We start from the raw sequence: 133,988 nt of genomic DNA, 5'->3' as shown, positions 1-133,988 counted from the left end.
GCCAATCACCTGAGAGGCCGGGAAGAGGAGGAAACGTCAGTAAGCCCGAGCTTTCATGCTAAAGCCAATGAGCATCAACCTCGCCAAACCGAAACCACTGATTGGGCAAGAGGTCGACGTGGAGGAGGAACTACAAACGTAGGCTTCGCCGGCGGCGCTTGGCCCGCCATTAGGCGGAGCAAGCCACAGCCCTGGTGCGGCGTCTCTAGCTGCAGGGCACCAACTTTGCGAAGCTTCCACGTTTCGCCACTTCCTCGTGCACGCCCCGACGGTATTCCGCGTTCCATTCGGCCTTCTGCCCCAATTTCTAGCCCTAACTCCCCCCCCCCGCCCCCTTGCAGCCAGGGTACTGTGGGGCACAGCTAACGCAGATCCGACGCCAGGTAGTGCGGCGAGGCACCTACTTCTCCCCGCGAAGCAACCAACCTCCTCCGAGGTTGAATCCACGGTGGCCCTGGCAGTACCGGGGCGCCCGGCAAGTCAAAAGGGCTCTGCCAGGTAGCGGAGGCTGGAGGCGCTGAGGACACGTTTCCTCTAGGAAGCAGCCTCCTGGGGTCCAAGTTGGATAAACCGGCTTCTCTGTACGGTGGAGAAGGAGAAGACACCCCACCCCGCCTTGAGGGGAAAAAAAAGTGAAGCAGCAACGGTTTTTGTTTCATTTTATTGGGCGCCATCAGCCAGAGCTGTAGGTTCAAACCTCTAAAACCGACGGGAGAGGGAAGAGCCGGAGCCCAAGCAGCTATGAACAAAATACAATCAAAAGTCACTTTGTCCAGCGTCCGGCTGCCTAACATTGTCCTCCTCAATCCTGTGGCTTCTTCACAAAATCCCATATTCACTGAGCAGGCAATAACCCTTCCACCGCAAGGCAGTTTTTGGAGAGAGAGTTCAGGGGCAAGGGTGCTGACCGGCAGAGCGTCCCACCTACCAGCAGAAACTGTTCGGGAAGAAAGGGATCATGAGCACGAGGCGATCTACGGTCCAGAGCGCCCCGCGCCCCTGGCAAGGGTTGGCCGGAGAAGGAACGGTGACCAACCTTCAGGGAAGGGAATGGGCTTTTAAACCTGACATGACCAACTCCACGATGAAAAACGTCAAGAGCTTGCCCTCAGGTGGGTCAAGAATACACCTTTACACGTGTAGTTAGCAAAATAGTCACAGATGTGGTCAAAATACATTTACAGATGTTGGTCCGTTTTCACTGGGGATGCTGCCACTCTGAGGAAATGAAGAGAACCAACTTCAGCTGCGTGTGCCCTTCCCTGAGCCGGTCAGAACTCAATCTCGGAAGGAGGAGGCATGTGGTAAAAAAAAAAAAAAAAAAAAAAATTTCCCTCAGGTCCATTCAGTTTTATCTTCCAATTTGGTGTGTGTCCCAACAGCCGTGTAGATAAAACTCTTCCAAAATAACTAAGGTTCATGAGCTCAGTTCATCCTATGAAATTCTAATCAGAGGATAACTGGGAATCTAACCCTCAGGAGACAGTTCAAGCCAGTGTGCACTCCCCCCATCTTAATTCCCTGATTTCCCTTCTGAAAATCCTCAAGGTGGCTTCACTTTTACAAACTCATCTAGCTGAATAAGCCACATTTAAGTATCCCTCCCTGCTTTTTAAAAGCCAAGCAGAAATATCTGAAACTCCCCAAACCCAATATGCTTCTTGCCAAAATCTCCCACTTTTACAACCGTGTCCCCCAGCCCCCCACAACTGCCCCACCGCACCCCCCAACTACTTCAGCACGCTGCCTTTTGTTGTGCTGTTCTGGGGCTCTGCCCAGCAGTGCTCAGGGTAGCACAGGGTGCCCCAGGGACTGAACCCAAGCCACCCACGAGAAACGTGTTCCAGCGCTTTAAATCATCTCCCCAGCTTCCCCTGGCCTTTTTGTCCCAAACTCACTCAGACTGGATTATTTCTCCAGATCCTTCACTGGCCAGGCTACCTAAAGACAATCTGCCACTCCGACCCTTGAACATATTCATAACTATCCGTTACTCCAGATTACTTTTCCAGATACTTACCATGACCTCCTGAAATCCTCCCACTTTTATTTTTCTGCTCCCTCCAACCCCCCGACTCAGCTAATACTTCTTGTTCTACAGGGAACCACTGAACCATTTCTTGTTCCTCATATCCCCGATGTTAGCACATGGCACAAGGTAAGCAAATATCTGTTAACAAGTGAACAAGTGGAGGGATGAAAGCAGGAGTTAATGATAACCAAGAGGTGAGGAATTTGGGCTTTTCAGTCTGAGAGCATGGACACTCAATATTAAAAACAAGGATATTTACCTGTATCACCTCGTACACTTTCCAGTTTCCCTCTACCAGGAGCAGGTGCTCGAAAGCCACGGGGTACAGTCAATGGCTGTGCGAGTGTGTGCTGGTTTCCTGTGCGGTGCCGGGACTGAACCAGGCCTCATGGTGCAATGCATGTTGCTAACAGCTTTTGATTTGACATGTAAACGTAAGGCAACATCTGTTTTTGTCTTGGGGGGGGTTAACACCTGGCTGTGCTGAGGATGTGGTGGCAGACACTGAACCCAGAATAGCGACATGCAAGGCAAGTCCCCTAACCCATGATACTTTCCAGCTCTGGGTAGGAAGATTTGCCTGATACTCATGTACCTTGCTGAATCTTACCCGGCAGTACTAAAGGAGCTCAGTTTGCCCCTTACCAATCACTACTTTTGTTGTTTGGTTTGGGGGCTACACCTAGCTCAGTGCTCAGGTCAATCCTAGTGGTGTTCAAGGGACCCCGAAGCCCAGGTCCTCCGGTGGAAAGCACGTACTCTGGCCCATCAGCCGCTCTCTATCACAGGTTTTTCATCTTATTAAGTAGAATAATTTTATTGAGGAAGAGAGATAAGAGGGGCCCCATATAAAATTAAAAAAAGGAATCACATATCCCAAGTTGGGACAAGGGTGATTCCCAAATCAAATGTGCCTAAGCCATTAGCGGTATTTTAATGAAAGACCCTGGGTATGAGTGGTAGTACAAAAGGTAGGGTGTTTGCCTTGCACACTTACTGAGCTGCGTGCAACACCCCCTCACCCCCCACCCCAGCTCCAGAGCCTACCAGGAGTGATCCGAGAGTAGAGACAGAACTAAGCCCTGAGCACCACTGGGTGTGGCCCCAAAACCTAAACAACTAAGTGAAAGATCCTTGTCCAGGGCCAGAGATGTGGCTCAGTAGCACTGTGCCTGCCTTGCATGGATAAGGTTCAGGGTTTGATCTCTGACACTGACCCACCCCCCTCACCCCCAGAGAGACCATTCAGATCCTTTACCTGGGTCATTCCAATTATAAAGAAAAAGACTGAATGGACTATTTCTAAAGCACTGTTTTTAACAATGTAGATGCCATTCTGATGGTTCTGAATTTGCAGATCAGGTTACCAAGCAGCAAAAAGAAAGTGTCCAAAGTATCTAGAAAACCGATGTTCTATGAGAGCAAAATATAAATATTGTGGCTGTAGGTGTCTGAATAAAAAGCATACATGCGTGTAACTGGAAAATGAAAGCACATGGAGCCTGGGTGGACATTTTCCTAGAGGTGCGGGAATCAAATGTCCCTCACTCACTCACTAAGCTACAGCCCGCCCAGCTCCAAACCTGAGCTCAATGGGATAATGAAGGACAAAGTCAAATTTAATGAAAACCACCCAAATGTACTAGCTTCATATACCCTTGGGGATGAATACAAATAATGCATAGACCTAATGTACCTAGAAATGATTTATACTGCTCATATTAAAAAACAGTATTGGGGGGGCTGGAGCGATAGTACAGTGGGTAGGGCGTTTGCCTTGCACATGGCCGACCCGGGTTCGAATCCCAGCATCCCATATGGTCCCCCGAGCACCGCCAGGAGTGATTACTGAGTGCAGAGCCAGGAGTCAGCCCTGAGCGTTGCCAGGTGTGACCCAAAAAGCAAAAAAAAAAAAAAAAAAAAAAAAAAAAAAAAAAAAACAGTATGGGGGGGGTTGGATGATAGCACAGCAGGGTGTGACCCAAAATGAAAAAAAAAAGTATTGGGGGCGGAGCGATAGTATAGCAGGGAGGGCATTTGCCTTGCACATGGCCGACCCAGGTTTGATCTCTAGCATCCCATATGGTCCCCCAAGCACTGCCAGGAGTGATTCCTGAGTGCAGAGCCAGGAGTAACCCCTGAGCATCACTGGATGTGACCCCCCCCAAAAAAAAAACAAACAAAAAACCTAGTATTGAGGCTAGAGCACTAGCATAGTGGACTGGGCAGTTGCCTTGGCGTGGAGGACCCAGGTTTGATCCCCAGCATCCCATATGGCCCTCAACTGATTCTTGAACACACAGCCAGGAGTAACTCCCAAGCACCTCAGCTAGGGGCCGAAACAAACAATAAAAGCTAATAATTCTCTTGATGTTCAGAGGCACCCACTAAGGCCAGTCCAACAAGCTTCCTAGGCTGCCAATCCCTACAATTACATCCTCTCAGCTGCCTTCTCTCCTGCCTTTGCAGATCTCCCACGCCATATAGAAACTTTCCTTTCCCATTCCCAGAATGATCCCAGGAAAGAACACAGAAGAGGACTGCCTGAGACCCTCACAGGTGGCCAAAACTGATGTGGTTCCATGGCCTAAGTATCTCTTAGTTGCCAATCATTACAAAATTCCACTCACACCTACATGGAAAGTCCCATAAAGTTTTAATTCCTTATTTCTACCAAATGGATAACATTTAGTGCATGTGTATGTGTGTTTACATGTGTTATATATACACACACACATGTATATCAGTTTATACACATAATATATATGACACCCATTGTTCATTACCTGATCCTTCCAACAGTGCTATTGGCACAATCAGTATAAGCCCTGGATGGGTTCAAAATTACTTTCCAGGGGCTGGAGTGATACCACAGCGGGTAGGGCGTTTGTCTTGCACACAGCCAATTGGGGTTCGATTCCCAGCATCCCATATGGTCCCCTGAGCACCGCCAGGAGAAATTCCTGAGTGCAGAGTCAGGATTAACCCCTGAACACCACTGATGTGACCCAAAAAAGCAAAAAAGCAAAAAAAAAAAAAAAAAAAAAAACCCTTTCCAGTGGTTTTTACATCAAGGAAAAAATAGGGCCAGAACAATAGTACAGCAGATAGGGCATTTGCCTTGCATGCAGCCAATCCGCATTCAATTATGGTCCCCCAAGCACCACCAGGAGTAACCCCTGAGCATCACTAGGTATGACCCCACCCCACCCCCCAAAAACAGTCACAAAATAAGTAATTAAAATACAGGAGGGAGGACATTTGCCTTGCACATGGCTGACCTGGGTTTGATCTCCGGCATCCCATATGGTCTCCCAAACACTACCAGGAATGACCTCAGAACAAAGCCAGGAGTAAGCCCTGAGCATAGGCAAAGTATGTCCCACCCTCCCACCCCACCTTCCAAACAAAAAATTGGTTGGAGTCATAGCTCAGCTAATCAGTTTGTTATCATGTGACATACTGAGTTCAATCCCTGCCCCGACACCACGCACCACAAAAAATTGGGACCAAAGTTTTAGTACAGAGGGTAGGATGTTTGCTTGCCTTGCACAATATTAACCCGGGTTCAATCCTGTATGGTCCCTGGAGCCCTCAGGAAAGATTCCTGAGCACAGACGGGTGCAGCTCAAAACAACAAAAGACAACCATATGGGGTGCAGGGATCGAACCCAGATTGGCCGCGTGCAAGGCAAGCGTTCCTACCCACTGTACTGTATCTCTGGCCCCACAAAATATATTTATTTCCAAGGGGCTGGAGCGATAGCACAGCGGGTAGGGCATTTGCCTTGCACACAGCCGACCCGGGTTCAAATCCCAGCATCCTATATGGTCCCCAGAGCACCGCCAGCAGTAATTCCTGAGTGTAGAACTCTGTGCATCACCGGCTGTGACCCAAAAAGCAAAAAAAAAAAAAAAAAAAAAAAAAAAACCAAGTATACCTGCAATTTCAGGCATATAATATAGTATTAAATAGGAACCCTGTCATCTTAACTTTCCCTATTTACCTAAGCATTTGGTCTGTGATGATTAATGCATGAAAAGCACTAAAAAATATTGACTGTTACCTTCACTTTGCCTTAAAAAATGGTACATCCAGAATCTATGAAGCCTGGGGTGGAGAGATGGAATGGTGGTTAGGGGACTTGCTCTGTCAGGTTGCCTGGTAAGTGATCCCGCAAAAAAAAAAAAAAAAATTTAGGAAGGGGCCGGAGCAGTAAGATAGCAGGTAAGGCACGTGCCTTGCACGCAGCCAACCGGTTCGGTTTGACCCCTGGCATCCCATATGGTTCCCTGAGCATGACCAGGAGTGATCCTAAGAGCAAGAGTAACCCCTGAGCATCGCCAGGTGTGGTCCAGAAACAAAAATATATAGGAAACCTTAGAAGCAACATGCTTAGTCATTCTCTCTGCCAAATCAGTTTTCAAATCAAACCAATCTATCTCAAGGTTTCCTGTCACTTCCCACATTGCATTATTTTATTTCTGGGGGCCATACCAGGCAGTTCCCAGGGGTCACTCCCAGCGGCGTTATGGGAACCATACCGTGAAGATCAAACCCAGGCCTCTTACTGCAACCCGTGGACTCAGTTATGTGACCTATGTCTGCTCCCCATCACCAGCATCGCTTACTAACTACAACCTACCAGTTCAAGTCCAGCCTGCCTGTTTGGTTTCAGGGAGTGAGGTGATCCATCCGAGCACGTCACATATGCAAGGTGTAGCTCTAGGCTACACATATCCCTAACCCATTGGTTGCTGAGGGGGAGCAATGTACCTGGCTGTGTATCCAGAAATCACTTCTGGTGGTTGGTGGGACCACCTTATGTGTCTCTAGTCTGGTAAATTTTATTATCTGTTTCAGGGCCACACCCAGTGGTGCTCAGGGCTTCTCCTGGCTCTGCACTCAGGGACCACTCCTGGTGGACTTAGGGAACTAGATGGGGTGCTAAGGATCAAACCTGGATCAGTTGCATTTAAGGCTAGCACCTACAGGCTATATTATAGCTCTAGCCCCAATTTTTTAATACTCTTCTGGGGAATACTGCACTCTATGGTCTTTAAAAAGATTCTATAGAATTCAGGTAAACACAAATTTTTCACATGCTCTCCATCACCTTCTCTATTGCCCAAACTCGGGGATGGAGCGACAGCACAGCAGGTAGGGCGTTTGCCTTGCATGCGGCTGACCCAGGTTCAATCCCCAGCATCCCATATGGTCCCCTGAGCACCGCCAGGAGTAATTCCTGAGTGCAAAGCCAGGAGTAACCCCTGTGCATCGCCAGGTGTGACGCAAAAAAAAAAAAAAAAAAAAAACACTATTGCCCAAAGTCCTTTTGGTTTTTTGGGGGCATTCAATGGTGTATTCAGGGATGAAACCAGGGTCAGCCACATGCAAATACCTCTCCAGTCCTTTTTTTGGTACAACCAGTGTAATTTATTTTCCTGACCTCAGTCAGCCTACTACCCTGATAGGCTAAGAGGACGGGATCAGTCAGTGCAACGATGGCCAAGTCACTGACAGACTAGCAGGCAGCCCCGAGGCTCGCACAGGGGTACAGGAGACACAGGTCTGCCCAACTCCAAACAAGGTTCAACCTCCGAAGAGAGCAAGCTGAGAATAGGTCATTTGGTTACAGAAGAAAAAATAATCTACATTTTCCCCAGTGAGGAGCCGAAGCAATAGTACAGCGGGTCGCATGCTTGCTTCGCACACGTCGGACCTGGGTTCAATCCCCAGTAGCCTTTAAGGTCCCCTAAGCCTGCCCAGAGTGATCTCTGAGTGCAAAGCCAGGCATATAAGCCCTGAGCAGTGCCTGCTGTGACCAATGCTCAAAGCTCCCTCCCCCTGCAAAAACCCCAACTTCTCCAGTGAAGGTCAAGTTATAGGTGATTGAGGCAGAAATTCCAAAATCTATACAGTTTATCAGCTCATTTACCTACCCCCGAAATAATTTGGTGACTTCCCTTCACCAAACCCAAGTCTTTCAAGTTATAGAACCCTGGAAATCAGAAAACCACAGAAAGCAAAGTATGAGGAGATGCATAATTTAAATTAAAAAGAGGGAATTACAAGGGTAAAGGCACTTGACCCCCATGTGGCCAATCCCAAGCATCACTTATGCTCCCCTGAGCACCACCAGGAAAAACCCTGTAAGCACTGCCGAGTGTGGACCCAAACATCCCCCCCCAGTGAAAGGAGAACAAAATTTGGTTTTGTCGCTCCTTCGGATCCAACCAGCTAGAGAAGCATACAGGCTGCAGCAACCGTATGCAGCGAGGCCAGGTCACTGACGAACTCAGGCTGCAATAAACCAACACTGGCCAAGGAACTGTTGGCCACAGCTACCACAGGCCAGGGGTGAGAAAAGGGCACAGAAAGCCACACTGACAAGTACTAGAAACACACAAGCCACAGTCACAGGCCTACATCAACCAACCCTCCACCCCAGGGCAATAACCAGAGCCAGGCTTCCCGACTTGGCCTTCGGTCCATCGTTCCAACGTCTCACTGCAGGAGAGTGGCAAAAAAACCTACGGGGGTCAGGGCAATGGTTCCACGGGCTGAAGTGCATGCTTTTCATCCCCGGGTTCAATCCCTGACACCTCATGGCCTCCCCAGCACTGTACTGGGAAAAGCTCTAAGCACCATAAACCAACCCCTCCACCAAGGAAACCTATCGAACTCCCCTGCTCCCCATTCTCCCCCAGTTCTGCAAAGAATTGACGAGAAGCGACAAAGCAGTAAGCACAAAGAGAAGCCAAGAAAGTGTTTATGGCACCAGAACCCGAGCTGACCCCAATTCAGTCTCCACACGCCCTCACGGATGTCTGGGCAGGCTCCCGAGCAGCTGGGAGCCCATCCGAACGCCTGGTTGACGTACCGCTCCACCGCACAGCAGCTCGGCCCGAACAGCTGCCAGAACCATGTCTCTGAAGCCCCTCTCAAGGACTTCAGGAGTCCCACAATCGCACCACCCAACTGGCGCTGCGGGGTTTCCTGCCCAGGCCCCTCAGTCCCCAGTCCCGAAGACACACAAAACCCTCCATTTCCAACCCCTTCCCAGCATCCTCAGTGTCCGTTACACTTGCGATTCACCCCGTGCAGGTGTCTGTTATGACACCTTCAAAGGTAAACTCGGCCCGAACCCCCCACACACAAGGAGGCAGGAGTCACAAATACTACCATGTACTGGCATGGCAGGGGCTGGCAGCGCAGGAAGGACACTCCGTGGAGACGTTCAACAGGCGAATACCAGGTGTGTGGCGAGAATCCCCCAGACCTGCTTCCAGCAGTGGCATGCATCCCGCCTCCCACGCTTTCTCCACGCACAGGGCAGTAGCAGGCACTGGGCTTGTCCCACCCCGCCCCCGCCCCCTGGGGCTGGCTCCCTCCTTTCCAGGCCCCCGCGCCAGCACTCACAGGCCCTTCACTGCCTGAAGGAGCTGCGAGACGTGGAAGCAACGATGCAGCCCGCCGCCCCTTCTCATGCGAGAAGCCAAACCCCACAACCACCCTGTGGGGAGCACGGGCTGTTTTTTGGAGCCAGGTCAGGGTAAATGGTCACACAAAGACAGAAGAAAATGAGCAATAAAAAATTTACTACATTTTGGTGATTAATTCACATTAAGAGTCGAGGAAATCCAAGCCACTGGGTCTCAACAATCCAACCCCCCAGGTGCAGACTAACAGGTCAACAAACTAAGCCCCCCCAGGCAGCAGGGTCGCCACTCCACTCCCCCAAGCCCCTTCCTGCTTCCCTCTGACTGTCCTGTCTTCCTGGATGTCAAACTGGCTCCTGGAACTGAGTGCAATCAAGACAATGACAACCAGGTTCCAAACTGCAAATTGCCCCGTTTTATTTGTAGTCCATACAAAAGGGGAGGGAAAAAAATCAAGGTTTTCTAACACCACCTACTTGGGGAGATGGGGCTGTGGCGCTGCGCCGCTCGGCATTCGCTGGGACGTCAGTGGCCAATCGGGATTTGACAGACGCCAACTGACGGGCCCAACGGGAACTCAGGCTCAGTGCAGTTGGCAGAGGGACAAAGTCAGGGCCCTCTGGACTGCTGGCGCAGCTTGGTACGCAGGAAATGGTTAAGAGCTAACCTTTTCCCGGCCTCCCTCACATCTAAAAAGAAAAAGGCGACGCGGACCTCAGCTGCAGGCTGCTTCCCCATCAGACGACCTTAAATATCGCGCACAAAAATAAAAGGGAGCCAAGGGGGAAAAAAAAAACCAAAACATAAAATTCCCATCCTTGAGTGATGGGAGGCAGTGGAGAGGGGAAACCGCACATCTAGAGCCAGTAGCAAGATTTTCTGCGGAGGCGAAAGAACGAAGTAGATTACTGCCGACCACTCAAAGGGATCGTCTCCTGGGGAAGGCCCACGCGGTAGAGGGGATGAAAAACCGAAAACGGGAGAGTCTGGGTCAGTGTAGTTGTAACCTGGGTCTGCACCCCACACCGCTCCTCTTTCCCTCCCTGTGGTGCCCGTCCCAGGATGGCCCTACATGCGGCGCTGGTAGCCAGAGTGCATCTGAGCTGCCCGCAGGTAATCATTATAGGAGCCCGAATAGCGTGCGTAATCGGAATGAGCATCGGGCAGGCGACGGTAATCCAGCGAGGACTTTGTCGGCGAGCGGCGGAACGAAAGCTGCGACTCTGATAAACGGCGGTAATCAGAGAGCTCGGCTAAACGCCGGTCGGAACCATACCTAGTCGAGAGAAGAAGACAGTTGGTGAATGAGACAATTGAGGGGAGGGCTCCAGGTGGGCATGGGGAGATGCCAGGGGGGATGGGGAGGGCGTGACCAGGTTGGTCTCCAACAAACAAGATGTTGTCAGAAGGCTCATCACCCTATAGGGGCAAGAAATCCAGCCTGGGTCAACTCCGTGGGAAACCGAGCCCCGCCCCCCCAGGCAGCCCTCCTTTCTGAGCTGGCCTGCGGTCCCAAACCACAAGTGAACTATCCCCACCCCTGCACCCCTGGGCCCTGTGCAGAAAGACCTTGATCAGTTATCAACAAAACGGCGGATGAAGGCAAGGTCCCCAACTTCCCAGCGTGGACGCACCTCAGACATCTTATCTCGCCTTTAGCCAAGGAGTGCCAAAGGGACTGCGCTTCCAACCCCCCCACCCCCAAAGCCTGGGCAACCACGGAACAGGCTTCAGGATCCGTGAGACGGTGGGAGAGGCGTGGGCCAGTCCTGCAAGGCAGCAGCTGCCCTGCACTGGGGCAAGCCAGGGCAGGACACCGCCTCCCCGCCCAGCCGCACTAGCAGGGGACCCCCCCAGCCCAGGCTGAGCACTGTGCTCCACCTGAACCCTGGTGACCGGAGAAGTTCACAGGCGCCACCCCCCTCAGCCTCCGGACACCCCGGGGAAGTAGAACAGACCAAGGGCGGGGCCAATGGCTCCAGTTTCCCTCCCATGCCAACCACAGCCCCTTGCCCAAAGCCCCAGTTGGGGGCAGAGGCGGGGGGGCATACAGTACCTTTTCGACATGGCGACAGCCTTTTTGTAGGGATCGTCGTAGCTGGCCCGGGGTGGGGAGAGACGCGTACGCTCATAGGGCGGCGGGGTGCTGTTGGCGTTGGCAACGGCCCCCTGGGACATGGACAGGTAGGCTGCAGACGGCTGACCTGCCCCATCGTAGGCATTGCCTGGCTGGCCGCGGTAGGAGGCAGCCGCCTGGGGATGCTGCTGGGCAGCATAGGACGCAGCCAGCGAGGCCGACGACTGCGTGCGGTACGGCGCTGCCATGGTGGCAGAAGGCTGCGCCCCGTACGCTGCGGCGGCACCGTAGGAGCCAGTGGCCGCGGCAGCCGACTGCGCCCCATAGGAGCCCGACAGGCCCATGGATGCCTGCGCCCCGTAACTGTTCAGCTGGGTCTGAACAACCGGCTGGGCCCCGTAGGAGCCGGCCATGGGGGTGGTGGCCTGCGCAGCATAGGCGGCGGGCTGGCTGGCATAGGCGGCCGCCGTAGCTGGCTGGGCCACGTACGCGGCAGGCTGGGAGGAGTAGGACGCTGCCTGCTGAGCAGCGTAGGGGGCGGACTGGGCATTGTAGGAGGCCGAGGGCTGGGCGTTGTAGGAAGCTGCCTGGGCCCCGTATGCGAGTGAGGAGGCTGCGGACTGGGCCCCGTAAGAGGCGGCCTGGGCCCCGTAGGAGCCAAGGGAGGAAGCCGCTCCCTGGGTGCTGTAAGAGGAGGCAGTGGCTCGAACCCCATAGGAGGAGGCGGCCTGCGCGCCGTAAGAGGATGGCTGGTTGCCATAGGAGGCGAGGGAGGAGCCCTGAGCCCCGTAGGAGTTGAGCGAGGAAGCCGCAGCCGGCTGACCCCCGTAGGAGGAGAGCGCGGAGGCCGAGGGCTGGGCGCCGCTGTAGGGGCCGAGCGAGGACGCTGCAGCGGACTGGGAGCTCGGGCTGGCCAGCTGGCCCCGGTACGGAGCCCCCAGGGAGACCGAGGGCTGAGCGCGGTAAGAGGCTGCCTGGGCGGTCATGGGCTGAGTCCGGTAGCCGACACCCAAAGAGGCAGACGGCTGGGCCCGGTAGGCAGCGCCCAGCGACACTGAGGGCTGGGCCCGGTAGGTGGCTGGCTGGGCCGTCAGAGGAGCCACATAAGAGGCTCGGGGAGGTGAACGGCGCAGAGGGCTGCGGTCGCGACCAAAGAAGGGTGGCGTGGGCTGGCGGGCTTGCCCGTCAAAGCCACCAGTGCTGTTGCCAAAAGCCTGCTGGTAGTCGAAGGTGGCAGAGAAGCCACCAGTTCCGGGGAATGCCGTATCCCCAGCCCCTGGTTTCTTGGTCTTGTCCCCAGACTGGATAGCCAGGCCAGGCCCCTTCTTCTGACCCTTGGTTGAGAGTTCCACGTTGATGCGCTTGCCCTTCACTTCTTTGCCGTTGAGCTGCGCGATGGCGGCTTTGGCATCTGCTTCCTTCTCCATGTGAACAAACGCGTAGTCTGATAAAGCAGCAGACAGAGGGTTAGCAATTAGGGGGGCAGGGCACGCTACCCAGTGGGTCCCAAGTTGGACACACAACAGCACCAGCTGTTGCCAGCTACCTCCAGGCCTCCAGACCCTGCTCTCCAGGAGTTTTTCATAAACCATGGCTCCCAAAGAACAATGTTTCTGACTCTGCCTAAGGCCTTCTCCGTCTCAGCCACCTCAACCAACTTCCTGGGCAAGGAAGATCGAAGATGAACTGTAACACAACAGAAACCATCACCACTCCTGCCAACACAAACCACTGACAAACTGCAGAAGACTCCTGATCACTCTCTCTAACGCAAGCCACACCACACTAGCTAAGGCTCCACTCGCAGGTACTGGAAACGTACACAGGTGAAGCCTGACCCATGTCTCAGGCGCAAGACTCAAAGCCGAGCTCACTCAATTCCTCCAGGAAGATCTCCCCTTTCTTCAGTCCTGCCCTGTGAAAAGCACTTCCCTGAGCAGGACCGCCTCCGGCCCTGCCACAGGGCGAGGCAGAGCCAAGCACCACCACTGCAAGCTTCCGGGCGGACGAGCACACTGGCCACTGTCAGGGCTGGCCCCATTCAGACGTGGCGGCCCAGCAGCAGAATCTCACTGTCCCATGCCCCTCTGCCACACCAGTGTCTGCCTGCGAAGTGAATGTGGGAGTCAGGCAAAGGGGGCGACCTGACTAGGAACTGAGGCTTGGAGAGGAGCCGCTGCATGGAACCCAGTGAAGTGCAGGAATGGAGCTGAGCCGCCACCAGAGGCCTCGTGACATCTCTCACCAGTCTGCCTTCGGGGTGCCGTTCACAGATCACTGTTTACGGGAAATATTTGGTCTGGGCAGGTTCTGCTGAGGTTCCCCGTGAGGTTCTCACTCAGGAGCTAAGTGCACTGTGGTGGGAACGCTAAGACAGGAGGCTCACCTCAGAAGTCTGACCCATGTGTCACTCAGAAAGAAAAAACTTCAGGAGGGGAAAAGAATGGGAAGACGTTCTTGTTCCTGTCCAAACCCATAAATCACAGCGTGCAAGCAGGATTGAGGACACTGATAAATTGTTTGTGGAAAATTGAGCCGCAAGAGGCCAGAGCAATAATACAGCAGGCAGGGTGTTTGCCTTGCACACAGCCGACCCAGGTTCAATCCTTGGCATCCCATAGGATCATGTCCCTTCCCCAACCCACCCTATCCCCAAGCACCACCAGAAACACTTCCTGAGTGCAAAGCCAGGAGTAACCCTGAGCACTAGCGGGTGAGACTCAAAAATCAAAATAAAATAAAAAGAAAACTGGGCCACAAACTTAATCCCACCTTGACCTCTAGCTACTTTAACAGTGCCAGGCCCCAGGGCTGGAGCAATAGCACAGCGGGGAGGGCATTTGCCTTGCACACAGCCAACCTGGGTTTGATTCCCAGCATCTCATATGGTCCCCTGAGCACACCAAGAGTAATTCCTGAGTGCATGAGCCAGGAGTAACTCCTGTGCATCGCCAGGTGTGACCCAAAAAAGAAAAAAAAAAAAAATTGCCAGGCCCCTTTTGCCTAACAGTCGAAAAAATGAACAACTACCTAGATGAAATTATCCTACTTGCGTTCTCAGAGATAAATCCCTTTAAATGGCCTATAAACAGGGTGCTAACTTCTAAAACTCTTCATACTGATGCCCTAACTGTTCTTTATAGATGCAATAATTTTCGTGGACTTGAGGCAATGCCCACAATCCCAGTCTCCCGTGAGAATAAAAACAACAAGCAAACAACAGAAGTACAGTATACAGCTCAAGAAATCCAAGATTAGAGGGCCCCAGTGGTAGATCCTGGTATCAGTGACCTGCTGTACGTTCTTCAGGAATTTACATCTTACTTGGACTTCCTAGAAATCTGTCCTACCTGAGTCAGGAGAGTCAAAGGAGAAGGAAAGTGCCTTGTAAAGTTGAAATAGCTACATAAAGTTGAAACAGCTACACAATGATAAAGGATGGCGGCTACTCAAGCCCTGCAAGGTAAGGGCCCCAGGCTTACTCCCTTAGCGAACATTCTTGCACTCTAAACAGAGGGAGGATCAGTGCCACCTGCACATGCAAACCTAGAGATGATCGAACCAAATGAGCTGTCACTGCGGCTCTCTGTTCCCACACCCCCATGGCCAGACCCGACTCCTCAGCTTCCGAAGGTGAAAGAATGTTCCTTTCGCCCTTGCCATAGACGGCTTCAACTGTCCTCTGACCACTTACCTCCATATTGGGCAGAGCGAGCCGAAAATAGAAGCAAATGGTCTTAGATCAGTTTGAAAGCAGAGCCTAGGGCTGGGGCGCCTGCGGCACCCCCACCACATGGTCCTCTGGCACCCCTGGGAACAACTGAGCAGGGAATCAGCTGGGAATAGCGCTGCTGGTGTGGCTCCAAACAGCACACACTTTTTGGGGCCACACCCAGCGAAGCTCTGGGGTTTACTCCTGGTCTGCACTCAGGAACTACTCCTGCCAGTGCCTGGGGGACACTATGGGATGCTGGGGGTCAAACTGGGGTCAGCCCTGTGCAAGGCAAACACCCTCCCCTCTGTACTATCTCTCCGGCCCCAAAACTTTGCCACACCGACGATGCTATGGGGACCATATAAGATTCCAGGGAACAAACTGTAGTTGGCCGTGTGCAATCCTACCTACCCACTGTACTATCACTCCAGCCCCAAACATTTTTTTTTTCTTTTCTTTTTGTTTTGTGGCTACACTTGATGGTGCTCAGCGCTGCCAAGGATTGAAATCTGAATCAGACATGTGTAAGGCAAGTGCCCTACGGTCTGTACTAAGTCTCCGGACTCAAATTTTTCTTTCAATTTTAAAATAAAAGCAAACGCTGTGTAGATATTCAGGGGAATAGCAAGAGCCCCCGGAGGCAGCAACTGCTAGCAGAAGAAGGCAGGTCTTAGAGGCAGCTGCCAGGGATAACCTTCAGGCGCTGAAGGGAACGTGACACCATACCATGCTGGTGGGCCTAGAGATTCCTGACCCAGGAAAAAAAAAAAACCACCCAAAATGTTTGATTTGTTTTTTTTGTTTTCGCAAGAGCATACACACAATCCACTACTTCCTATTTTGCTGAGTACTATTAAAAAGACCAAGTTGGGATATCCGTGAGGAGGGGGCGGGGGGGGGGGGCCAGGAGCACATCAGCTGTCCTCAGAACTTGCTACTGGCTCAGAGCTCAGGGACTGTTCCTGGCAGGCTCAGGGACCATAGGGGGTGCTGGGGATTGAAACTGGGCCAAACACATGCAAGGTAAGAACCCATGCACTGTATGACTCCTCAGTCCAACATGACCAAATATTATTATTCTAAGTTACTAAGCATGGGGCTGAAGCTCAGTACAGTGGGTAGAGCTCTCACAGTGGGTAGAGCACTGGCCTTGCATGTGGCCAACCTAGGTTTGATCCCCAGCCATCCATTTAGTCCTTTGAGCACTGCCAGAAGTAATTCCTAAGTGCAGAGCCAGGAATAACCCCTGAGCATCTCTGGGTGTAGTCCCGAAAGCCAAAGAGAAAAAAAAAAAATTGTAGCCTGATCTTGGAGAAATGTGTGAAGGATGGATCAGTGGGTCAGTGGACCAGTCGCCACCTACCTAACTCCACCACAGCTCTATCAAAGATGCCACCAACCCAAAACCTTCCAAGAACAAAGCAAACAAATGACCCAGGGTTCTGGAAAGCCAATTCAAGAGAAAGGTCATCGTGTTGGAAGGAGCTAGGAAGTCCAATTTGACATTATGTCCACCACCGCTCTGGTGGTGCCACAAACTCCCTCAGGATCAAAGTGAAAGAGTCCAGAAAAACTATTTCCTCTCCTAAGAGCAAAAACCTCTAAACGGAAACTTCAGCACTATACACCTGGAAGATGGTCACCCTCAAACTGCAACTGCTCTTGGGCCTTCCACACCTAAACCTTTCCTAATGCTGCGAGTTAGGCACTCAGACTTTACAGAATGTGGCTGCGGAGAGTGGCTACAACGCTGCTGCTATGGCGAGTTTTGCTCTGCAAATCCAACCATACCTAAGCTCCTGGTAACCATGCAATTGGGTTTTTTTTTCCTCCCCTTCTGTAAAATAAAACAGAACTGGTGTCCCATGCAATGCCAAGCTTCTGTGCTTCTCAAAGACCTGACAGCCAGTACAAAGCGTCAATGGCGTGCCCATTCCCAGCCCAAGAAACTGGAAAGCTTTTTGTAGAGCGAGACACAATTTCTAGCCCACTCCCATCTGAAAATCCTCAACTTTCCTTCACTCCACAGGGATGCCAAGGTATCTGCAGAAGGTATGCCCTCTGCCCCAGTCTCCCACTGAAGCAGACCGAAGACTCCGTTGCACAGTGGACCTCCATTCCCTCGAGTCAATACAGTGCTACTAATCAAATGTTTCCAAAGGAACAAAATACACAACTCTTGCAGTACATCAGCCAGGAATGCTAAAACCACATGCGGTTGTCATGTATTTCACGCACCCGACACTCCTGCCTCCCACTGTGGCTGCATGTCAGCCCAACTGGCACCTTTCTCCACTATCTAAAATCAAGTTCCTGCCCAGGGCCGTGCCTGCCCCTCTGACGCTAGTTTGCAGGCTCTGAATCAAGAAGCCACCGCGTCCAGGAACCACAGGAGTCGTGGCACATCAGTGAAACCCGAAATCCAGAGTGAGCCCCATCCATTCCTTGGAAAGGTGCCCAAGGTGAGGCCCTTCCCACTCTTTGGCACTCAACAAAAGCGAAATCCATGCACCATCCAGCCCGCCTCAGAACACCCAGCAGGAAAACCCAATTCCGGACAGCCGTGGACTTGCATAACCTGAGTTGAGGAAAATAGAATGCAGTATTAATCAGAACAAGGAATTGCTCCTGGCGGTGGAGACCACAACCCTTTGACACTTTCCTGTGTCAGGGGAGTGGTCCCAAAGCTGTCTCCTAGTGGAAAAGGCCGAGTACCTACACCCACACTTCCCCCGACCAGAAACCTCACACAGGGTGGGAGCAGGTAGGACTCCAACACCACATGGACATCAGATTCCCAGTACGGGTCCTCGAAGGCGGCAGGGCTGACCGTGATGTGTTCCTGCACCCAAGGGGAACAGAGGCTGGCCCTGGGCACGAGAGCCAGCCCAGCCGAGCTGGCCGACATCATATAAAAAAAGCTTAGGGGAGGTAAGGACCCAGAGTAGGGGAAAAAGTTAACCTGGATCACCTAAAAACAAGTTGGGCCTAAATTAGGGTGATCCATTTCCCTCTAAAAGGCAAGTAGGAATCTGCCCTGATCAGGCCACGTGAGCAATCAGGAGCAGTGTACATTTATTCTGCCCATATTCAACGAGATCCCCGCTCACACGCCCCTCCCCAACTCCCGCTCAATCTGAGTACACCCCCCTGCAAAATCACCAAGCTCAGAAACGAATGGCACTGCCCTGGGGCACGGACTTGGCAAGTAAAGGATACGGAGAAGTGGCCTTCACAGAAAGCAAGAGACCTTCCACGTGCGAAAGGTCGGGGTTTCCAGCTCAGAGACGTCAATGGAGCCCAAAAGGGGTGGGGGGCGGGGGTGGGGGGAACCAGCGTGAGGGCGGTGGAAAGCGCAGTTTGCCACGCCTAATCCCCACCCCCCCACACCAGTATCGAGAGGCCCAAGTGGTTGGGGAGGGGCCCCTCCAGTGCCCGCGGTAACTGGACCCGTGAGCTGACCCACGCCGGACACGTTAAGATATTCCAGCCCGAGAAACGTCCAAGGGCCCCGTTACCTTCCGCTCGGGAGCATTCATCGGGAGGGAACGCGAGGGCGGTGTCGGGGCGTCAGCCCCCACCTTTTCCCTCTTCCCTTGCTCTGACCACCGACGTCTGGCGAGGAAGGGGGGAAGTGGCGAAATCTTCCCCGCTCCACGATCCGGCTTGCGCCCGTCACTTCCCAATTTCCGCTCGGTGCCAGGCCCAGGAGCCCAGTGGAAGGCGCGCCCCCGGTACACTCGCGAGTCTCGCAGGCGCGTCCCCGGCCCCGCAGCTCGGCTCCCGGAGGCCGCCGCCGCACCCACCCGGAGCCGCGGGGGAGGAGGGTGGCTCAGCCCAAAGCGCCCCCAACACCTCCGGCCTCATTCCCGCCGACTGGCCCACCCCGCCCCACCGCGCAGTGACCGACCCCTGGGAGAGGGACGTGGCTAACAAGCAGAGTGCCCCGCGCGCGCACGCGCGCACGCGCGCGCCCCCCGCGTTACCTTTCACCACGTCACACTCGATGACGCGTCCGCGGCGCTCGAAAAGGCTGCGCAACTCCTGGCTCGTGCACGCCGCCGATACATTGCCCACGAAAATCTTCCAAGTGTTAAGAGGCCGTGGGCGCGACATCTCCACTACGAGCGCGCGCCCCGGCCGCAGCTCGTGGCCGTGCAGGGCCTCGATGGCGCGCAGCGCGCCCGCATTCTCGCGCATGTGCACGAAGGCGAACTGTTTCATGACGGCGCAGCTCATGACCGTGCCGTAGGGCGCGAAGAGGGCTGCCAGCTCCTCCGGCGTCGTATCCGCCCCATCGACGTTGCCCACGAATATCTTCATTTTGCCGCCGCAGCCGCCTTTCCGGAGGGCCGGGACCTCTCCTCCAGCGACGGGCGAAACGACCGACCGGCCTGCAGTCCTCCCCAGGAATGGCTGGCGACCGAGAACCCCGCCGCGCAGGCGCTCTGACCTAGCCAATCAGAATCCGCTTCCCGCGCGTCCTCCAGCCAATCAGAGAAGCCAACGGAAGATGGACTCTGATGCAGCCAATCCCAGAGGGCCTGCAGCCCGCTCATTCGCCGAGGGGGCGGGAGAGGGACGACGGCGCGGGACCAACCGCCTCGGCCGGGGGGAGGGGGAAGGAGGGTTGGCGAAGGGGGAGCGGGCGCTGGAGCGCCGGCGCCGCACAGGCCTAGTCGGCGCGGCGGCCTCGGCTGCGGGTGGGGCCGGGGCCGAAAGGCCCCATGGAAAAACTTTGTTCGGGCGGGGACCAGACCTGCCCCCGTTCTGGCAGCCTAGGCCAAGCCCTTGGTGGCAATGCGGCGAGGCCGGCCGCGGAAAGGCAGGGCCCGGGAGAAAGCAGGACAAATAGCCGCGGAACTGGGCGCCCTGGCGGGCAGCGCAGCCGGAAGGCTTTGGCCGAAAAGCCTTCGAGCCGTTCATTCATTCTTGGGAAGCACGCTCCCCGCTTCTGCTGCGGCCTGGAGCCACTAGAAACAGTTAAAAACAAAACAAAACCGAACAACCCTTGTCTCTCTCTTGATGGAATTTCCCAGCGAGAAGGAATGAGACGCACCTCTCTCCCGTATGAGAGGGAAGGAAGTCATAAGCCTGGTCCGGGAGAGAGGCGAAAGTGGAGGCTTTATAAAGCAACAAATTTCAAAATTGATAGTTGTACGTAAATTAGAAAATTTTGCTGGCAGGGGCTGGGCAGGGCCCTTCCCTTGCACACTTGTGACTCACCGCACCGCTGAGCCCCTCTTCTCCCCCAGGATTAACCTGAGCGCTGCTGGGTGTGGCCACAAAACAAAGTGCAGGGCAGAAGAGATTAAAAAATAGTGATGATAATAATGTGCAGGGAAATGGTTGCCTGCACATTCATTCTGCAAACTTTATTAAGCGCTTTTGCTCCTGGCATGAAGGATAAATTGAGCAGCCCCAAAAGGGACAAGCCTGATCTGTTTGGAGTTTGTATGTGGGGTGGGGTGGGGGGGTGAGGTGAGGCAAGACACAATAAATAAAAAAAAAAAATGTTAAATGTGGTCAAGGCTTGGGCTGGAGCGATAGCACAGCGGGTAGGGCGTTTGCCTTGCACGCGGTTGACCCAGGTTCGATTCCCAGCATCCCATATGGTCCCCTGAGCACCGCCAGGAGTGATTCCTGAGTGCAGAGCCAAGAGTAACCCCTGTGCATCGCCAGGTGTGACCCAAAAAGCAAAAAAAAAAAAAAAAAAAAACGTGGTCAAGGCTTGAAGTTACCCCTGCAGCAAGCCAGTTACCCGACCACGCATCATTCTAGCTAGAAAGCACCAAAGTGCTGAGGTACACAGGAGGATGGACAGGAGTGTGGCTGAAAGTGAAACCCAAAGCCCGGGAAGCTGTAGTACTTTGTGGGCCACTGAAGTCACACTGACCCTCTTAAGTTGGAAGCCTCACACGGCAGGAAGTTCATTGCTTTGTAAGTATCCTCTGGCTGCTATGACGACAGATAGAAATAAAGGGGCTGCAGAGAGAATTCAGTAGAGGCCTTGTTGGATCCTCAGTGCCACACTGGGTCTTCCCAGCTCCCAGAGCCTCCTGGATCCCTGAACAGGATAACCCCTTTGCACTGAGGGTGTGGCCCAAAACAAAAACAGAAGCAGAGAACATTTTGAGAACAATTTCCACCACTACCATAAAGCTCCCCAGACTGGAGCGATAGCACAGCGGGTAGGGCTTTTGCCTTGCACGCAGCCAACCCAAGTTCAATTCCTCCGTCCCTCTCAGAGAGCCAGGCAAGCTACCCAGAGTATCCCGCCCACGTGGCAGAGCCTGACAAGCTCCCCATGGTGTATTCGATATGCCAAAAACAGTAACAAGTCTCACAATGGAGACGTAACTGGTGCACGCTTCAGCAAATGGATGAGCAACGGGAGAACAGTGCTACAGTGCTACCACAAAACTCCCAGAGAGAAGTGATAGCAGGACGGATCAGGGCAGCCACAGCATCTTGGAGGTCATTTGAAGGCTGACCCTATGGTATGGGCTCCAAAAGGGCAGCCAACCAGCAGCTGGCATTCACTGGTACAGGAAGCAGTACCGGAGGTTGGAATCTCTCTGGGAGAACAGACATTGTGTTGCATTTATTATTTTTGGTTTGGGGGCCACACATGAAGGTGCCGGGGGTTACTTGCTGCAGTGTTTGGGGGACCCTGCTATGTCAGGAATCAAACTCCGGGCTTCACGCATGAAGTGTCTATCACTGAGTGACATACCCAGCCCTTTGTTTTTTGGGGTTTCTTTTTTTCTGCTTTTTGGGTAACACCTGGCGATGCACAGGGGTTACTCCTGACTTTTCACTCAGGAATTACTCCTGGCGGTTCTCAGGGAATCATATGGGATGCTGGGAATTGAATCCAGGTTGGCCGCATGCAAGGCAAACGCCCTACCCGCTGTGCTGTCACTCCAGCCCCCCCCCCAGCCCTTTGTTTTTAATTGAATATTGAGTTTGCCAGAGAGACAAGCCAAGGGTAGAGCACAGGCCTAGCACATGTGAGACCTTGAGTTGGATGCCTGGCACTGCATCCCCTGGCACCTCTGGGAATAGTCCTGATGAAAACAGTAATACAGTATCTTCAAGGTTCAACCATGAGATAACTATAATGTATCAGAATTTCTTCTCCTCGGCCTGAGGGGATAGTACAGGGGTAAGGCACTTGCCTTACACTTGACCAACCCAGGTTCAATCCCTGACACCCTATATGGTCCCCAGAGCCCCATCATGAGTGATCCCTGAGCACAGAGACAGAAATAACCCCTGAGCATTGCCAGGTGTGACCCAAAAAACTAAAACAAAAAGCAAAAAACCGACATAACCCCAAGAATTTCCTCCCCTAAAGTGGAATAATATTCCAGTGTCTGTATATATCATATTTTACCAATTCATGACCATGGAAATTTGGATTGTTTCCACCCTTTAGCTGTTTGATGAGGCTGCTAAGAATATGGTATACTGGGGGCTGAGCTACAGAACTGCAGGTACTTCCCTTGCACACAGCTGTGGGTTCAGCCCCCCACACCACATCTGGTCCCTGGAACACTGCTGGAAAAGATCCCAAGCATAGAGCTAGAAGTAAGTTCTTAGCACGGCCAGGTGGCCTCCAAACAATACAAGGCAAGAATATGGGGTATTGATACACTTCGATTAGAGCATAATTTACAGAGTGACAATCATTCTTTTGTGTTTGGTTCATTCGGGGGCCACACCTGACAGTGCTGAGGGCTTACTCCAAACTCTGTGTTCAGGGAATCATCCCTGGTGAGACTTGGGGACCATATGGGGTACCAGAGATCCTCTAGGTCTGGCGAGTGCAAGGCACATGCCCCAGTGGCAATCATTCTTTGGGGTGGGTGAGGGGCGTCACAGTTTCCCTCATGGGTGCAATCACGGAACTACTGCCACAGACCACTGTTCAGGCCGTGCCAGCCGCTGGAAACTCTTCCTCCCCCAGTCTCCCGCCAGCACTGACCTTTTCTCACTCCAACTTTGTCTTTTCCCAAATATCACAGAGAGTCACCCAGCAGGTAGCTTTTTGGAGCTAGCTTACGCCTGGATCTGCACCCGGGGTCTGTGATGTGCAAGGCAAGCACCCTACCCGCTGTACTATCGCTCCGGCCCCAAGATCTAGCTTCTCTCATGTAGCATAATACATGTGCTACTGGCCCAGGCCCGCCCCTTTACTGTTTTTTGTTTTTTTTTTTTTTTTTAGTTTTGGGGTCACACCCAGCGATGCACAGGAGTTACTCCTGGCTCATGCACTCAGGAATTACTCCTGGCGGTACTCGGGGGACCATATGGGATGCTGGGAATCGAACCCGGGTCGGTCTCGTGCAAGGCAAACGCCCTACCCGCTGTGCTATTGCTCCAGCCCCTCCCCTTTACTGTTACCAGTTGCTTTGAATCAGTTATTGACAGTGGATGGAGGGGCTACAGCGAGTTTTCTGTCTGGATTGGTTCCAGCTTGGGGCAAGTATGACTAAAGTTGCATAGAGATTTTTGTGCAAATAAACACTCTTTGTCTTGTTAAAACAAATATGGGGCCTGAGTGATAGTACAGCGGGAGGGCATTTGCCTTGCACATGGCCAACCTGAGTTTGGGTTAGATCCCCAGCATCCCATAGGGTCCCCCGAGCACTGCCAGGAGTAATTCCTGAGTGCAGAGACTGGAATAACCCCTGAGCACTGCTGGATGTGACCCAAAAAAGCCAATGAATTAATAAATAAATCAAATATAAGGTCATCTTGAGCAATAAATGAAATCCAGTCAGATGATTAGTATGTAGGGAACATAGTAAAATATATGTATATGGGAAAAAAGCTAGCCAACTATAGTTTTTAAGGTTTTTTTCCTTGATGGGAGAGGGGGACTATGAGCATCCCAGTAGTACTAGGGACTGCTAGAGTTACACCCAAATTACAGATTAAATGCCAGGCGTGCGCTTCAGCCTCTGCACTATCTCCCCAGCTCCCAACCAGAATTTACCTGTCAATTTATTTTGGAGTAACCAGCGTCCAACCCAGGGCCTCACATGTGCAAGACAAGTACTCTACCAATGAGCTGGCCCTAGAATCTTTCTTATTTTTTTTGTGGGGGTGGGGTTGTATTTTTTTCTTTTTGAGTCACGCTCAGCAAATGCTCCGGACATACTCCTGGCTCTGCGCTCAGAAGTTACTCCAGATCCCTTAACAGTAGTAAGAAAGAGAACAAGAGAACTGAGGAGATGTGATTGGGGGGGGGCAGGGGGGGGGCGCGCACATGTGCAGCCTCACCGCAGCTGTACGAGCATGGTTCCAGAGGCCAGCTAAACCATTTTTGGTACTGGCAGCTCCTTTCAGAATGTCTTCAACTTGGGGCTGAAGCAATAGCACAGTGGATAGGGCGTTTGCCTTGCACATGGCTGGCAGGGTTCAATTCCCAGCATCCCATATGGTCCCCGGAGCACCGCCAGGAGTAATTCCTGAGTGCAAAGTCAGGAGTAACCCCTGTGCATCGCTGGGTGTGACCCAAAAAGCCAAAAAAAAAAAAAAAGGAATGTCTCCAGACTGAGAACTAAGCTGCTAAGCTGCGGCCCCAGGAGGGGAAAGGTTTTTTCTCCTTGTTTGGGGGGGGAAGGGCATGGCGACCACCATATTATGAGGACCACTAATGAGAAATACAAGCTTGCAATGATCCAATTTCTGGAAGAAATGTCCCTGGACTTAGTTGCTAAAATACAGAAATCCAAAACTGCGCGGCCGCTATTGCGGCCACACAACCTCATATCTCTTCACAGCAGTTCTGACTCTAGTGGGGAACTACTAACAATAATAGTGAGTTTTTTGTTGAAATATTGAATGTAACCAAAGTAAAGGGAAACTAAAGTGAAATTTATCAGTTACCCAGGCGGGGTAGGGGGTGGGGCTGTGGGGGGGAGGGATGGGACATATACTGGGGTGGTTTTTTTTGGTGGTGGAATATGGGCACTGGTGAAGGGATGGTTGTTTCAGCATTGTATAACTGAGACTTAAGCCTGAAAGCATTGTAATTTTCTACATGGTGATTAAATAAAAAGAAAGAAAGAAAGAAAGAAAGAAAGAAAGAAAGAAAGAAAGAAAGAAAGAAAGAAAGAAAGAAAGAAAGAAAAGAAAGAACTGAAAGAAATAAATTTTCTTTTTTTTTCTTTTTTTCATTTTTTTTTTTGCTTATTGGGTCACACCCAGCAATGTACAAGAGTTACTCCTGGCTCATGCACTCAGTAATTACTCCTGGCGGTGCTGGGGGACCCTATGGGTTGCTGGGAATCAAACTCAGGTCAGCCGCATGCAAGGCATATGCCCTCCCAGCTGTGCTAGCCCTCCCAGCTGTGCTATCGCTCTAGTTCCTAGAAAGAAATTTCTAATAAAGTAACATATATCACAAGGACCATGAAGTTTGGCTTCTGCAACAAATGCAGGCTGGCACGCAGGTACCCCATTGGCATTTCAGTATGTGATTAGATTACCGCTGGCTCCACCCTCTCCTTCTCAGCCCATGGTGCTCCATTGACCACACCAAAGAATAGCAAAAGTCAGGGTCTGTTACACTTCCATGCAAAATATTTTGTTGTTCAGGAGCCAGAGAGATAGTAGATAGGGCACTTGCCTTGCACACAGCTGATCTGGGTTCAATCTTCGGCATCCCATCTGGTCCTCTGAGCACCACCAGGAGTGATCCCTGAGTGCAGAGCCAGGAGTAATCCCTGAACATTTCTGGGTGTGGCCCAAACCCTCTCATGCAAAACAAACACACCTTTGTTGGGCAAAAGTAAAATCAATCAGTGAGGTTCTAGTCTAGTGTTCTACATGTGTTTTCAAATGTCTCAACCAAGTTGAGACATTTGAAAGTAATTTAGGATGAGAAAGTTTATTGTGCCTGGCTACCCACATATTGCAAATCACCTGGGATCCCTACTTCCCCCCAGTAAACACAGGAGTCCCCCCCACACACGTAGCATCTTCATCACCAAAGCAGTTTCTCTTGCAAATATCTAAAAAGTCCCACAAGGGCAATTGCACCCCAGTAAGAACTACTGATCGAAACAGGAACTGTGAACTGAATTTGGAATACCTTCAACTTCAGGCAACTCTGTCTCCTTTCCCCTCCCCTTCCCTCTGCTATGTTCGAGGTGACCAGGAATCCCACACATGCCCTGTTCACTGCTGGGTGGGGCCCCAACCCCAAAATAATAATAAAATAACTTTTTTTGGCTGTTTGGTCACACTTGGCTGTGCTCAGGAGTTACTCTGGCTCCATACTGCGGAATTACTCCTGATGGTGTTCAGGGGACCCTATGGGATGCCCGAGATCGGGCCCAACAAATGCCCAACACTCTGTACTATTGCTCCAGCCCTACAATAACATTCTAAAACAATAAAAACGCCGATGGAGGGACTGGAGCGATAGCACAGCGGTCGGGTGTTCACCTTTCACGAAGCCGACCCGTGTTCAATTCCTCCGCCCCTCTCAGAGAGCCCGGCAAGCTACCGAGAGTATGGAGCCCACAGAGCAGACCTGGCAAGCTACCTGTGGCGTATTGGATATGCCAGAAACAGTAACAATAAGTCTTATAATGAGAGATGTTACTGGTGCCCGCTCGAACAAATCGATGACCAACAGGATGACAGTGACAGTGACATATGGTCCCCTGAGCACTACGAGGAGCAATTCCTGAGTGCAGAGCCTGGAGTAACGCTGGTGCACGGCCGGGTGTGACCCAAAAAGAGAAAAAAAAAAGGCCAATGGATATATTATTTTTGATGTGCTAAACTTTTGGAGGTAAATTATCGCCACAATCTACTTAGCCATTTCTATCAATTACCTTCAGATAAATCATTTTAAAAAATTCTTAGAATGATGAAAACAAAAGAAAAAATTTAAAAAATCCATCCATGGGTCAGGGGATAGTACAGCAGGTTGGGTGCTTGCCTTGTGTATGGCCAACTCGGGTTCAATCCCCAGCACCCCATATGGTCCCCCGAGCACTGCCAGGTGTGCCCCCTCCCCTGAAAAAAATACATGGGCCAAGAGACAGTACAGCCAGTAGGGTGTTTGTCTTGTGTGTATCAGATCTGGGTTCAGCTCCTGGCATGATATGTGGTTCCCTGAGCCCGGCCAGGAGTGACTCTTGAGCACAGAGCCACGAGTAAGTGGGGCTTACTCCAAATGCTTATCCTTGAGCATCGCCGGGCATGGCCAAATAAAACAAAAACTAAACAAACAAAAGAGCTCAGGGTGGGCCACACTTGGGCTAAATCATTTGGTGGGATTGCATCACACCCTGCTGGGTGCTCAGGGGACCATTGGTGCTGGGGTTTGTTTTTTATTTTTGTTTGGTTTTGGGGCCACACCCAGCAGTGCTCAGGGTTTACTCCTGTCTCTGTGCTCAGGGCTCTCTCCTGATGCCCAGAGGACCGTATGGGATGCAGGGAATCTAATCTGGGTTGGCACTATGCAAGGCACGCACCCTCCCTGCTCTACTATTGCTTGGGCCCCAATTTTTTTTTTTTGGTATTTTTTGGGGGGCCACCCCTGGGGGTGCTCAGGGCTTACTCCTGCCTCTGTGCTCAGAGATCCTTCCTGGCTGGGCTCAAGGAAACCTATGGGGTGCAGGGAATTAAATGTGGATCGGCTACTTGCAAGACAAGCACCGCATTCTCTGTACTATAGCCCCCAATTTTTTATTTATAAAATAGTGATATATTTTTATTTAAAATAGTGATATATTTTCTTTTTCTAGAAAAATTTTATTCATGATACATAAATCTCACTTTTCAGCTGTTACAATGAAAATAAATATCATGGTTAATATGGAGTAGTAGGACCATCTGAAGTTGAATAGAGACTCAATTATTGGGCAAGTTACGTAACCATCTGGGCTTCAGTTTCCTCATCTGTAAAATGTGATCATAACCTCGCCAACTTTGCAGTTAATCTTCGCCTTGAGGATTGACATCTGCCTGCGCAGTGTTTAGTGCAGAATAGGGCGTGAATAATCACTTCCCAGGCACCCTCCAGGGCCTCACAGTTCCCTTCCAGACTAGCACAACAGCACAATAAAGCAAGCCACATGAATATCTTGGTTTCCCACAGCATATAAAAACAATGTTTACATGAGCTCTCAAAATAATATTTACACAAGGTGCTGCTTTAGGGCTGTGGAGATAGCTCAGGGCTGGATGGGTCCAGAGCAGTAGTACAGCAGGCGGGGCATTTGCCTCACACACGACCAACCCCATAGGGCCCCCTGAGCCCCCACCAGGAGTGAATCCTGAGCACTGTTTGGTGTGTCCCCCAAGGAAAAAAAAATTCAAAAAAGTTCAGCGTGTTTCGCATTCAAGCACACGGTCATTTGGTTTATGGCAGGTGGCCGGCTCCCCACATAGGCACATCACATAGGCCAGGAGTCAGCCCAGTGGCAGAGCATGTATCTAGCATGTGTGAGGCACTGAGTTTGATGCCCAGAACCACTTGCTCACAGACCCCCACAGGGTGGCTCCTGAGCATTGAGGAGGGTGGGCCCTCACCCCCTCACCCAGAACAACTGGAAGTGATTCCTACTGAAACCAAAGATTCTATTAGGGCCATTCGAGTTTTATTTTGTTGTTTCTGTTTTTTTTTAGAAGATTTTATTATTAAAAATAAAAGGCTGGCTGGGCACAGCGGGTAGGGCGTTTGCCTTGCACGCGGCCGACCCAGGTTCGAATCCCAGCATCCCATATGGTCCCCCGAGCACCGCCAGGAGTAATTCCTGAGTGCATGAGCCAGGAGTAAACCCTGTGCATCGCCGGGTGTGACCCAAAAACCCAAAAAAAATAAAAATAAAAAATAAAAGACAGAAGGACTCTTACAAAGTTATTCATGATTAAGTTTCAGTCACACAGTGTTCCAACACCCATCCCTCTACCAGTGCACATTTCCTAGCACCAGTGTCCCCAGTTTTGCTCCCACTGTCCCCACAGTCGGCCTCTATGGCAGGCACTTTGGCACTTCTCTCTCTCTCTCTCTCCCTCCCTCTTTCTCCCTCTCTATCTCCCTCCCCCCTTCTCTTCCTCTCCCCCCCTCTCGTGTTTTCTGGGCTACACCCAACTGTGCTCAGGGATCACTCCTGGCTGTGCTCAGCAGACCATATCCAGTGCCAGAGATAGAACTGGGTTGGCTGCATGCAAGGTCGGCGCCCTGCCTGCTGTTCCATCTCCCTACATCTCCCAGATTCATTCTTTTTTTATTTATTTTTATTTATTTTTTTTTGCTCTTTTGGGTCACACCCGGCGATGCTCAGGGGTTACTCCTGGCTCTGCACTCAGGAATTACTCCTGGCGGTGCTCGGGGGACCATATGGGATGCCGGGGATCGAACCCGGGTCGGCCGCGTGCAAGGCAAACGCCCTACCCGCTGTGCTATCACTCTGGCCCCCCAGATTCATTCTTTAGGACACGAGAACAGGGACACAGTGAGGAAAGAGGAGTGACTCTCGGTCCCCAGGTGGGGGCCCATTGGGGACTCAGAATTTCCCGCATCTTCCAGTGCTCTCCTGTACCGCTGTCATCCTCCCCAAACACCGGCTTTGTACGAAGCCCCAGATCCAGCCGTGGATGAAGGCTGCCGGGAGAATAGGGCCAGACGACCCCTATAGTTCAGTCAGCCACAGCGAAGGAAAGGGGACAGGCCACTGGCAGATCTGAGAGGGGGCAAGGATGTGAATTCAGTATTCTTTTTCTTTTTGGGTTACACCCGGCGATGCTCGTGCAGGCACCAGTAACATCTCACAACGGAGCTGTGAGACTTCTTGTCACTGTTTTTGGCATATACGCCACGGGTAGCTTGCCAGGCTCTGGCGTAGCGGGCCTGATACTCTCCGTAGCTTGCCGGCTCTCCGAGAGGGGCGGAGGAATCGAACACGGGCCGGCCGCATGCAAGGCAAATACCCTACCCACTGTGCTGTAGCGGTTGGGCGTTCGCCTTTCACGCGGCCGACCCAAATTCAATTCCTCCACCCCTTTCGGAGAGCCTAGCAAGCTACCGAGAGTATCGAGCCCATGTGGCAGAGCCTGGCAAGCTACCCGTGTGTATTGGATAGGCCAAGAACAGTAACAATAAGTCTCTCAATGAGAGACGTTACTGATGCCCGTTCGAACAGATCAATGAGCAACGGGATGACAGTGACCCGGCGGGGCACAGGGGTTACTCCTGGCTCTGCACTCAGGAATTACTCCTGGTGGTGCTCGGGGGACCCTATGGGATGCTGGGAATCGAACCTGGGTTGGCCGCATGCAAGGCAAACACCCTACCCACTGTACTATCACTCCGATCTAAAATTCAGTTTCGTTTGACTTCAAAGCCAAGAGGTGGTCCTTGAAGTGGGGAGGCCGGGCCAGCGACAGCGTTCCTGGGCCCACGGAGGCACAGGCGCCCCAAGCAAACACAGAACTTCCACAGGAAAAAGCAGCTTTAATTGGCCCCGGCATCAGGCCTGAGACTGGCTCATAGGTGGGCACCAGGACCACCGCTGGCCCTGAGGCTGCGGCCCCACTCAGAGGTGGGCTGGTGGCTGCGTGGGCTCCTTGCGGCCCTCCCCCGCGATGGGCCGGCCGCGCTCCTCCCAGATGGTCAGGCCATCGCACGAGCAGATCTGCTTGGGGTTCTGGAACAGCCCCGCGGAGCGCGCGATGATGCCGCAGGCCAGCCTGCAGGGGAACACGGGCAAGGTCAGGGCCGCTCGGGCTCTGCCTCGCTGCCACAAAGAACCCGAAGAGGGGAGGGGGGCGCCGGGCTCACCTCTTCCCGGAGTTGCCCGTGATCTTGGACAAGGGATGGCTGCCTTGGCCCAGGTCATCTTCCCCCTCATCGATGACCAGGCTCCGGCCGATCACGTCCCACACCTGAGAGGGGGACCGAGCTCAGACCAGGGGCCCGAGAGGAAGATTCCCCCCATCTCCCCTGCCTTACCTTCAGCCGCTCATCCTCCATCCTGAAGGTGGCGCGGCCGTCGGCGTTGGCGCAGACGTTCCCCAGGTCCCCTCGGTGCTACGGTGAGGCGGGCACGAGGCTGTGTTGGCTCCAGCCTGATCCCGGGCTCCCCCACCATGTGTCTTTCCTCTGGTGGGATGACGGGGAGGGCCCGGGGTACTGGCCAGGCCATGGACGCCTCCTGGGCCTGGAGTAGCCAGTGCTAGGCTGGGACCAGAGGCCACTGTCCAGCCCTGCAGTGCAGGGCTTGGGCCCCGCAGTGTGTATGTGTGTGTGTGTGTGTGTGTGAGTGGGGGCCAGGGAAGGTTTGAACTTGGGGCCTTATGCATCCATGCAAGCATTCCACCCTGCTGAGTTCTGCCCAGCCCCCTAAAAACACTTTGGGCCTCCACTGATTTAGCTTTTTTTTTTTTTTCAATGTCCCTCCTCATCGCGTGGCTAGCAGTACCGGTTTTTCCTCTTAGTGGCAATATCAAGTTCTGTTAAAAAGAATCTACCTATGCTTGTATGAAGCATATCTCAAATTTTGTTTTGTTTTGTTTTCTGGGTCACACCCAACAATGCTCAGGGGTTACTCCTGGCTCTGCATTCAGGAATTACTCCTGGCGGTGCTTGTGGGGACCATCTGGGATGCCGGGGACCGAAACCAATCAGCCGCGTGCAAGGCAAACGCCCTTTCCACTGTACTATCATTTTGGCCCCAACGTATCTCAATTTGCTGCAAAATCCAGGGTGGAGGGGAGCAGAGGAAGGAACAGCAGCACGATGGACACGAGCTGGTGGCTGCGGGGGCGGGGGAGAGGGACCCTGGAGCCCAGGATGAGATCTTCCCTGCTTTTGAGTATTCATGAAGGTTCCATGAGAGTAAAACATGGAAGTGAATGAAATTTATGACTGTGGGCAGCAGAGAGAGAGCAGAGGTCAAGGCACCTGAAAGACACGTGACTGTACAATCCCCCGAGCATCGTGGGTGCAGCTCTGGAGGCCCCGGGCCCCACTGAGGTGGCTCCGGTGACCCCCAGCACTGAGGTGAACCCCGAATCCTTGGACGCTTGCATTAACCTGTCAGCTAGTTTCCTGCCTAAGAATCGCCAGGAGGGGGTCCCTGGGCCTCCTGAGCACTGCTAGGGAGAACTGCTCCCCAAAATATAAACTTAAGGCTAAAGATGTGCCCTGAATTTGTGAGTTTTTTTGTTTGGGTTCTGCTTTGGTTTGGGGGCCACAGCTGGTGGTCCTCGGGGGTTACTCTTGGCACTGCACTCAGGGATCACTCCTGGAACCCGGGTCGGCCACGTGCAAGGCAAATGCCCTACCTGCCGTACCATGGCTCTGGCCCTTGTGTGAAGAGTTGATCCCTGACACCGTAAAAATCTTTAAAAAGAAAAGGGGGGGGGCAGGAGCGATAGCACAGTGGGTAGGGTGTTTGCCTTGCACGCAGCCAACCCGGGTTCGGTTCCCAGCATCCCATATGGTCCCCTGAGCACCGCCAGGGGTGATTCCTGAGTGCAGAGCCAGGAGTAACCCCTGTGCATCGCTGGGTGTGACCCAAAAAGCAAAAAAAAAAAGAAAGAAAAAAGTAAAAGAGGGGATTGGAGCGATAACACAGCGGGTAGGGCGTTTGCCTTGCACTCGGCCAACCTGGGTTCGATTCCCAGCATCCCATAGGGTCCCCTGAGCACCTCCAGGGGTAATTCCTGAGTGCAGAGCCAGGAGTAACCCCTGTGCATTGCCGGGTGTGACCCAAAAAGCCAAAAAACCAAAAAAAAAAAAGCTACATTACCCAAGGGGAAGAAAAACATCCAAAAAAAAAGAGTGTCAAGTCATCATTAATCATTAGTGTCATGGGTGACACTCTGAGCTGGGGAACAATTCTCTGGTGACAAGTCAAGTGCGGCCTGCATCACTCCATACCAGGCCTGGGGGGCCAACGGGGTCTCCTGTAGGTGGCCTTGTTGTTCCCAGGGGGCAGTCCCAGACCGCAGCAGGGGATCAAAAAGAACCAAAATGAGGAGGGGGAACCCCTCAACAGGGAACCGGGGTAGAGTCCCCTCTGGGCCTGGGTCCGCTCAGCTCGAGGCTCACCCTGCCGGCACTTACCCGCTCAGCATCCTGGGGGCCCCCATGAGAGGCTCCATCCGGGTTGAAGTGCTCCCCGCAGCTGAGAAGGAAACGGTGGCAGCACTGAGGCTGGGGACCGGTGGGAACCATTCTAATGGCATCTGTGTTCCCTCTGCCCCCAGCACTTGTCACTAACATCGGCCTGTCCTGTGCCAGAGTCTGGGTTGAGGGCACTGAGCGAATTCAGATGTGGACCCTGCCTTCCCCGAGCGTTGGGGCCGCCCACGGTGACAAGCCTCCTCACAGGGTCTGCCCAGGACCAACCTCCCAACATGGGCCCACCCTTCCCGCCTGGGGACCCTCTTCCCTCCCGGGGCAGGAAGCAACGCCAAGGGAGCTTCGTGTGGGATTGGGGGTTTAACGCCCTCCCATGTGCTAGGACCACTAACGGCTCGTTTCACCCGAGAAGCCTCAGTCTCCACGTCTGCAGACTGGGTCTGGGAGCAGGTGTGTATGGGAAGGGCTGAAGACAGTGACAAGCCCCCCTTACCTGCTGCAGTCGTCGGTGAGGTCCCCAAACTGATGGACATGGAGCCCGTGCAGCCCCGGCTCCAGGCCGTCAATGGTCCCCTCGATGAGGCAGCGCTCGGGACTGAGCTGCAGGAAGCGTACCACGCCCTGCACGGCGCCAGGGCGCCCCAGCATGGCCACCGCCGCCCCAAGATTCTCTGCAAGGGATTGGATGCTGGCCGGACTCACCCCTCGCCCAACCTGAGAGCCCACCCAGCTGCCTTCTCCGAAGCCGTTCCAAACCCCAGCACCCTGAAATAAAACCGGAAGTGGTTTTATGTGCATCGCCCTAGAGCCTTTCGCCAAGGCCCATGCGAGGGGCTACTCACTCAGTAGGCTGCTGCCCATGCCCTTGAGGACCGCCTGCCGCCCGGTGCTCTCGAGAAGGGCCTGCACCTCCTGGCTGGGTAGGGTGGTCTGCACCAGGACCATCTGGTTCTCCAGCTGCACCTCCACACTCTGGACGCCTGGCATGGAAGGGCAGAGGGCAGCAGAGGGCCGGCATGCCCGTGCTGGCAGTGGGAATGACCAGATGGCAGTCGGCCATCCCGGCTTCAGCCCTGGCCCCGTGGCCGAGGCCAGCTCAGGAGGCAACTTCTGGCAATGCAAGGCTCTTCCGTTTGGGGGGGTCCCCCAAGCAGTGCCAGGGGAGGCCAGGGTGCATGGCCAGCAGCACTAGGCCAGGCTGGGAGGGGCCCGTGGTCTGAAGGCTTGGACCCGGCTCTGTGGTGCTATAGGACACCATGGTCACCCCAGTCTGGGGCATCCAGGGCTAAACCGGGCAGTACTTGGGGGCGATGTGGTGCCAGCGATTGAACCCAGGGCCTCTGCATGCCCAGTGTGTGCCACAGTCCTGAGCCCACTCCAGCAGGACTAGGGAGACCACATGGAGTGCCCGGGATGGAACTCATGCCAGTCTCGAGCTCACAGGACAAGCACCCTCCCCGCTGTACTATGGCTCCAGCCTGAGTCAGCTTCTCCCTACAGAAAGGGGAGCGGGTGCCACTTGGCCACCAGGACCGTCGTGAGCTCTAGTCACGTGCCAGGTATTATGCATAACTTTTGAAATAATAGAAGAACCCCTTAAAATACTTTTATGAACAGGGATGATAAAGCCATGCTATTCACGACAGCCGAAAGGCACACCAAATTGTGTGTTCCCCCATGGCAGATTCATCCTCAGCCGCAAAGTATGAAGCGGGGTCAGGGAGATGGTTCAAAGGGCAGGAACACGTGCCTGGCATGCACAAGGCCCTGGGTTTGATCCCTGGCATTACGTGGCCTCCCCAGCCCTGGCGGCAGTGGCCCTTGTGGCTCCTAGTGCTACTGTTGGAGGCTCCGCAAAAATAGCAGAATAGTAATAAAGACGTAATAACTAGATATAACTGATACAACTAGACACAAATGAAGCTTAAAAATGTTAAAGGTGGGACTGGAGCAATAGCATAGCAGGTAGGGCATTTGCCTTGTACGCGCCCAACCCGGGTTCGATTCCCAGCATCCCATAGGGTCCCCCAAGCACCACCAGGAGTAATTCCTGAGTGCATGAGCCAGGAATAACCCCTGTGCATCGTCAGGTGTGACCCAAAAAGCAAAAAAACAAAACATAAAAAACCCACAACACTTTCAGGGTTTCAGAGAGAGATTACAGCACTGTGTATGATCCCTAAGGTCCACTAGGAGTGATCCCTGAGCACAGCTGAGCATGGAGCACCCCACACCCCGCAAAATACACACACACACACACACACCAGAAAACAACAAAAAAGAATGCACTAAGTCAAATTAGTCACAAAAGGCTGGGGGGCCTGGGGCCTGGGGTGGGCTCAGAGGCAGAGCGACCACCTTGGAAGTTCGATCCCTGGTGCCACCCACGTGCCCCACCACAGTCCCCGCCCCCACCACCACCACATGTGATCTCTGGGGCACAGCCAGGCAGGTGCGAGCCCCACCACTGTGGTGAGTGACCCCCAGCCATCATGGCAAGGGAGACAAGAGCCCCAGGTGAGACCCAAGTGAGTCCGCAGCCCCGGGGAGCATGCGCGGAAGCACGATGGGGAAGCGGGTGATTCCGGCCCGGAAGCACAGAGCCAACAGCCCCTGGACACTGTGGGGAGCGACACACCCAAATGAGTAAGTGTGAGCCCTGTTGCACAGCAGCATACACGAGCCCCTGGACACGCATCAAGGGCCCCAGACTCCGTGATAATGACAAACGGTAGAGAACAGGGGAAAGTTATTTGGAAAGCAACTTGCTCCGAGCCACGCCGTGGGCCTGGCGTTCACCTCGGGTGGGCACGCTCTTCTCCCCAACGCGTCTTCCCCTGAGAAGCAGGGCCGGGGCCCCTTTCCCGCCCTCCTGCAGGATCTCCCAAGAATGGCCACACCGGCTAGTCTAGGGGCAGGAGTGCAGCGCAGGCCTCGGACAAGCTCGGGCGACTGTGTCACCCAGCCCTCTGGGACTCCTGCCCGGGAACCCTGGGCCACCCCGCATCTGCAGGGCTCCTGAGGCGTGATTCCCACGGCAGCCCCAAACGGGCAGAGAGGCAGAGAGGCGCCTCGGTTTCACGCAGCCATGCACGGGCTCCTGAGGGAACTCTGGAATCCCTGCGCCTCCCTGTCTGGGGGTGCAGGGGGACAGTGGGGTGCAGCCCTGGGAGCAGTGTGGTGGACACTGGCTAAAGAAGGTCTTTCCTTTTGTGGCTGCCAGTTCCGAGAAGGGAAGGCCATGCACGGCCACGCCAGGCGCCCCTTATGCGTTCTTCCTTTCCCTCCTTCAGCTCTCTCTGCAAAGTGTTCAGCAGGAGGAAGTCACGACAGTCTGGGGAAGCAACCGTCCTTGTCCCCGGGGACTCCCAGGCTGCAGGAGCAGCCAGACGGCACCTGGACTAACCACCAGACTGAGAAAGTTCCAGAAGGCTCTGGCTTCCTTCTGAGCCATCACAGGAGATAATAGTGGGGTGGGGAATCTTGCGAGGGCTTATGAGGCTTGTGTTTTCTGGGGTGCTGCGGGGGGAGCAGCGGGCCTGGGAAGGTGGCAGATACTCACGGCCCCTCAGGGTGCAGGGAGACCCCATGTGGCCAAGCTTCTCCTCCCTCCACAGAACAGCTGCCTGTGTGCCCCCTCCCGGAGAGCCCTCGGCCTCGGGCTGCTGGGGGGGACAGGGGACAGCAGATGACTGGGAGCTGGGCTGAGCTTCCTTGGGCCCCTGCCGAGGGCTCTTACACCCACCAGGCCAGAGAGTGACCCAATGGCACATGTGGCCAGAGGACACGGAGCTGGGAGGGCAGCCTGCACAAGCCGGGGCACCCCCACCCTCCCTGGAAGCAGGCCTGGGCCCCAAAGGGCCAAGATAAGCCTAACACTCCCGGGGCTCAGATAAGCAGGCAACGTTCAACGTTGCCCACCGGGATTCCTCGTGCACCCGCCTCCTCGCTCACACATGCTCCAGGCCGTGGGGACAGAGCAGGGGACAAGGGAGATGACATCCCCGGCCCACGAGCAGTGCGTGTTTGGGTGCAGGGATTCACAACAGAGTTTTCGTTTTGTTTTTTGGGGGCCACATCCAGAGGTGCTCAGGGCTTCCTCCGGCTCTGTGCTCACGGATCACTCCTGGCAGTGCTCAGGGGACCCTAGGGGGTGTTGGGGATCAAACCTGGGTTGGCCGCATGCAAGGCAAGTGTACAAAGCCGCTGTGCTATCTCTCCAGCTCCATCCCCTGAGATTTCTGAAGCAAATGGTGTGATGCACCATTATTTATGCAGGACAGGCAGAGCGGGGGAAGGCGCTGAGCCCAGGAGCGAAGGAAGGGAGGGGCATGAGAGCAGAGGGAACAGCAGTGGCCACACGTCTGCCCCTCGAGAACCAAGGCCAGTGTGGGCTGAGTCAGAGGGCAGAGAGTGGACACAAGCAGGCCAGGCGCAGCAGGCGACAGGAAAGAGCTGGACTTGTTGAAAACACACTTTATTGATTGGCCATTGGTTTACAGCAAGACATGGTGGGGAGGGGCACAGCCAGCGCACCCGCCACCAAAGAAGGATCTGGACTTTCATTCTGACGGGGAGTCGGGGGAGGCCACAGGGCATGGTGGCCCCAGGGGTGGGTTCTGCAGTTAAATCCTGAGGCCCCACATTCCAGCTGCGTTTTCTAGTCGGCGGCTTCGTCTGCAAACGGAAATGGTTCTACCTACTTCAGAGGGCTATTGTACAGCCCACCAAACAGTGCTCAGGGGCCCATGCGGTGCCTGGGATGAGGCCAGGGACACACACACACCACACACATAGGTCACTGCCCCGGAGCCATTGCAGGACAACATCCTCTGTGAAAGTCCCTCCGGGTTTCTGTGGTGGCCACAGAGCAGGGGCAGCTGGGGCAAGAGGGACTCAAAGACGCCAAGATGAGGTTTGCGGGCAGGTGGGGAGAGAGGCCTGGCGCGGTGTTTCGGACACAGTGAGGGGCTGGCGCCACATGGCTTCCTAACGGGGTCCCCGAGAGGGGCTGATTCTAGGCGCTGCGGGAGGATCCCCGTGTGGGAACCGGGCCCCCCTGCTGTCTGGGTGCGTGTCTCTCCGCCCCAGAAGCTGGTCCCCCTGCAGCGCTGCTCAGGGGCACACGGCGGGCTCAGCCCTTGTTCAGTGCAGCGCCCAGCACTGAGGTCACAGGGCGGCTCCAGGGCAGGGAAGTGAGGCTTGGGCTGGGAGCGTCTCCCCCGCTCCCCCATTGGAGACCTGAGCCCAGAGTCAGGGCACCTCAATCCTTCTCCACTACTGCTCCCTTTCTCCCCAGTCCCTGAGAAAGCCACACTGGCCCAGACCTGACAGTGGTTCCCAGAAGTCCTCAGCGGTGCAGGGGTCCCAGCACGGGGATAAAACCTCACTGTCTCCCGCAGCTGTGCCCGATGCTCCGGCAGCAGGAGTATTGCATGGGCCGGTTGCAGCTCACGCGGCGCAGCACAGGCCTTGCAGGAGACAGAGCAGCGGGCAGGGCATATGCCTTGCATGCTCCGACTCGGGTTCCATCCCTGGCACTGCACACGGTTTCTTTTTTTTTTTTTTTTTTTTTTGCTTTTTGGGACATACCCGGAGATGCACAGGGGCTACTCCTGGCTCGTGCACTCAGGAATTACTCCTGGCGGTGCTTGGGGAACCATATGCAATGCTGGGAATCGAATCCGGGCCGACTGCATGCAAGGCAAACGCCCTACCCGCTGTGCTATTGCTCCAGCCCCTGCATATTTTTTTATATTTATTTATTTTTTTAATTAGTGAATCACCGTGATGGTACAGTTACAGATTTACACATTTTCGTGCTTGTGTTCTTTTTTTTTTTTTTTTTTTTTTCTTTTTGGGTCACACCCAGCGATGCTCAGGGGTTACTCCTGGCTTTGCACTCAGGAATTACTCCTGGCGGTGCTTGGGGGACCATATGGGATGCCGGGGATCGAACCCGGGTCGGCCGGGTGCAAGGCAAACGCCCTACCCGCTGTGCTATCGCTCCAGCCCCTGCATATGTTTTTTAAGCAACACCAGGAGGGAGCCCTGAGCACAGAGCCAGGAATAAGTTCTGAGCACAGACAGCGGGTGGCCAAAGCGGGGGAAAAAAAAAAGAATAAGAGAGAGGGGGGTGGCATTTGGAACCACAGCCGGCAGTGCTCAGGGTTCACTCCTAGCTCAGTCCTCAAGCAGAATTTGGGAGACCATGTAAAGTGCCAGGGATGAAACCAGGTTAGCTATGTGCAAGGCGAGCGCAAGCTTCTCTCAGGACCCCTGCTCTCAGCGGAATGGCTATCCCCTTAGGCCCCCACACAACCCCCTTCAAACACAGCTTAAGCAAATCCAGCTCCAGGGCGTGTCCTCTTGGGGCTAGGGAACTGGACCAGAGGGCACATGCTTTACATGCACATGGTCCCAAGGCCCAGCTTTAGGGTCACCCTGAGTATGGCCAAGTGTGGCCCTGGTGGCCCCAGCACCGCCTGCATAGCACAGTGTGACCAGGCCTAACCCCCCAAAGCATCATCAGAGCCCCCAGGTAACTGAGCCCCGCTGATGAGTCACCCATCCCCCCCAAAATAAAGAAATCTGTCTTCTAATGCCTCCAGCCAGCCATCACCACCTGTGACCCTCCCTGTTCCTCCTGCAGCTTAGTGGGGTCTCACTACAGGGCAAAGACCCTTCCGAAGTGCCTGACAGACATCAGCGGGTGGCTCTTCACAACGGCCCCCGGAGCAATTTCCGTAACGTCCAAGAAACAGGCACAGAAAGTTTCATGCGAGAGGAGTGGCAGGGGCAGGATGGAGGAGTGAAGCCCCCCCCACGCCGGGCACATCCGCTGATCACTAGTTCACCCAGCAGCGGGGGTCAGCCGCACCCCGCTCTTTGCCACCTGAGCCCGGCCCTCGCCCGGGAGCAGGGTCACCTCCAGGGCAGCGGGCAGGCTCGCCAGAAGCCGGAACAGACCGAGGCTGTTTGCTTTGTGAAAATCAGGCGGTTTCCCAAGCCCCGGGCTGACAGCCGTCCCGGGAACTCCCCACAGAGGTGGGGCTACTCCCGGCTTCTGTGGGGGTGAACGCCCCGCCCTGACCAAGGAGGGGTTCTGCCAGGGCAGGCCAGAGACCTGGACCCTGAGACCCAGGGACTTGGACTCTGGCTCTCTGAGCACATGCCCACCTCTCTCTCCCTGTCCCTCTGTCTCTGACACGGGCTGCAGGCCTGAACCTCCCCGAGGCCTTGGGCTGTTGCATTAACGTTTCTCTGGCTCTTACCTGCCACCCCTTGCAGGGACTTGCCCACGGCGTCCACACAGCTCTGACAGGTCATCTGCACCGCGAACTCCAGCTACCAGGGCGGCAGGGAGCAGCCATGAGAAGCGCGGCCTTCTTAAGGCACCTGCTCGGGGTCTTCCTTGAAGACGACCCTTGGGGGTGGGAAAACTCCCACGCCCCTCTCCCCACTCCTCTTTGCTCCACCCCCACGATCATTCCAGGACAAACACCCCTAGAACTCCCGACACTCCAGGGCCCAGACACTGCAGGAGCCCCGGGTGGGAGAGTGGGGGGAGGGGGGAGGTCCCCGACCTGGGGGGGTCGCCTCCTTGCCCCCTTCTCCCGAATTAACGATCGGCGCAGGGGCCGAGGCTCTGCCCGACGATGCCCTCACCGTGCAGGCGGTCCCGCCAGGCTCCGTGTTCGATGCCATGCTGGCCCCCGTCAGCCTCGGGACGGCCTGAACAGCTCCGGTCCTGAAGTGCAAACGCGGAGTCGCGGAGGAGGCGGAGCCCCCGGAAGCCACGTTTGGCTCCGCCCCCGGCGGCGCGCGCAGGCCCAAAGACCCCGCCCCCTCGGCCGGACAGCGCCCGCGGGCTGCGCAGGCGCGCTGTGGCCTCCGGTTGCCTTAGCAACCGCGTCGCCGCTTCTGCCCCCGCAGGTCGGAGCCGCTAGTGCTGAAATGGATCCCGCCAAGGAAGAGTCGGAGTTCCAGCACCTTTACCATCGGATGCTGCGCCCGCTGACGCTCTTCCCTCGCCGGGAGCCGCTGCCCGAGCCTCAGAGACCCCCCCCGCAGGACCCGGTGCTGCCCTTGCCCGTCTCCCGGCTGACGCCAGCGTCGCTGTGCCAGCAGGTGGCCAAACGGCTGGCCCAGAGCGGGCTGACTTTGCCGGTGTCATCCGAGGCCCGGAGTCATTTGACCAATGTCATCCTGGACGAGCTGAAGTGTGGCTGGTGGGAGCCTCCCCCCGAGCCCGGGCTGAGCCACTTGGACAACCAGAGGCTGCGGAAGCGGCTGCAGGCCCACGTGCTGCTGAGCAGCGAGCAGCTCTTCTTAGGCCACCTGAGCATGCTGGCGACCTCGGGGACCGCCTCGACCGTCTTCACCAAAAACGCCATGCTGGTCCGTTTGGCCGCCAGCCTCGCGAGGTACTGCACACAGTTCCTCACCGGCCCTGATGTGTACCGAGTCCTGCTGGCTGACTTCCGAGCCCAGCTGCAGCTGGAGCAGGCCCAGGGCAGCGTGCACAAAGTGCGCTCCGCTGCCTCCGGTGGGGCTCTGAGGCTCTACACCATCCCGTCGCCCCGCAGCACTGGCATCGCCTCGGTGCCTCTCAGTCAGCTCAGCCTGAACCACCTTATTAAGCTCAGCCGCCCGACGCCCAAGGAGCTCAAGGAGGAGCCAGAGCAGGATCCCCTGAAGGAACTCATGTCCATCCCCAGGCTGAAGAAGAGAAAGTCTCTGCGCTTCTGGCCCTTCTTGCCAAAGAGCAGGCCCACCTCTAGATTCCTGAAGACCAGCCTCCAGCCCCAAGCATCCCCCACCGGGGTTACCCTACCCAGGGATCCGATCCCCTCCCTGCCTCTCACCAAGCTCCTGGTCCAGAAGGCCGAATCCATGCCCTGTCTGCGGGAGGGCAAAAGGCTGGCTGACATCCTGGGCCTCCCCCCGTTTCCCAGTCGCCCTCTCTCCCCCTCGGATCTGGTGGCCAAGAGCAAACCTGACTTGGCAGCCGGGAGAGTGGCCGAGGACCTGAAGCAGCTGGTCAAGAACCTGAAACTGGGGCGGCCCTGTTCCTCGCCGGTGCACTCCGGCCTCGACCCGCTCCTGGGGGCCCTGACCCAGCGCCAGGTTAGAGCCAGTCGCTTGAAAGGGCTGCAGGAAACACAGAAGGAGCTGGAAGAAGTCACATTAGCCTCGGCGCCGTCGGTGCTCCCAGCCCCTGCAGCCCCTCGTGACCAGTCCCAGCCGGTCACTTTCACCATGAAGGTGAACCAGGGCTTTGTCCAGGGCGCAGCCGTGCTGGTCTCCGAGAGAAGCCTAGAAAGCACCTACTGCGTGGAGCGCGCCGGGCTGCTGTACAATCACCTGAGCGGCGAGCTGGAACCCAGGCTCCTCGACAAGATGAAGGTGGAACGCTTTCTGGGCACCAGCATCCGGGAGGTGTACAAGGAGCTGATGAGCTGCGTCTCCTCCAACTACTTCTCGCTCGATCAGGAGTCTCTGGGCGAGGAGCCGGCGCTCCAGACCAAACCCTCGGCTCTCTTGACCTCGGCCTTTCTCTTTCCGAAAAAACAGTATGCTGCTATCAACCCCAGGCTGGCCGGGATCGCCTCGTATACAGCCGAGCCTTTAAGATTCAGTGAAGACAAGATGGCCTCTTTCTCCTCGTTCCAAGGGCTGCAGAGCTGGGGCGGTTACTTCCAGAAACTCTCGTGGCTGAGCTGGTGGCGTGCCACGGTGTGTACGGACGATTATTTCAAGTACCTCTACCAAGAGGATACGGATTTCCTCCACGTCATCTTCCACCTGTATCAAGAGGAAGTGCCCAAGGAGGCCCTGCCACCGCCCGTCAAAATCACCCCCAAGATTCAGCACCCACCCCCCTTGCTCCAGGACGAGGAGCCCGACTTCGTGCCCGGAGAGTGGCACTGGGGCAGCCTGACCGAGTACAGCGAGAGGATGCAGCAGCTGCTCCTGGACGAGTCCCCCAAGTTCCTGGGCCTGCAGGAGCGGCTGGAGCAGCTGTGGAGCATGCTGGAGGTCCCGGCGCAGGAGCAGCTGGACATGGCCATCAAGTACAGCTCCAACACCCATGTGAGGCAGCTGCCCTCCTTGGTGAAGGCCTGGGAGCAGGCCCTGGAGCACATCCGGCAGCGGGAGCTGCTGCTGGGGAAGCTCGAGTGGTTCGAGCGGCAGGCCTCCAACCCCAACCGCTTCTTCCAGAAGAACCGCCGCGCCCGGCGCTTACTCGAGGAGAACCAGGTCCGCGGCAAACTCTACAGGGCCCTCAGGCGCACGGAGAGGCCGCTGACCACCATCCTGGAGGACATCGAGGCCCTCTTCGGCGAGCCCGTGACTTTCAAGGGGCGCAGCTACCTGGAGAAGATGAAGCACGACCGGGTGGAGATGCTGTTCTGGCTGCAGCAGCGGCGACGCCTCCGCCAGCTGTTCCGGGCGCAGAAGGCCAAGCGCAGGAGCCAGGGGAGCCCGGAGCTGACCACGCCGAGGAACACTCCCGGCACCAGCTGAGCCGCCGGTGCCCTCAGCCTCCCTTTTCCCCCACACCGGGCATCTCGCCCAGACCCCTGGGCGGAGAGAGCTCTGAGAGTGAGTTTAGGGCCGTGATGCTCCTGGTCCCACCCCCCCGGCCTGGCTGCAAACATCGTGCTCTGACAGCAGGCCCCCAGACAGCATCCCAGGGGTGTCGAGGCAGGTCCAGTAAAAGCAGATGGCATCTGTCAATCTGTCAGTCTGTCAAGGCTGTGTCCTTGGGTTTCGTTGCAAGGGGGTGTGTCGGCGGCGCAGCTCAGTTCGCCTTCCTGACAGCCTCAAACCTGTGGTGACCTGTGGTAAGCAGCTGTGCCTTGGGATCCTCGCTCTGTAGCTTGGCCTCGAGCCTAGACCCCCACAACGTGCCACACGCCGCTGGCAAAACCAGTCACGCTGTCGTCACATTTCCACTAGCTCCTACAAGCACTGGTGCCAAGTCCATCAGGGTATGGATGGGAAGGCCAAGCCTCCCGCCCAGCCCTGCCTTGGTTTCTCTCCTCGAGGCTAGCAGCCCTTGAAAAGCTTGGGAAATGCCTTTTCTTTTGTTCAGGAGAGGGAGTTGGTGGTCAAAGTGGGTGCTTCTGTGTGAGCAGAGGCAGGGCGCGGCCGCCTCCGTCCCAGTCATTCATGGTGACACCGTCAGCTTCCCAGGAAAGGGTGGTTGAAGGGAAGAAGCTGCAAGGAAACCAGGCCCTCGAGGGACCCGGTTCCCATCAACACTAGCCCGATCCATGGGGCTGGAGCAATAGCACAGCGGGTGGGGCGTTTGCCTTGCACGCGGCCGACCCAGGTTCGATTCCCAGCATCCCATATGGTCCCCTAGCACCGCCAGGAGTAATTCCTGAGTGCAGAGCCAGGAGTAACCCCTGTGCATTGCTGGGTGTGACCCAAAAAGCAAAAAAAAAAACCAAAACACTAGCCCGATCCAGATCTGAGGAAAGAAGGAAGGAAGCCCCATCACTGAAGGCCCCAATGACCTGGTGCAGGTGGGAGCCAGGTTGTGTTCCCTCGTCTCTCACAGAGTCCGTGACCCAGAGATCCAGGGGGGCTGTGGGGTCACACAGCAGGGCTGAGCCCCGGCCTGCCCCACTCACTGCCTTCATGACCCCAGGTCATGCCCTGACCAATCTGAGCCTTCGTTCCCTCCCCTGCACAGGACGCTCGCAGCCACACCCCTGCGGCTGGTTGAGGGGGGCTGTATCCCCCAAGGGGAGGACCCATTGGAGCCAGCAGCCCGCACCTTAGCCAGGCTGCCTGCCTCTAGAAGGAGTGCTGAGACCGGAAAACAATACTCCAGGGGTCTGAGCGATGCCACAGTGAGTCGGACACTTCCCCGGCATCCCATATGGTCTCCCGCCTGGGTACAGAGCCAAGAGTAACCCCCAAAACGACAAAACAACACGCACACGAACAGAAAGAAAACAACACTCCAGACCAGCTAAGGGGCTCCAGGGAGAGAACCCAAGGTCCTCTGAGTGTCACAGTGATGAGGAATTGATAGGAAACAAACAGCAACGGGCCTGAGCTATAGCACAACGGGGAGGGTGTTTGCCTTGCATGTCGCTGACCTGCAGTCGCTCCCAGGCATCCTGTACAGTCCCCTGAGCACCGCCAGGAGTGATTCCTAAGAGCAGAGCCAGGAGAAAGCCCTGAGCATTGCTGGGTGTGACACAAACAAACTAACAAACAAAACCCCCCCAAAATTGATAAAGGGGCCAAGAACAGCAGGGGTCGATGGGCAGAAACCCCTGTTGGATCCTGGCACTACCAGGAGTAGCCTGAGGCATCATTAGGTATGCTGTTTGCCCATGAGAGAAAAATTGACAGGAGGCTGAGGAGAAATCAGGCCGTGCGCATAGATCGCAAGCTGTGTGCAAGGGAGTCTGTCCAAGACAGAGGTTGTGGCTGGCTCTGGACAAGGATGGCAATTTTTTTTTGTGGGGTGATGGTGGTTGGGCAATACCTGATGGTACTCAAGGATTACTCTTGGCTCTGTGCTCAGGGGACCATAGGGGGTACCAGGAATCGAACCCTGCCAGCCGCGTGCAAGACAAGCGCCCTATTCGCTGTACTATTGTTTTAAGAACACCTGAGGCTGCGATTTTATTTATTTATTTATTTATTTTAATTTATTTTATTGAATCACCAAGTGGAAAGTTACAAAATTCTCAGGCTTATATCTCAGTTACACAATGCTCAAACACCCATCCCTTCACCAGTGCCCATATTCCACCACCAATAAAAACAAAAACAAAAGCAAAAACAAAACAAACAAAACAAAAAAAAACAGTATACATCTCACCCCTCACCCCCCAACCCAACCCATACGTGAGTGATAATTTCACTTCCTTTTCTCTTTACCTTGATTACATTCCAGATTTCAACACATAACTCACTATTATTGTTAGAGTTTCAAAACAGACTCACTATTTTTGTTGGAATTTATCCCCTAAGAATACAGCTCTATTAACAGGGAAATATTTGATAATAAGTTTTCCACTGATGAGAATGAAGAGATAAAATGTTGCGCGGCCGCAGTAGCGACCGCGTGGTTTACAATTTCTGTATTATAGTAATTAAGTCCGCGAAGATTTAAGTTTGAAAATGAATCATTTCCCTTCCTGGAACAGCATGTAGCCAAAGTTAGTTCACAGTCTCCATACATGGGTGCAAGCACTTGCTGGAACCCCAATTCCTAAAGCTGTCTCTGGTTCCCACTCGTTCCACATCCACTGGCTCTGCAGAGGCATGGGCACCCGGGCCGGGAGGAAATAACCTTCCTTCTTGGTCTCTCTCCCCTCCGGGAGAAGGCGTGGTGTCCGACATTTTGTGGGTCCGTTGAGAAGGTATGAACTTTTGGCGCGAAAAAAAAAAAAAAGTGTGCTTTGAACTTGAAACAGCCTCAGGATACCGGGGCAGCCCCAGCCGGGGCCGGTGCTCGGCTCCGGCCGGCCGGGTTTTTGGCCCGGGTGCCCATGCCTCTGCAGAGCCGGTGGATGTGGAACGAGCGGGAACCAGAGACAGCTTTAGGAATTGGGGTTCCAGCAAGTGCTTGCACCCATGTATGGAGACTGTGAACTAAGCTTTTGCCCCACGCCGGCTAACGGAGGAAATAACCTTCCTTCTTGGTCTCTCTCCCCTCCGGGAGAAGGCGTGGTATCCGACATTTTGTGGGTCCGTTGAGAAGGTATGAACTTTTGGCGCGAAAAAAAAAAAAATGTGTGCTTTGAACTTGAAACAGCCTCGGGATACTGAGGCTGCGATTTTAAAGGGCAGATGGGAGGACCTGACAGGGAAGCATGGAGGGATGGGGAGATCCAGGGATAGGTGTTCAGGAGCGTTCACTCCTTCCTGGTTCACTTGTCCCAGTAGCATTGAAATCTCCACCCCAAAACAGGATATTGAGGGGGCTGGAGCAATAGCACAGCGGGTAGGGCATTTGCCTTGCACGCGGCCAACCCAGGTTCGATTCCCAGCATCCCATAGGGTCCCCTGAGCACCACCAGGGGTGATTCCTGAGTGCAGAGCCAGGAGTAGCCCCTGTGCATCACCAGGTGTGAGCCAAAAAAGAAAAAGAAAACAGGATATTGAGTATTAAAATGAGGGGAAAGGGCTGGCGAGATCGTACATCCAGTAGGGCATTTGCCTTGCATGCAGTCTCTGCTGGCTCAATGCCTAGTATCCTATATGGTTCTCCAAGCACCACCCAAAACCAAAGATAATAAAATTAAATAAGGGTAAATTGTGTCATAGTGATAGTACCGCAAGTAGGGTGCTTGCTCTGCATGCAGTCGGCATGGGTTCGATGCTGGGTACTGCCTAGAGTCCAGTTCCTTTGCCAGAGCAGAGCCAGAAGAAAGCCCTGAGCACCACTGGGTGTGATCCAAAAAGAAAACCAAAAAAAGCAAGATGTATTTATAAGCAAGATGGGGACATGTCTTAAGTGCTGAAAGCTGGGTTTCCTCCACTGATGCAGGGGCCCTGCAGGGGCCGGAGGGGACCCGGTGGGGGTGAGGGGTGCCCCGACTGGTTACTCTGGGCTTGGACAGCGCCTGGCCTCACTTGCGCCACCATGTGATAAAAAGTGGTCACAACCTCAGTGCCTTCCCAGTTTCCCTGGTCAGCCCTAGAGCTGCAGCCTCGGAAACCAGCGGTAAAACGGGTTCTTTCAGGCTCAGTGAATCACTGAAGATTCTGTTCCACATAGGAGGCGAAAGAAGCAGCCAGAGAGTAGTCTATACGGAGTTTGAGCAGTTATTTTAAGACAGGCGGGAGGTGTTATTGTGCCAAATCAATGAGTGATGTAGGTCAAGACCAGCCCTGCCCCATCTGAGGGAAACCTCCACACACCTTCGAGGAAGCCGAGTCTTCCCCAAGTGAAAGGACATGTCCCAGGGCTTGTGGCAGAAGATGAGCTTGGCCTGGGACCCCAGATGGCATCTAGCAGTGGGTCTCATCAACAGTTTGGAGGCAACCTGCCATTTTAAAACTTGTTTGGGGGTCACACCCGGCAGTGCTCAGGGATCACCCCTAGCTCTGCACTCAGGGATCTCTCCTGGCAGTGATCAGGGGACCATATGGAGTGTGGGGATCTAACCCAGGTCAGCCACATGCAAGGCAAACGCCCTCCCTGCTGTACAATCGCTCCTGGCCCCAGCACAAATCTTTCTAAGCAGGTTTTCCCACCTCCGTGTATGGCTGGGTGGGGCTCTGGCAAGTTCTGTAGGACACAGGACAATTTCAGTGATGGGGACTGTCCAGGACAGACTCACATTTGCCATCTCAGACCCAAGACTGCACCATCGCGATAACTGAAGGTCTCTCCGCCTCCAGGGATTACTCTCCCAGCATCAGGAGAGTAGCAGGTGGGCCACCCACCCTCTAGCTCTGCTGCTTCTAGGTCCTTCTCCCCGAGTCTCTCCCTTCTTTTTGCTCTGTTCCGTCAGCACAGGTGCCCTTGACTGTGCCTCCTGCCGCCCTCTCCCCCGCCACCTCCTGGTTCTTTCCTCTCCCCATGGCTGAACCTGCTGCTTCCTATCATTGCCACATCACTCACATCTGCTCCTAAGCTCCTTCCCTGTAATCAGGCCCCCCTATCCTGGACTGTCACCCAATCCCCAGGCAGCTGCCCTCGAAGGCGGGGGGGGGGGGGGGGGGGGACAGGGGGGGGAACTGTCCATGGTCCAGAAGTGAAGCTGTGAGATGACAATACAGGGCCTGAGATACAGCTTGGCAGGGAAGGTGCTTGTCTCAGACGTCGCTGACCTGAATTTGATCCCTGGCACCAAATATGGTCCCTCAAATGCCACTGCCAGGAGTGAGCCCTGAGCATTGCTGGGTGTGGCTCTAAAACCAAAATCAATAAATAAAATAAAGGGGCTGGAGCAATAGCATAGCGGGTAGGGCGTTTGCCTTGCACGCGGCCCAACCCGGGTTCGATTCCCAGCATCCCATATGGTCCCCCTAGCACGTCAGGAGTGATTCCTGAGTAATTCAGCCAGGAGTAACCCCTGTGCATCGCCAGATGTGACCCAAAAACCAATAAATAAATAAATAAATAAATAAAATAGAGCCAGAGAGATAGTTGAGCAGGTAAAGTACTTATCTGGTAGCACTGTAGCAAGCACTGTAGCATTGTTGTCCCACTGTTCATCGACTTGCTCGAGCGGGCACCAGTAACAACAAGTTTCTAATGTGAGACTTGTTGTCACTGTTTTTGGCATATCAAATATACCACGGGTAGCTTGCCAGGCTCTGCCGTGAGAGCTGGATACTCTCCATAGCTTGCCGAGCTCTCCGAGAGGGATGGAGGAATCGAACCTGGGTCGGCTGCATTCAAGGCAAATGCCCTACCCGCTGTGCTATCTCTCCAGTCACTTATCTGGTACCTTATCTAATAGTACTAATATTTAGTGTTAATAAGGTACTTGCCTTGAACGTGCCTGATCCTGGTTCAATCCATGGCATCACATATGATCTCTCAAGCACTGCCAGGCATGGTCCCTGAGCACAAAACCAGGAGTAATCCCTGAGCACAATTGGGTGTGGCCCTAACCCCCCCAAATAAAACATGTTACAGGTTAAGCGTTGTGTGTTAATATTTTTATTCTTTTTGGGTCACACCTGACGATGCACAGGGGTTACTCCTGGCTCAGCACTCAGGAATTACTCCGGGCAGTGCTCAGGGGATCATATGGGATGCTGGGATTCCAACCCGGGTGGGCCGCGTGCAAGGCAAAGGCCCTACCCGCTGTGCTATCTCTCCAGCACCTGTTAGTATTTTCTTAATCAAGATTGGTTACCTTGGGGCCGGAGCGATAGCACAGCGGGTAGGGCGTTTGCTTTGCACGCGGCCGATCCGGGTTCGATCCCCGGCATCCCATATGGTCCCCCAAGCACCGCCAGGAGTAGTTCCTGAGTGCAAAGCCAGGAGTAACCCCTGAGCATCGCTGGGTGTGACCCAAAAAGTAAAAAAAAAAAAAAAAAAAAAAGATTGGTTACCTTCTACTTTGCATCCCATCCAATGTGGTGTGCTTCTAGTGTATCAATGTTGTGGAGTTTGATGTCGCACTGCTCCACTCAAGGAATTCTAAAATTTTTAATGGGATGATACAGCTGGAGTTCTGTTTTTAACTTGGATGGTCACTTTGGGGTCCGGAGTCATCTCCGTAGTTTGTTAATCTCAATATTTATTTATGAGTCTCTGGATCATGGCTGTTAATGAGCTTATAAAGCACCAGAGGCAGTTCATAACTGTGACCGCCAGGCTCCTGGAAGCACAAGGAATTGGGGGAGGTTGCCCATCACCGACTCTATGAGAGCCTGGAAATTTTGGTAACAAAACCCACATACCTGGGTTTTTCAAGAGATTGATTCCTGGATGAGGCTCATCCCGAGCCTGTGGATTCTTGCTGTGAGCATGGCAGCGATTGAAATGTGGTGGGTTTTGGCTGTTGGGACTGTTTGGGTGGGTGTTGGGCTCGCCTGGTCCCCTTTGGGGTGCCCTGGATGAGACTCAGCCTGGTGCAGGATCTGGAGGCATCTCTGCCACAAGATCTTTCCTATTGAGACTTATTTAGAAAAAAGTGAGGAGAGAGGGGGAGAGAGAAGTGTGTGTTCAAGAGTGTGTGTGTTTCTCCAGAGTGGAAATCAGCAAGGAAACATAGACAAACAAGTAAGATGGGTGTTCAAGGGAGCACGGGGCTTGAAGGGCCAGCTGACACCCCTCGCTGTTTTTTTTTTTTCTTTTTGGTCACACCTGGCGATGCATAGGGTTTACTCCTGGCTCTTCACTCAGGAATTACTCCTGGCGGTGCTCAGGGGACCATAAGAGGATGCTGGGAATCGAACCTGGGTCGGCCGCGTGCAAGGCAAACGCCCTACCCACTGTGCTATTGCTCCAGCCCCCGACACCCCTGTTTTAATTCATTCAGCTCTGGATCTTTCGGTAGATGGGGTTGGTGAATGTGGGTGTGTGGGCTCCCACAGACACAGGTGGGATTTCTGAGGGAAGGCATTTCTGGATTCTTCTGCTAGAACCTCTTGGGGCATCATCATTACCTCACCCAGCTAAAAAGAGAAGTGAGGGGCTGGAGCAATAGAACAGCGGGTGGGGCGTTTGCCTTGCACAACAGCTGACTCAGGTTCAATCCCCAGCATCCATACGGTCCCCCCCCTCAACCAGCACCACCGGGTGTGGCCCCAAAACAAACAAACAAATGAATGATGCATTTGCAAAGGGTGGCATCCAGCCCCTCCAGGGGCATGAGTCAATCATCCAACCAGTCGTTTCTCTTTTTTTTTTTTTTTCACCCACCGCCCCCAGCCGACCCCCCCCCCATCAGCAGGCAGCCATGCACGTGCGTGCTTGACGGCAGAGCGACCATGAGGCTCTGAGCTGAGAGCCAGGGCTCTGAGGCCAAGGCGCTGGGGTCTAGCCCCGTCTATCACTCCCCGGTCACCTGGTGAGCCACCGCATCTCTCAGTCAAATGGCCTTGCTTCATCCCAGACACTTCGCTGGGCAGCGACCAGGGACCCCGCCTGCCATAAACGCTCCTGACTCTGTACGATCGAAACCGGATCATTAACAACTTTCTAACTGTGTATCTCACGGAAATTAAATTTTAAAAAGCAAAAAGTAAATAAATAAAGGCATATGAATGAACTCGAATTCATCATTCCCGCAAACGCTGCTAGAATTATGTCCATCATAACCATTAAGTTTGCAGAAATAAACGGTATGTATCAGAACACACACACACACACACACACACACACACACACACACACACACACACGCCCAAACAGCTGGTGACTCTCCCGCCTCGGCGTCCTCCCCCAGCCGCGCTCGGCAGCCCCCAGAGCCGCGGATGATGCGTCGCGGCCGGGCTCCGGCGCAGCGGGCGCGGCCGTGGGGTCCCCGCGCGCCCCACGTGCCCGGCGGCCGCGGCCAGCGCGCAGGCGCCCCCGGCCGCCGCCCATTGGCCGCCGGCCGCCACCGCCCCCGGAGCGACGCGGGCCGCTGTGACGGCGGCTCCCGGGCCGGCGGGTCGGTTGCTCCGCGCGTCCTGCGTTCGGGCCGCCCGCCCTGCCCTCGCCATGGCGCCCTGGCTGGCCCTGCTGTCGCTGCTGGGGCTGCTCCCGGCCGCCGCCGCCGCCGCCGCGGGGCGGCCCGGGCCCGACGCCGAGGCCTGGGAGCCGCCGCCCGCGCAGCTGCTGCCGCCCGCCCGCTTCGCGCTGGAGATGCACAACCGGGCGGCGGGGACGCGGGCGGTGCTGGGCGCCGTGAGCGGCCGCGTCCGCCGGGTGAGGACGGGCGGGGAGCCGCGGCCTGGGGTGTTTTTGTGCGGGACGCCGGGATGATGCCCGGGGGATGGCGGGGGCGGAGTCTAGCCGCGGTGCCCGGCCAGCCGCCTCACCCGGCCCTTCGGTCGTCCAGGACGACCGGGGGTCCCTGTACTCGCTGAAGGCGACCCTGGAGGAGCCCCCCTGCAACGACCCCACGGTGTGCCAGCTCCCTGTGTCCAAAAAGACCCTGGTGAGTGTCGGGGCGCCCGTGCCGTGCCCGGCCCGTCTCCGGGCTGCCCCTGCAGCGACGGGATGCCGGGTGACAGACAGCTCCGGCCTGGAAGAGCTGGGGGGGCGGGGTGGAGGGTGCACGCCGAGGACACCCCCCACCCCACCCCAGCCTGGCGTCCCTCCTCTCCCCAGCTCTGCACCTTCGAAGTCCTGGACGAGCTCGGGCAGCACATGCTGCTCCGCAGGGACTGCCGGCCGGTGGACATCAAGGGCACAGGTGTGGGCCTGGGGGGGGGGGCGCAGGGGCAGAGCTGGGGGCAGGCGCCCCGCAGGCCTCAGCTTGCCTTTCCCCTGTCCCCACCCTCCCCAGATGATGGGAACGAGACTCTCGGTTCAGCCCTGCCGCGGTTGGACCAGGATGATCCGATGCCCCAGGTAGGGAGCCTCAGGCTGACCCCCCCATACACGCCCCCCCCGCGGGCACCCTGCTGTTCCACGCCCATCTGTCTTGCAGGACTTCTCTGTGAAGATAGCGTCTATCTTTAAGGACTTCGTCATCACCTACAACCGGACCTACGAGACAGAGGAGGGTGAGCCCCAGCCTTGGCCCTGCCGTCTGGCTGGGAGCGGGTGCAGCGCTTGGTTTTTGTTTTTTTTTTTTTTTTTGCTTTTTTTTTTTTGCGTTTTGGGTCACATCTGGCAATGCACAGGGGCTAATCCTGGCTCTGCACTCAGGAATTACCCCTGGCTGTGCTCAGGGGACCATATGGCATGCTGGGATTTGAACCCGGGTCGGCCGCGTGCAAGGCAAACGCCCTACCCGCTGTGCTATCTCTCCAGCCCCGCAGCGCTTGGTTTTGAGGAGGGGAAGGACAGGGGAAGCCCGCATCCTTTTGGGGTGTCTACCCGCACCCCCACCACCCCCGTGCTCGCCGCCCTTGCTCCTGACCAGCTCCCAGGATCAAACAGCCACCTCAGGGCCCTTCTCCCGTTGCACCTCAGGAGCCCAGCCCAGTGGCCTTCCACGGGACCCATCTGGGGGTCCTTTCAGTGGTCTTTTCGGTTCTGCCTTCACATCCTGTCAACTCCTGAAATTTTTTTTTCTTTTTGGGTCACACCCTGCTATGCACAGGGGTTACTCCTAGCTCTGCACTCAGGAATTACTCCTGGCGGTGCTCCGGGGACCATATGGGATGCTGGGAATCGAACCCAAGGCAAACGCCCTCGCCGCTGTGCTATCGCTCCAGCCCCCTGAAATGGTTTTTGATTTCCGGTCAAAATCAAGACCGGGTCCCTGCCCTGCCTCTCCAGCCGTCTGACCCGCTTCCAGCTGGGCCCAGCACCCCCTGCTCCCGGGTGCCTCCAGCTCCCCCTCCTGCTCTCTGCTCTCAGAGGCACAGTGGCGCATGTCGGTCTTCGCCAGCAATTTGATTCGAGCGCAGAAGATCCAGGCCCTGGACCAGGGCACAGCTCAGTACGGGGTCACCAAGTTCAGTGACCTCACAGGTAGGGGCGGGGCAGGGCGCGTGGGCTGGGCGGGCCTGCGGCGGCGGTGGGTGGGGGCGCCCTGTGCCCACGCTCCCGCCCTCCACAGAGGAGGAGTTTCACACCATCTACCTGAACCCGCTGCTCAAGGAGGAGATGGGCATGAAGATGCGCTTGGCCAAGCCCGTCGGTGGGAACATCCCCCCCGAGTGGGACTGGCGGAACCAGGGGGCTGTCACCCCAGTCAAGGACCAGGTGGGGCCCCGGGCGGAGGGGGGCTGGGAGCACCCCTAGACGGAGGGGAACCAGGGGTGCCTCTGGGCCGGCCGGGCGGGGCCCTGACCACCTTCTCTGGCAGGGCATGTGCGGCTCCTGCTGGGCCTTCTCGGTCACGGGCAACATCGAGGGCCAGTGGTTCCTGAAGCGGGGGGACCTACTGTCCCTCTCAGAACAGGGTGAGCACCTGCACCCCCACCCCCGCCCCCCTCCCTCAGAACCTGCCTCTGTTTCCTGGAGCTCTTGTGTTCATTTTTTTTTCTTTTTTGGGTCACACCAGCATTGCACAGGGGTTACTCTTGGCTCATGCACTCAGGAATTACTCCTGGCGGTGCTCAGGGGACCCTGTGGGATGCTGGGAATCGAACCTGAGTCGGCCACATGCAAGGCAAACTCCCTCCCCGCTGTGCGATTGCTCCAGCCCCAGGAGCTCTTGTGTTCTTGTTTCTTCTTAGGGTTTTGGTGTTTTTGCTTTTTGGGTCACACACCTGGCGATGCTCAGGGCTTCCTCCTGGCTCTGCACTCAGGAATCACTCCTGACGGTGCTCGGGGGACCGTATGGGAAGCCGGGGACCGAACCCGGGTCGGCTATGTGCAAGGCCAGCGCCCCACCCACTGGACTGTCTCTCCGGCCCCTCCTAGAGCTCTTGGACTGCGACAAGACGGACAAGGCGTGCCTGGGCGGTCTGCCTTCCAATGCCTACTTGGCCATCAAGGTCCTGGGTACGCAGCAGTGAGGTCCCTTCCCCGCCCGTCACTGTGCGTGGGGGACAGTCCCAGGATTCGGGTCTGGTCCTAATGCTGCGCTGAGGGTTTTTTTGGGCGGGGGACACACCAGGTGATACTCAGGGGTCACTCTTGGCTCTGCACTCAGGAATTACTCCTGATGGTGCTCAGGGGACCATATGGGCTGCCGGGTCGGCCACTGCAGATCAAGTACCTTTGCAAGTCGTATCGGCTGAGCTGGGTTGGCTGCTGCCTCGGCCTCTGGGACAGCCCCGGCGGCCCTGGGGATTGCCCTGAGCACTGAACAGAGCCAGGATCCGGGTTTTGCTGTTGCGTGGAGGGTGTCCCTCTGAAAAACAACTAAGCCAGGGGACACCTCACCTGACCTTTGGGGGGCGGTGTTTGGTGGAGGTGGGGGGTCTGGTGATGCGACTGTTTCGACTCTTGCTTGTCCGACCCCAGGGCCCCAAGCAGAATGGGGCGGGGGCAGATGGTGCAGGGCAGGCCCGGCTCCCCCCGCCCTCCCCCCCCCCATTTCATCACCTCTGGAGCGGGCTGCCCCGTCTCCCTGGCAGGCGGCCTGGAGACCGAGAGCGACTACAGCTACAAGGGCCACGTGCAGGCCTGCAACTTCTCAGCTAAGAAGGCCAAGGTCTTCATCAACGACTCAGTGGCCCTGAGTCAGAACGAGCACAGTTGAGTGAGGGGCGGGCCGAGCGCAGGCGGACGTGGGGTGGGGGGGGTGCCGGCCTGGGTGCCCCTGACGCTGCCCCTCCCACCTCAGAGCTGGCAGCCTGGCTGGCCAAGAACGGGCCCATCTCGGTGGCCCTCAACGCCTTCGGCATGCAGGTAAGGCGCGTCCCGCCCGCCCCCTCCCGCTGGCTCGGCCCCCCCCCCTTACTCTGGCCCTCCCCAGTTCTACCGTCGGGGCATCGCGCGCCCCCTGCGGCCTCTCTGCAGCCCTTGGCTCATCGACCACGCCGTGCTGCTGGTTGGCTACGGCAACCGTGAGTCCTGGACAGGGGGGTCAGGGGTGGGGCTCTGGCTGGGGACATGACCCGGGGGCGCGGAGGGGGCGGGAGCAGGGCCCGGCCGGCGTCTCTCCTGTTCTGTGCGCCACACAGGAGCGCGCAGCCGGTCCTCGAGGGGCCGCGTGTGGGGCGCCCTGACCCCCGACACTGTGCTCCACTCCCCAGGCTCCTCCCTGCCCTTCTGGGCCATCAAGAACAGCTGGGGCTCAGACTGGGGCCAGCAGGTGGGTGTGGGGGGCGGCCACGGCCCCACCGCTCGGGGTGCCCTCGCGGGCCCTCACAGCCCCCCTCTCGCCGCCAGGGTTACTACTACTTGCACCGGGGCTCCGGCGCGTGTGGCGTGAACACCATGGCCAGCTCGGCAGTGGTGAGCGGAAGACCGGTACCTCACAACCTGGTGTGACCGGGGCAGCCCGGTCCCTGGCCCGGCTACACATCCGGGACTCCTCCGGAAGGCCCAGCGCGTCCAGGGGTGCCATGCCACTGGGTCATCTGGGGCTGAGCGCGGGGCTGGGAGGACGCCCCTCCTCTCCCTCCTCCCCCCCCACCCTGCCTCTGTTGGATCCCGGTTGTTAGCAGGATCTTGGGGTGCAGCGGGTACTTGAAGCAGCGGAAGCCGGGGAAGGAGCCCCGAGCCCGGATGGCGTGGGTGGAGGGGGTCGCTCTGACCCCGGCGCCCTTCTCTCCCAAGCAGGCTTCCCACCCCAGTTGCCCTTGGATTTGGGGCGCCCCCTCCTGGGGTGGGGGGCAGACTTCCTGCCCACGCCTAGAGAAATAATCGTAGCCTACCTTTTCTAACAGCAATAAAGAGGTGCCTGAGGCTCCTGTGTGGTGTGACTGACTGCCCCGCCCCCCTCCAGGGCGACGAGGGGACCCCCACAGGGTCTGAAAGGAGAAGGGGAGAGGCCACACGGACGGACGGGTCTTTAATCAGCACCCCGTCCCAAGGGATGGAGGCGATCAGCCAGACCACCTGGGGTCAAGGCCAGAGGTCAGAGGTTGCTCTCTCCGTAGAGGGCACTGGAGAAGGCCACGTAGTCCAGCGCTCCGGCCGGTGCCCCGGAGCCCTTGTAGGGCGTCATGTGGCAGATGCAGTACTCGGCCTGCTCCGGGGGGAGCTCCCGCCGCAGCTCCTCGGGGCTGATGTAGTTCTGGGGGAGAAGCAGCGTGAGGGCCCGCCCGCCCCGCCCTTGCCCCCCCCGCCCCCCCCCCCGCGCCGGGACTCACCTTGTCCCCCGCCAGGATCTTGAAGGAGGCCACCACCTGCTCCGCCGTGTCCGTCTCCGCCGTCTCACGGGTCATGAAGTCGATGAAGGCCTGGAAAGTCACGACCCCCGTGCCGTTGGGGTCCAGCACGGTCATGACGCGGGCAAACTCCGCTTCCCCCTGCAGGGAAAGAGGGCGGGCACGGAGACCTGAGCGTGGCTGCTGTCCCCTCTGGGACGGTCCAGCCACCCAGCGACAGCCCCTGGGACCACGTCCCCTGTGCCCTTTGCCCTTGATCTTTTGGAGGGGGGCACCTCTCAAGCTGTGCTCGGGGATCCCGGGCCCAGATGGTTCTGCGTGGGTTTGACAGGGCACGCTGGCTGGGCCCACAGGTGCCAGGGGGATGGGGGGCACCCAGGGCGCCCCCGGCTGTGCTAGGGAATGATGCGGTGCCAAGGGTCAGACTCAGGTCCGTGTGCTGCAGGCCTGAGCCCCGGCTGCCTCCCAGCCCGGATGTGGCCTTTCCTCTGGCCGTCACAGCCTGCCCGCAGCGCTGCTTCCCTGACGGAAAGGCGTGGCTGACCTCGGCCTCTGAACCGGGGCTGGGGTGACCCTCACTGACCTCTCGGGGCCTCTGACGGCCTGTGTGTGAAACGGATCCTTCTACCCAGCCCCAGCCGAAGAGGCAGAAGAGAGCATGAAGGTGGGGGGCACGAGAAGGGGCTGGTGGTGTAAGAGGTGGACGCTAAGGGCAGCCCTGGCACGGGGGCCGACTCACCAGGTCGTAGCCCATGGAGATGAGGCAGGCCCGGAAGTCGTCAGGCTCCATCATTCCTTTCCGCTTCTGGAGGGAGCGAACAGATGTCAGGCTCGGTCCCCAGCACGCCCCCCGAGTCCAGCACCCTCCCAGCGCGGGGTCCCTGCTGACCCGGTCAAAGTGGTTGAAGGACGCCCGGAGCTCGTTGAGCTGCTCCTGGCTCAGGCCTCTGGCGTCTCGGGTGAGCAGCTGGTTCTCCACCTCGTTGATGGTGCGGGCGAGGGAGGCCAGCAGCCTCTCCCAGCCCACGCGGAGGTGCTGCAGCGCAGGGGTCAGGCCCGCTCCAGCTCAGCTCCCAGCCCCCTGCATGCTTCCAGGCGCCACTCCCCCCCCGCCGTGTTGCTCCTAGCCCTGCCCCCCGCAACTCCCCTGGGGACCTCTCTGAGCCCCTCCAGCGGCTCTGTCTGCCTTAAAGCTGGACCATTCACGATGGGGGGTCAGAATTTATGTATTTGGGAGGCAAATCCAGTGATGCTCAGGCGTTATTACTCCTGGCTCTGTGCTCAGGAGTGACTCCTGGTGATGCTCAGGAGACCATATGGGAAGCTGGGGATCGAACCCGGGTCAGCCGTGCGCATAAGGCAAACGCCCTAATAGGTTCAGTATTGATCGACCAGGGCGCCGCGCGACTCTGGACAGGTCCCTGGCCCTCACTGGGTCTCTGGGCACGGTCGGGGCCCCGCCGCGGGGTGGCCGGGCTTTGCCCACCTCCATGCTGTAGGCCGTGTGCCGGTTGTCGAACACCAGGCTGGCCTGCAGCAGCTGGTGCTCGCCCTCCAGCCGGTCCATGTTGCTCTTGTAGCGGACGATGTTCTGCTCCCGCTGCCGGAGCTCCGCCAGCTGCTGCTCCAGGGGGCCCAGCAGGCCGGCCGCCAGGCGCCCCACTTCCTGTGGGGGGAGGCCCAGGTGGCATGAGGATCCCCACCCCCGGGCCCGGCTCCTCCAGGCGGCGGCCCCTCCCTCCCGGCCTCACCTCCACCATGCCCTGGATCCAGGGCCCCACAGCGTTGGCCTGGGCCGCGAACTGCCGCCGCAGCTGCTCGTTCACCTGCTGCCGGCTCAGCTCCTCCTGCAGCGCCTGGTCGCGCCTGGGAACCAGCTTTCGGACCTGGGTGCAGGGATGTGCGGGCCAGGCCTGTTAGGGCTGCTGGGCCAGCCCTGCTGCTTCTTCAGACTTGTTCCTCTCGGGTCACAGGGGACCCCAGGCTTCCCTTCTCTGGGATCCACCGGGTTTGGAGTTTTGGAGCGAGGCGCAGGGACTGTTGCTGACTCTGGGCTCAAGAGTGACCCCTGGCGGTGCTCAAGGGCACGGCCAGGGCTTCCTTTACTAGGAACTCAGGTGGTTGTATGGGGTCAACAGCCCCTCAGGCCTGACGGGAAGGGGATCGGCATGGAGGCCAGGCTGCAGGACTGGCCCAGAACTGCAGGGGGTCACGGTGCCAGGCCCTGGTCTGAATAGCTTCTCCAATGCTTGGGACCTCGAGGATTCGGGCGGCTGAGTGGGCCGGAGGGCCGGGGGAGGGACTCACCAAGTCCCACTTGCTGCTGATGTCCTGCGGGCTCAGGGCGACGTAGGGGTTGGTGAGGCTGGTCCGCAGCCCGTACGTCTGGCAGATCTTCTGGATCTCGCCCTGGATGCCCATGATGGCCGCTCGCTCCCGGTCAGCCTCGGGCAGCGTAGCCTTGAACTGCTCATGTGCGGCCAGCAGGCTCTGGGGGACAGGCAGGAAGCGTTGGGCAGTACCCGGTCCTGCTTCTGCTCCAGGGGCTCCGGGCCATGCGAGGGATCCAGGGCAGCCCCCCCCCGCCCATTTTCTGGGAGCCCGAGATTCCTAGGCCGGCGTCCCTCGGAGACACCCCCGCCCCAGGCCACCTGGGTCTCCTCCACCGCGTGCACCAGCCACGCGTCCTGCAGGTCCTCCACGGCACCGTCCAGCCAGTTGTTGAAGGCCACCGCCCTCTGCGCGAACTCCAGATGCAGGTGGTCGATGGTCTCCAGGAGCTTCTCCATCCACTGGGGTGGGGGAGGGCGAGTCAGCAGCCTGCCCAGCCCGCGCCCAGCCCCTGGGGTCCAGCCCCGGGACCCCACCCCACCTCCAGCGCGACCCGCCTCTTCTGGGTCAGCGTGCCCAGGCTGTCCCACTGGTCACAGATGGCCTGGCAGCGGCTGTTCACCGACACTGCCTCGTGGTAGTCGAGCTCACTGTGGTGGGAAGGAGCCCACTTGGGGTGAACCAGTTCCTCCAGGCAGCCCTCCGGGTTGGGGCCCAAGCCCCAGGTAGTGACAAGGGCGGAAAGAAGTCAGGACAGGGAAGGGAGAAGAAGCAGGGCTTTCTGGAGAGTGTGTATGTGTGTGTGTGTGTGTGTGTGTGTGTAGCACATTCCCAGGGACTGCGGACTCCACCTGCTCCAGTTCTATAAGAGCGTGGTCGGAGGGGCAGGGTGTGCGGAGAGATTGGGGGGGCTCAGGTGCGGAGGGTCACAGGAGATAAGGGAGCTCAGCGCCCTGGGACAGCGGGACAGCAGGCAGGCGAGGCTTGCAGGTGGTGGTGGGGATAAGAAACGGCGGGGGCTGGGTCGGTGGGCGTGCAGGGGGCGGGCTGTGGGCGGGGCGGCGCTACTTGAGCTCCTGGGCCAGCGCCGCCACGTGCTCCACCCGGTCCTGGTGCGCAGCCAGGTCGTTCTCAAAGGCGTCGTGGCGCCGCAGCATCTCCCCGACCTCCTGCAGCGAGGCCGACTCGTAGTCGAGGACGCTCAGCGCCTCCTCCTTCCCTGCGCGGAGAGAGGCGAGAGGCGGGGTGGGACCGGGGGAGCGCCAGCCGCCTGCGCGCTACAAGTGAATTAAACTCAGACGCCAGGGCCAGTGGGTCCCAAACTCCAGTTTCCTTTGCTCGCTCCTTGCCCCAGTGCCTGCAGCTTGGCAGAGCCTTGATGAACTGTCAGTGTTGGTGAATGAATAATGGACAGTAAAGGCTCTGAGAATGAGGTTACCACAATCGCGCAAATAAAAATAACCATAATTACAGCCGCGACCATTTATTGAGCGTCAGCGTTTTGGCAGGAAGGTGACTAAGGATTACAGGTTCCGAGACCCCAGACTCACATACTAGGACGCACATTTAAGAAATTCTTTAGTTTTCATCTTAGGGTTTTCTTTTTTTTTTTTTTTTAACTTTTTTGGTCACATTTGGTGATGCTCAGGGGTTACTCCTGGCTCTGCACTCAGGAATGCTGGTGATGCTCAGGGGACCATATGGGATGCTGGGGATGGAGCCCCAGTCAGCCGTGTGCCAGGCAAACGCCCTCCCTGCTGTACTATGGCTCTAGCCCCCACCACTCATTAGGGTAAATCCCGACATGGAGGAGAATATTTTCATGTACAGTGCTCCCTTTGTCTCCTGCCAAACTCTCTCCTCAGTGTAGTTGGGAGAATAACAGAATCGATGTGGGGGCTGAAATCACCTTTGCACATCAGCTACCCAGACAAAACGCTAACAGATCACTAGTGCAAGCAACGTCCTCCAGACCAGAGCCCAGAGGCTGCAAAGGGCCGGAATTCACTGATGAAAAGCCACCGCCCAGCAAGGGTGTGCGGGGCCAGTAGAGGTGGGTCTGGCAAACTGGCCCTGGGCACCGAGTAGAACACCTTCCACCTGTGCATTTGGCCAGGCTGCCCGCCCCGTCCCGAGGAGCCGCCCAGCCCGGGACAGGAGCAAAGCCCTTGAGCTGTATGTACCCTGGGTCCAGGCTTCGTGCAGGGATGCCTTCTGCTGAAACTTCCCCGCCAGCTGCTCCAGCCGCTGCAGGCGGCGTGTCTCCGCCAGCAGCCAGTCCTCATAGCCCCGCTCGGCTTGCTCCAGCCCCCGCCAGGCGTTGGCTATGTCCTGCGGGCGGGTGGAGGTGTTCCCCATCAATGCTCACCCATGGGTGGCAGGGGGCGGGGTTGGGCACCGCACTCAGGATCACTCCTGATGGGTCAGGGGCGCTTCGGGATGCAGGGATCGAACCCAGGTCGGCTGCATGCAAGGCCAGCGCCCTCCCCGCTGTCCTATCGCTCTGGCGCAAGGCGCACCCATTGCACAGAGTGGAACCCAGAGCCCAAAGTCACGCTCACCGAGACGAGCTTGCCCTCGGAGGGCATGAAAGCCGGCCGGTTGCCCAGCCGCAGCTTGGTCTCCAGCGTGTTGAAGTTGATCTCCAGCTGGCATTTCTCCTGCACGCGGGGCGGCTTGTGCCGGCGCCGGTAGTCCCGGAAGTCCTCCAGTCTGCGCTGCATGGCGCTCACGCTGGGCTCGCCCCCGCGGCTCTCCAGCCAGGGCACCGTGCGGCCAATCCACACCAGCAGCTGCGGGCCGGGAGCTCTGAGCCTGCTGCTCGCCTCCCGTCCCCGCCCCCCACCCCCAGGCTATGGCCAGGTGGGGGTGACAGTCATGTCTGGGGAGGGCAGAACTGGGGGCGTCCCCACCAGCTGGCCGGGGCGTGGGGATGACTCATTTCTGAGTCCGGGGGCCAGCCCGGGTTGGCATGGAGCAAAGGGCTGTGTGCTGGCCTAAATGGGAGCGGCTGAAGAAAGCAATTGGTTGAGGGTCTAAGGCGAACGCACCTGCGAGGGACCGAGAGCCTGGCGGGGGTGGAAGGGGGTGGCACGGACAAAAAACTGGAGCCGGGGCTGGGAGGATCAGGCGAGCAGAGTGGGGGGCTCCCCCTGGCCCCCAACCTCACCTCACTGGCCAGCTTCTCATACTCCTCCATCAGCCTCTCGTTCTCCTGGTTCACGGCCAGCACCTTGCAGATTCTGTTGGCGGCCGTCTCTGCCTGCGGGGGGGCGGCTGCTTTCAAAGAAATGACTGCAGACGCCCCCCAACCTGGCCCCCCTTGGAAAAGCCTTTAAAACCGGGTGCACAGGGGGGAGAAGGGGCATCTGCCTTGTGCCAGCGGCCCCAGTGCCAGGACAGGGGGGGGTCTGGCTCCGGGCCAGCACAGCCGGGCAGCTGGGGGGCCGCTCTTACCTGCTCTGCGCCGGCGAAGGCGTGGTAGAAGCAGGAAACGTAGGTCATGATGGCCTTCTCGTCGGGCCTCGGGGTGTTCACGATGTCTAGGGGAGCATAGAGGGAGCGGACCGGGCAGCCAGGGGTGGGAACGGGCAGAGACTCCCTTTGAAGGGAGGGCGGAGACGCAGCCACGGTCACCAGCTGCCAGGACCCCACGTCCTTTCTCTCCCCCCCGGAGGCCCCCTTGGCCTGATGCAGTTCATGATCCCAGAGCTCCGTCTGTCTGTCTCCAGGGCATGGACTCAGGACAAACTCTCCTCCACGGGCGCCCACGCAGCCGGGCACCATTCGCAGCGGCACGCAGGAAATAGATGTCTGCTGCCAACTGGCCAGAGCTGGTTTTGGACACGGGGGCCAGAGGCGGGCGCAGCACCCAAGGAGGTCCTGTCTCTAGGAGCGACATGCTTCTCAGAACCCAGGTACCAGGAGTTTTTGTTTGTTTGTTTTGGTTCTGTTTTATTTAGGGGCCACACCTGATTTAGGGGCTTAGGGGTTACTCCTGGCTCTGCACTCAGGAATCACTGCTGGAAGTGCTTGGGGGACCTTATGGGATGCCGGAGATCGAACCCAGGTTGGCTGCATGCAAGGCCAACGCCCTCCCCGATGTACTGTCGCTCCAGCCCTGGTACCAGGGTTTGAGGCCAAGGGCAGAGCCATTACCAAGGGGAGGCCCAAGTGACTGGTTCTTCTGGGTGAGAGGACCGGGGGCAGGAGAGAGGGCTGGAGGGTCTGTGCAGGAAGAATTCTGACCGGAGGACCTGGGAGACGCTGAAAGGGCTGGGGTACAGGCTTTGTATGCCGGAGGCCCGGGTTCCATCCCTGGCACCACGGGGGGCCCTGAGCACAGAGCCACTCTATGGGTGGCCCTCAAGTAAGAATTCTGACTGGAAGTCAGGGCGAGGGGCAGGACATTTGGGGTGCAGGTGTGGAGACTGGACTGTGCCCTCCAGAAAGTGGGGTCTCACCTTCGGCATCCAGCATCTTGGGGATATCCAGGTATTTCTCCGCCACCTCAAAGGCAGTATTCAGGTTGCCTATAGGATCACCCTAAACAGAGGTGAGGGGTCGGCGGAGGGCAAGGTGGGGAGTCGGGGTCCGGGGTGGCTAAGGAAGTACCTGTGTTTTGTTTTGTTTTTGGGTCACACATGGCAATCCTCAGGGGTTACTCCTGGCTCTGTGCTCAGGAATCATTCCTAGTGGTGCTCTGGGGATCATATGGGGTGCCAGGGATCGAACCTGGGTCAGCGGTGTGCAAGGCAAGTGACCTACCCCACCCACTGTACTATTTCTCCAGCTCAAAAATGTGACTTTTTTTTTTTTTGGAGCGGGGAGTTTGTTTCTTTGGCCACACCTGGCAGTGCTCACGGGTTACTCCTGGCTCTGCACTCAGGAATCATCCTGGTGGGCTGGGACCATATGGGGTGCAAGGGTCAAACTGGGGTCAGCGGCATACAAGGTAAATTCTTCCCCGCTGTACTGTCGGTCTGGCCCCAGTACCTTGCGCAGTTTGGCGTAGTCGATGAGCTCGGGGCGGTGTCGGTGGATGAGAGCACAGAGGGCCAGGCCGTCCTTCCAGCTGCCCCCACACGAGAGGTCAGGTCAGAGCCGGGGCCCTGATCCACCCACACCCCAGGAGCACCCTCTCAGAACAGCCTCCTCACGCCTCCACCCTGCCACTGGGCCTGGAAGCTCATTATCAGCCTCAGGCCCTCCTCAGAGCATCTCAGGACCCTCCTCAGAGAATCTCAGGACCCTCCTCGGAGCCCTCAGGACCCCCCTGAGAGCGTCTCAGGACCCTCCTCAGAGCATCTCAGGACCCTCCTCGGAGCCCTCAGGACCCCCCTGAGAGCGTCTCAGGACCCTCCTCGGAGCCCTCAGGACCCTCCTCGGAGCCCTCAGGACCCCCCTGAGAGCGTCTCAGGACCCTCCTCGGAGCCCTCAGGACCCTCCTCAGAGCATCTCAGGACCCTCCTCGGAGCCCTCAGGACCCCCCTGAGAGCGTCTCAGGACCCTCCTCGGAGCCCTCAGGACCCTCCTCAGAGCATCTCAGGACCCTCCTCGGAGCCCTCAGGACCCCCCTGAGAGCGTCTCAGGACCCTCCTCGGAGCCCTCAGGACCCTCCTCAGAGCATCTCAGGACCCTCCTCGGAGCCCTCAGGACCCCCCTGAGAGCGTCTCAGGACCCTCCTCGGAGCCCTCAGGACCCCCCTCAGAGCGCCTCAGGACCCTCCTCGGAGGCCTCAGGACCCTCCTCAGAGCGTCTCAGGACCCTCCTTGGAGCCTTCAGGACCCCCCCTCAGAGTGCCTCAGGACCCTGTCACATATTCTGGGCTCAGGACACCCCATTTCGAGATGTTTGGGGCTTCCAGGTCTTTGCTCTCACGAGGTTCCACCTGACCGGAAGGCTGCCGTGCTCCTTCCTACAGACCCCCCCATCCCTCCAGCTAACTCCCGTCCCTCTTCACCCGCCCTCCCATTTGCCCATCCTGCTGTGGGTGCGGCCGTGCCCCAGACCTGGTGTGGAAGTTCTGGACGTTGACCTTGCGGTACGGCGCCGTCTTGCGCTGACACCACAGAAGCAGGCCCTCCTTGGCCGAGGTTTCTGGGGGGACAGCGGGGAGCGTCCGCTGAGCAGGGCTCTGGGCAGCCGCCCCCCACCCCCGCCTGTGCCCGCTCCTCCCCCCAGGCTCACGCTCCACGGAGATGTCCTGGATGGCGAAGCGGAGGATGATGGTCCAGATCATGCCCAGGGTCATCTTCAGGTTCCCGTCCACGATCTCTGCGGTGAAGACGAGGACTCTGGGCCCGCCCCAGTCCCCATGCTCCGTGCCCTGGCTCCTGCCCGCCCAGAGGGAGCGCGCACTCACTGCGCCCGCTTAGAATCAGGCTCGCGTAGGCCCCCCGGGGTGCGTCTGCTCCGTGTCGCCCCTTCTGCATGGCTCAGTAAGTCACCCCCATAGTCAGGACGTGTCGGGCTCCGGAGGGGGGACCCGGTGCCAGAAACGCTCCCACCCCAGCCCCAGACCACTCCCTGCGGCCCCACCTTCGGCACCGATGGAGACCAGCTTCACCCCTTTGCTGGCGATAAAGTCCAGGGCCTTGTTGACGTTCGCGATTTTGTGAAAGCGCATCTTGCCCTTGTCCGGCCTGGGCAGCCTCTCTCCTGGGTATAAGAGGAGAGGCCAAAGGCCAAAGGTCAGAAGACACCCCCCTCTGATTTCCCCTTCTTCCCTGCAACCCCGGGGCAGCAGCACCCTTGCTACCGCCGCCCCCCTGCTCCCTGGCCTCCCCAGGCATGGCCTTGAGCCCCCTCACCTGAAATGACCTCGAGGAGCAGCATGAGCTTGAGGCCACTGCGGAAGTCCTCTGCCATGTCCTCGATCTGGGTGCCCGCTTTGCGCAGGTGTGAGTTGCACCAGGCGGTGAAGGTCTGGGGGCAGGGGTGGTACTCAGTCCCCGGCGTGGGGCCGCTCAGAGGCCGGGCCCTGGAAGCCAGGCCAACCCAGCAACCTGCGCTGGGCATCCTGGCCCACCCCCTCCCCTCTCTGTGCTCTCCTGTTAGGACCAGGAAGGTCCCATTTGGACTTGGGGGCAGCTCTGGCCACGGTCCAGTCCTGAAGGGAAATTAGGAAGCTTGAAAGCAGGTGCTCAGCGGGGGGGACCTTCTGGGTGGCACCGGGTCCATACTGGGCCTTTCTGCCTCTTTTCAGGTTTGTTTTCTTTGGGCAACACCTGGCTCTGCATTCAGGAATCTCTCCTGGCGGTGCTCGGGGACCCTATGGGATGCCAGGAATTGAACCCAGGTCAGCCTCATGCCAGGCAAGCACCCTTCCTGCTGTATTTATTTTTCTTTTTGAGTCACACCCAGCGATGCACAGGGGCCACTCCTGGCTCTGCACTCAGGAACCACCCCTGGTCGTGCTCAGGGGACCATATGGGATGCTGGGAATCAAACCCGGGTCGGCCGCGTGCAAGGCAAATGCCCTACCCACTGTGCTATTGCCCCAGCCCAAGCACCCTTCCTGCTGTGTTATTGCTCCGGCCCCGACCCAGCAGGGCTTGGGGACCGTGAGGTGCCAGGGATTCCACCCAGCCTCATGCACCAACCCTCTGGGCTACCTCCCTAGTCCTGCTGCTGACTTGGAAAACGTGGGACGTTCTGGGTACAGGACATATGGCCACGAGGGTCCTGCCCAGGGTCTGTGTGCCTGGGTTTGTACTCCCCTAGGGCTGCAGGGGCTTTTACAAACCAGCAAGGTCCCCTGGGCATCACCTGATCTTGGGAGGTTCCTGCAGTGCCCCGTCTCTACCTGGCCTGCTGGCGTGTCTGCTGGGGCTGAGGTGCCCTGAGCCTCGGGCACACATGCCCACAACCTGCCTAGCAAACCTCCAGGCCTTGGATTCTGCTGCCAGCGCTGGAGTCTGTCCTTGCGTCCAGATCCCTGTGGAGCGATGCACTTTCCAGGATGTGGGTCTCTCTCCTTCCCCTCCGGGGCACAGTCTCCCATGGGGTCCCGAGTCCCTCCCCGCACACGGCAGGATAGTGGAACTCAGAGCAGCGCCCCCCACACCCGGTACAAGGCAGGCACCCTGGGGGAGGTCTTCCCCTCTGCAGACAAGCGTTTCAGTGGTCCTGACGGGTCCATCTGGAGCCCACACTCAGGGTCTGCAGAGGCAGTGGGGGGTTAAGGCGCTTGCCTGGCAGGCAGCCAACCCTGGTGAGCCTCAGCACTGCCTATGTACCACCTACGGTCCTCTGAGCACCCAGCTAGGAACAGTCGCCGAGTAGCTGGCGTGAGCCCCCAACGACAAACCCAAAAATCTTGGATGCGGGGGTGGAGCGACAGTGCAGTGGGAAGGGAGTTTGCCCTGCACACAGCTGGCCCAGGTTCGGTCCCCGGCATCCCATAGGGTCTCCTGAGCACTGCCAGAGTAATTCCTGAGTGCAGAGGCAGGAATAAGCCCTGAGCATCGCTGGGTGTGACTCACAAAGCAAGAAAAAAAAATAGGGGCTGGAGTGATAATACAGCGGGTAGGGTGTTTGCCGGGCGGACGGTCCTTCCTCTCCTGGGACAGAAAGACTCTGCATGAAGAGACAGTCACGTCTGTCTGAGACAAGATGGGAGGGGGCAGCACTGGGCGCCACCGCAGAGGTGTCCCATGGGACCAGCCTGTGGGGCGCTGAGCTGCTCAGGCGCTGAGCAGTGAGGGGCAGTGGCTAGCTCTGCAGGGTGAGCCGTCTGGGCACTGCCAGAATGAAGCAGGGGGTGGGTATGAGGCTGGCCGGACGGCGGGCAGGGGCCAGGTCACGCCGCCTCCTGCACGCTAAGCCAGGGAGTTTGAACTTGATCCTCAGGGCAGAGGATCAGGGGAGATTTCAGGCAGAGGACGGAGGCGGGCTGGGCTGTGATTTGGAACGCTGCCTCCGGAGCAAAGGGCTTGGCGGAGAAGGGACAAGCGAGGTGAGGACGAGGGAGAGAAGATGGAGAGAGTGAGGGGGACGGGCAGGCTCAGACAGAAGAAACAGAAGCCTTCGTCCTCGCTGCCCTGTAAGTTCCTGAGGCGGGGGCTGTATTGGGCCCCTGCTGTGTCCCAGGTCACAGCCTATGTTCCATAAATGAAGTCAACACAGGTCTAGTGTGGGAAGGAGGCAGATTCGCTCCATGGCGGGGAATAGGGCCAGGGGGAGCAGGGGCTGAGGCAGAGCAAAGGTAGGGGTGATGCTGTACTAAACAGTGGAGAAGGAAACCACCCACTGCCCAGGCCTCGGTGCCCAGGCCTCAGGCTGGCGGACGGACAGACAGATGGACGGACGGACAGCGCCATCTGCAGCATGCCGCCCTTGAGCGAGCAAGCAGCTCCAAGTGGGCTGGAAGGAAGCCCGGTAGTTTGGGAGCGGGATGGCAAGTTGCAGGCATGCATGTGTCTCACGAGGCGCATGTGTGTGTGTCTCACGTGGGTCACTGTCTGGGAGACTCGAGAGCTGGGGAGGTCTCGGTCTCAGAGGGGAGCTGAAGCCAGGGATGACGGCAGGAGACTGTCCCCAGCCGTGCTCCGTGCGAGACAGGTGCAGGAGAAGCCTGGGGAGCTGCGAGTCGCCTGGGACACCCCCGGGAGCCAGTCGGGGCTCCCAGTCCCCCCATCTTGCATCCGCTAAGCCGGGGGAAGGGCTTGGGGAGGAGGTGGCTTCCTGCCAGCACCCCATTTCTGGAGCCACGCTGTTGGCAGATGCTGAGCAGAGTCGCTCTGACTGTATGGTGACCCCTGGCCCCTGCTGTTCCCCACCCCTGGTGGTCTTTCTGATCCCAGCGCGAGCCCAGGCATCCTCTGCCCTCCACTTGGAACAGCCGGGAGTGAAACTAGGTCAGGGAGGGGAGGGCCGAGGGCCGACCAGGCCGGCCCGGGGTGTGGCTGCCAGGGGCCCCTCTCGCTCCCCAGAGCCGCTGCCTCAGCAGGAAGTGTCCATCTGGCCAGAGTCAGGTTTCTGTGCGAGGGGACCAGAGCACGCCTGACCTCCTGGCCTTTTCAGGAGTCTCAGGGCTCCTGGGGGCACAAAGGGCATCTGGGGAGGGAAAGGGGGTTGGGCAAGCCAGGGGCAAAGATTCTCAATGGAGGGGGCCTGTTTTCTTTTGTTGTTGTTTTGGGGCCACACCTGTCTGTGCTCAGGCACTGTGTGTGAGGAGGCAGATTTGGTCCAAGGTGGGGAAGGGCCGGGGGAGCAGGCTCTGCGCTCAGGGATCACTGCTGGCCGGGCTCAGGGGACCATACGGGATGCCGCCGAATGGACCTGGGTCGGCGACGTGCAAGGCAAGCGCCCTGCCCCCTGTCCTACCACTCCTGATGCCAGCGGTCCTGTTTTCTGATGGCACATGATTTGGGTCACAGCTCTGCACTCTGGGCCTCAGTTTCATCATCTGACGACTGGGCTGGTGTTACCGTGGCGGCCCCACTGGAGATAGGATGGTGCAAGGGATCTGGGGAAGCTCCCCGTCCCCACACTTCCAAGTCCCTCGGCTAGTTGCTGGGAATATTTAACTAGGAAGTGTGTGACGGTGGTAGATGGCGGGGTTTGACTATTATTCCCTACCATTTTCTCCCCAATTTTGGACCCCCAGGGCCTTACTCAACTGCTGTTATCAGCAGCCTTGGGGCAGTGGGTCCGGGGGAACCCCAGAACCTCTCCTCTTACTAACCCTTCTTTCCTTTTGACCACACCTAGCAGTGATCATGGTTTACTGCTGGTTCTACACTCAGGGTTCACTCTTGGTGGGGCTTGGGGGACCATATATGTTTCCGGGAATCGAACCCGGGTCAGCTGTGTGCAAGGCAAGAAGCACCCTACCCTCTGTTCTATGGCTCTAGTCCCCAGGCCCTTCTGAGGGGTGGGGTGGGGGAGAGGGGCTCCTAGGTTTCTCTTTCACCTGTGGGGACAACGGAGGCCCCCTGCCCTAGGGAGGGCTCCTTGGGTTAAAACACGCTCTGCTCCTGACCAGCTAGATGCCAAGGGCCGACCGCCGGGCTTCAGCCTCAGTTTTGCCATCAGGAAACGGGCGAACACTCACTTTCCGCTGTTGCTTCTCCCAGGCGGGGTCCAGCAGTAGGTCTCGGTCCCAGTCCTCCTCTTGTTCCATGTACTCTCCGCCCCCGCCCCCAACCCCCAGACCCTCGGGCTGCATAACTATCACCATCGTGCTCAGCTCCGGGCTCTGCTTCGTGGACTCGGGAACCGCAGGCAGCGTTAAATAGTGGCCGGCCCAGCCCCGGATCGGATTCGCGCTAAATATGGGGCAGGTGGGAGGGGCTGGTTGGGGGCGACGGCGCTCGGGAGGGGGCCAAGCAAGAGGCTACCCTGGGGCCAGGTCAGCAGAATTTGGGGGTGTCAGAATGGGTCCCATAGCGGGGGTTCCACCGCTGGGCGACTCTGGGAAAGGCGCGGGCCCTCTCTGAGTAGTTTTTCCCCCTTGGACCGCGGCAGGGGCTTCAGGGGCCCGAGACACTGTACGCAGCGGGGAGGACGCTTGCCCTGCACGCGGCTGCTCAGGGTTCGATCCCCACCACCCCGTAGCGTCTGGTCGCCCCCCCCCCCCCCGCCCCGCAGTCCTGCCAGAACCCGGGGCCAGGAGGAAGCTCTGAGCACCTCCGGGGGTGGCCCCGCAAAATCCAATCAAACGAAAGGACAGTGGCCGCAATCTGCTCTCGCCCCTGCCACTGCGCCGGCGGTGGGCGTCTGCGAGCCCCTTCCCCACGTGACTGCCAGAAACCTCGGCTGTGTGGAGCGTTTTCTGGAGCGCTGGAGGGCGACAGTCGAGCCAGAGAAGGGGCTCCAGGCCAGCTGGACGCGCCGAAGCCCGTCTATTAATACCGGGGCCGCTAGCGGCGCAGATGGAATGTGCTGAGCACGGAAAGCCCAGCGCCGCCTTAGGGGCAGCAACGCCCGCCCGCCGCGGGCTGAAGGGCGGGGCTTCTGCGGGAGAGGCGGGGCTATGACGCGGCTGCCCTATTAGATTCGAAAACTGCGCTGTGCATCCCGTCCAATCACCTCTCCGCCTCTGGCCGCGTCAACGAGTCAGAACGCGCCTCGCTCCTCTTCCGAGTTTCTATTGGTCGTGGCATACGTCCTTCCGGCTCCTATCCCCGCCCCAATGCGGAAGCGGCGCGGTACGCCAGATCAGTCCGCCGAAGGTCCGGGCCATGGGGCAGCCCTGGGCTGCGGGGGGCTCTGAGGGGGCGCCCGCGCGGCTCCCTCTCGTGCTCACTGCGCTGTGGGCTGCAGCCGTGGGCCTGGAGCTGACCTACGTGCTGGTGCTGGGGCCCGGGCCGCCCCCTCTGGGACCCCTGGCTCGGGCCTTGCAGGTGGCGCTGGCCGCCTTCCAGCTGCTCAACCTGCTGGGCAACGTGGGTCTGTTCCTGCGCTCCGACCCCAGCATCCGGGGCGTGATGCTGGCCGGCCGCGGCCTGGGCCAGGGCTGGGCGTGAGTGGGGCACGGGATCCCGCGGTGGGGGAGACGCGGGACTCTGGGCTGGGAGAGCGGCCCGAGGACCTGAAGATGTGAGGATCAGATTATGATCGCATCCTCGAGGTAGAGCCAGAAAATTCCTTTAGAAACTGGGATGGAGAGCCAGGATGGAGTTTCGTTCCCTCACGGATATTTAAGGAGCAATCTGATGTGCCTGGTGCAGTCCTGGCATCGGAGGTCAAATTCCTGACCTCCGGGGGCCCATTTCAGTGGGGAGTAGACAGGTGATAAATTAAGCCTGAAAACAAAACAAAGGGCTGGAGAGATGACTCAGCGGACCCGAGTGGGTGGTTCACCCCTGCATCTTGGCCCTTCCTGCACCTCTGGGAGCATTCCCCAAGCACCCTCCCAGCAGAAACAGAAGAAACAAACAAACCCAAATAAATCGTCGAGTATTAAAGTTTGAAGATGTAGGTGATCTGGAAACGCACAGCAGGCAAGGCTAGGGGGCTGCCAGGTACAGTTTGAAGCAGAGTGGTCCCAGGCTGGTTGAGAAGGTTCACATTTGAGCCAAGCACAGTCGAGCGGGAATTGTTCCAGGCAACGGTAGGGATCATACAAAGGCCCTGAGGCAGCTGTGTAGCTAGCAGGGTTAGGGAGCAGCAAGAAGCCCCGTGAGGAATTGGGGGTGGGGGAGCAGAGGTTGACAATGGCGCCCCTGTAAAATATAGGAAGACTTTTTTGGCCAGAGATGACATGGAAGGTCTTTGGAGGGTTGGAGGTGGCCGTGATTCAGATGTTCAGGGGTCCGTGTGGCTGCCGTGGTGACCCAGTCTGAGGATGGGGACGGAAGTGAAATCCGGGTACCAGTCAAGTGCCAGCTGCCGTAACCTGGGAGAGGTCACAGTGGTGGAAGAGCGGACTGGGGGTGTCGAGTGGAAAGGGCCCCAAGACATGCAGAGCTAGAACTGAAAGGCACGGGAAGGAAGGCCTGCAATTGACTTTTTTTTTTTCTTTTGAGGGGTGTAACCCAGCGGTGCTCTTAGGAATCACTCCCCGTGGTGCTCGGAGAACCATATGGGGCGCCAGGGGTGGACCCCAGGGGCTGCGTGCAAGGCTCTAGACGCCCTCCCTGCTATACTGTCGCTCCAGCCGCGGGATTTACTGTTGAATGACCCGGTGGGATGGGGGCGGGGGGGCGCAGTGGGGGGACTCACGCTGCACTTCCTCTCCTGCAGGTACTGCTACCAGTGTCAGAGCCAGGTGCCCCCTCGCAGTGGGCACTGCTCTACCTGCCGGGTGTGCGTCCTGCGCCGGGACCACCACTGCCGCCTGCTGGGCCGCTGCGTGGGTTTCCGCAACTACCGGCCGTTCCTGTGCCTGCTGCTCCACGCCGCGGGCGTCCTGCTCCACGTGGCCGTGCTGCTGGGCCCCGCCCTGTCGGCCCTGCTGCACGCGCATGCGCCCCTGCACACGGCCGCCCTCCTGCTGCTGCCCTGGCTCATGCTGCTCACAGGTGGGCCGGCTGCTCGGGCCTCGGAGCTTGGAGTCGGCGCTGTGGGGGTGGGGGCTGGGCCAGGAGGCTGATAAGATCGTGAGACTAGTGGCTGACCCCCCCTTTATTCCTCTGACACCCCGACTCTTCCTGCCCCCCCTTCTTTTGTGCTTTCTGAACAGTGTTCCAAGGACCCCCTGCTGGTGGGAGATCTCAGGGGGTTCTGATCCCCCCTTCCCCAGAACTGCTCGTCTCTCCCAGAACCCCCAGTCTCCCTAGGACCCTGGCTTCCCCCGGGACCCCAGCCTCCCCGGAACCCCCTCCGTCTCCTGCGGGGTCCTCTCAGTCTCTCCAGATTCGTGGGTGTCTGAGAGTGTGGCCAGTTCCTCTCCTCCCTGGGGCTCCCAACATGGGGAAGGGGGGAGATGGCCTCAGCACATGTGGCGGTGTGGGGGCCCAAGTGTTGTACCCTCCCTGTCTCTTCTCCCCGCTTCCATACCTGCACCCACGTCCTTGTCAGGATCCATAACCTGTCACCCCCACATCACTCCTCTCCTCCCTCTGTCCCCTCCATTTCTCTTGCCACTCTCTTTTGCTCCCCAACACCTGCTCCCCACTGACCTCTGCCCCCATCCCCCAGTCCCCAAGCCTCGTCACGAAGCCCACGAGGCCCCTTTTGGTTCTCTCCCAGTGTTGTGGGACCATTGGCGGGAACCACGGCACCCAAGTTCCCTGAAGGCTCCCGCCTGGAGCAGCAACCTTGGGGCTCTTTGGGGGTTTCCTTTCCTTTCTGTGGGTGCTTCTTCCTTTATCTGGCCCCTGAGGCTCCGGTGTGCGGGTTGAGGTGGCCTTTCCTGCCTCCACGTCCCTGAGATCCATCTTCCAGAACCACCCGGTCACTGGTCCTGCAGGCTCAGTCTCTGCGTAAGGACAGTGCGGCAGCCCCCGAGAAACACGGTCACACACGCGCTCACACAATACACACCGACACGTATGCACACGTACACCTCTCCCTCGCCCTCTCAGTCACACACATGCACCTATGCATGCATGCACACACATGCACCTACCTCCCCGGCCTTGGCCCTTTAGTCACATGCACACACATGTGCACCCCCTCCCCTAGACACCCCGGTTTTCTTTATCCAAGTAAAACTTAAAACAACACGAAATCCGGCATTTCTGCTGTTTCAGGCACCATCCACTGGCTTTCAGCGCACTGCCAGTGCTGCTCAGACATCACCTTTACCCAATTCCAGAACCTTCTCTCCCCCCAGCAGAAACACATTGGGCGGTCTCCCCAGCCCCGCCTCCCAGGGCCCCGGGAACCCACGCGCCCCTCTTTCCTGGATCTGTACTTTGGGACATTTCCTGCAGGCGGCACCCGACAGGGTCCGCTGGGTCTGGCTCGGTTGCTGCTGGTCACCTGTGCGCACGGCCTATCCGGCGAGGCGGCTTCTCCGAGCGCAGGAGCCCAGCGTGATGTTGCGAGTGTTGGTGAGCGTGAGGTCACGCACCCGTCACTCCTGCTGCTGCTGGCGCTTCCTGTCGACCTGGTGTTTCCTGCCCCCACCACGGGGAGGGGGGGTCCCCGTGTTGTGTGAGGGGGGCGCGCTTCCCCCTGACCCTCTGCTCTCCCCGCAGGCCAAGTGTCCCTGGCGCAGTTCGCCTTGGCCTTCGTGACGGACACATGCGTGGCGGGCGCGCTGCTGTGCGCCGCGGGGCTGCTGTTCCACGGGACGCTGCTGCTGCGGGGCCAGACCACGTGGGAGTGGGCGCGGGGCCAGCACGCCTATGACCTGGGGCCTGCCCACAACCTGCAGGCCGTGCTGGGCCCGCGATGGGCCCTGGTGTGGCTCTGGCCCTTCCTGTCCTCACCCCTGCCCGGGGACGGGGTCGCCTTCCAGACGGCAGCCGACGCGGGTGGCACAGCTTCCTGAGCCCGGGAGGAGGCGGGCGGCCAGGAAGGGGGTGTTCATAGCTCACTTGAGGCCCAGCCTCAGTTGGGGGGGGACGGGTTGGGGTTTCAGGCCCCCCCAGCCCTGTGGCCGTGCCCCTAGCTGCTGGCCAGGCCTCCCCATGAACACACTCCCACTTAGTTCTGGATCCCTCCGCCTTCGTGGGGTTCTGTGGGGCGGCCACTCCTGCTTCCTCCCGGTAGCCCAGAGCACAGAACAGGGCACCTCTGGCCTTGGGGTGGGAGTTGGGGCTCCGGCGGGCGTGGTGGCACCTGGGAGTCAGCCACAGCCCTCTGCCCGCTCTGGCGCTCTCAAGCTAGAAGCTTTTCTGAGAAATTGGGTCATGGGCCCCCCCAAAGCTCAGCCCTGCTAAGACCAGGGGGCAGTGGGTGGGCGAGAGGCTGGACCCAGGTCTGTGAAACGCAGGGGCGGGGTGCTGGGGCACAGGGTTAGGGTCCTCCTGGCAGCGCTGCCCCAGGGCTCTCTCAGAGCGGCTGGCCCAGGGGCTTCATTGGAGAACTGGGCTCCCTGTTTCCTCTCGCTGGCGGGGGGGGGGGGGGGGAACCAGGCTTTCAGCACTCAGGGCTGTGGGAGATCAGAGTCGAGTCACTGTGCTAGAGGAGGCAGGGCTGGGGTGCTCTTCAGGGGCGCAGGGGTCCTGCAGGGCCCTGGGGAGTGGGCTGAGAGCCGAGGGACCAAAACCAGGGAGGGGGTCCCAGTGACCTGGCTGGTTTGTGTCCTGCCCCGCCGGGTCTTCATGCTCGTTTCTAACTCCTGCGTGTTTCCACTCCCCTCTCACTCCATGCCTCCCCCCCCCCATGGGAGACGCAAGAGAACTCCCCCCCCGCCCCCCTCAGAAATGGAGCCCGCCATAGCCCGTGGGCGCTGGGCCAGCCCGGCCCTCGCTTTGCTGTGGCTGCTCTGCGTGTCCCAGCCATGTGAAGGGAAGCCCCCCTCATTGCCTCTCCCTCGGGGCGTGTTTCCGAGATCGACGCCGAGCCTCGCTGGTAGGTGATGGCCACACGCCCCCCCACTGTGGGGGAGCCTCCCAGATTTCCGCTCTCGGCCCCGCTGTCCTGCACCCTGAGAGCCGGCTGTCAGGCCTCGCCACCGAGGTGCCCTGGGGTCTGTGCACGGGACCAGGAGCATTTGCAGAGGAGTCAGGGGGAGGCTGACCCTCTGTGGAATGGAAGTTCCCAGCTCACGAACACGGTGTAGCTCTCCGTTTGCTGTTTGCAATAAAGTTCCCGACTTTCTTACGGAGATCATGCTGTTTTTAGATTTGTTTTCTGGAGTGTGTGCTGGGGGCAGGGGGGCTATCCGGAAGTGCCCAGGAGGCCTGGAGGCCATTCCCAACAGTCTGTGGCCCGGCCACACCTGCCTTTCAGTTCTGTCATCAGCCTTGGGTACAGAACTGCTCAGGCCTGTGGCACTGGGGGTTACCTGTGCCACCCCCAGGAGTACCTGGGGGTCACGCTGCCACCAGGATTGAACGTGAGGCCTTGCACAGGTCAGACATAGGCTCTGGCCTGCAGAGCTATCCTCTGGGTCCTTTATTTGTTCTTGTTTTGCACCCTGCCTCTGATGCTCGGAGTTGCTCCTGTTGGTGCTTGGGGGGACCCTAAGTGGTGCTGCATATAAGCAGTGCATTGACCCCTGGATAACCTCTCTGGCCCCTAGATTTAATCTGAAATCTTTAATTTGGGGGGCGCATATAGCGGGGCTCGGGGTATTTCTGGCACGAGCCCAGAAGTGACCCCTGGCAGTGCTCGGGGACTATTATATGGTGCCGGGCAACTGCATGAAAGTTGGAGGCGGAATGCAGGGGACAAGTGCCTTAGCCCTGATACTCTCCCAGCCCAAGATGTGATGTTTTATGCAGCATTTGTGGTTTATAAAGACAGATTTGTACAGCGAACCTCAAGTTATTCTTAGAATTTATTTTCAAATTGCTTAGAATTTTGAGTCACACCTGGTCAAGGTTTGGTCCCAGCAGTTCTTGGAGACCACGCAGGGCAAGGATCCAGGGCCGGAGCGATAGCACAGCGGGTAGGGCGTTTGCCTTGCACGCGGCCGACCCGGGTTAGATCCCCGGCATCCCATATGGTCCCCCAAGCACCGCCAGGAGTAATTCCTGAGTGCAAAGCCAGGAGTAACCCCTGAGCATCGCTGGGTGTGACCCAAAAAGCAAAAAAAAAAAAAAAAAAAGGGATCCAGGGCAAGGACCACCCAGGCCTCCCGCAAGGGAAGTAAATACTCCAGCCTGTTGTGCACGCTCTGACCCTCCAAGTAGATTGTACACTTTGTTTGCTGTAGGGCCTCAGCCAGCAGTGCTCAGGGCTTACTCTTGGCTCTGAGCTCAGGGCTCAGGCCTCATTCCTGGCAGGCTTTGGGGGGGGCCATATGTGGGTTGGCTGCGTTCACAGCAAGCGCCTCACTTAATGTTCTATCGCGCCAGCCCCCTATTACTCTTCATCTGCTTCTTCTGGAATTGCATTTGCTTTTATTTCCCTTTCAAACTGATGTTAGATTTTTCTTCTCTAATATATGCAGCCCATAAATTTTCCTTCTCGCCTTCATGGTAAATTACAAACTTTAGTATGTTGTGTTTTCATTTAGTCCAAAATATTTTGAACTTTCTCATGAGATTTCTTATTTGATCCCATGTGTAAAAATAGGTGCAGTTCAGGAGTTGGAGAGATAGTGCAGCGAGTAGGACACTAGCTTTGCATGGATGTGGCTGACCCCAGTTTGATCTGCCCCCAAAGGTGCCCTGAGCACAGCTGGGTGTGGCACAAAAACAAACACCACAATGAAAACTGAAGATAATAAAAATAGTTGAAAATTAAATGGTTTTGTTTTTTCCTGTTTTGTGTTTCAGTGGAGTCCAAGAGAGTACAATAAGGTGTTTGCCTTACTTGTGGCTGACTCTGATTCAATCCCCAGCACCACATGTTTCCCCAAGCACTGCCAGGAGTGGCCCAAGTCCCCCTAAAAAAATTTTTTTGGGGGTCACACCCAGCGATGCACAGGGGTTACTCCTGGCTCTGCACTCAGGAATTACCCCTGGCGGTGCTCAGGGGACCATATGGGATGCTGGGATTAGAACCCGGGTCGGCCGCATGCAAAGCAAACGCCCTACCCGCTGTGCTATTGCTCCAGCCCCCCCCCCCTAAAAATTATTAAGTAACATATATTTTACAATTCTGGAAAAAGGTGTGAAGATAAAAGCCTCTGAAAACAGGCTGGGCTAAACCAGAGTTCAAGAGAACGGGGAACGAGGGGAAAGGACTCCAGCACCCATCCCCTGGTCAGGAATGGCTGTCTCCACCCCACAGCCCGGCATGATGGTGGCACACGACAGGTGTCCCCGCACTGCAGAAGCTCAGGGACGAGGCGCAGCCCGCAAGGAGGGGACGCTGTGAGGTGTGCGGAATCAGGTGGAGGCTTCCCACTTGGCTGTTTATTGCCCAAACTGTCACACCAGCCCCTGCGCGGTGCGCACACGCCATGCTCCCGCCGAGAGCACACGCAGCCCCGGGCAGGGTGTAGTGGCCTCTGAGGGGGAGCTTCAGGGGAGGCGGGAAGAAGCAGGGGAGGGTGTGGGGTCCAGGAATCAGCCCGTGCAGCAAAGACAATCTCGAGGAGAGGTTCTGGGGAGCACACAGGGCACCCTGAAGCAGGGGCGGAGCAAGGGGGGCCGTGAGATGGGGGTGGGGGGGAACTGCCCATCAGAGGGAAACGAAGTCAAACCCTAATGGAGTCCTAGAAAATGGAAGTGCGTCAAGGTCACTCTGCCGACTCGGCGACCCGAAGCTCTGGGCAGTCGGCGAGGGCCTCGGCCTGGCCAAAGCGCCCCAGTTCCCCGGACGCTGATGGGGTGACACTGCTCCTGCTCCTCGCTTCCGCCACTGGGCCACCAGAACTGCCATTGGGCCAGAGGGGCAGCCTGGACCCAGGGGGCGCTGGGGGTCCCGAGAGCACACGGGGGTCACACCTGCCTCAGGACAGTGCCGCGCCCCTGGTCGGACACGGGCTCTCAGCCTCGCCGCACTCGTGCCTGGCCCTTTCCAGCCAACTCTTTCAGGACGACCGCTGCCCAGAGAACAGCACCCACGCGACTGATCTGAACCCTAGTCTTGACTGGCAGCTGGGTGGGAAGGGGGGTGTCTGTCACTTGTGTGACCCCCAGGCTGTAGCAGCCCTCCCCTCACTCTGTGCAGCCCTCCTGGGGTCTTCTATGGGCAGGACCCCCACAGCAGCTGCCGCCTCCCTGCAGCCCCCCGGCATTGATGGAGCCCTGCGGGGCTGAGTGGGCAGGTGGCCTCCCCTGGTTCTGGTTCCCCAGCTGCAATCGGGAGCCCCTTGCTTGGCTCTGGGGGTGGGCGGCCTAGAACGTGGTTTCGCCCTCGAGCTGAGCGAACTGCAGCCGCGCCGGCAACCGCAGAGAGACCGCCAGCCGCGAGTCCGAGTGCTCCTTCCGCTCTACCCGGGAAGGAGCTGCATCTCCAGTGCTCTGACGGATGCCCGGGCCGCCGGGAGTTCGCAGGACTGCAGCGTGGGGAGGGGCTTGGGGCTGCGGCAGCTGCGGTGGAGCCGGCGCGTCTCTCAGGTGGCCGCCAGCCCCTCGCTCACGGGCATGTTGATGTGGGCGCTGAGCAGGGGCGTGCTCTGGCCCTCGCGGAGCACCAGCACCTGCGGGAGGAGCATGTGGCTGCAGCCGCCCCCGCAGGCCCCCCCGCCTTGTCCTCTCTTCCAGCGGACGCTTACCTTGATGACATCGGTGACACCCTTGTCACTGAGACTTTCCACAAAGGTCTCCAGGGGGTAGCTGAGCCCTGGCACCAGCAAAGGGACCTGATTTAAGGGACAAGGACAGGAAACGACTGACTGGGACCGGATGTGGGCTCGGAGAGGGGATGCTGCAGGGTCATGGGCACATTCCTGACAGAACCCGCACCCCGGGGCCCGAGGCTGAGGCTGCTTCCTGCACCTGGGGGTCCCCCCTACTTCCTGCCGTCCCCACTGAGGGTCCTGGAAGGTCAGGCTTGAGGTCCGGGTCACCTGTACCTTGAAGACGGCGCGGGGCAGCCTGTAGAGCGCCTCGCTGTACAGGAAGCACACAAGCAGGCCCAGGACGGCGCGGGCCGCAGACGTGTTCTGCAGGTGCAGCGTGAGCCTGAATGTGGGGCCGAGGCCCTGCACCTGCGGGGATGGGAGGCCTGGCTGGGTGCCCACTCTCCGCCATGCACCAGTCACCGGCCCCCCACTGCAGGCCGGAAGCCCCCACCTGGGCTCTGGCGCATACAGGCCCGCAGGAGAAGGCTGACCCCCTATCTCGAGCGAGGAGAGCGGGCTGGAGCATGGGACGGGGGGCGGCTGCTGGCCACCGTGTCCTCCTCACGCCCTGGCCCTGAGCCTTCCCCGGCCCTGCCCCTCCTTCATCCCCCCCTTACAGTGTCCTCCCCTGCAACTCTGCTCTCGCCCACACCCCCACTTCCCTCCTCTCATTCCTGAAGAGAAACGGACACTCAGAGAAGTCTGGTACCATCCGGTACCCAGAGGTCACCTGTGCTGCCCTTCCCGTGCCACCCGGCAGAGGCCCCTGGGCGCAGCTGGCGTGCCCCTGCCCGCCCCGCCCCTGCCCCAGCGCTCACCACCGCGTGCAGCTTGAGCGGCTCCCGGGCGGCCGCCGACACGGGGCTCAGGCTGGATTCGAGGGCGCGCACGTAGGAGCGGGCGGCCCGCAGGCGCAGCAGGTACAGGTCAGTCTGGAAGACCCGGTGCATGGCTGCGGAGGACAGAGGCCATGGGGACAGCGGGCAGGGAGGGGCTCAGGCCCCGGAGGCGGGGCGGCTGGAGTGCGGGAGGGCCAAGGCCCGCAGCCGGGCTCCCCTGAGCCTTGTCCTCGGCCGGGTCTCACCCTGCACCTTCTCCCTGGACAATCTGCCCAGCAAGGCCTGCCCGTGCCCACACTCGGGGCTGGGCTGGCGAGCTGCTCTTCTCGCTGCCCAATGGTCACCTCCTGGACGCCCAGCCACGCCACACATTCAAGCCATCCTCATTTCCAAACCCCCTTCAGTGCCACCCAGTTTACCCCTCAAATGGGCTCATTTGGCAGGCGGAGCTGAGTCTTCTGCAAAGGCCCCCCTTCCTGCGTCACCCCTGTCCCCCCCACTGCATAATTGGGGGGGTGGGGGCGGGTCTCCCCGGAGCTCCTGCCCAGGCCCTTCCGGCCCTTCTCCCCCTGCTGCCTCCTTCACGCAAGCTGCAGGGAGGGTCGCTTCTCCCGAGTCCTGCCCGGCCTCCCAAACTTACTGTACGGGCCTAGGGCCCTCAGTGGAGCCTGGACATCCGCTCTATGACCGGAAGTTCCCGGGGGGACCTGACCCCATCCAGGCAGCACGTGAGGCCTGGCATTGCCACGGGTGCAGGATGAACAAACGGGCATGGAGGGCTGGGCAGGAGGGGAAGCGCCTCTGGGTGGGAGACTCACCCGTGCCCGACTCCCGCTCCCGCAGCGTCTGGTCCACGTACAGCCGTGTCTTCCGTGGCACGCTGAGCCTCATGGCTTGGGCCGGTGGGGGGCCAGCCTCCCCGCTCCCCTCAGCGAACACCGCTGTGCGCTTCAAGATCTTGATCATCAGGCCACCACCTGGGGACGCAGAGGGGACAAGCCCACTGTCCCCACAGTTCCCCTGCCTGGCCCCCACGGAGCTGGGCAGGTCAAGTTTCTGGAGGCAACAGAACACTCCGAGCACATCTGGGGTCAGTCCTCTCAGTTCTCAGCCACTGACAGTCTGGGAGAATCCCCATGGCCAGCACTGGGGCTCCTGGGGCAGCTGGGACTTATGCTGGACCCCCAGGCAGGGAGGGCACAGAGGTGGGACAAAAGGACACAGAGGGGCCGGAGCAACAGTCCAGGGGGGAGGGTGTTTGCCTTGCATGCAGCCGACCCAGGTTAGATCCCCAGATCCCATATGGTCCCCCAAGTACCACCAGGGATAATTCCTGAGTGCAGAGCCAGGAGTAACCCCTGAGCACTGCCGGGTGTGACCCAAAAAGCAAAACAATAAAATAAAATTTAAAAAAGGACACAGAATGGAGGCCACAGGTAGCTCGCGCCCTCTCCCCACAAAACCTGTCCTCTCACCTCTCGTGGTCAGGACCAGAGTGTTATCCTCCCGCCCGTAGCGGCCGAAGCAAAGGCTGGTCACGGCATCCTATGGGGAGGTGACAGCATTTAGCCAGAGACGACCTCAGACCAGAGAAAAGAGGGCGCTGGAGGGTGAGGGCAGGGGACCCCAGAGATGGACACGAGGCAGGGGTGAGGCCGGGGGCTCTTGGGGGGCACCCCCAGCCTCTCTCCCAGCCAGTCTTTCACCCGCATCTTGAGAGCCCTGGGGCCCTTTTGCCTCCTCTCAAACCTCCCTGGTGGGCCTGGTCCTGTCAGCTCAGGTCACAGTCTGATGGGCTGGTTTCTCGGTTTGGGGGCTACACCCACAAGTGCTCAGGGACTCTGTGCCAGGATCGAACTCTGGTCTCATTCGAACAAAGCCTGTGCCTGGCCTAAGCTCTCGCTGCTGCCCAGGCCTTTAGTTGAACTCAGGACAAACATCTGACCTCGGGATGGGAACCTGGGCCTTGTGCCCACCGACCCCCGTGCCTGCCCTGAGCCCCGTTCCTGCCGCTGTCTGGAACGTTCTTTATCCATCGGGCTGTGGCGAGGCCCTGCACACCGTCACCTGCTGTCACGTGTCCCGTGCATTCCAACATGCATACCTCCTCCCTCTCCGAGCCCTCCCCACTCCATCGCCCCTCACCCGGACCCACTCCCCGGCCCCCCAATCCCTCCCTCCTCCCCACCCACTTGCCCCCATCCCCCTGTCACCCCTCATCTCTCCCTCTTAGCCCCGTCTGAATCAGCTGCATCTGGGGGCCACTGAAGACCATCAGGCCTGAGAGGAGGGAAGGGCGCCAGCGTTTGGCCCCGCCCAGACACTCGTGCCAATGCTGCGGGTGGAGAAACGGGGCTCACCGGGGCGCGGATGATGTTGACGAGCGCCTTGTCGTGGTAGATGCGGACCTCGCCGTTGGCCAGCCCGGCCATGGTGGCCTGCAGGCCCCGGGAGCGCTGCTCCAGCAGGTTCATGGTCAGGATGGCGGCGGGCATCTGCGCCGTCCACAGCTTCTTCCCCTGGGGGGAGCAGCGGGGTCTGCCGGGGACTCGGGCTGCAGCAACCATCGGGGGCCGGGGGAGCGGGGTGCCGGCGGGGGCCTCACCTTGTGGGTGAAGCCGTGCAGGCACTCTTGGGTGCTGCCCACCACCAGGACCTTGTGGACACGGACGAGCCCCACGGGCTGGGCACTCAGCTCGATGCAGTACTTGGGGTGCTTGCAGTCTCTGGAACAGAGTCACCCTCTCCCAGTGCCGCCGGGCACCCTCCTACCACTCCCTAGGTTCCCGGCCCTAGGATGCCGTGACACACAGGGGGGTCTCCGCTCCGCGGGTCCCGCCACTGTGACCTGCATGACCTCTACGTAGCTTGCACATCACGTGCAGATGACTCATACATGACCATGCGTGCCCTTATGTGCTATGTATGTGAGCTGTAGAAGCTGGCCTGGGGGGCAGAGAAGTGGGTGTCCTCAGCTTCTCTCATCTGGAACCCAGGCTGGCTCCTGCCCGCCCCTCGCCCATCCCCTCATCTCTCTTCACCCCAACAGGGGAGGTCGAAGCCCCGCACATGTGCCTCTGGGTCTCCTTCCTGTCTATTCACATCAGCCAATTTTTCAAACCTGGGGGACCCAGAGAGACAGCAGCGTGGGCACAGGCACATTCCGCCAGGCCTGGCTTAATCCCGAGCACTGCACATGGAGCCCCGAGCACAGAGCCAGGAGTGAGCCCCGAGCAACACCAGGTCTGCCTCCCACCACCCCTGTAAAAAATTTCCCAAACCCCAAGCAACTGGGTGCTGGGGACGGCTCCCATCATCTGCACTGAGAAGGCCCGAGACGGCCACCGGGCCTGCCAGTCCTGCGGGGCCCCGCGCTGCTCCCGCCTGTCTCCTCGAGGCTCGGGAGGTCCTTTCTGCCTGCCTCAGTTTCTTCCCTTTCTAATCCAGTTTTGTTCTGTGGCTGCACCCAGTGGTGCTGGGAGCTTGGGGGGCACATGCGGTGCCAGGCAGCGGAACTCCGTCCTCCGTCCTCACAGGCCGAGCCCATTTTCTCTCTGGCACTAACTGCCTCCTCCTCGCTGACTGCCCAACCCACGATGCCCCCCCGGCACGTGCCAATCGGAAACCAAACCTTGACTCATCAACTTACATCTGCCGACTGCACTGACCAACGTCTCATCGCCAAGGGCAGGATGTCCATTTATTTATACATTCACTTATTTATTATTTGTTGAGTTTTGGGCCACTCCCAGCAGCGCACAGGGCTTATCCTGGCTCTTTACGGAGGGCTCGGGGCACCACACAGGGTGCCAGAGACTGAACCCAGGTTGGCTGCGTGCCAGACAAGCACCTACCCGCTGTACTACCGCGTCTTAGGGAACATTTATCTTATTGTTAATAGATCCCCGACCCACAGATGACACTTAGCACAGAGCAGGTGCTCCAAATCAGCACTGAATTTTTTTTTTCTTTTTGGGTCACCCTCGGTGGTGCTCAGGGGTTACTCCTGGCTCTGCACTCAGGAATCACTCCTGGCGTGCTCGGTGGACCATATGGGATGCCGGGGATCGAACCTGGGTCGGCCACATGCCAGGCGAACGCCCTACCTGCTGTGCTGTCACTCTGGTCAAACCAGTACTGGTTTTACTGCGCCGAGTTAGACAGGGCACTCGGTCGGGCACGTGCACACCCGCACTAGCACACATTAGGGTCCCTTCCTAGGAAGCAGCAGGGAAGGCGTGGCGCCTCGTGCTGCCCGCTCTCCAGATGCCCGGGCGCGGCTACCTTCGCAGGATGTAGATGTTCCCATTGCGGCAGGCAGCGGCAAGCCGGAACTCGACATCAAACTGGCCGGAGGCCTCCAGGAAGACGGGGATGCTGGGCAGGCTCATCTGCAGAGCAAAGGCGCGGTGACCCTGGTGTGCCCGTGTAAAGGCCCAGTCTCCTCATGGCCTGCTGGGGTGCATCCAGACTCTCTCCAGGGCAGTACGAAGGGCTGGGACCCAGAGTCCGTCAGGAGCGACCCCTCTAACGACTGCTGGATGTGGCTCCCAAACCAATCAAGAATTGTGCTGTGCAGGTTGGGTTTTTTTTTTTTTTTTTTCCTTTTTGGGTCACACCTGGCGATGCACAGGTGTTACTCCTGGCTCTGCACTCAGGAATCACTCCTGGCGGTGCTCAGGGGACCATATGGGATGCTGGGAATTGAACCCAGGTCGGCCGAGTGCAAGGCAAACGCCCTACCCGCTGTGCTATTGCTCCAGCCCAGGTTTTTTTTTTTTTTTGAGCCAGTCTTTGTCTCCTCCCTCTGACACGCTTAGCCATGACCAGCAGGAACAGAGGGAGGTGGCACTGACCGCCGCTCTCAGGTGCGGGGAGCCTGCTGTGGTGTAAGTAGGACGAAGGACAAGTGACACATGGACTGCAGGTGACCAACAGACCAACGACAGTCTGTGAAGAGGGAGACAGCACTTTGCTGTCAGTGTGAAGAAATGAATCCAGCCTCACATGAGCCCCGGACCCGGGGACCCACACACGTGAGACATGGATCTAGTGCTGAGCCACGGCCCAGGCCTCTGCCGAGACACGACATCCAGCCACTGAGTCGATTCCATAGGCCTGTCCCATGAGGCCACAGTTTTGGTTTTGGGGTCACACCCAGCAGTGCTTAGAGCTTATTCCTGGCTCAGTGCTCAAGGATCACTCCTGGCAGTGCTTGGAGGACTGTATGGGGTGCCGGGGATCAGACCTAAGGTGGGTGTGCAGGAGGTGCCTCAGCCCTGGTGTCTCTGTCCGGCACGAGGCCACTTTTACAGAGAGGCATCTGAGGCGGCCGGGCCGGCACCAGCCCCCTTAAACTGTCCAGAAAGATGCCAAGGCTTTAGCAGTCCATGTCTCGGGGTAGCAGGACTTATCTTCACTCTGATCGTTTGCCCACCCTGAACATAGGCCACCAGGAACTCAGTGGGAGGGAGGGGAGCTGGGGCTGGCGCGGGCGGGGAGGGCGGCCTGGCGAGGGCCCACGGACCTGGCTCAGGATGGTGAAGGCCTCGGGGTCCAGCACCAGCAGCTCCTTGTTCTCAGTGCCCACCACCAGGCAGGATATGGCGTCCTCGTCCGCCAGGCTCTTCTTCAGGGTGGTCATGGCCGTGATGACGGTCTGCGGAAGGATGCCGGGGGTCACCCGGGAGCTTCCCACTGACTGTATGCTCCCGGAGACTCGCGGGCACCACAGGACAAGGGGGCCCACGAGGGGAAAGGAGGCAGCAGAGAGCGAGAGAGAGAGAGAGAGTGAGAGAGAGAGAGAGAGAGAGAGAGAGAGAGAGAGAGAGAGAGAGAACACACTCGGAGGCACTGACTACAGCAGGCCTCGCTCAGCCACGCACAGCTCAGGGGCTGGAGTGACAGGGCAGCAAGGAAGGGGCCTGCCTTGCCTTGCAGGTGGCAGACCCAGGCTCCATCCCTGGCACTGCAGCTTAGTTCTGTTTCTGACAGGCTCCCACTAAGGGGGCAGAGGGCACAGCGAGGGTCTGTGCTGCCCTCAAGCTGGCCCCATCTCCTAAGCCCGCTGGTGCAGCCCGGGAGACTCACCCAACGGCGTTCTCGGGCCCTTGTGTTGAATCCCCTGAGTAGTTGGCTAAGGGTCTCTGGTGGGGTTCCCCCACCCACCAGAGCACCACCTGAGAGGCTCCCCCACCCCCCAAAACAACTAAGAAAATCGGGAAGTGAGCCAGTGGGAAACTGAGCCAATAACGGGCAAGTGACTGGTTCATAAAGACAATAAACGAATAATCAGTGACTTTATCAGAGAAGCCCAGAAAAACGAAGGTGCTGAAGATTCTCTGACGCCCTGGGACGAGGAGCCAGGTGGAAGCCGCGGCAGGGAAGAGCGAGCAGCCCCGCGGGCGACGTCGGCCTGCCCTGGACACTCCTCTTTACTGTCGGGCTCGCCAGTGAGCCACACTGCCCTGGCCGTGGGGGCAGTGATGCACCCCGACATCATCCCTCTGTGTGCCAGTCCTGGCAAGGACCCCCAAGCGGCGGCGGTGGTGGTGGTGGTGGGAGGGGGGCAGCGCGGGGGCGTCACCTGGCGCTTGATGGGCCGCGCCTTGTGCTGGTTCACGAACGCCTCCATCTCGCTCAGGTCCAGCAGCAGCAGGAACCTGGGAGGGGAGACCGTGTGCGCATGCGCGACCACCCCCCCCCATACAGCCCAGGCGCACGAGGGGGTCCCCCCTACACTCCGTTCCCCTACGCACCTGAGCGACTGGACCGACAGAGGTACCTCCGCCTTCTCCCTGCAGGCAGAGGGGTCAGTCCCTAGCAGGTTACGCCAGAACCGGGGCCCGGGTTCCCCTTCCCGGGAGGACGCGAGCGCTCGGGCCGTGGAGGGGGGGACCGGGCCGCGGGGACGGCGGGGACGCGGGTTCTCACCGGATGCCCTCCAGCATCTCCTTCAGGGTCAGAGGGTCGATGCGGTCCTGCGACAGAGGCCGGGGGAGGCGGTGGGGCCGGGCGCAGGGGCCGAGCGAGCCGCCGGTGCCCGCCGCAGCCCGCGGGGCTCACCTCCTTGGCCTGGTTCCACAGGTCCAGCTCCAGGGGGTTGGTGGGCAGCGGCGGCAGCGTGAACTTGAAGTAAGGCCTGAGGTTCTTGTACACGTAGACGCAGGGGCCCGAGGCCACGGCCAGCGCGGGCGTGCGGGGCTCGTGCTGCTCCATGAGGAAGGTGGTGGCCGCCGTGGGCAGCGCGGGCAGCGGGTTCTCGCTCAGCACTGTGGGCCCCTTGAGCACCTTCAGGGAGGGCTGCCGGCCCCGGGGGCCCAGGTCCCCCACCACCAGCTGCAGAGAGAGGCGGCCCACGGGGGCTGAGCCTTTCTGGGGGTGCCCCCGCCCCTGCGGTGTAGCCCGCTGAGACGGCTTCCCAGGGAGGGGCCCTTCCTCGAGTCCAGCCCCCCTTGAGCGGAACCTGACCTATCACAGCATTAGGGGGCTAGGCACTGTCCTTCCAGCGGCCCAACTGCTGAGTGACCCAGAGTGGAGTCCATAGTGGGCAGCTGGAAGAGAGCCCCAGGATCCCCCCTGCATGCAGAGGGCAGGGGTGCTGTGCCTTTCACCCCCACATTCTCAGCCATAAAGCCCTGTAGGCTGGAGAGAGAGCCCAGAGGGTAAGGCGCAGGCCTGGCTGGGTTCAATCCCCAGCGTCCCATATGGTCCCCGAGCACCGGCAGGAGTGATTCCCGAGTGCAGAGCCAGGAGTAACCCCTGAGCATCGTCAGGGGTGCCCTAACCTCCCCACAGGAAAATATTAACCTACAACGCTAAATTGGGGTGGTGGCATACCCAACTGTGCTCAGTGCTCACTCCTGGCTCTGCATTCAGGGATTACACCTGGCAATGCTTGGGGGGTCAAATGTGGTACCAAGGATTGAACCCAGGTTGGTCACATGCAAACCGAGTGCCTTACCTGCTCTACTTTCTGGCCCCTAATTCTACTTATTTTAAAATAGTTTCTGTGGTGCCAAGGACCAAACCCAAAGCCATGCACATGTATACATAGTATTTAAAAATATTTAAATATTATATAATACTTTTAGTCATGTACCAGACTCCTAATCAATCCCCAGATGCATACAAAAGTAGAGACTCATAATGCATCCTTGGATGCTCATTATTTGGCTCCAACAATTATCAGCTAGCAGTTAATCTTTTTTTTTTTTTTGGGTCACACCCGGCGATGCACAGGGGTCACTCCTGGCTCATGCACTCAGGAATTACTCCTGGCGGTGCTCGGGGGACCATATGGGATGCTGGGATTCGAACCCGGGTTGGCCGCGTGCAAGGCAAACGCCCTCCCCGCTGTGTTATTGCTCCAGCCCCAGCTAACAGTTAATCTTAAAGTCTTTTTATCTTTTTTCGGGGGGGGGGGTGTTTATTTTTTGGCCACACTCGGGCATGCTCAGTACTTATTCCTGGCTCTGTGCTCAGGGATCACTCCTGGCGGGGCCTGGAATCAATGCCTGGGGAGCTGGATGCAGAGCTAGTGCTGTAACTGTCGTACTCTCCACTTGCCTCTTTTTGCCTTCCCTTATGTTACTGTTGGTTTTTTTTTTTTTTTAAATTTTGTTTTTTGGGTCACACCCGGTGATGCTCAGGGGTTACTCTTAGCTTTTCTGATGCCCCAGGTTTATGCCAGGTTTGTGCCCCTGCAGCGAAGATTATGAATTCACACAACTAAGAGGCTTAAGTCTGGGGGGGAAGTCTTGGAGGGACTTTTCTGCTTTAGTTTCTGCAATCTGCATCATGCGATGAATGGTCCCCGTTTCCTTGCCCGGAAAAATTAATCTCTCTCTCTCTCTCTCTCTCTCTCTCTCTCTCTCTCTCGCCCGCCCACCCCGCAGCCCACCCACCCGGGTCTCCCGCCGGGGGCTGGAACTTGCGCGCGCACACACACACACACACACACTCTCCTCCTGCGAAACACACACACGCGCGCACACACACACACACTCTCCTCCTGCGAAACACACACACTCTCCTCCTGCGAAACACACACACGTGCACACACACACACACACACACACTCTCTTCCTGCGAAACACACACGCGCGCACGCACACACACACACACACACACACTCTCTCTCCTCCTGCGAAACACACACACACACACACACACACACACACTCTCCTCCTGAGAAACTCTCGCCCGCCCACCCCGCAGCCCACCCACCCGGGTCTCCGCTGCGGGCTGGAACTTGCCTTGTACTCCCCGTCGCCGTGCAGGTCGGCCAGCGCTGGAAACGGAGGGGCCGCGCGTCAGGGCGCCCGGGGCTGGCCCGCCCCCCCCAACCCCGGCTCGGGCCCCCGGACTCACCCAGGCAGGAGGAGAAGGTGTGGATGTTGGCCTTGGGGTCGTAGTGCGCATCCAGCCATTTCGAACTGGCCTCCTTGCTGGGAGAGAAGAGAAAGTGGGGGTGCTCTCAGGGGAGGGAAGAAAACGCTGGGGTGCCGCTGAGTGACGGGGGGTCCAGACACCGGGCCCCCAGCACCCGCAGGGTCGCCCGCGTGCGTCTCAGAGCCCCGCGACGGTGAGCCCCGGAGGGGCCCGGCACCCCCTTTCCGCGGGTGGCAAGGATGCACTCGGGGCACCCGGCCTTCACCTCTCCGCTTGGCGGCCGTCAGAATCCGACGAAGACGCAGCCGCCATCTTGGCCGGCGTCGCCACGGCAACCGCGGGCGCCCCCGACGCTGCGCGCGCGACGCCCAAAGGCGCCCGGGCTCCGAGCGGCGCGTGCGCGAAGGTTCCGGGGCGCAGCTTTCCGGCCCGGGCTCGGGGACCTTCTCTTGCGCCGCCCCAGCCCGAGCTCCTGGGCCCCACCACGTCTGGGACGGCGACAGAGCCCTCTGCAAAAACAAACAAAAAAAGTTATCTTGCTCTCTTCGTCTTCCTGATTAACTTTGTTGAGAAGGGTTCATTGATTCATAGCGTTCTGTGCTTAGAGCAACAAAACACCAAGTTTAAGTTCTGGGGCAGCAGCGATGGTACAGAGGGAGGGCATTTGCCTTGCATGCGGCTGACCCGGGTTCGATCCCCGGCATCTTGTACGGTCCCCCGAGGGCACGGCCAGGAGTAATTCCAGAGTGCAGAGCCAGGAGTAAGCCCTGAGCAACACCAAATGTGACCCAAAAACAAATCTGTGGGATGGAGCGATAGTACAGTGGGTAGGGTGCTTGTCTTACATGCAGCCAGCCAGGGTTGGATCGGGGTTGAACACCCCCAGCACCTCATATAGTCCCCTCGATCCAGGCCAGGAGTGATTCCTGAACGGCAGTCAGCCACCCTGAGCGCCGCTGGGTGTGGCCGGAAGCCAAAACATTAAATTCTAGGGCCCCAGAGATATGCGAGCGTGAAATGCGTCTGTGGAAAAGAACCTACATGTGTGAGGGCTGGGTTGGATGCCCCAGGCACTGCAGGGTGACCCCCCACACACACACACACACATATCTCCTCGATCTGGGAGCAGTAGAGATCCACCCACATTTGTCAACAGCAACAAAGGGAATGGAAAGAGGGACAAAAAGACTGGAACTTCAAGGCCAAATAGATAAGGAGTAAAGGGCTTTCCTTACATGCTGACACCGAGGTTCAATCCCCAGCACCCCACATTGTTCCGAGATCCCACCAGGTGTGACCCCTGAGCCTAGAGCCAGGAGTAAGCAGAGCACCGAAGGGTATGACCTGGGGGTGAAGGGGATAGACTAGAGCTTCAGCAAAGAACTGCTCATGGGGCTGCAAGGAGCAATCCAGAAGGACCTCTGAGCGTACCCCCACCCCAGGAAAAGAAGAGAGCCTCAGAGTGTAAGATTCAATCCTAGGATCCTATTTGTTTTGTTTTGGGGCCATACCTGGTTGTGCTCAGGGCCTACTCCTGACTCTGTGCTCATGGATCACTTCTGGCTGGCTCAGGGGACCACGTGGAGAGCTGGGGATTAAACCTGGGTCGGCTGCGTGCACGGCAGGAGACTTACCCACTGTACTATTGCTTAGGCCCCATCAATCCTAGATTTCCGACCCAAGTTGAGGGTTTCCAGTTTTGAGGCTCTGGAATACTTGAAATTCCAGAAAAGTTTTAGGCATACTGCACAATCAGGGCAATATGTATCTCTGTGCCTCTGTACCTGCTAATAGGGGGACCGATTAATGGTGGAAGGAAGCCTGAACATGACCCCCATCCCCATCCCCCTGCAGGAAGCAGATGCAGGAGGAATCAGACAGATGGCAAACACAGTAGTAGTGGATCATATTTATTCTTCTGATTATAAAAGTCAGACAGGAGCCCTGGGCTGGGAGAAGCGCCCGACGCTACGGATCTGCGCCCGGCTTCTCAGCCTCGGGCTCTGCATCTGCGGGACAGGACAGGAGCCTGGCCTAGCCCGCGCCACAGGGCACCCGGATCAGATGAGCCAGCACAGGGGACGCGCTCGGCAAGAGCAAAGTGCTGACGGACGGGAGGGTCTGTGTCACCGCCCCTAGCTGAGGTAGCACCAAGTCTGAGCTTCCGTCCCCTGCAGCGCCCAAACACACCCACCAGGGTGCCACTGGCAGCCTTGGTCTGGTGGAGTCTGGAGACACCGCACAGACCTCAGGCCTGGCTGGAGGGGGCCGGGGAGCTCTGCCAGAAGTGGGCATCGGCTGCAGCCAGACGGGTGAGGATTTCCTCCAGCTCCAACCCGTCCTCCAGGAAGCGCTCGGAGAAGGACCGGATGAGGCCGGCGGCCGATGCCTCGTACTCAAGCAGCTGCACCTCTGAGCCTGGACAGGAGACGAGAGGAAACAGCCTCAGGATGGGCCTTAGTGTGGAAACAGACTCACCCTTATCAGCGATCAATAATCCATCAACTGGCCGATGGTCACAGCTGCCATCGGCACCTGTGCCATCATCGCCGGCCGCCTTTCTAAACCCATACTGCCCACAGTCCAGGGCAGGCGACGGGCACCGGCCATGTGCCAGCATCACCCACTGATGCCCGGGCAGGGCAGCTCTGGGCCCCAGGTAGGTGCTGGGAGGCGGCCCTTGTCGTCATGGAGACCCGGTAGGGGAAGGGCAGGGTGATGAGTACAGAGAAAATGAAGCTGGTGAGGAAGAGAGTGGCTGAGGGCCAGCCTTTCCCACAAGGCGCCACTTTAATAGGGTCCCCAGTGATAAGGGTCAGCTGACAGAGGAGCTAAGGGGAGGCCTGACGAGGGGAGAAGCGCCAGGGAGGCCAAATCTCACAGAAGCCCCCATGGGCTGGTCAGAGCAGACAGGGCGTTCTCCGCAGTGGCTCATTTTTGCCCTGAGCCCTCACACCTGCCTGTGGAGTGGCAGCATGGCACGAAGGCCCTTGGTGGGACTCCTGCTCCTTCCAGGAAAAATAATAAGTCTTGGGCCAGAGACTCCGGTGCCTTGGTTTCCTCATCTGTAGAACGGGCCAGAGGGCCCTACCTCCTTATTTATTTATTTATTTATGTATTTATTTATTTATTTATTTATTTATTTATTTATTTCCTTTTTGGGTCACACCTGGCGATGCACAGGGGTTACTCCTGGCTCTGCACTCAGGAATTACTCCTGGTGGTGCTCGGGGAACCATATGGGATACCAGGGATCAAACCCGGGTCAGCTACGTGCAAGGCAAACGCCCTACCCGCTGTGCTACCGCTCCAGCCCCATACCTCCTGATTTCAAGGGTGCTGGAAGGAAGTGTCTGATGCGGGGTTCCCAGCGGTGTCACCCCACATCCACACGGGCCTCAGGAATGAAGGCCCTCAAGGCCCAGAAAGGCAATCTCTGGGCCACGGGGGGGGGGGGGGGGAGTTGAGGGGCCAGACCCCAAGAGGCACAAAGCCAGCACTGACAAAGTTGGGGTGTATGGAAATGGAATTGTCATTCCAAAAAGGAGAGGGACCCCCACAGTGATGTTGGGGTCCCAGCACCTCACAGGCTCCTCTAGGGGAACCCTTGGACCCCCAGGCACTGCCAGGACTCTGCCAGTCTGCTGTCAGCCCCCCAGACCCTGCCCTGAGACCCCCTCACAGCCCATTGTCACTGCACGTGGGAGGTGCTGGTGGTCTTGAAGTTCCCGGGGGGGGCGACTGCAGTAGGGGCTGCCCCGTGCTCCAGGCTGGCCCCCAGAAGGCCGGGGCTCGAGGTCTCACCTTCCAGGCGCGTGTTGGGCTGCACGATGAGCTTCCGGGATTCTTTGCGGAGTAGCACCGTGTCCCTGAGGGTCAGGAAGCACTCGGGTGGCGTGTCGGTGACCGCTGAGTACCCCTCGTACAGGGCCCGGCCTCCGGCCACATCCCCCGTGGACTTCAGCACCTGTGGGGGGGTGGGACGAGGGCTCAGAGGCTGCATGAGCCCCGCTGGTGCCCAGGGTTGCGGGGGGCGGGGGGGGGGGGGGAAACGGCTCGTCCACATGAAGTGATGTTCTCACTCAGTTCTGCTGCTTCTTTTTCTTTTCGGAGGCGTCCTCACCCAGTGATGCTCAGGGGTTACTCCTGACAGTGCTTGGAAGGCCATACGGGATGTCACGATTCAAACCTGGGTCAGCCTTTGGCCAGGCAAATGCTCTACCTGCTGGACTTTCGCTCCAGCCCCTGGTTTTGTTTTTTAACATTTTCAATTTGTTTTATTCTGGTTTTAGGCCATACTGGATGGTGCTTGTTGGGGCAGGAGGGGGAGAGGTGCGGGCAGGGGTCCTTCCAGCAGTGCCTGGAAGACCAGGAGGTGCCAGGGCTCACACCCGGGTCTCCTGCATGCAAAGCCTGAGCCCAGCGCACTGAGCTGCCTCCCAGCCCTACTGATCTTTTTCAGCCCCACAAACTGAACACTTTTATTTCGGTAAAAAGTTCAGTGACTATTAACAGTGATCCTTCTTTTTTTTTCTTTTAAGTAGGGGTGCCTAACAAACCTTCCCTGCAACTCAGTTCATCTTTCTTCAATGCCAGCCTGCAGAAATTCCTCCACAAAGTGGGTTTTGTTTTGTTTTTTTCTTTTTGGGTCACACTCAGTGATACTCAGGAGTTACTCCTGGCTCTGCACTCAGGAATCACTCCTGGAAGCCTGGAAGTGCTCAGGGGACCATACAGGATGCTGGGGATCAAACCCAGGTTGGCCACATGCAAGGCAAATGCCCTACCCTGTTGTACTATCACTCTGGCCCAACACAAAGGGATTGTTAACCATCATATCTGAATCGTTGTTGGGGCTGGAGCAATAGCACAGCAGGTAGGGCGTTTGCCTTACACGAGGCCGACCCAGGTTCAATTCCCAGCATCCCATATGGTCCCCTGAGAACCGCCAGGGGTAATTCCTGAGTGCAGAGCCAGGAGTAGCCCCTGAACACCGCTGGGTAGAACCCAAAAAGCAAAAAAAAAAAAAAAAAAAAATCTGAGTCGTTGGGGCTGGAGAGAGAGTACAGTGGATAAGGCACTTGCCTTGCATGCAGCTAACCTGGGTTGGATCCCTAGCACCCATAGGGACCCCCCAGCTCACCAGGAGAGGTCCCTGAGAGCAGAGCCAGGAGTAAACCCTGAGCACCACTGGGTGTGGCCCCCAAACAAACAGAGGTCTGAATGGTTTGTTTCAGGATGCTCCAACTCCCTAAAGCCCCGGAGGTGGTTGATGATACCTGATGCCCTCTGCCCTCTGCCCACCCCTGTGCCCACAGTAGCTCCCAGCTGGCCACGGCTCCTTCCCTTCCCTCTGCTCTACACTCCGCTGCTATTATGCTATTAGCATCTCTCCACATCTTTATTTGCTCTGCCTTATCCATGGTGTTTCTGGAGAAAAGCCTTCCTGGCCATTCTTGGGATTTCTTGAACTTCCTGAAAAGAAAATGCCTTAGAGCCTGTCCTGGACTCATAAACCTGAAACTCCTGTCAGCTCGAGAATATTCTCGGCCATTATCTTCTAACAGTCCTCCCTTTCCTCCTCTCCCCGGGTGACGGCTGTCAGACCTTCTCAGACTCGCTCCTATCTCTGCTGCTCTCAGATTTCTTGTCTGCGTTTCACATTCTAGACTCTTCGGTCACTGGCTGTGACACCTGGCCGATGTGCCTGAGCTCGGGTCCAGTGACCACACAGCTTATTTCTAGAATTTCCATTTGGCTTTGCCCCGTTTAGGGTGTGTGGGTGGGGCCTTGCTGATTCTGCTGACTTGCAGGAGGCACTGGGCAAGGCCGCCAGCTTGGACTCAGGGCTCCTAAGGATAATTTTGCTCTCACTTTGGAAAAAACAGACCAGCCTGCAACTCCCAGGGGCCAGACAGGGAGAATCCTCTCCCCGAGTCTCAGTCCCCCAGGGCTACTAAACCGGAAGTTGCTGCACACACATTAAAGAGACTGAAAGTTTAGCCTTCGGGAGGGTCCCAGGGGGCTGCGCAGGGGGCTTGGGGCCAGCCCAGTGGGGGAGCTGCTCCCTGTGAACGTGAGTGAGGCCGTGAGTTCGATCCTCAGCACCACCTGCAGGCTGAATGCAAACCCGGCCTCGGGGCCCAAACCAGTGGTGGCCACATGGGAATGGGCTAAGTCACTGAGTCCAGGCCTTCCCAGAGGCCAGAAGCGCGGACGGATCACTGCGCCCCGCCAAGAGCGAAGACTACGGCCCAGGAGGTAAGCCCACAGACACGCCTTCACCCCTGTCTCCCACAGCCTTGTCACTGCAGTGCCTCCAGCACCAGGGTGTGGGGGACGCCGTGCTCAGGGCACGCTGTGGCGTGATCCTCCCACAGGCTGGCTCGGTGTCTACACCGGGCGTGCTGCGCCAGCTCCACCTCGGTGAGGGTCTGGTCGCCCTGCCTCCTGGGGTTAGAGTGTCTGGGGCTAATTTGGGGTCCACGCCTCCCATTGCCCTCCCCCTGCCCCGGCCAGCTTCCTCAGCGGCAGATGGCTTACATCGACAGTGCGCTGCCATCTGCTAAATTCTAGACTCGGTTTCAGATGGCTCTGGTAGTGCCACAAATGCCCTATCCCAGTTCTGGCCCCCGCTGGCTGCAACGTGACCCAAGGCATGTTGCCTCTGGTGGATTCAGACTTCTAACTTGAATGGCCCAACACCTATCCCTTATTTTCTTTTGGGGGGTCTGGGGCCTGGAAGTCTTGAGGGTCTGTGCTCAGGGATCACTCTTGCCTTGAGGGGCCAGACAGGGAAGGTGCCAGGGTCCCAAAAGGAGTCTGCCACCCACAAAGCAAATGCCTTCCCTCTGGAGTATTTCTCTGGCCCCCAAACACCCATCTTTCATGAAAAAGTGTCTTGGGCCTTACTCCTAGTTCTGCATCCAGGGATCACTCCCGGCGTGCTTGGGGGACTATATGGGAAGCGGGGATCAAATCTGGGTCGGTGGCATGCAAGGCTAGTGCCCTACCTGTACTATCTACAAGTGTGGTTTTCTTTCTTTCTTTTTTTGACAAGTGGTGAATAAATAGATGTTATTTGGAGGATTTTTGAGGTGTGGAGGGGGAGAGTGAGAGAGAGAGAGATTAATGCACTTAGGAATCATTCCTGTGGGCTCAGGAGACCACATGGGACCCTGGGGATGGAACCCAGGTCAGCCGTGTGCAGGGCAAGCATCCTCCCGCTGTGCTGTCGCACCCGTTGGGGTTTGGGACTGCTGGGGATGTGTGCGGGGCAACAGCTGCACCCCAAGCCACGTCCCCAGCCCTGCTCTTAGCCCCGGCGTAATCCTACGGGACAGCGGCCTGCAGACCCCGGCCCCGCTCTCGGAAAACCAGGATCAGCAGGGCTGGGCCAGAGCCTGAGGACCTGCCCTTCTCACGTGCCCGGGTGCAGGACGGCCCGTGTGCTGTGCAGCCCTGGCTCGTCAGCACGGCATTCTGTTCGCCCCTTCCTCCTCGCCCCACAGACAGATGCAAAACACAGGCCAGCGAGGCTAAGTGTGGCCAGGTTACCTAGCAGGAGAGCAGCCCTAGCGCTGCACAACACCAGGGCCGAGCCGACCCCTGCCCTGCCCTTCTCCAGGGCTCCTGTCTCTCCACCTGCCAGCTCCTCCCAGTCCTCAGGCAGGGCGTGTGTCTTCTGCGGCCCCCGCCCTCGGATCTTCTCACCGCCGTCTCCTCCTTGGGACCCAGACGCCCTCCCCGATCCCCCAGACAAGGGGGCTCTGAGTGCCTCTCCCCGCCTGATCCCCCAGACAAGGGGGCTCCGAGTGCCTCTCCCCGCTATTCTCGCAACACCCGATCTCTCTGTCCAGCTCTGGTCGTGATGTGAAATGACCTGGTTCACCTGTCCATCCACCCGCCCCCCCTCCCCCAACATACAACATATGAAATGGCTCCACTTCCTCTCTGGGTCTGATGTACAGACTCACTGGATGGATGGAGAGTGGGTGGGCGAAGGGATGGACGCCGGCTGGAGAGAAGGATGTGTGCGTGGATGGACGAGTGGATGGCTGATGGACAGATGATGGGGAGGCCAAGAGGCCGTGCCAGAGGCAGGCAGGGGCTGGGGTGACAGCACAGCAGGAGGTAGGGTGCTTGCCCTGCACGACACCAACCTGAGCTTGATCCCAAACACCCTAGATGGTCCCCTGAGCACTGCCAGAGTGATCCCTGAGCACTGCTGCATATGGCCCGACTAAACCCTCTCCACCCACATGCACAGGGGTGAGGAGACTGGGGGCCCGGGGGGACCCACACCGTGGCCACCTGCTCTCACCTGCAGCCTCCGGAGGAACCGTTCCAGGGCGGGTTTGCCCACAGACCGGATCTTACTGCGGTCGAGGCGGACCCGGGCGTCTGGGCGCCCGTCAGAGCCTGTGGTGGGAGTGACAGTAACGAGCCCCTCGCCGGCCTCCAGCAAGACTCTCAGGATCACAAACCGGGCCTGCATGTGGGCCTGTGGGGAGCGAGGCGGCACGTGAGGCGACCCAGGTCACCCTTCCACGCCCGCTTCTTCCCTCCTGGCGGGCGGCTGCCCTGGCAGGCATTCCAGGCAGGGCTGGAGCCCCATGAGCCCTTGGCCACCCCCATGTATGGAGGATGGGCCGGCTCAGAGAGGTGAAGTGACTCAGTCGGGGTCACACAGCAGGGAAGGGGGAGCAAGGGCACGAGTCTCCTGACTCCCAGCAACTTCCAGCTCTCTGCTCGGGGTCACTCCCAGGGGGGCTCTGGGGACCCCAGAGTGCTGGAGGCGGAACCAGGACCTCCCATGTGCAACCGCCTCACGTCAGTCTGACTTTCCAGACCCTTCTGTGGTTTGTGCGGGTTCCAGCCCACCCGTCCCGGAGCAGCCCCGCCTGGTGGCACTGGAGGTGACTGACCGACGAGTCACTTAGCCTCTTGGCGCCCGTCCCCTCAGACCTAGCACGAGGCGAACAATAGTGCCCGCCTCCCGGCCTGGGTGATCCTGAAGCAACACGGCCAACTCTTGTGCAGCGCCCGGGCGGGTGGGCACGGACGGCCGCACACGTCGCCTCGGTGACAGGGACGGGAAAGTCAGGCTGGGCAGTAAGGGGGTGCTGTGAAATCAGCTCAAGGGTGCAGGGTCCCTGCTCTGCAGCTGCCTGGCCCCCTAAACACCATCGGTCAGGGGTGTAAGGAACCCCCAAAGCAGACGGACAGAGACCCTACCCCCACTTCACGGGCAGAGCCGCCAAGCCGCCACAGTGGCGGGCGGCCCTCCCCAGAGAGGGGTCCACGTGTCCCTCGGCCAGATGTCCCCTTTCCTGCGCCCAGATCAGGGTCCCCTGCCCCGTGGCAGGCACCCACCTGCCTCCAGTTGGAGGCCTCGGGGGTGTAGAACTCCAGGGCGAGGAGCCCGGCCCGAACCATGTTCAGCCAGTTGACGTAGATGACGTCCTCGGCATCGGCGCCCTGGAAGCCGAAGATCCTGGGGCGGAGGGGGCAGGGGTCAGTGAGGGCAGCTGCGTCACCCCTGCCCCACCCCACCCCCCGGCCCCTGGCCCCGGCGGGACCTACTCCAGCACGCGGGGGTGGAGGCAGAGGTAGAGCCCCACGCTCTCGGCCCGGCACTCCTCGTAGCTGGACGCGATGGTGCTGAACCTGCTGTCCCACGTCTCCCCGCTCCGGTACCAGCTCTGGATCTGCGGGGCGAGCAGGCTTAGGGGCGGCGACCCCTGCACCCCCGGGCGCCCTGGCCCAGCCCCCTCACCTGCTCGCCGGTCTCTGGGTTGATGACTGTCTCCGGGTCAAAGTTGAAAGCTCCCTTCTCATCCTGCGGGGAAGAAGGTGACCAGGGAACAGGGCTGCCCCGGGGAAACGCCGCAGCAGGAAGGGCCGGCGGGCGGCCAGAGGCTGACCCCGCCCCCCCAGGCCCCGCAGGCCCGGGCCAGGGTGGGAGGCTCAGTTCCACCTTGGAGTAGGGGGGTGGGCCATACATATCCTGTTCAGGAGACTTGGTGAGCCTGTTCTGTGTCCCCCCCAATTCTATCCATGGAGCTCGAAGGACACCAGGGTGCGGTCGGGGACGGGGTAGGACTGGGTCACCCGTGACCAAGGGACCAACCGCCGCCCCGGTACCTGCCGGCCACTGACCTGCACGAAGAGCTTCCCGCTGCCGTGGCCCAGCAGCTCGTGCAGCCCCACCTGCACGTCGAAGGAGGGTCCCTTCCAGCGGATGTACAGGTCCTGCCACGCCCAGCAGAGACCCCGGGTCACTGGCCACCCCCGGCAAAAAGGGCCACGTGTGGGGACGCAAAGGGGTGGACACCGGCCCGCCTAGACACAGGCCACCCCCCCATCCCAGGGAGTCCCCGGTGCTGGCGTCGCCTGCCTGGACACAGGCCACCCCCCCATTCCAGGGAGCCCGCGGTGCCAGCGTCACCGCCCATCCACCTTGTCCTCCTCCTCCAGGAAGGTCAGCTTCTCCCGCTTGGTGGCGTAGGCCACGGCCAGCACGTTGCCCAGTGACACGTTCTTGAAGCCTTCCGTCTGCCGGAGGTCATCGTCTGGGGCAGGGTGGGGCGAAGGGCAGGGTCAGGGGCGGGCCAAGGGCACAGAGCCGGGGCGGACGGGCTTCGGGGGGCCTGGGCGGGGCGCTCACAGTTGGGGATGTTGATGCCGGCCGGGATGCCGGAACCCGCAAAGGTCAGCACGTCCAGGGAGGTGAAGTCGGGGGTGAGGAACTTGTCCTTCTCGAAGGCCGGGGGCCAGGGCAGCTCCGTGAGCAGCTGCTCCGCGCTTGCCACCAGGCACGCGAACTTGGCGCTCATGGCCTTGTTCACCATGGCCACGAAGCCTGCGGGCAGGAGTGGGGGCGCGGGTGGGCAGGTGCCCGGACCCCCACACCTCCTCAGGCCCCTCAGACCCGACCCACCTTCCTCGAGCCCACTGTGAGGGGGACAGAGGTTCACAGGATGGGTTGTTTTTTTTTTTTTTTTTTTTGCTTTTTGGGTCACACCCGGCGATGCACAGGGGTCACTCCTGGCTCTGCACTCAGGAATTACCCCTGGTGGTGCTCAGGGGACCATATGGGATGCTGGGAATCGAACCCGGGTCGGCTGCCTGCACGGCAAACGCCCTACCCGCTGTGCTATTGCTCCAGCCCCATCCAGGACGGGTTTTAAGAGGTGCTGGCAGGAGTCACGGCAGAGGGGTACCTGGGGGCCCCATCCCCGCGGCTGGGGCGGCTTCCACACAGCAAGCGGCTCTGCAGAGGTGCCGTGAGCTGCCCGCACCGCCCTGGCTGCGGAGAGGGTGGACAGGGAGGAGAGGGCCTTCCCAGCCCTGCTCACAAACTGTGGCCTAGAGAACATTTTCCACATGGCCCTGCACGAAAAAAGCACGCTCGCCCCGAACTCCTGCTCCTCTTGAGTTTTCAACTTGTGTTGGGGGTGTCAGGGATGGAATTACTAGAGGTTCTTTGCTTTGGGTTTGGGGCGACACCTGGCGGTGCTCAGGGCTTCCCCTTGGCCCTGTGTTCAGCGATCAGGCCTGGCGGGTTCAGGGTGTTGGAGGCTGACCAGAGTCATGAGGAAGTGCCGGGAACGCTGCCTTGCAGGCAAGGCCGTGTGACAGCGGCAAGCAGCTAGGAATCTGAGTGGACTGGGCTGGGGTCAGCATGTCCCAGTGCATCCGCTTTCTGTTACAGATGAACTGTGCTATGATTGGATGAAAGCTAAACAAATACCTTATTGGGCTATTGTGTGGGCTTCCATAGATTCTAATGTGGAATATACGGGAAGTGGGATGTACAGATTTACAAGGTGTTGGGCTGGAGCGATAGCACAGCGGGTAGGGCGTTTGCCTTGTATGCGGCTGACCCGGGTTCGATTCCCAGCATCCCATATGGTACCCCGAGCACAGCCAGGAGTAATTCCTGAGTGCAGAGCCAGGAGTAACCCATGAACATTGCCGGGTGTGTCCCAAAAAGAAAAAAGAAGATTTACAAGGTTGTAGGATGACATTACTTTGTCCTCTGCCCCCTTGCCATAAGTAGCTTGTCCCGGTTTTCCCCAGAGTTTAGGCTTACCCCAGTCTCACCCATCAAGGTGTTCCCGAATCTCTTCCATCCCTTTGTTTAGCTATAATCACTTCTCTATACTCTCTTCCCCAAAACAGTTAATCCGAGGCTTTCCCTTAATCTGACTCTACTAATTTGTAAGGTCAGACCTTCCTAGGACACTGAATATTATAACTTTGCCTTTCTCCCCTCTTTATGTCTTTTGAATAATTTACTTTAAAGCTATGTCTTTTTTTTTTTTTTTTTTGCTTTTTGGGTCCCACCTGGCGATGCACAGGGGTTAGTCCTGGCTATATATATATATATATATTGCTTTTAGGGTCACACCCGGCAATACTCAGGGGATTCTCCTGGCTCTGCACTCAGGAATCACTTCTGGCGGTGCTCGGGGGGCCATATGGGATGCTGGGATTCGAACCCAGATTGGCCGCGTGCAAGGCAAACGCCCTACCTGCTGTGCTATTGCTCCAGCCCCTGCTGAGTGGCTCTTGAGAGAAAATGGGCTCCCAGGCCGAGGGCCAGCTCAGTACTGCCTCAGTCTGGGCCCAGGCTCCTCCAGGCCCAACCCCCAGACCATAAGTACAGGACAGTTGAGATAGGAAAGGCAGAAATGCAACCCAATGTCCGACAGTCGGGGGTCGAGGAAATAAACCGGGGGGGGGGGGGCGTGCTGGGGGTAGGGGTGGCCCCTAGGGGAAAGGCTTGCAACTCATAGACACATCGCAGATGGTTCCCCCAAGCCCCGCCAGGAGTGATCCCTGAGCGCAGAGCCGGGAGTATGTCCTGGGTACCAGTGGGTGTGGCTCAAAAACAAACGAACAAAAAAAGCAAGTGTTGGTGATGTCTCAGAGCCTCGAGAGCTGGGCGGCTTCAGGCACCTTCCTGCTGTGCCTCTGCCCCAGGCCCACCTATTGTCCACACAGCCTCGTTGGGCGGCTTCTTGGCCTCAGCGCCAAGCCTGCAGGGGACGTTGGCCCTGCTTCCCTCCTTTCCCCTCATCGGGGTGCCCCCCAGGTCTACATTCAGGGCTCAGGGGATGCGACCATACCCCTGCAGCTTTACCAGCGAGGACAGAGACCCCTCCCCTCCCCCATGATCAGGGTGCCACTGAGTCCCGGTGCCCTCGGGGAGAGGGGCAGGGACGGTAGGGGGCTCCCCACGGACCTCCCTCCGCCCAGAAGTTACCTTCAAACTCTCCGCGGGAACCAAAGGGGTCTCGGTAGCTCTCGATGAAGCCGATGTAACTGGGGGAGAAGAAGGGCAGAGATGGAGGGGGGCGGTAGGGGGGAGGGTGGGTGGGCAGGCCCTGCCTCACCTCTCCACGATGGGGCCTTTGTCCTGGATCCAGAAGCGGGAGCCCCTCTTGTGGGCCTCGATGGAGCCCTGCATGAAGCTCTCCGTGTACTGCGCCAGCATCTGCTCCTGGTGGCTGTTGGCCGCATACGCCTGGGGGTGGCGTGGGGGGGGAACTCAGCCCCTGGGCACCCCCCACCGTCCTCTCCTCCCAGCTGGGCCCCCCCCACTTCAGCCCGCAGCAGGCCCTACCTTGGCTTTCTCCAGGTGATCCACCACCTTCTGGAGGATGGGGGCGTAGTCCCCCCGGGTCACCTGGAAACGGCTCCCCTGGAAGTCGTAGCTCTTCAGCTTGGGAGCCACGTCGGAGTCCAGAGCGGGCTCTGAGGAAAGAGGGGGGCTCAGAAGCGGCCCGGGGAGACGCCGGGGAGGCTTCTCTTCTGCTAGAACCTTCAAGGGCTCTAGTGAGATCTCCCACCTTCAAATACATGGACTATAAAGAATATAGAAACTGGAGTCCGAGGGATAGGGTAGTGGGTAGGGCGCTTGCCTTGCACGCGGCTGACCTGGGTTCGATCCCCAGCATCCCATAGAGTCCCCCGAGCAATGCCAAGAGTGATTCCTGAGTGCAGAGCCAGGAGTCACCACTGAGCATCGCCGGATGTGACCCAAAAACAAACCATGTGCAAAGCATTCTGGATATTTTGCTTTATAGCTTTTATTTGTGTTTGTTGGGGCCTCACCCGGTGACGCTCAGGGCTTAATCCTGGCTCAGCACTCAGGAATCCCTCCCTGTGGGGCTCAGAGGACTCTATGGGATGCCGGGGATGGAATCTGGATCACCCATGTGCAAGGCAGGTGCCCACCAACTCCACGATCTCTCCAACCCCATCTCGTGTTGCCTGTTTAAGCCTCACACCAAACAGGGGTGGGGAGGGGGTGATTTCCTCCACTTTACGGATGGGGAAACTGCACAGGTTTCTAAGGCCCGGCAGGCAGCCACGGCAGGACCGCAGCCCGCCCTAGTCCCCAGCTGGCCGGTCCCTCCCCTGACCACCTCCAAGCCTGCGGGTGAAAAGGGGAAATAGGGCCCACTAGAGGCCTTGGACACTGCCCGCCGGAGACAAGCCCCCATGCCCATCTGATGCCCTGAGGTCCTTAGCAAGAAAAGGGGATGGGGGGAAGCCCAGCGTGGGGGCGGGGTTGAATGACAAACTGGATAATACCCGCTTGGCCTGCTGGCCCCCTCCAGGGCCACGTTCAGCCACTGGACCTGGAAGTCAAGTCCAGCCAGTATTCTGGAATGATCTACTCCTGCCCCATCCCCAGGTCAAAGGAACTGCGTGCCCGTCCCTCTATTTCCGCTGCGATGCTGTGCCCGGTGCCCAGGGAACCTCCCCATAGCGGCAGCCGGGTGCCAGGGCAGGGCAGGCGCTCACCTGAGCTCAGCGCCGAGGCCAGCCGCACCTGGTAGTGGGGCCGCCCGTCCTGGCCCACCTCCTTGAAGAGCCGGGTATTGTAGGCACTGAGGTTCTGGAAGAGACAGGGTTCAACAAGGAGGCAAAGCGGGAGGGGAGGGGCCGGGCAGGCTCTCTGTACTGGGGGGTGGCTTTGGTTTTCTGGGGGTTCTGGCTTACTCCTGGCTCTGTGCTCAGGGATCACTCCTGGCAGGTCTCAGGAGACCGTACGGTCCCGAGAACTGAACCCGGGTCAGCAGCCGTCCACCCTGCGATACTCGCTCTCATTCCTTTTATAGGGTTTTCTTTTTTTCTTTTTTTTTTTCTTTTTGGGTCACACCCGGCAATGCACAGGGGTTACTCCTGGCTCGTGCATTCAGGAATTACTCCCGGCGGTGCTCAGGGGACCATATGGGATGCTGGGAATCGAACCCGGGTTGGCCGCGTGCAAGGCAAACGCCCTACCCGCTGTGCTATTGCTCCAGACCCCTATAGGGTTTTATTTTTAATTAATGTTCTTTTTTTTTACTTTTTGGGTCACACCCGGCGATGCACAGGAGTTACTCCTGGCTCGTGCACTCAGGAATTATTCCTGGCGGTGCTCGGGGGACTATATGGGATGCCAGGGATCTGGGTTGGCCGCATGCCAGGCCAATGAACGCCCTACCTGCTGTACTATTGCTCCAGCCCCACGTTTTGTAGGCTTTTGAGTCATACCCAGTGACTCAAAAAGGAATAGCTCGGGGGCTACTCCTGGCAGAGCTCGGGGGCCATGTGCAGCGCTGGGGATGTGACCGGGGCTCGGGCACGCGAGGCGAGCACCCTCTCCCATGCCAGCTCTCTATGGGCACTGACAGCATTGAGACTGACCCAGCCCACGGGGCCCCGCAGGACCTGTAAGACCAGGACACAGGAGTCCTCCACACCTGGGCACCCCTCCAGGCGCCGGGCAGGGGGTGGGTGAAGCCCGCTGCAGGTGCTAGGAGCTCTGATGCATGACAGAGGGCCCCAAACTTATCCGGCCTCTCCCACCCCCCTTTCAGAAAAGAAAATGCTCATTGGGCTGGAGCGAAAGCACAGAGGGTCGGGTGCTTGCCTTGCACGCGGCTGACCCAGGTTCGATCCCTGCCACTACACAGGAAACCCCAAGCCCTGCCAGGAGTGACCCCTGAGTGCCGCTGGGTGAGGCCCCAAACCAAAACCAGCATGAACACTTGGCACCCCCTGGGAATTTACCTTCTTGAAGGGAACAGACAGAACTGCCCAGAGGTTACTATGCTCTCTAGTCTTTTGCCCCTCGAGGTCACCCAAAGCGCGCGTCTCTGCCACCCAGGGGAGGGGGGACCATCCACACCCTGCACAAGCCCCCCCAAACCTGTGAGTCCAAGAAGTCTTGAGCCAGTTTGGCATCCTCAAGGGTGCAGTCCCCCGAGAAGTAGGTGGTGACTCCCTGCGGGGAGCCGGGCGGAGGGGAGAGCTGCTGAGGGTACCGCGGGGGACCCCTGCCCAGGCCACCCCCTTTACCAGAGCTTCCTGTGACCCCTACAGTGCCCCTGGTGCCCCCCCGGCACTCAGTAGTAGGAAGCCTGGGCCCCTTCCTCTGCCAGCTCCCTGCCTCAGTTTCCGCCCCCCAACCCCAGACATCAGACTCGGGGGACACTCCCAGATGGTAACACGGAGGCACACAGAGGTCTCGGCGTCTGTGGACCCCCTCCCCAGCCTGCCGCGCCCCGGGCCTCACCTCCTTCCCCAGGCCGAGGTGCCGGAGCCGCGGCTCCAGGGAGAACATGAGGTCCCCGCACGTCTGCCAGAGGCCCCGGACTTCCTCTGGGTGCTGCTGGGCCGCCTTGCTCCCCAGGATCACGCGTTCCAGCTTCTCCTGCAGGGAAGGGAGGCCCCGGGCTGCTGAACCCGGCCCAGACCTGCCCCCTAGAGCCTCCAGGGCTGGCGCCAGGCTCCTCACCCCCTCCCAGCCCCTCTGCTCCAGGGGCCCGGCCCAACCTGCTCCTGCAGCTGTGCGCTGACTGGACCCACGCAGGCCTGCCAGCCGCAGGGGTCCAGGGGCCCCTGCCTGGGAGGGACCCTCACGGCCAGTCTTCCCCACTGGCCTTAGGGATGTCAAAACAGGCTCTAGTTTTTCTTTTTTTCTGGTTTTTTTTTTGGGGGGGGAGTCACACCCAGCGATGCACAGGGGTTACTCCTGGCTCTGCACTCAGGAATGACTCCTGGCAGTGCTCAGGGGACTATATGGGATGCTGGGAATCGAGCCCCGGTCGGCCATGTGCAAGACAAACTCCCTCCCCGCTGTGCTCTCACTCCAGCCCCAGGCTCTAGTTTTCCAAGCACTGAACAGTTGTCGGGGCCTGGCCATATCCACTGGGCCAGCAGCATCGGGATGAAGCCGCCTGCTGGGGCTCACCCCATGTGGTCGGCCATAAGCGGCTCAGGGCTCCGAGGTTCTGCTCTGCCCCCACAGCACCCCAACCCCACTGGGGCTCCCTTCACTTCACGCTCTACCCTCCCCCTTTCCCCCCCAATTCCTGCCACTCACCTTGGGCAAGTTGGGGACAAACTTGGTGTCGCCAAAGGATTTGTAGTTTCCCATGTTGGAGTACACGCCTGCGGTGTAGACCAGGAACGCCTGGGAAGGAGGTGTGGGGTGGGGGGGTCATCAGAGACGGACAGTCTGCCCTCCCCCAACAAACACCACCTGGCCGGGTGGGGCTGGAAAATGGGGGGGGGGACCCAGAGCTGATTACAGACCCATCTGCCAGCCCCAGGGCCCAGGTCTCCCTGGCACCCCCCCCCCCCCAACAGTCCCGTGATGTCCTGCAGTCTCTCAGCCAATCCCACTGACCCTGAAGGTCCAGTTCGGAGTATCTGCACTCCCCAGCTGGGGGCAGGGATGCCAGAAGTGTGGAGGGTTAGAGGTGAAGGCTCCCAAAGGCCCTCCCCTTCCTCCCAGAAGGGGCCATCTCCCTTCCACGCTCCTCCCCAGGGTCGGGCACAGGCTCAGGGGCCGAGAAAGAGCCCTCCCGGGAACTTCTGCTTTATCCTTGGGACCACCAAAGCCCCTCCAGCTCCTCTCCTGCAGTGAGGAAGGCAAGCAGGATTGAGAGGGGAAGCATGCATCCCCATGGACCGCTGAGCCCCTGGATCAAGCCAGGCCTGAAGGCTTATGAGCCCCAGACTTTTCAATTATGTGAGCAAATAAGTCTGTTTTCCAATAGACTTTTTATTATTCATTTTTCAGAGCAGTTTAGATTCACAGCAAAATTGAGAGGCAAGTACAGAGATGTCCCATATGCACTGCCTGGCCATGGCCTCACCATGCATAGCTCCCCTCCTCCCCCCTGCATCATCAATATGCCCCTTCAGTTGGTACATTGTTTATGTATATGTATATATTTATGTATGTATGTATGTATGTATGTATTTAGCTTTTTGGGTCATACCCAGTGATGCACAGGGGTTACTCCTGACTCTGCACTCAGGAATTACTCCTGGCGGTGCTCGGGGGACCCTATGGGATGTTGGGAATCAAACCCGGGTTGGCCATGTGCAAGGCAAACGCCCTCCCCTGTGCTATCACTCCAGCCTGTTTATATGTATTGATGAGCCCCAACTGACACATTACCACCCAAAGATCACAGTAAGGAATGAGCCTTGATCATGTCCTGGTCTTGGACAAACCCATCATGGCATGTACCCCCCTTATGTAAGACACATCACTGCATCGAGAAGCAGCTTTGACACCCCTAAAACTCCTCTGTGTCTGCCGTCCTTCCTGCAGTGCCTGCCAACCTCGGACCTTTCACTTCCCCCAGAGTCTTCCCTTTTCCAGAATCTCACATAACTTGGACTCACAAAGCCTGTAAGCTTCCCAGAGGGGTCTGTCTGTCCCACTAACAGGCAGTTAGCGCTCTCCTCCTTTGCATGGCTCAGTTCACTGTTACCCCAAATATTACTCCACACTTGGATGAACCTTGGTTTACTTATTGGTTTGGCTTTACCAAAGATATCTTGATTGCTTCCAAGTGTGGAAACTGCCCACAGCTCATTTATCCGTGCACGTTCAGGCTTCTGCAAGGACATACACTTCCCACTCCCTGCGTGTCTTCACGCTGGTAAACGCCAACCCGGGAATCGACCACTGGGTCATATGGTCAGAGCAGGCTCAGTTTTGTAGGAATCAGCCCAAGGCTCCGCCTAAGCAGCTGTCCACGGCCTTCACACCAGCAGGGAAGAGCGCATGTTCCTGCACGTTTGCCAGCACTGTCTTCCTCTTTTGATATGTTGGGGGAGGGCCGGGGCGGTAGCGCAGCGGGTAGGGTGTTTGCCTTGCACACGGCCGACCGGGGTTCGATTCCTCTGCCCCTCTCGGAGAGGCCGGCAAGCTACCAAGAGTATCTTGCCCGCACAGCAGAGCCTGGCAAGCTCCCCGTGGCATATTCGATATGCAAAAAAAGAAAAAAACAGTAACGAGAAGCCTCACGATGCAGACATTACTGGCGCCCGATATAGCAAATCGATGAGCAACGGGATGACAGTGATATAGTGATACAGTCTTCCTCTTTCAACGGGAGTAGGGGGAGTTTTGGACCACACCCAGAGATGCTCAGGGGTTACTCCTGGCTCTGTACACAGGAATCACTCCTGGTGGGGCTCAGAGGACCAGATGAGATGCTGGGGACTGAGCCCAGGTCAACTGCATGCAGGGCAAGCGTCCTCCCCGCTGTCTGATGGCTCCGGCCCCAGTCTCTTTATATTTGAAGGTGGACATGAAGAACCTTTAAAGATTCTGGAGGAAGAGAGTCCACTAGAAATATTCTAAGAAGTAAATTTACTATGACTGTTTAAATAGATTACTAGCTGACGGGAAAGGAGAAAGCAATACACCCTGGTTGGAACCCTGCCCTTGGGCGGATATTCTAATAATCTGTAGTACTGAACCCTCAGATGAGATTTTGTCCTTGAGTAATCTCCTGAAGGAGAGGCTTTACCTCTCTTTGTTGTTATGGTAACGTTGAACCCCACCTTTGCATCCCCACCCCTGATTCTATATAACCATGCTCTAAGGGGGAAGGAGCTGTCGAAGATGCCGGGAACTGGGGAGGAGATGCTGAGAAGCAGATGAAGACAAGACATTGGGGGACCAGACTCTGGGAGAAGATGCTGAGGAGAACGTGAAGACCAGACTCTGGAGCCAGACACTGGGGACCAAATGCTGAAAACTGGACATTAAGGGGGAGAAGGTCGACGACGAGACATTGACCCCGTGGAGAACTGAGACTTTGGGGACTTTGGGACTAGAAGGAGAACCAGAGGACGATGACGACTGGAAGTAGAGGACCAGGAGGCTACATCGAGACGAGGGATAAGATACAATGAAGGAGAGGACTTTGGGGTCCACGAGACTAGGACGATGGAACTGTGGTGACCGGGACTACAACCAAAATGACGACTGTGCCTGCACCATAAAGGGAGAGATCGGACTACGCTGGGGAGGAGAGAGAAATAAACCGACTACCGGCCAGCCTGGGGCCCGACTCCTGTTTTGCTGTTTCCCCTGGTCCTTCGCCCATCATCTGGCCTGAGGCGGCGGCTCTCAGCCACGAACACTCAAGTTCTGAGTGTCCCATCTACGTGTGCCCATCGCACCGTTTTTTTATTTAAAATTTATACTTGTCTCTCTATATAATTTGTTTTTGAGCCATACCCAGCGATGCTCATGGGTTACTCCCGATTCTGCACTCAGGAATTACTCCTGGAAGTGCTCAAGGGACCACATGGGATGGTGGGAATCGAACTTGCAAAGCAAGCGCCTTCCTTACCCACTTTACAATCACTCTGGCCCTCCATATAACTTTGGAATTCGTTAGTCAATATCCGCAAATATAGTTCACTGAAATTTTAACTGGGGTCCCAATCGGTCTGTAGATCAGGTGAGAAAAACCTGACAATCTTTTCATTATTTAATTCTTTGGTGTCTTCAGTTTTTTGGGTTTTTTGTTGTTGTTGCTGTTTTGTTTTACTTTTTGGGTCACATCCACACATCAGTGATGCACTGAGGTCACTCCTGACTCTGCACTCAGGAATTACTCCTGGCAGTGCTCAGGGGACCATACGGGATGCTGGGAATTGAACACCAGTAGGCCGTGTGCAAGGCAAACGCCCTACGTACTATACTATCGCTCCACCCCGGCATCTTCAGTTTTGTAGTTATCCTCAACTAGACCTAGTCCGTATTTTATTGGTTTCCAAACTGCACTGAGGCCCTTCGGGAGGGCACTATTACCCATGGTGTTGTGCTTTTTATTTCAAACGACACAAATTCGTTGTTGGTACTTAGGAAAGCAACTGATTTTCTATCATTACTCTGGACTTTGCACCCCTTGCTATAACTGATTATTCCTCCGGGCATGCTTGTGTCAGTTCTTCTGGATTTTCTACATGGATAACCATGACATCTGTGAACAGTTTTATGTCTTCCTTCTCAATCTGTAAGCCATTTATTTTCCCTCTCATTGCATTAAAAACCACTGAGGGGGGGAGCAAGTGACAGTCTAGTGGGTGGGGGGTGTGCCTTGCACGCTGATGACCCGGGTTCAATTTCAAGCTCAACATATGGTCCCCTGAGCACTGTCAGGAGTGACCCCAGAGCACAGAGCCAGGACAAGCCTCGAGGACAGCTGGGTGTGGCCCAAACAATCAAAACCCGTGCTGAGGGGACATCCTGGCCTTTGCCTGACCTCTCTGGGAAAGCTTCCCGTTTCCATCGTGTTGATGAAGTACGCTGGTAACTAAGGTCTTTTTGTAGATACTTTTCCAAAACGGAGCAAGTTCCCTCTATTTCCATTTTCCTCAAAAATCAAAAAATCTTTTTAAAAAAATTTCTGGACCACACCCAGCGGTTCTTACTGTTGGTCCCTCCTGGCAGGGCCCAGCGGACCCACTACAGTGCTGGGGACTGACCCTGGGTTGGCCCATTCAGCCAAGTGCCAGGCAAGTCCTATCACTTTAGTCCTCTGTTTTAAATCAAAAGTGGGTTTGGGTTTTGTTAGAGTTCTCCATCAACTGATCAGACAAGAGGTTTTTTCTTCCATAGTCTGTGGATAGATTATATTTGGTGATTTTTTTTTTTTTTTTTTTTGCTTTTTGGATTACACCCAGCAGTATACAGAGGTTACTCCTGGCTCTGCACTCAGGAATTACTCCTGGCAGTGCTGGGGGACCATATGGGATGCTGGGAATTGAACCTGGGTCGGCCGCATGCAAGGTAACTCCCTACCCACTGTGCTATCGCTCCAGCCCCTTTATTTGGTGATTTTTAGATCCCGAACTAGTCCTGCAGACTCAGGAGAAATCCGACTTGGTCGTGGGGTATGATTCTCTTCATACATTCTTGAATTTGGCTCGCAAATATTTTCCTTGAGGGTTTTTACACCTGAGTGTAGTTTGCTTTATTTGCGATGCCTTTGGTTTTAACATGAGGGTGATATTGGCCTCAAAGAGTCAGTTAGGCATTTTCTTTCTTTTTTCTCTTCTGAGCCTTTGTAGTGGATTGGTAAAATAGCCCTAAATGTTTGGTAGAGGTCACCCAGTAAAGTGGGTCTGATTTTTCAGTTTGGGAAGGTCATTAATTATTGATTCAATTTCTCTTTTTGCTTCAGGTTTGAAGGCTTTATTTGCACATTTAAAAATTGTGCATTACACAGAGATCAAAGATCGTATCAGAGGTGACACGGAGTTGTGGAGGAGTGCCATGGGCATTTTCGTGGTAGTGGGATGGGGGTACAGGCAGTAACTTCACACATCAATATGAGAAACTTTAATACCGCTATACTTGTTACCTAAACTATGGGGAAAAAAAGAAAATTCTTTTGGGCCACACCTGGCAGTGCTCAGGGTTGACTCCTAGCAAAGCTCAGGGTACCGTATGGGGTGTCAGAGAACAAAGCCAGGTCAGATGCATGAGAGGCAAACGTCCTACCCACTGGACTACCACTCCAGCCCTAGTAAATTAAAAATTTTAATTGTGCACTCTGATCATTAAAGTCATTGAACAACCAAAAAATGGCACTGAACTTTTTTTTTCCTTTTTGGGTCACACCCAGCGATACTCAGGGGTTACTCCTAGCTCTGCACTCAGGAATGACTCCTGCGGTGCTCAGGGGACCATATGGGATGCTGGGAATCGAACCTGGGTTGGCCACATGCAAGGCAAACGCCCTACCTGCTATGCTATTGCTCCAGCCCCTAAACTATATTTTATTGCCTACAATAACCTTGCACCAACTTGGTATTAACTACACTTCAACGCATCTCACCCAGCTTCTTCTTCCCCCAAACTAACATGTAAGATCATTTCCTCCCCTGTCAGCCAGACCGGAGAGAGAAGCAGGGGCCCTTCACTGTCAGTAGTTCCCAAGGCTTAGATGTGAAAAGGGACCACACAGTCATTTTAACTTGACCTGACCTTGTCCCCTAACGTTCAACAGCTGAAGAAGCCCATCAGGAGGCGAGTGCTTGGGGCATGCGCACTGCATATTGGCGGTGCCCATCTCGTGACTCGGGCAGCCTGCGCCTCCGGTCCCATCATTTTCTTTAAAAGACAGTGGATGTTTCTCTCTTCCTCAATTTGGACTTCTCAAACTCCTCGCTCTCAGCGACCAGGGCTTTCCTGGCCAACACCGAGATTGCTCATGTCCTACGTGAGGCGCTGGTGGGCGGTGCTGTCGCCACTGGCCGCGGGGGAGTTGTGGGCAGAGAAGCCCCCAGGCGTGGCCTTCCTGGCCTGGGTGGTCCTACGAGGACACATTCTGCTTGTGGATGGCGGCCCCCGTGAACGGGAGGGTGGGGTACATCTTCGCCAGGTCACGGGGCCCCCACGATGATGAAAATATGCATATCTGCTGGGTGGAAGGCGTGAGCCTGGTCTAGCTCGTCCTGAGACTCCCGCACACCTGAGTGTGGCTCGGCCGCCTGCTTTGCCACGATGCTCACCCAGTGACCACCAGCGAGCATCTGATTCACTTCCTTCTGTTTGTTTTCTACCGTTATGGGGCCACACCTGGTGGTGCTCAGGGATCACTCCAGGCAGGCTCAGGGGACCATATGGGGTGCCGGGGATCCAACCTGGGTCTGCCACAAGCCAGGTAAACGCCCTCCTCGCTGTGCTATGGCTCTGGCCCATGATTCAACTACTCTCTCTTTTTTTATTTTTTTGCGCTTTTTGAGTCACACCCAGCAATGCACAGGGGTTACTCCTGGCTCTGCACTCAGGAATTATTACTGGCGGTGCTTGGAGGACCCTATGGGATGCTGGGAATCGAACCCGGGTTGGCCGCATGCAAGGCAAACGCCCTACCCGCTGTGCTATTGCTCCAGCCCCAAGAACCAGCTTTTTTATTTATTTATGTATTTATTTATTTATTTATTTTTTGCTTTTTGGGTCACACCCAGCGATGCTCAGGGGTCACTCCCGGCTTTGCACTCAGGAATTACTCCTGGCGGTGCTTGAGGGACCATATGGGATGCCGGGGATCGAACCCGGGTCGGCCGTGTGCAAGGCGAACGCCCTACCCGCTGTGCTATCGCTCCAGCCCCCAAGAACCAGCTTTTTAAAAAAATTTATTTTTGGTGTTTTGGGCCACACCTGATGATGCTCAAGGGTTACTCCTGGCTCCACACACGGTAATCACTCCTAGCAGTGCTCAGGGGACCATATGGGATGATGGGGATCAAACTCAGGTAGGTCTCAGGCAAGGCAAGTGCCCTACCCACTGTGCTATCACTCCAGCCCTGAAGCTGATTTTACATAAATAAATAAATAATAGGGGGTGGGGGTGGCGGCGGTAGGGCCACTCTTGGCAGTGCTTAAGGCCATGTAGTGCTGGGGAAGAGAGCCTGGAGTCCCATGTATAAAGGAGGCATCTCCCAGGCTTTATAAGTGGCCTTCCTCGGCCCCTCCGATGTGGAGGGATGGGGTGTTTCCTATGACCTCACTTCTCTTACAGTTCCAACAAGAGGACCGGAAAGAGTCCAGCAGTCGAGGAGGCGGCCATGCACATGGACCCCAGTTCCATCCCTGGCACCACATCCAGTCCCCCAAGCACTGCCAGGAGTAAGTCCTGAGCACCGTCAGGTGTGGCCCGAAACCAAAAAAGAAACGGGGCAGGGGTCAGGGGAGGAGGAGGGAAGCTCTGACATGAGTTTCAATTGTTCAATTTGTTTAGTGTTTGAATTGTTTTCAACTGGCAACTTCCAAACTCCTTACATGCCAGACTCGCAAGCAGGAATTATGATTTCCTTTCTCATCTGAGCCAAGCTGAAGTGGTTTCTGCTACTGGCGAACAAAAGAACCCCTCTGGAAAAGACGCCTTCCCCGGCGAACAGCTCTTTCAAAGAGTAAATTGGGGCTTAGAGATGGGATGAAATTACTCGCAGCTCAGAGCAGGTAAAAGAAAACTGCCCCGGCACAGCTATCAGAAACCCAGTCCCTTTATTTCACATGTCGAAAACACAGGCCACGTTCTCATATGTCCTTGACAAAAGTTTAGAAGATGAGGGGGCTGGAGCAATGGCACAGCGGGTAGGGCGTTTGCCCTGCACGCGGCCGACCCGGGTTCGATCCCCGGCATCCCATATGGTCCCCCAAGCACCGCCAGGAGTAATTCCTGAGTGCAAAGCCAGGAGTAACCCTTGAGCATCGCTGGGTGTGACCCAAAAAGTAAAAAAAAAAGTTTAGAAGATGAGTTAACAGCATCCATTAACTGTAAATAAAGGTACCAGCCTTTGGCCAACAAGTCTGCCTCAAGAAACCAACCCTAGGGGTTGGAGCAATAGCACAGCAGGTAGGGCGTTTGCCTTGCACGTGGCCGACCCAGGTTCAATTCCCAGCATCCCATATATGGTCCCCCGAGCACCGCCAGGAGTAATTCCTGAGCACAGAGCCAGGAGTAACCCCTGAGCATTGCCAGGTGTGACCCAAAAGCAAAAAAAAAAAAAAAAAAAAAGAAAGAAAAAGAAACCAGCCCTAATCACACATGTGCACGGAACTCGCCGGTTGGCACTGTTTGTGGGAAGAACTGGGAATGTCCTAAATGCCCAGCAATGAGTACTGAACTGGGATATTTCAGTTAACAGAAAAGAATGGGGGAGGGACCGGAGAGGCGGTGCAGGCAGACAGACTGACAGTTAAGACATTGGCCTTGCACGTGATCGACCGGGTTTGATCCCCAGCATCCCATATGGTCCCCCTAGCACCACCAGGACTGATCCCGGAGCGTAGATTCAGGAGTAATCCCTGAGCACGGTTGGGTGTGACCCACAAAAATAGAAAGAATAGGATAGGCTTCTATATACCCCTCAAAAGTCCTCAAGGCATGAGGAAGTGAAAGAGTCAGTGAAAGAGCAGGGCTCCCGAGAACAAGGCCAGCACGAGCTTGAGGATACACGTTTCTCACTTGTGTGCGCTTCTGCAGTAAGCTCTGAGCCCACTCCACTCTCCTCACTCCAGGAGATCGCAGAGACTCAGCGCTTCATGTGTTTGGTTTTCTTTCTCTTTTACTGGAGGAGGGTCTTGTTTTTTGTTTTTTTTTGGGGGGGGTCACATTCGGTGATGCTCAGGGGACCATAATGAATGCCTCGGACCAAACCCTGGTCAGCCGCGTGCAAGGCAAACACCCTCCCAGCTGTACTATCGCTCCGGCCCACGCGTTTGGCTTTCTCTCTGGGCCGTTTGCAGTGCACTAAAAACGCACTGATGGGTCGGGGAGACAGCACAGGGCTTACAGAGCCTGCCTTCCGTGCAGCCACCGCCAGTTCTATCCCCAGCATCACATACGGGCACCAAACACCGCCATGAGTCATCCCTAACCCCAGAGCCAGGAATGGCCCCCCGAGCACCGCCAAGTGTGGCCCAAACCCCATCCCCAAGAAAGCATTCACTGTGGGTTTGCCTGGGAAGCCCACGAGCAGAAAGCTCGGCCCAGGCACGAGAAAGAGAAGAGGGAAGAAGATCTGGTCCAGAACTCCAACTTTCTAACTCCTCCCTGGGAGGTCTTCCTTAGGCTCTGAATTTCCAGAGCTGTCTCATTACCACCTGTCAGCAGGGCAGCAGCCACCACTGAGCGGGGGCCCCAGGCCACCTTAACTCTAAGACACCCCTCAGGGTGCAACACGTCCATGTACAGCTGGACTCATGCACTGAGTGAAGCGGAAAGATCGAGGTTCAGGGGGGAGGAGAGTTCGGGGGACGTCAGTGAGGTCGAATTCAAAGAGAAAGAGTTTTGCCGTCCTGCGTCCTCATCCCTCGCACCCAGAAGCCATGTGGGGACTGACCTGATACTCCTCCTCGCTGAGGCCCTCCGCCAGGGCGTGCTGGCGTAGCTCGTCGGGGTCCTGGGCCCGGAAGAGGCGGCTGAGCAGGGCATAGATGTAAGGGGCCTCGGGTGAGGTCTGCAGCAGCACCGCCAAGCCTCCGTACCAGGCAGCGCGCGACAGGTGGTGGGCATAGAGGCGCTCGGAGGGTGACAGCAGGCGGAAGGCCTCGCGGCAGTCCAGGCTAGACACGCCGATGTCATTGGGCAGGATGTACTGGGTGTCCGCCATGGGCCCTGCTGAGAACCATCACCATCACAGGCGTCACTGACCACACTCTCGGCACTTTCCTGCTCTCATATCCGCCCCCTAAGAGCCCAGGAGGCCAGGAATGCCATTAGACCCATTCACCAGATTTGATAACTGAGGCTCGGAGCTGTGCCGCCTCAACCCGAGGAGTGTGCAAACTAGACTGGCGGGCTCACTGTGGCCTTAAGGACTGACTCCAACCAGCTGGACTTATAGAGGGGGAAACTGATGCCCAGAGAGGCGAGGCACGTGGCCTCATGAGCCCACTGAGGTTTCAGACACCTGCTGTCTCGACTCCCAGCCTGCCCACTTGCTGCCTCCCCTCTTCCTCCTCTTCGGAATTCATGGGCTGGTTCTTCCTTTCCACCCACCGCTGTGAACACGGGGGCAGGACCCGGAAACCAGCCGGAAGATCCAGGTTACCATCTGGGTTCTGCCCCCGGGTCTCTCAAAACATTTTCACTTCTCCGGGCTGGGCTTCCACTTCCGCCTCTGCCGAAAGGGAGGACTCCAAGCTCACCAGGTGGGCGTGCACTCTAAGCGAGGTCAGAGTGCACGGAACTCCACTCCCCTTCCTCTCCGGCTGCGGCCGGGATGCGTCCCCCTCTCGTCCCGCAGCCTCCCGCCTCCAGCACGCACCCGCCGCGCCGCCACGCGTGCAGCCGAGGCGTGGAAGTTCAGCTCAGAGCAGGAAGAAAACTCAATTTCCATATTGGAGGCTGAGTCTCGAGGCGTGCGAGCCACTTGGGCAAGGACCTCACAGGCCCGGAGCTCCAAGCCACTGTCCTAACTCGGGCGGGTCTCCCGCAACCGCGGGCACTGCCCACGCTCCGCCCCAAGGGCTCAATTCCCGGGATTCCGAAAGGGGTTGGTTAACCCTTGGCTGCCCTGGCCGTGCCTTGGCCTCAGAGCCGCCAGAAACTGGAAGGGCTACTAGAGGGAGGGCAGAGAGAGAATGATCTTGCATTCGGTCAGGCCTCGTTCCGTTCCCCGTGGGTGACACGTTATGACCCCCAAGCCCGGGCGGCGCGCCTCACCTGCAGCAGCTGCTCTCTTCGCAAACTCACTTCCTGCTTCCGGCTCCCCCATTCATTGGGGCTTCGCGGGCTCCGCCCCCCACGGCCAATTGTCGGGCCGCGGGGCCCGGATGAGCGTCAGCTCCAGCCAATGGGAGCGCCGAGGCGAGTCCCGCCCCCCCCCAGCCCGGGCCCAGCCCCCGGGCGCTACGGGGACTCGGGCGGAATGGCCCCAGCGGCCTCGGCCTTTTGTCCGCCGGCCGCGCCTGCCCCCGGCTCACTAACATCAGCGGCCGGCCGGGCGGCGGTGTAGCCCAACAGTCGAAATGCACAAGGTCCCGCAAGTCGGGACACAAGGTCTCGCAAGTCCGGTGGGACGATCCGGACTTCTCCGACCCGCACCCCTTTGCGCACCCCGCCCCCCCACGACCCTTCCCCCCAGGGACCTCAGTTTTGCAGGTGGAAACCTGCACAATGGGAGGAAATGTTTCCTCCTTTCTCACTGGGCTGGGGAAGGGGACAGAGCGGCAGTACAAAGGGCGGGCGGGTATCCCATATGGTCCCCAGAGCACCGCCAAGAGTAATTCTGAGTGCGAGCCAGGAATGACCCCAAAAGCCAAAAACAGGAAAATCTGGATAAACCACCGTCTGCATAAGGATTTACACCCTTCATCAGCTTCATACAGCCATAGCTCCGGGGCACAGACACAAAACCTCACTGAGCTTCATAGAGGGATGAGGGGCGGGAGTTATGGGGTGCTTGCTGGGCTGGGAGCCTGCCTGCACCAGGGGCAGGGCCATGCCTGAGGTCCACTTTTGCCTGGGTATATAATGCCTCGCCAGGTGGGGCCAAGGGGAGACCCTTGCAAGCGTTCCCTTTCAGCATAACGGCAGAGTCAGCCATCAGAGATTAGCCCCCACAGCCCACCGGCTTTCTGACCCTGACTGAGCTGCTTAGCCTCCTACCTCTTGGCTTCCTCACCCAGAAAACCAGGCTAGCAAACGTCTCTGCTCTACGACAGACTGTCCAAACTGCTGTCCCGGAAGGGGCGCCCCCTAGTGTTGTGCAAAGTAGAGTTCTAGGCAAGGAGTGACCTGGTGAGACACTCTCCCTGCCACACCTTCGCCCCAGCCGTGTCCAGACCCAGGCCGGCATCTGCCCACTTTCCAGGTGCCAGATTCTTAATTACAAAGTTCTGCATGGCACATCATTGGTCCCGATGGTAGCTGTCATTATAGGGGGAAACTCAGTGTATTTGTATTTGTTTTCAGGAAAGTCCATTTTTCTGACTTTAAAGTAGGTTTAAAAATCTTCACTAACTTGGGTGAAATTACAATTTATGCCAATAGAGGGCGCAAGTGCTGCTGACGTCTGCCACCAGGGAGCAACACAGATCAGTGACACTTTTTGCTTTGCCAGTCGGATGGGATTGGGAGACACCCAGCTGTGTGCTCAGGGCTTACTCCTGGCTCTAAGCTCACGGAGCACTCCTGGCGGAGCTCGGGGAATCATACAGGGTGCCAGGGATCAAACCCGAGGTTCCTGCATTTTAATGATCACAGTGAATATGCGAACTTACTAACATCCTGTACCAGTGGCTTGACATGGAGAATCTTATTTAATTTTGTGCAAACCCTGAGCTAAGATGTTGTCATTTTACCCGTTGTACTGATGGGCAAACCAAGGCTAGTCGGTTCATTGACTTGGGGGAGGGGCTCTCAGCCTGTCTTCAGATGTTCCTCAGATTCCCCTCATATCATCCCTTCCACTCGCCTCACATGTTTGCATGCCCACAAACGCACACGCGCACATTATCACATGGAATTTTCCACCATGAGAACCTGAGGCTGCCAACCCCCACCCCCTTGCCTCCTCTCCACCCCCCAGAGAAGAGAAACGGGTGGGTGAGGACGTCTTGAATTTATTATTAGGTACTACGATGTTCAGAGGGACCCTCCTCGTTCCCCTGGTGACAAAGGGCTGTTTATTCCACTGAACAGTGGGGCAGAGCGAGCCGCGCCCAGGGCGCCCGGGCTCTCTTTGACCTCTGCGTTGTCCCGCGGACGATGCTTACTTACCTCTCTCCTCCTAGAGCCCAGGCTCCCCCGCTGCCGAGGGGGGCGGAAAGTTCCCATCTGGTTCCCCACAGGTCAGAAGAGAACAAGTAGGAGGACTTGGATTCTGAGCGCTCTGCGTGGGGCTGGGGGTGGGTGGGTACAGTGCTCTGCAGAACCCATCCGGGCGGAGGCCCCGAGCTGCTCCCAGAGCGAGAATTTGATCCTATACTCCCCTCCCCGCCAGGGGGCGCTCTGCCGCCTCCAGCCCAGATCAGGTCTCTGGCACCCCAGCTCGTGGGGGTTGGGCCGGGCCGCCCTCTGGAACCTCCGTCCACCTGTCTTCCTAGCTCACTTCTCCGGAAGAATCTGGGGGCAACCCCAGCAGCAGCCCAAAGACAAGAACCCGACTGTGCCGCCCCCAGATCCATGTTTCCTTTTTTGCTCCCCCACACACACCTGGCTCGTTGCATCCAGCCTATTCCCTGCCACGCCATTGCTCGTTCCCCCCTCTCGGGTGCTCCTCTCTATGGGGTTCCCTCCCAATGCCCCTACAGGGAGCAGTCAGCGGGGCTGGGGGCAGATGGGGGCTGTGGATTAACCTGGGTGGGCCACCACCTTCTGGCTGTGACCTGGGCACTGTGGCACCCCCTTCCATGGCCTGGCACAGCGGTACCCCCTCGCCGCTCTCCCCGGTTACAGGACATTCAATAACCAACGGGAGACCCGATGATGCTGGGTGGCTGCTCCCTGCATTTAGCAATATCGGGGCTCCTGGGCACCTCATTCTCTGCTCCCTCGCCTGTCCACAGACAGGGAACCAGCCTCAGATGCTGCAGCCCCAGGTCCAGTTGTTCACTCCAGGGCTCACGCACTCTGGGGCTCACCCCAAGACTGTGGCCCGCCTCCCCCTTCTACGCAAGCCCCCTCCTCTGCCTGTGGACCCTGGGAGCTCCCCAAAGACACCGAGGCTCCCCTCCCTTTCCCCCAAAGCTGTGCGGATGTTCCAATAGCTGACCTGTCTTCCGCAAGTCCAGCCCCTCCACCAGGCTGGGGGACCAGGGATGAGTCTGTCCCCAGAGGCCCTAGGCATGGAGTCCAGCGGGTACCAGCAGATGCCCAGGCTGGCCTGCCACCCCCACCCGTCACTCCGGAGCGGGAGACGCTGCAGGCACGCACACGCAGGCGCTGAGGGCAGCCGAGCAGCACGGTTTATAGAGGAACCCGGGGCGGCAGCAGGGCGAGGGTCCGGGCAGGCTCGGGCACAGCCAGACTAAGCTGGGGATCAGGGACCGTGCCCCTTCACTCCCCCACGGGCACAGTGTGGGCGGCAGGATGTGGCGGGGCAGGGAGGTGGGCTTTCCCCCCCCCCATGCACCCGGGACAGCTGGTGCAGAGGGCCCCATCATTTAGACCGGGACTGGGGTCTCAGGGACCCCCGGGGAGACCGGAGTTTAGAGGGGGGCCCATTCGCTGTCTCCCTCCGGAGCGGCTGTGGTCGGCAGATCGAGAGTTCCACATGCAGAGCTCCCTGTAGGCTGCAGGAAGTGGGGGGGGGGCCTGGACGGGCGGGCGGCAGCGGGGGTGCTGGGGCGCCTAGTCCAGCGGGCCCTGGAAAATGAGGCGGACGCAGCCGTGCTCGCCTGTGAGCCAGGCCCCGCAGAAGGGGCAGGCGGCGTGGAAAGCGTGCGTGCCGTGGGGCAGTGGAGTCTGCGCCCAGTAGCGGGCAGTTTTCTCGGAGCACACGTGGCCGCAGGGCGCGAAGGCGTGGCTGGGCGGCCCGGGGTCCAGGCAGAGGCCGGCCTCCTGACCGAGCCACAGGGGCACGTAGGGCCCCACGAGGCGGCAGAGCGGGCACTCGCGCTCCTGGGGGCCCCGCTCGCGCCGGCAGCCCCAGCCGTGGTAGCCGTGGACGTGGCCGCAGCGGACGTAGACCCAGGGCTGCTGCTTGTCGGGCGCCGTGCGGCCGCGGGCCGGGCTGGGGAAGGCCAGGGTGCTGAGGCCCACCGGGCACTGCGGCCGCGCCGCGTTGGCCTCCTGCCGCTGCGCCTCCAGCTGCTTCAGCGTGGGCGCCCGCTGCAGCCCGGCCGGCGTGCGCCACAGCAGCGTGGCCCCGCACAGGTCGATCAGGGAACCGTCCTGCAGCACGTTGGACTCGCTCTCCACCTGCGGGCAACGCCAGGGCCTGAGTGGCCGCCATCGGCCCGGCCACCCCCGTGGGGCCTCCCGGAGGGGGCATCCAGGGAGGACGGAGATGGAGGGGGAGGCGAGGGTAGAGGAGAGAAAAGCAGAGGGGCACAGGGAGAAGGACCGGGGAAGAAGTGAGGGTCCGAGAAGGCGGGGCTCCGGTGCACAGCCAGGCACAGCCTTGGTGAGCTCGCCGTCCACTTGGGAGTGTCCGGAGTGCTTGCCCAGGCTCCTTCCCATGAGGCCCGGCCGGCAAGGCTCCCGCTTCTGAACGGGCTCTGGACCCCCACCGCTGTCTTGGGGGCTGTGGCTCAAAAGCAAGGGCTCCAAGGGGGCCGCCGGGGTTGGGGGGGAGGGTCCTCGCTCTGGACTCCGCCTCTAAGGTGGGCTAACACAGCCTCATCCTCAGAAAGTATGCCCCCTCCCGGGTCTCCTGTGACATGCAGAATCCAGCTCCTGTAAACAGCTGGCACGCCACGCAGGGAACACAGCTCAAAGGGACGCTTGAGAGCCCCCCCCCCCCCCCCCCCCCGGGAGCCTAATTTCTAGCCTTTGCAGCAAGTACTGGGCGTGGCTCCCAATAGGCCGCGCCCATATTGGGCGGGGTTACTTGGGGGCCCCGCCTCTCTCCCACCAGCCCCGGGCGTGGCCCTCACAGGGTGCAAGCTCAGTCTCCACTGTCGCGGCCGGAGCGATAAGACAGTGGGTAGGGCGCTTGCCTTGCACGCCATCAGCCAGGGTCCAATCTCTGGCATGATCCCCCGCGCACCTGATCCGCACCTGCCCACACCATGGCCATCAACTGCTCACCCGCCAGCCAGGAGCCCCCCTCGGAAATGGGTTTAGCGGCGTGGGTGCCATTTCCTGTCACTGTAGGGGTCTCTGGCGGCTCCTTGTGGAGTGTGCTGGGGCTCCTCTGTGGCAGGAAGCCTAGCCTGCCTTGGGGAGGGGACAGGTATATCAGGGCAGGGGGACAATAGTGCAGCCACCTACCAGCTTCCCCCGCTGCTGGGCGGAGCGGCTGTCCCTCAGCGTGTACACGTTCCCGCACACCGAGATCTCCCGCCAGACGCCGGGCGCCGAGTCCTCCGCGAAGCCTCCCGCGGGGTGCATGACCAGCACCCCATTGGTGGTCAAGCCATCCATCAGGCCGTCGGGGGTCCGCCATTTGGCCGCCCGTTCCTGGGACCAGATGAGGCATCAAAATCCACCTTCCAGGTGTTTCTCTCAAGGGGGGGGACCCAGAGAGGAGGGGTATCAGGGCTGTGTCACCCCAGACTTCACTTCCTGTTTGGGGATTTGCGAATCCTTACAGGGGTCTGGCCCGTCAGCCCAGGATGCTGCCCATCCCCTCCTCACTCTCAGAAGGTGCCCCTCCCCACAGGGGGCGTGGGGGGGTGGTCACTCACTCCAAGGAAGATGTTGCTGGAGGCGTCAAAGCCAGCAGCATAGATGCGGGCGGTGTAGGGCGGCCGGCGGTCGCACAGGATGCGGCAGGCGTAGCGCGAGATGGTGCTCTGGGCCGAAGGGCCCTCCGTGGCCGCGCCCCCGGGGGAGGTGTCCGTCACCACGAAGTCGATCATGTTTTCCGTGGAACGGCCGATCTGGGAGGAGGGGGAGGGCAGCACAGGGACAGGGTGTGCCCAGATGAGCCCCACCTGTGGGCAGCGTCACCATGAGCCACTTCCCAGCTTCCGCCAGGCTGCCCTCGTGGGGTCTGACTTCCCTCCCCTCCTGCCCCTGGAGCTCTAGGGAACGCCCCACTCAATAAAAACCACGTGCTGGTTGGAAAGTGAAAGGGGGCGGATGCAGAGATGGCACCGCGCAGGCTTTGCACGCTGAAGGCCCGGGCTCCGTCCCCCACACCGCACAGACCCCCAGGAAGAGAAGAGAGGGGCGCCTAGGAAGCCACACGTGCATGGGTGACCTGCCCGGCACTCCCCCAGGATAGCTACTGTGGGCCCACGGGACAGACAGGGAAACTGAGGCCAAGACAGAGCAGTTAGGTGACTTGCCCAAAGTCACCCAGCGAGGAAGCGTTGGAGCTGGGCTCTGCAGCTGGTCAGCCTGATTGTACCCTGAACCCCTAAACTGTGGTCTCCAACATGGAGCCCGGGGGAGTACCTGGAACATGTCTGTGTCGCTGTCGTGCGTGTACTCCACTATGACTGAGTGACTCCGCGACAGCGTGTACGAGATGCTGTGCTGGCCCCGGTTGCTCAGCGCCTGGGTGGACGAAAGGAGATGTCACCTCCCAGCGCTGGCAGCCCGAGAATCGCGCCTCGGAACCAGAGCCGAACCCCGGGCCCAGGGCCCACTCCAGGGCGAGGGGCGTGGCACGTGCCACAGATGGTGACTGTGCAGCCAGCGTAGGACACAGGTCACCCCGTGATGCCTACGGACACCCCAAGGCGACTCATGGGTGCCCACCCCCCACAGTCGAGGCACTACAGCTCGGAGAGGAGAACCTGCTGACATCTGCCGGCCCCAAAGGGCTGTGATTTGCTGTGGCCCTTGGTGCCCCCCTCCCTGAGTCCTGCCGCCCCTAGGATGCTGCTGAGGGGCGAGGAGAGAGCTCAGGGGTTGGGATGTGCAGAAACCTTCGCTCACCCCCAAGCACTGTTTGCCCACACCCCAGAGCACCTCCAGAGTGGCCCCGGGGACCTCTGCTCCCCCAACACCACAGGGCCTGAGCAGTGCCACACTGCCAGGCCCTGCCTTGAGTCCCTCAGCCCGGTGAGCCAACTCTGATTGCCAGACGTGGTCCCTGGGCTCGCCGAGCACTGCTGGGGAGATCCCTCAGCCAGTGAAAGGGAATAACATGAAATGATGCTACATGTTCCCCCAGGGGGATCTGGTGGGCAAGTAAATATGGGGCCACGCGTGTACAGTGCACAGGGCCCGTCAGCCCTTTCCCTGCCGCTAACGAGGTAGCAGGTGGGGACGACACTGCGGGCATCCTGGCCCCGAGAGTGCTGTGGGCAGGATGGCCCCAGAGGGCAGGACGCTTGGGGGCGGGCAGGCCCAGGACGCCGGTGCGGGATGGCAGCTTGCCTTGGACACCAGCGGGGTGGAGATGTGGTGCATGACGTCTGGCTTCACTCCGTTGGCATGTGGCCGGCGGCTCAGCGCCAGGCGGCTTCGCCGGCGGCCCTTGTCCCCACTTGCCAGACACCCATTGTAGCTAGGGGAGGGGAGCAGGAAGAGGGGTTGCAGGGAGAGAGAGAGGAGAGGAGAGAGGAGGAGAGAGAGAGAGAGAGAGAGAGAGAGAGAGAGAGAGAGAGAGAGAGAGAGAGAGAGAGAGAGAGAGAGTGAGCAAGCATCTAAAAATGACGACATGGGACTGCCACCTTTGGGGCAGACCCCAATAAACACACCTGAGACCCATCCCCACCGCGAAGGCGCTGCCTAGCAAACCGCACGTATGGGGAATGAGGTGACGCTCCGAACATCTTCAAAAGGCCTTTCAGGGGGGCTGGGGAGACAGTACAACGGGTAGGGAGCCGGCCTCGCACGCAGAAGACCCAGGTTCGATCCCCAGTACCCCATATGGCACCTCGAGCTTTGCCGGGAATGACCCCTGAGCAGAGCCAGGAGTAAGCCCTGAGCAACCACCAGGTGTGGCCCACACAAAAAATAAAAACTTTCAGTCAAGAAACCAGTGTTTCCTGGGAACCTCAGTCATGCCTGGCTGGGTGCTGGGCACTAGGGTGGCACAAGAGATGGGCACAGGTCAGAGGTCAGTTCTATGGGAGGAAGGAGGGAGAAAGACGCCCTTAACTTTTCAAGAAACTTGGGCCCCACCCACCAGGCCCAGTACTGGCTAGATGCAGTCCAGCCTGAACTCAGGAGAAGGGACTTCAGGGCCCAGGTTCCGAGTTCCGGGAGCAGAATCTCTAGTCCTGGGCCTGTGACTGGCCAGAACTGCCTGTAAGGGACGGGGCAAGGGACCCGTTTCCTCCGCTGAACCAGGCCAGCAGCGAAAAACAGGCTGTGCAGCCACGCCCCCTGCAGGCCACTACCTGTAGATGCCACACAGATCAACTGCCTTTCCGGTCCCGTCCTGAGGGAATGGAGCGAGAGAGGCAAGACCTGGTGAGTCACACAGCCTTGATCGCTGCCCGAATCCGGATCCAGATCCGAGCCTCCTGTTCCTGGAGCTTCACGCCATCGATTATCTAATGGCATCTGGGCAGTGTCCTGCACGCAACTGGTCCTCTGCCCATTTTACGAGGAGGAAAGTCGAGGCTCAGGGAGGTAAAAATGACTTGCCTGAGGTCCCGGGTAAGTTGAGGGAGAAAATGCAGATTTGAACTCAGGCCTGCCTGACTCTGCAAGACGGAGGCTCGCCAGGCACCAGGCCCAGAGGCTGGCAGGGGTTGGGCACGGGGCATGCAAAAAGGCCACCAGGGAAGAAGATTCGGGTGGAAGGGGGCCCAGTGTGTGAAGTGTAGACACTGTGTGAGTACGGAGGAGTCATGGAAGGTTCGGGAGCCGGGAGGCCGGGGATGAGCAATCTCCAAACACTGCTAAACATTGGAGTCTCCTGGTGGATTCTGGTTCTGTGCGTGCGGGAGGGACTCACTGGTGAGTTTTGCACCTGTGCAGCCCGGCCAGGGTTCCCCAGCTCTGCAGACACCTGGTGGCCAGTCTGGCACCTGTGCCCTGTGTCCATGGTGTCCCGCAGACACTTGTCTCTGAAACCACCAGCAGCTGCTTGGAGGAGGGGCTGCTGTGCCCTGGTAAGCTCTTCCCACCAGAGAAAACTGGGGTGAGTCAAGACACAGCTCGGGACCCGACAGGGCCTCACTCAGCTCCTGCCTCTTCCACTTCTAGCCCAGGGGAAACGGCCTCTGTAAGCTGGGACCTATTTGCCAGGCAGATTCATCGTGAGAATGAGGCAAGGTGTTCATTTCAGGCCGGTGCGATATGATAGGACAGGGGGGAGGGCGCTTGCCTGGCACGCGGCTGGCCCGGATTCAATCCCCAGCATCCTAGGTGGTCCCCCGAGGGATCCAGGAGTGACCCCTGAGCACAATGCCAGGAGTAAGCACCGAGTGAGCACTGCCGAGTGTGGACGGGAAAAATAAAAATAAAGAAGAAGAAAGCATTCGGGGTACGTGGCAGTGAGACTGGCACTCTGTCGCTGTCCCGTGATAATTGTGGGCGGTTATTATTCAAAATAATAGCACATTGCCTCTGTGTATCAGCCAACAGCAGCCATTATTATTTCTAAATAATTAACATCGTGGTAACAAAGCTTGTTGGATATTTCCTCCCGACAGATGGCAGAGTCAGAGGCCAAAGAGGGGCTGGATGGAGGCGGATGAAGAGGGCTCTGCCAGGGAGGAGGAGGTGCGGGGGCGGGGGGCGCTAGGAGGCTGGTGCAGGGGTCCTGGGCAGGAGATGGCCAGGAAGGGAGGAGGCCTCGCCAGCCACCAGCTCCTGGCGTTTCTTCGCTCCTGGCTGCCACGTTCTCGGCTGTGGCTTAGACCTAGAGCAAGAAAGACCCTGGGTCTGAGTCCCAGCCCTGCCACTTACCAGCTGTGTGCCCTTGGGCCAGTCACTTCCCCTCTCTGAGCCTCGGTTTCCTCACCTCCTTCCTCACAGCATCTTGGTGAAGATTGAAATGAAATAATGTCCATGAAAGGGCTGGGCACAGGCCTGCCTCCCAGAACACCTGCGACGGGCCAGGCACTGGCTTACGTGCGTGGCAGAAACCGGCTCACGTGTCCTTCCGGCCAGCCGGCCCTCGGAGGCCCAGTGGCGCCCGCCTAGTCGTCAACGGGGGCAACGAAAGCCCAAGGAAGTTAAGTGACTCGCCGAGGCAGAGCTGCAGCACGGGGCTCTGCCTGAGAGCCCCGGTTTTCCTCCCCACGTCACCCCCGCCAGGCGCTTAGTGGCACTTCCGCCTCCTCTGAAACTTGGGTGCGCCCTGAGTGTGGTGGCAGCAGCCACTAAGAACAGAGGGGGCTCGGCCAACTGTTGGCTGGGGCAGTTGGGGGGCGGGGGGGGCAGGGCCTTGCTCTGGCCGCCCTTGGGGGCTACCTGGTGCCCGCCCCCCGCCCCAGCCCAGGGCTGCTCACCCCAGGACGATGAGTTCGCCATACTTGATGGGCTCCTCGCCGGGCTGCGCATCTTCGCCTGGGCAGGAGAGGACGCAGGAGCTCTGGTTCCCGGGGTGATGGAGGTCTGAGGTTCGGGGAGACCCCACTTCAGGGTTTCCTTCCAGCACCATTCTGGCCAGGGGGAGAGGGGAGGAAAGCAGCTTTGCGGCCGCCCGCTCCAGCCCCCCGGGACACCAGCCCTGGCCTGCCGCGGGGAGGGCTGGAGGAGGCCTTAGGCTAAGGCCAGTGGCCTGTCACCATCTCAGACACTACGGCCACTGTCTCATCTTCGCCTTCCCCAAACTGGGGCTGCTGGGATAGCGAGAAGGGAGACGGGTGGGCAGGAACCTAGCGGGCAGTGCAGCTGTCAGAGCTCCTGGCATAGGGCAGAGCCACCGGGCTGGGCCACTGGGGTGGCCAGAAGCTTCTTTCTGGCCAGGTTCCCAGTCTGGGGGGTGCTGGGAAGACGTGCTGCGGCCCCTGGTGCCCGGTCTCGGCTCCCGGCCCCGTGAGTAATGCTGCTGTCGGGCGCTGGAAGCCATCTGTCCATCTTCATCTTTCTGTCCCTTGGCGGGTCTGGGCCTCCGTCTGTCTGTCTGTTTCCTCCACGACTCTCCGTCCTCCCAGCTGCTGTCCTCCCCGTCTCGGTCTCTCTGCCCACCTCCACGTCCCCGTCCACCTGCCTCAGTCTCCCCATCCTGCCGACGCCCTGCAGGCAGGCCTGGCCGGGTTCCCGGGGCGCGTGCCCTCCCTCCCTCAGGTGTCCGCCCGCAGTCCCCGGGCCGCCGGTCCCCGCTCGGGCCGGGGCTGCAGCACCGTGACGGCCGGGCGCCTACGCAGATAGATCCACAGCCGGCGGGTCCCGCAGGCCGAGCCCCGCAGCGGCCGCCCGCGCCGCGACCCCCGGACGCGCAAACACGCCCCCAGCGCCCGCCCGCCGGGCCCGCCTCGCGGGGTCCCCGCGCCTTCACCTGTCGGCGCTGCGGGGCCCGCTGGCCGCCGCTCCCTCCCCGCCTCGCCCCTGCTCGGCCCCGGGGCCGCTGCGGCGGGATGGGCCCGGCCGGCGGCCGCTCGGCGCTGCCTCGTCACAGGGACACCCGGGGCCCGGGGAGGGGGACCAGCGCGAGCGCCACGCTCCGCCCCCCGCCGAGGCCCCGCCCCGTGAAGCCCCGCCCACCCGGCTCCGCCCACATGCGGCGAAGCTCGGGCTTGGCGCTCCGCCCCTTCCCGAGGCCACGCCCCGTCCCCGGGCCGCCCCTGGGTCCTGGGGACCCCGCCCATCTCCGGGACATCCTCGCCCACCCGGCCGCTGCTCCGGGACTCCCCCGCAGTCGGAGAGACCCTCCTGGGGACTCCCAGGAGCCTCCTCGCTCCCTGCAGTCAGGGGTCTCCGCAGGGGCGGTAGGACGCTTTTCCCAGGCTCAGGCTGGAATTCCCCTCACGCTCCCAGCTGGAATTCGGGGAGAGAAGAGAGGAGGGGGCGGGAAGGAGCGATGGAAAATACTAGAGTGGGCGGAGAAGGGGGTGTGCGGCAGCCCCTGGGCCCAGGTGAGTCGCAGGCCCCCTGCCTTTGGTGCTCCTGGCCCTGGGCAGTCAGACCATCTCCCCTGGCCCCTTCATCGTGGACACAGCACTCGAGAGGTCACCGGGTGGAGACGCGCCTCCCTCCCAGAGACCCCGCCTTTAATTCCTGCGATGCAGGCATGATAATTGCCCGTTGTGTAGATGGGAAAAAACAGTTTACCAGAGTGACTTGCTGGGGATTATTTTGCTAGAAAGGGGGCAAGCTGTCAGCTAGCTGGCGTTGAACTTCCGACCCGGCCGTAGGAGTGGGCATGGCAGACAGCAGGAGACGCTTGGCATCAACTCCCACCGTTCACTGGGGTCTGTTTAAACTAGACCCAAGAAGGAGCAAAGTCTGAACAGTGGACTCTTATCCTTGGGGTGTGCATTTTTGGAGGAAACCAAGGAGGGCTACCCAGAGGAGGCAGCTCTGGCCCCAGTCATGAAGGATAAGTAGAAATGTATCCAACATTCCTAAGGGGGAGCATTTGTCTCCCTGGCCCTCCAGACTTCTCCTTGTGAAACTACCCAGCTCCCTGGCTCCCCGGGAAGGACCCCACCATACCCACACGCCCTACTCCCTCACTTAAAAATAGTCCGAGCCACCAACTGCTTTGCCAACTGTTCTGGGGCCTGAGCAGCCGCCAGCGTGTCATTCAGGGACAAAGGCGCCCGTGAATCAAAGGGACACCCCTGACGGGCATCCGGCAGGCACGCAGCAGGCTCCATGTCCCACACCACCTCTCCCGGGACAGCAGACACAGGACCCCGGCATGCAGGGCCACCCCCGGCCCCTCGGCACTCTCAGCTTCTGGAACCTCACCTGTTGGGCAGGCTCTCTGAAAACCGTTCCATGACTGAACCCCCAGTTTACGGAGGAGGAAACTGAGGCCTGGGTCAGGCAGGAGATCCAGGCCCCGAGGCCCTGGTGCTGAGGGTTGCCCAGCTCACGCTGACAGGGCCGAGGGAGGGAGGCAGGACACGAGTTCCCCACTGGGGCAGATTTCTCCTGGGCTGGAGCCCGGGAAGCAAAGCTGTTTGCTGGGGCCTCCAAGAACCTGGGTGGGCCTGGTCCCCACATTGTTCGGCTGGGGCAGAAGGAGAGGGGGTGTCTTCCAAGACGTCCCCCGCCACCACCTCAGCAGGCCCAGATGCCCACACACCCTGCCTGGCTCCAGCTCAGAGCGGTGGGTTCTGTGCCAGAGACTCCAGCTTCCGGGACTGGGGAGACAGTGCCAGGGGAAGGCACTTGTATGCAGTTCAGTCGCTGGCACCCCAAGCACAGGGCCAGGTGTCTGCCCCGAGCACTGCTGAGTGTACCCCCCCCCCAAACACACAACAACAACAAAAATGAGTTCCAGGGGCTGGAGCGATAGCACAGCGGGTAGGGCATTTGCCTTGCACGTGGCTGACCCGGGTTCGATCCCCGGCATCCCATATGGTCCCCCAAGCACTGCCAGGAGCAATTCCTGAGTGCAAAGCCAGGAGTAACCCCTGAGCATCGCTGGGTGTAACCCAAAAAGTAAAAAAAAAAAATGAGTTCCAGCTTCTCTCGCCCTGTCTGGCCGCCAGGGTCTGTGTTTGACAGGCTGCTAGGAAACAGTCCTTCTTGAAAATTGCTGACAAGTTCAGCGCATTGCTCTGAAATCCCTCTCCCAGCCCCCAGCTTCTCGGTCTACAGTTAGAAGAAAGGGACCCAGAAACAGATCAAAGTGGAAAGAAACAGAAATCAGGGGCCGGAGCGATAGTACAGCAGGGAGGGTGCTTGCCTTGCACACGGCTGAGCTGGGTTCGATCCCTGGCATCTCATATGATCCCCTGAGTACTGCCAGGAGTGATTCCTGAGTGCAGAGCCAGGAGTCAACTCTGAGCATCGCTGGGTGTGACCCCCAAAAAAAATAATTTTAAAAGAAAAAGCAGAAAGCAAACCTATACTTCCATTCTCGGGTTCAAGTGCCTGAATGCCAGGGTGGGTATCACCAGTGGGAAGATGTTGGATATCATTGGTTTGTCCTTTCCCCCTTGCCACTAGGAGCTTAGGTATATCAGTCACGCCCATCAAAGTGCTCCCGAGTCACTCCCATTCCTTTGTTTATCTGTAACCACTTCTACCAGTTTATCTGCTCTTCCTCTAATCAAACTCTGTTAATTCGTAAGGTCAGACCTTGCTAGGACAAGTGTATTGTAAGTTAATATTGTCTTTCTCCTCTCTTATGTCTTTTGAATAGTTTACCTTAAAACAATATCCTTTTTGTATGGACAAAGAAAGACATTTATTAATATGCTTTGGTAACATGGGATTTAATTGGCTTTAAATATTATTCATTCCCGGGCATCTGCTTTCTTGACTTAAGCCTCAGCTGGCCTTACTTCCTAGCACCCTCAAAAGCAGGGTCCCAACGGGGGACGAGATGGACCCAGGGCAATCGGTGAGTTATGTGCTACCCTGGCATCGAGATGGGCCTGGCCAAAGTGCCTAATGCTTAACTATATGTTAAGAGCTTGGTCATGGGCTATCATGTCATGATCCAAAAGCAACGAGGAGACTAGGCTCTGCTA

At 58.3% G+C, this 133,988-nt stretch overlaps 9 protein-coding genes across 19 annotated transcripts; 3 read left to right on the top strand and 6 right to left on the bottom strand.

The window, feature by feature from the left end:
- Window positions 1–9,614: 9,614 nt before the first annotated feature.
- RBM14 (RNA binding motif protein 14) lies at window positions 9,615–19,699 on the bottom strand. 2 transcript variants are annotated; one of them, XM_004618450.2, is made up of 3 exons: window positions 19,254–19,699; window positions 11,532–12,996; window positions 9,615–10,751 (listed from the first exon to the last, which is right to left on the bottom strand). In XM_004618450.2, exons 1-3 carry the CDS (start codon window positions 19,588–19,590, stop codon window positions 10,544–10,546), a joined length of 2,010 nt encoding a protein of 669 aa, XP_004618507.1. In that variant the 5' UTR covers window positions 19,591–19,699; the 3' UTR covers window positions 9,615–10,543. The 2 variants fall into 2 exon arrangements, with proteins under 2 accessions (XP_004618507.1, XP_004618510.1); XM_004618453.2 differs by lacking the exon at window positions 11,532–12,996 and having other exon boundaries at window positions 10,578–10,751.
- Window positions 19,700–30,414: 10,715 nt separating this feature from the next.
- CCS (copper chaperone for superoxide dismutase) lies at window positions 30,415–41,189 on the bottom strand. Its single transcript, XM_004618449.2, has 8 exons — window positions 41,057–41,189; window positions 40,663–40,735; window positions 34,231–34,368; window positions 33,882–34,059; window positions 33,371–33,431; window positions 31,253–31,330; window positions 31,082–31,185; window positions 30,415–30,990 (listed from the first exon to the last, which is right to left on the bottom strand). The coding sequence occupies exons 1-8, from the start codon at window positions 41,093–41,095 to the stop codon at window positions 30,837–30,839; spliced, it is 825 nt and encodes a 274-aa protein (XP_004618506.1). The 5' UTR covers window positions 41,096–41,189; the 3' UTR covers window positions 30,415–30,836.
- Window positions 41,190–41,344: 155 nt separating this feature from the next.
- Window positions 41,345–44,082, top strand: CCDC87 (coiled-coil domain containing 87). Its single transcript, XM_004618553.2, has one exon. It carries the CDS (start codon window positions 41,345–41,347, stop codon window positions 43,916–43,918), a length of 2,574 nt encoding a protein of 857 aa, XP_004618610.2. The 3' UTR covers window positions 43,919–44,082.
- Window positions 44,083–52,448: 8,366 nt separating this feature from the next.
- CTSF (cathepsin F) lies at window positions 52,449–57,296 on the top strand. Of its 2 annotated transcripts, XM_055141990.1 has the most exons (14): window positions 52,450–52,745; window positions 52,879–52,977; window positions 53,151–53,235; window positions 53,329–53,393; window positions 53,473–53,548; window positions 54,351–54,464; window positions 54,553–54,698; window positions 54,802–54,898; window positions 55,362–55,442; window positions 56,021–56,140; window positions 56,230–56,294; window positions 56,362–56,452; window positions 56,642–56,700; window positions 56,778–57,296. In XM_055141990.1, the coding sequence occupies exons 1-14, from the start codon at window positions 52,539–52,541 to the stop codon at window positions 56,877–56,879; spliced, it is 1,407 nt and encodes a 468-aa protein (XP_054997965.1). In that variant the 5' UTR covers window positions 52,450–52,538; the 3' UTR covers window positions 56,880–57,296. The 2 variants fall into 2 exon arrangements, with proteins under 2 accessions (XP_054997964.1, XP_054997965.1); XM_055141989.1 differs by having other exon boundaries at window positions 52,449–52,745; window positions 53,151–53,393.
- Window positions 57,297–57,459: 163 nt separating this feature from the next.
- On the bottom strand, window positions 57,460–71,237 carry ACTN3 (actinin alpha 3). Of its 2 annotated transcripts, XM_004618448.2 has the most exons (21): window positions 71,112–71,237; window positions 66,865–66,979; window positions 66,593–66,712; window positions 66,242–66,328; window positions 66,064–66,151; window positions 65,048–65,126; window positions 64,516–64,597; window positions 63,509–63,594; window positions 63,222–63,314; window positions 62,614–62,844; window positions 62,236–62,383; window positions 61,121–61,271; window positions 60,594–60,702; window positions 60,373–60,513; window positions 60,029–60,211; window positions 59,473–59,607; window positions 59,208–59,387; window positions 58,611–58,757; window positions 58,461–58,526; window positions 57,704–57,862; window positions 57,460–57,627 (listed from the first exon to the last, which is right to left on the bottom strand). In XM_004618448.2, exons 1-21 carry the CDS (start codon window positions 71,235–71,237, stop codon window positions 57,469–57,471), a joined length of 2,685 nt encoding a protein of 894 aa, XP_004618505.2. In that variant the 3' UTR covers window positions 57,460–57,468. The 2 variants fall into 2 exon arrangements, with proteins under 2 accessions (XP_004618505.2, XP_012790418.2); XM_012934964.2 differs by having other exon boundaries at window positions 58,461–58,757.
- A 962-nt stretch (window positions 71,238–72,199) lies between these two features.
- ZDHHC24 (zinc finger DHHC-type containing 24) lies at window positions 72,200–77,224 on the top strand. Its single transcript, XM_004618447.2, has 3 exons — window positions 72,200–72,521; window positions 73,745–74,022; window positions 75,646–77,224. The coding sequence occupies exons 1-3, from the start codon at window positions 72,241–72,243 to the stop codon at window positions 75,939–75,941; spliced, it is 855 nt and encodes a 284-aa protein (XP_004618504.1). The 5' UTR covers window positions 72,200–72,240; the 3' UTR covers window positions 75,942–77,224.
- A 655-nt stretch (window positions 77,225–77,879) lies between these two features.
- Window positions 77,880–91,435, bottom strand: BBS1 (Bardet-Biedl syndrome 1). Of its 2 annotated transcripts, none has more exons than XM_055142707.1 (17): window positions 91,296–91,435; window positions 91,010–91,086; window positions 90,866–90,929; window positions 88,703–88,975; window positions 88,571–88,617; window positions 88,396–88,434; window positions 88,224–88,299; window positions 87,165–87,296; window positions 85,922–86,028; window positions 84,243–84,363; window positions 83,998–84,156; window positions 83,113–83,182; window positions 82,456–82,614; window positions 81,617–81,750; window positions 81,030–81,164; window positions 80,730–80,816; window positions 77,880–80,654 (listed from the first exon to the last, which is right to left on the bottom strand). In XM_055142707.1, the coding sequence occupies exons 2-17, from the start codon at window positions 91,066–91,068 to the stop codon at window positions 80,568–80,570; spliced, it is 1,749 nt and encodes a 582-aa protein (XP_054998682.1). In that variant the 5' UTR covers window positions 91,069–91,086; window positions 91,296–91,435; the 3' UTR covers window positions 77,880–80,567. The 2 variants fall into 2 exon arrangements, with proteins under 2 accessions (XP_054998682.1, XP_004618503.2); XM_004618446.2 differs by having other exon boundaries at window positions 90,895–90,929; window positions 91,296–91,429.
- Window positions 91,436–92,926: 1,491 nt separating this feature from the next.
- On the bottom strand, window positions 92,927–119,606 carry DPP3 (dipeptidyl peptidase 3). Of its 3 annotated transcripts, none has more exons than XM_055143174.1 (18): window positions 119,539–119,606; window positions 118,214–118,491; window positions 108,420–108,509; window positions 107,610–107,747; window positions 107,244–107,318; window positions 105,851–105,944; window positions 104,664–104,794; window positions 104,434–104,564; window positions 104,304–104,362; window positions 101,700–101,894; window positions 101,492–101,604; window positions 101,192–101,284; window positions 100,809–100,871; window positions 100,616–100,740; window positions 100,406–100,526; window positions 99,354–99,533; window positions 94,835–94,997; window positions 92,927–93,448 (listed from the first exon to the last, which is right to left on the bottom strand). In XM_055143174.1, the coding sequence occupies exons 1-18, from the start codon at window positions 119,588–119,590 to the stop codon at window positions 93,279–93,281; spliced, it is 2,271 nt and encodes a 756-aa protein (XP_054999149.1). In that variant the 5' UTR covers window positions 119,591–119,606; the 3' UTR covers window positions 92,927–93,278. The 3 variants fall into 3 exon arrangements, with proteins under 3 accessions (XP_054999149.1, XP_004618501.2, XP_054999150.1); XM_004618444.2 differs by having other exon boundaries at window positions 118,214–118,488; window positions 119,539–119,576; XM_055143175.1 differs by lacking the exon at window positions 107,244–107,318.
- A 3,155-nt stretch (window positions 119,607–122,761) lies between these two features.
- Window positions 122,762–131,012, bottom strand: PELI3 (pellino E3 ubiquitin protein ligase family member 3). 5 transcript variants are annotated; one of them, XM_004618441.2, is made up of 8 exons: window positions 130,838–131,012; window positions 129,846–129,998; window positions 129,301–129,372; window positions 126,814–126,943; window positions 125,884–125,985; window positions 125,169–125,363; window positions 124,753–124,941; window positions 122,762–123,738 (listed from the first exon to the last, which is right to left on the bottom strand). In XM_004618441.2, the coding sequence occupies exons 2-8, from the start codon at window positions 129,995–129,997 to the stop codon at window positions 123,169–123,171; spliced, it is 1,410 nt and encodes a 469-aa protein (XP_004618498.1). In that variant the 5' UTR covers window position 129,998; window positions 130,838–131,012; the 3' UTR covers window positions 122,762–123,168. The 5 variants fall into 5 exon arrangements, with proteins under 5 accessions (XP_004618498.1, XP_054998574.1, XP_054998572.1 ...); XM_055142599.1 differs by lacking the exon at window positions 130,838–131,012 and adding an exon at window positions 127,782–129,253 and having other exon boundaries at window positions 129,356–129,533; window positions 129,846–129,984; XM_055142597.1 differs by lacking the exon at window positions 129,301–129,372 and having other exon boundaries at window positions 130,838–131,011.
- Between the last annotated feature and the right edge of the window lie 2,976 nt (window positions 131,013–133,988).

This window comes from Sorex araneus, chromosome 6, assembly GCF_027595985.1.
Source record: "Sorex araneus isolate mSorAra2 chromosome 6, mSorAra2.pri, whole genome shotgun sequence".
NCBI lineage: Eukaryota > Metazoa > Chordata > Mammalia > Eulipotyphla > Soricidae > Sorex > Sorex araneus.
The sequence above is the reverse complement of the archived record's forward strand: the minus strand, read 5'-3'. Positions and strand labels throughout refer to the sequence as shown.

Excerpts from the sequence above, each read along its gene's own strand:
- RBM14 (XM_004618450.2), bottom strand. The coding sequence starts at position 19,590 with ATGAAGATATTCGTGGGCAACGTCGATGGGGCGGATACGACGCCGGAG. Across the intron at positions 12,997-19,253 it reads CGAGTGTGACGTGGTGAAAG|ACTACGCGTTTGTTCACATG; the intron begins GTAACGCGGGGG and ends CTGCTTTATCAG. Across the intron at positions 10,752-11,531 it reads GCTGTCGCCATGTCGAAAAG|GTATGGTTCCGACCGGCGTT; the intron begins GTACTGTATGCC and ends TCTCTCGACTAG.
- CCS (XM_004618449.2), bottom strand. The coding sequence starts at position 41,095 with ATGGCATCGAACACGGAGCCTGGCGGGACCGCCTGCACG. Across the intron at positions 33,432-33,881 it reads CTCACCGACGACTGCAGCAG|CTGCGGGGAGCACTTCAACC; the intron begins GTAAGGGGGGCT and ends TTTCCTTCTCAG. Across the intron at positions 30,991-31,081 it reads ACGGGCAACTCCGGGAAGAG|GCTGGCCTGCGGCATCATCG; the intron begins GTGAGCCCGGCG and ends GTTCCCCTGCAG.
- CCDC87 (XM_004618553.2), top strand. The coding sequence starts at position 41,345 with ATGGATCCCGCCAAGGAAGAGTCGGAGTTCCAGCACCTTTACCATCGG.
- CTSF (XM_055141989.1), top strand. The coding sequence starts at position 52,539 with ATGGCGCCCTGGCTGGCCCTGCTGTCGCTGCTGGGGCTGCTCCCGGCC. Across the intron at positions 54,899-55,361 it reads ACTGTCCCTCTCAGAACAGG|AGCTCTTGGACTGCGACAAG; the intron begins GTGAGCACCTGC and ends GGCCCCTCCTAG. Across the intron at positions 56,453-56,641 it reads GCTGGTTGGCTACGGCAACC|GCTCCTCCCTGCCCTTCTGG; the intron begins GTGAGTCCTGGA and ends TCCACTCCCCAG.
- ACTN3 (XM_012934964.2), bottom strand. The coding sequence starts at position 71,237 with ATGGTGATAGTTATGCAGCCCGAGGGTCTGGGGGTTGGGGGCGGGGGC. Across the intron at positions 62,384-62,613 it reads CCGAGGGCAAGCTCGTCTCG|GACATAGCCAACGCCTGGCG; the intron begins GTGAGCGTGACT and ends ACCCGCCCGCAG. Across the intron at positions 60,703-61,120 it reads GCGCTGGCCCAGGAGCTCAA|TGAGCTCGACTACCACGAGG; the intron begins GTAGCGCCGCCC and ends TTCCCACCACAG.
- ZDHHC24 (XM_004618447.2), top strand. The coding sequence starts at position 72,241 with ATGGGGCAGCCCTGGGCTGCGGGGGGCTCTGAGGGGGCGCCCGCGCGG. Across the intron at positions 72,522-73,744 it reads GGCCTGGGCCAGGGCTGGGC|GTACTGCTACCAGTGTCAGA; the intron begins GTGAGTGGGGCA and ends CCTCTCCTGCAG. Across the intron at positions 74,023-75,645 it reads CTGGCTCATGCTGCTCACAG|GCCAAGTGTCCCTGGCGCAG; the intron begins GTGGGCCGGCTG and ends CTCTCCCCGCAG.
- BBS1 (XM_004618446.2), bottom strand. The coding sequence starts at position 91,342 with ATGGCGGCTGCGTCTTCGTCGGATTCTGACGGCCGCCAAGCGGAGAG. Across the intron at positions 91,087-91,295 it reads GACGGCCGCCAAGCGGAGAG|CAAGGAGGCCAGTTCGAAAT; the intron begins GTGAAGGCCGGG and ends CTTCTCTCCCAG. Across the intron at positions 81,751-82,455 it reads GGAGCGGGAGTCGGGCACGG|CCATGCACCGGGTCTTCCAG; the intron begins GTGAGTCTCCCA and ends TGTCCTCCGCAG.
- DPP3 (XM_055143174.1), bottom strand. The coding sequence starts at position 119,590 with ATGGGGGAGCCGGAAGCAGGAAGTGAGTTTGCGAAGAGAGCAGCTGCT. Across the intron at positions 104,795-105,850 it reads GGCCTCGGCGCTGAGCTCAG|AGCCCGCTCTGGACTCCGAC; the intron begins GTGAGCGCCTGC and ends CTCTTTCCTCAG. Across the intron at positions 101,285-101,491 it reads TCCTGGAGGAGGAGGACAAG|GACCTGTACATCCGCTGGAA; the intron begins GTGGATGGGCGG and ends TGGGCGTGGCAG.
- PELI3 (XM_004618441.2), bottom strand. The coding sequence starts at position 129,997 with ATGGTGCTGGAAGGAAACCCTGAAGTGGGGTCTCCCCGAACCTCAGAC. Across the intron at positions 124,942-125,168 it reads CCAGCAACATCTTCCTTGGA|GAACGGGCGGCCAAATGGCG; the intron begins GTGAGTGACCAC and ends ATCTGGTCCCAG. Across the intron at positions 123,739-124,752 it reads CCCAGCAGCGGGGGAAGCTG|GTGGAGAGCGAGTCCAACGT; the intron begins GTAGGTGGCTGC and ends CGTTGCCCGCAG.